The 121,896-nt window shown below is 39.5% G+C and overlaps 1 protein-coding gene across 4 annotated transcripts; it reads right to left on the bottom strand.

Moving 5' to 3' along the window:
* Positions 1-708: 708 nt before the first annotated feature.
* On the bottom strand, positions 709-52,193 carry ZNF438 (zinc finger protein 438). Of its 4 annotated transcripts, none has more exons than XM_031052557.2 (7): positions 52,155-52,193; positions 49,934-50,016; positions 49,413-49,466; positions 47,300-47,447; positions 19,907-19,963; positions 3,737-5,600; positions 709-2,093 (listed from the first exon to the last, which is right to left on the bottom strand). In XM_031052557.2, exons 5-7 carry the CDS (start codon positions 19,932-19,934, stop codon positions 1,481-1,483), a joined length of 2,505 nt encoding a protein of 834 aa, XP_030908417.2. In that variant the 5' UTR covers positions 19,935-19,963; positions 47,300-47,447; positions 49,413-49,466; positions 49,934-50,016; positions 52,155-52,193; the 3' UTR covers positions 709-1,480. The 4 variants fall into 4 exon arrangements, with proteins under 4 accessions (XP_030908417.2, XP_030908416.2, XP_030908418.2 ...); XM_031052556.2 differs by lacking the exon at positions 52,155-52,193 and adding an exon at positions 51,630-52,124; XM_031052558.2 differs by lacking the exon at positions 52,155-52,193 and adding an exon at positions 51,783-52,124.
* Between the last annotated feature and the right edge of the window lie 69,703 nt (positions 52,194-121,896).

Raw genomic sequence — 121,896 nt, 5'->3', positions numbered from 1 at the left:
CACTATGGGCTGCTACAGCTTTGCATCCTGGTAAGGTAACTGCTACTGGCTCCTCATACTGGAAGGTTAAGGTCCTAGACCCCTGGTGCGTGCACTTGGCTGAGGAGCCACTGGCGTGAGGCAGGCTGGAAGGGCTTGGCTCTCACTTGTCAGTACGGACAGGTGAGGGTTGAACCGGCAGGTGACAAGGTGCATGGGAAGCTGCAGATCCAACATTGCATGCGGGCAGAACAGCTCATGGGTAGCTTGAGATTGCTCGGGTGATGTCAGTCCTGGTCAGACACTCCCTGACTGCCTAAGCACACTTTTTTTCCAACCAGATTTGCATATCCCACTTGCCCTTGGTCATCGTGCTTGTAATAAGCGTGGTTAAAGCCCTTCCCAAATCTTCGCTCACAAAGCCAAGCCATCATCAAGCTGCTGCATGCAGTTCCTCTAGTTGCAAATCTGGCAACACAAGTGAAAACCAACTCATTACCTGTACTATAGATTCAGAAGTGAAAGAACAATTTCCCTTTAAAGCTCAGACTGGGTCAACTGCACAGGTACAAAACCTATATACCAAGAGTGCTAAGGCAAAGTACTAACAGTGTTGGCAACAGTAGAGCTGCTGTCACAGAAGGTATAAGGAATATGCTGAAAGCTCACTGTGAAACATGCAGTCTATTGCAGAATGTGAAACTTCCCAGGAGTAACCAATTCAGCTGATTATTTTTAAAACAAACTTTTATTTTTTTTCATAAAGCAGTCAAGCTTTGAGGGTTTCCTCTTCAGAGGTGGCAACTAACTTATCTTCAACCCAAACAGCTACAGGCAAAGAAATACATGTAGATTTTTCACTTTAAAGTGAAATCCAAGAGATCTTTGCTATTACCAGGACAGAATACAACACCTAAAAGACCTGTCAATAACAAATCTGAAAGCAATGAACGCGGATGACGATAATAAAATCAAAAAACATGAATAGAAACTTTTAAATTATAGATTATAAAGCTCTTGAATGCTGGCTGCATGTAGGCACATTCAAATGATCCAGAGAACTGCATGGAAATATTCACATATATAAAATCTGGAAGCACAGAAACTGCACTTCCAATCTGATTTGTCATTTCATTCAAGACTGAGATTACTTTATATAGAATTATTTATTTCTGTGTGTACAGTATAATTTAACTGGAAAATATTTTTCCTTGGTGTTAACCATTAGTACTGAGTATGTGCTGCTGCTAAGTTCCTTAACCATGAATTTTAAGTACAGTGCTTCATAAAAGGCTTGCAGGTACTCATCGGGAATGATCCTGGATAAATACATTTTTGATTTAACAAAATAAAGATTAGTGTAACTTAAAAAATCCCAACAAACCCACTAAACAAACCTCTGAATTGATACATCTCTTGAATTAGTTTAGCAACACAACAAGAAACAGTCAACAGTTCGGTAAGGCAGTTGATGTTTTTCATAGCATTGTAGAATTGAGCTTCAGTATCCGCCACTGTTAGAAAGTTCAATAATTCCTTGTTTTGATAACAAACTAAAAATTGCCCATAAAGTGGAAGGGTCTTCACAGTTATGATGACTCTGCCAATGATTACAAAGATCCTCTTTTCTTCCAAATAACTGTTTGCATAAAATGCAGTTATAGCTCACTTTAGAGCAAATTTCTGTTCTTCTACTAGGTGTACCAAACCCTGTATTTTGCATCTCTTTGGCTGCTTCACCACTTCCTGACTGAGTCAGTTCACTTTTAGATGATACATCAACATTATTTTGATGGTGCAAGTAGATCTGTCTTTTCAGTTTTGGAAAAGTATAAACATCCTCCTCATGGGCACTGCATTTTGCTAAATGTCTTCTCTCATTGTGCTGTTTCCAGAAGTGGGTTGCATGCTTAATCAGTTCCCCCTTCACTCCTCTACTTCCTTGCAAACCCCCTTCCTTTACTCTTCCCTGGATCTCTTGTCCATGAGAGCACAATAAGTGAAACTTCATTTCACCAAAAGACTGCGCAATAAACTGGCATCGACCACATCTGACCTGTAATTTCACTTCTCCTGGATTATGGAATAGGTCCTCAAAATTGCATTTATTTCCCCTGTTAAAAAAAAGGAAATATGAACTATTTCAGTATTAGCTATGCACAGAACAGGGATGGCAATTTCTTTGTAAGTTCCAAGAAGAGATGACATTCATGAAACATTCATTTAATTAAAAACAGGCACTGTGCTATAGCATTTAAATTATTTTGAGAAGAAAAAAAGGAGAAATAATATAATAATAAGGGTGATTAGGAAAACACTGAAACCAAATGTTATTCAACACTGCTGAGTTTAAGAATTACCTCAAAAATTAGCCTTGGTATAAATAATCTTTTAACAACACCAGGTTTTTAATAAAAGGTTAAAAACACTGTTTAAAGTTCCTGATTTAGTGAGGTCAATGCAAATACTTCTAATTCTGAGCTAGAAAAATGAAAATGAGTGTTACCTGTAGCATACTGCTAAGAGATCTAATGTGTTTACACTGAGTGATCTAAGGCCAGCTTAAGGCAAAACCAAATGCTCCACCTTCTACTCCAAGATGGAAATAATGAAACTTCAAAGCTGCTTTATTTTTTTTCTTCCTAGAAGTCTGTGATACTTTAGTTTAAAAAGCCAGTTTTTAAAACTGTAAATACCTAACTTACAACTGGACAGCCCCTCTCACTGATTTAGGACAACTATGCAGTACGGAGGAAGCAGATACACACAGAGCTAGTAAATCCCTGGTTTAAGCTAAGCTAATCAAATAAGATCTCCAATGAAACCAACTCACAATGTCTATGAAAAGGACCACATTATACTGTGTGTTTCTACATATTAGAGAGATTATCCAACAAGATAAGTAAACTGAACAATTCATTGTACAACAGCTAGTAAGGCTGTAACAAAAGCACTGCTATTTTGTACGTTCAATAAATGAAAAATTTCTAACTGATGCCCCAGAAAGTGGAGCTATGCTAAGCAGAATGTCTAAAACTGAACTGTAGTGTCATGGTGAGGTAGCAGGTTGAAGCCCTGAGCTTAGTAAGGCATACCTCCATGAAAGTAAATGCACGGTGGAACAAACAAAGAAGCCAACATTTATACTGTGTGAAGAAATTTCACCTCAAAATGATAAGGCAGAGATAAATGTTCTATCCATCTTAATATGGTAAATGTTAACTTTTCTACTTGGCTAAGTGATTGATAAAGCAGCAGTAATAAACACACAGGACAGATTAGTTCACAGCATTCCAGAGAAGGAAATGGGATAATGTATTTAATATGATAAACAAACTACAAGATAATACTGAAATATTAATTGCTTTTCACTTGTTGCACTTGATTCTCTCATCTTCTGGGGAAAACCCCAAAACTGGTAAGACACAGAAGAGAGCATAGATAAATAGAAAAAGCATTAGCTGTGAGAAATCAACTGATCAAAATAGCTCAACTGGCAGTTTATTGCATAGTACTAGAATATATGCAAAATGACTTTGGTTATTCAAGAGTCAGTAATACTTTCTACTCAATAAATCAGCTAAATATACCAGATGGTCTAATGGATTGAATAGAATCTGTAACACAATATTTAAACCTTTAGCAATCTCACTGATGGAGGAAAAAAGCAACAGTTTTCATAACAGTGATATTTATGAATTTTGACTGCAACTTGAAATCCTGTTTTCATTAGCATTTAATTAGTGAAAACACTCACCTCTCTGTTGCTTCTTCTGCGTCTTTTATATTTGTATCCCTTTTCTTCAAAGCATCTTGCAGCTGTTGCTCGCTAGTAGAGGGCTCTGTGCTGATAACAACCCTGTGGACTTCTCTGAGGTGTCCAAAATACACTTTTGCGTGGCCAAAAACTTTAGCACAGAATTCACAGCACACAAGCTTTTGGGGTTTGCCTTCATTGTGATGAAGTTTCATATGCGTGCTCAGGCTTCCAGAATGAATATACGCTTTGCGGCAAATTCGACAGCTGTAGGGCCGTTTGTTTGTGTGGGTGTTCATATGGTCCTGAAGATGGTGTTTAAACTGGAAGATGTGGTTACAAACATGACATTTATGCAACTGCTTAGGTACGTCTGAACATGCATTTCTACTTAAATCACTTGATTTCGCGGATGTAGCATCACTAGGTTTGTAACTTACATGTTTTTTGGGAAGTGCTCTATTTAAAAAAGTAGCTTGGTCTATGCGGTCAGGAGATGGTGTCTCTACTGTTGCTGCAGAAGTCAGAGGTGCAAAAGTCTGCACAACTAACACTGGTTTTGGTCTAATACTACGGTATTTCTTCACTGCCTCTGCTTTTTTGCCATCGGGTGGCTGAAGATCAACTTTCACCCTCTCTCTTCCTTCTTTAAACTTATTAATGATGCATTTCCTTCGCTTGGTCTGAAAAGCCAACAAATCATCTGGGGCTCTTCTTTTCCTGCCTCTTCTTTTAGAGGCTGCACTGTTCTTTTTTTTAAGACTGTCAACATCCACTTTATTGGATGGAGAGAAGGTATTTTCTCGAATGGTTTGTTTGGGGACTTGTGTAAATGACACAGCTAACTGCTTATCAGGTGCTTTAGTAGGAGCACAAAAGGTTTTTGCCGAAGCTGGTGTCTTTTCACATTCAGATCTTGGTGAAGGACCAGATGCATCTGTAACATTAGTATTCTCCTTAGATTTACAGAACACTGAATTTTTTACCCTTGAGTAAGGCAAAATAGGAAGTTTTCCTTTTGGTGCTGATGGAGTCATCTGTATTGTACTGCTAAAAAATGCTGGTGACAGGACAGCAACAGAATTTGCAGAATTTGTGGGTTTTTCCTTTAGTTTCTCAGATGTTATGAATGACTCTCTTCTGGTTGCAGATGCTGTCTTCACAGAGCGTAGACTTGTTTTCTTGGGATTGATTGTACTTGCCAGCTTGGATAAAGAGTCTTTAACTACAGATGGTCCAGAAACATTACTATTAGCAGTTTCAGGTTTGTTCTCTAAAAGAGATCCAGATTCCACACAATTGCTTTTATTCACGAATGTGGCAACGGTAATTTCAGCTGAGTCATGGTCTGTTAGCACTGCTTGCTCAGTTGAATCTGAACTAGAACGAGTTTCAGGACAGTCTTCACTTAAAGTAGTCATGAGGGAAGCCTGTGATGAGATCGATGCTTTGGTAGGAACCTTGTCATGTGCACCCAAACCAGAGACCTGTGCCATTCTTTTGTCACTCAGCATTTTATTTCTTACAGATTGGTACCTAGGGATAGGCAGCTTTAGGTTTTTAGAAGGGCCCACATTTGACTGCTGGACTTGCTGTGTTAGGCCAGGGGCAACATATGGCAAGGCTAACAGGGAGAAAGTTCCCTCATGACCAGCCACCTGCATAAGAGCATAGTTTTGAGTGGGTACCACCAGTGATTTAGAACCTGCAACTGAAATTGGTGTTTTTTGATCAGACGAAGACGACTGAAGACAAGAAACCACCGAAGATGTTAAAATTTTTGGTACCATTTTTGGAGCTATGGTCCTAAACTGATTTGTCTTCTGAAAACTTCGTATTATATCTGAAGAGGATTTGTGTTTATCTGTAATAACAACATAAGAAAGATGTAATATAATACAGCATTTCATTTTTTAAAAAGTACAGTATCAAAAATTAAACTACTTACAAAAGATACTATTCTACACAAATTTATTAAAAATAATTAGTTATTTAAATGACCACTAAATTAATTTTAGGATTACAAATGTTTCATGGACAAAACAAGAATATTCCCTGAAGCAATGTGCTTGAATACAGATACGCAAAAAAAAAACGCTCTTAATCTCATCTTAAATGAATGTTTCATTCTAGTTTAGAAACTACATGGCATTTCAGAACAAATACACTTATAAGCCTCTTCTGCCCTGGAAAAGCTGACTAGCATGTTGGCAATATTCAGCTGGAAGGACAGGACTGAAATCCTATGATGCAGAACTTTTCTGAACACCTGTTCTGATTGTATCTCTCAACCAAAGTCATGCTATCTTTTAGAGTTTCTGTAGCATTTAGAATTTGTGGATTCTATCAGCTACAGACCAAAGCTTACCTGATAGAAGTCTTTAAAAAAATTACTGATATAAAACTTACAAATAATGTAATGAGAGAAGATGCACCACTGTTAAATACTCAATCACACACGTTGCCTATGTGCCTTTAATACACAGCAGAACTACTGTAGTATGTTATTCAAATATTTTCTTGAAAGATACAATTTATCAAGGTTTTATCACAGTTCCTTCTTGTTTCTGCTTGTATTGGTTAATGTTGCAAACATTTTTAGTAAAGAAGAATGTGTGAATAATTAAATAGAACAAATATAAGGAAAAAGGTAAAACGTGGAAGATATAATCTGCACTGAGCAGCAGAGATGTATGCTGACCTTTTCAGACATTCCCTACAATAGGATTTGATGTATAGTTCATTGTACCACTACCATTTCATGTAATAGCCCCATTCAACTACTGGTGCTTCCAGTACTTAAAAAATGGGATAGGTTTCCTGTGGCTAGGAAAAAAAAAAAAAAAATTCCCAGCAATCTCAAACACTGAAAATTCAACTACAAAGATCCTAAGCAGGAAGGCAATTTGGGAAGGCAACAGTGTAAGAAAGATTCATCTAGAGAGAGGAATCACATTTGAATAGAACATGTAATAGTAAATGCTGGGACCTTCAAATACTGCAGTAAGGTAATACCATAGGGATTTTTCCATTCCTTACCACTTTAAAGCCTGGTATTACAAATGCCATAGAGGTAACTGTGAATTATTGCCAATACTGGAAACTCCAGTAAGTTTATCTTAATCCTGGATGTTCTTCTTATACGTAACACACTTTGCAAAGAACACTGTAAGTTACAGAGCCATCAAATTTCATGACCACAACTTCTGGACTGAAATATGCATATACTCATGGTATGCACATGTACAGTAAATCCACTGCCTTCGGGACATGCCAGTTTCACTGAGCAATCACATAAATTGTTCAGTTCATACATAGTCAGTCTGATGCTTCTCAAAACCCCTTTGACGTACACAAGGTTATAGAGTAATAACTATGTAGGGAATAAACCTTTGATCCATTTACTGCTATCTGTAGCATCAAACATGAAATCTATTATGCACCTTCTTGATCCTCCAATTAAGTGAAACTACTGGGCACAACCACAACTTTCTTTCTGCTCAATGTCTGTAGAGATGTCCAGAATTTCTAGATACTCTGTGTGAACTGGGCTACTAGATAGGGAAATTTTGTGTAGACTGGACAACTATATATGGAAATCCTGCACAAACAGAGAGATCCCTGGGGTAAGTCCAGACTTACAGAGTTTGTGCAACCTGGAAAAAGCAGAAACATCCTAAGTTTAAAGTTCTGTTTCCCTACAGTCCTTTTTATTCTCCAAAAGCAAAAAGCATGTACTATTTCTCACTCAAGAACTTAATTTTTGACAATCTACAGCCACCAAATACATAGAAACCTTTATGTTTTCAACTACATAAATTGCTAGTAATACTCAGATTATTTTTTTGTTTCCTGCCGGATATCCTCTTGCTGCTGCTTTCAATTTGCATAAACTTTTTAGGAAAACCAGCACTCAGCAGGCTGCTACCTGTGCTACTTTACACTTCAAGTTACAAGGCACCTGCTCTCTACTAATGGCAACAAATTATTTGAGTACAGGAAAAGACAGAAGTTTTGCTCCAGACACACTACCCTTACAAAAATGTAGAAATGGCAGCTAAAGCACCACAAAAGAAAGGTTAATTTGAGGGTAGAAGGCAGTATTAGTAGAAATTACACTTGACACTACCTTTAAAAGTAAGCATATGCTTCTCAAATATGCTGACTTGCCTATTGCAAAATTAGGCAATAAAATCACTTTTCTTTAAAGAAAGAATCTCCACATATTTTCTCAGCATTCCACAAGAAAGTACCCTTCTAGAAGCCAAGACCTTCATAAATATCAACCACAAAATGCTCTTTGAAACAAGGTCCATTTAGACCAATATTCTTCTTATGCAGTTAACACAATACTAAGCATTGATAGAATTGCTTGAGAGGGATTTTTACACAAACGCTCTTATTCTAGCAAGCGTAATTTTATCATAAATACATCTTCCAGGCAAGCTATGTTTGGAATCAGCCTTCAGTGCAGCTTTTTTTTTTTTCTTGCCCCACCCCAACTTTATATTAGAATCTAGCACAGAAATATTCATTGCAGTGCCTCTGGTAAGCAACAGATACTCAACTCTATTTCCCTCTCATCCAACACAGCTGCTGTAGTTAAGCAGCTTAGCCAGTGTCTAAATATAGAGACAGGCTAGATGCAGACTAGCTGTCTGATGAGCCTCCACACTCAGTGAAAAATTTGCTTATGGACTGGGAAAGCTAACTGGAACAACTGGTGGAAGATTATTTAGCATCTTGCATGAAGAAAAAGTAGTCAGTCAATTCACAGACTGGAGGTCCTGCTGACCCTACCCAGAACGTGCAAGTATCATCAGTGACCTAGACTATTTTTTCCATTTATACTTGGCAAAAACCTCCAACAATTTCCTTTCCACAGAGAGACCGTTCCAGTAATTTCTGTTCACCACCCTGGCACTGAATGACTTGACATTGAATGGCTTTCTGGCTACAATAAGGCCACTTGGAAACTTAACAGCACCTTTAGGGACATTCCACTTCTATTCCACACTTTCTGCCAAACTATTTCTGTCTCTGATTCAAAGGACTCACTTTGACTTGTCAATTGTGACCTGAGGAAAAGCCTTCAATGCTTTTGGAATGAAGTCCTCCATCTAAGAAAGGGAATTTCCAGTTAAGGTTGGCTCTGCAATGGCATTTTTGAGGATGGTCCTTGGTTTTAGACAACATTCCTTTTACACATCAGTCTACAGGTTCTTCACTGGAAGGCAAAAATTTTTACACTTCCTTTAAAATTTTTATTAAGAATAATCAGATTAACAAAACCTTAGATTTAATATCTAAATGACGTGAAGCCCATTTTTAACTTTCATGTTCTAAGTCTTTCAAATAGGCATAGAATTGGGGCAACAGGTAGACACTTTAAAATAATTAAGCACAATGTTAAACTAAATGCAACTCAATTCATATACTTTAAAAGTCTCTGTTAAAAGATTAAGGGTTACCATGCTAGCACCTGCAATATCAAACCACTGAGAAACTTGCAGGATGTCATAAGCTTTCATCTCACCCCTTCTAGATAACCTTAAAATTATATAGGACTAGATAGTGATACACAAATTAAAAAAAAAAAACACCAAAAACCAAAATTAAAAAAAACCCAGCAAACAATGATGCATCAAAGTCTTTGATATAGTCATGCTGGGAAGAGTCCTCTGGAGGAAAGAAAGTCTTCCACAGGGCTCCTCTTTACTCATGGTTCCCCCTCCTTCCTAAGTTATTCATGTCTGGTCTACTCCAATCTGTCCTGCCTTCTCTTTGTACCTCCTTCAGTTTGTTCTCTATGTAAAGCACGTAACATTGCTGAACTTGAACACTGTAGAAAACCTGAGAAGAAATTTAATTTTCCCCATTAATCTGGTTTATTTTGAACATTAAAATAAACCACTAATATACCAGAAACTACTGTGTAATAATGTTAATTTTTTTAATAATCCCTTTAGGACCATTTCACTTGCATAAATAGGTATTTAACTTGTTATGACTGGAGAAGTGACAGAAAATAACACAAACACAAAAAAAAGGATTATCTTGTTTGGAAGGGAAATGCAGAACACATATGAAAAAGAATAATGAAACATTTTATTAAATGCGTGTTTGTTGTCTTTTGCTGAATTTGAAAGGAAGAATATCTATTCTATGGGAAAGAAGAAAATGCACAACTTTCTACCAGATTTTTTTCTATCAATGATAGTTAATTATTCGTTTTGCCAAATCTCCATACACACTAAATACCTGTGGATACTGTCTTTCCAGCACAAGTTTCTTGTTTTTGCTGATCCAGCATACTTTGTTGGACACAATGTTTCACTGCAGGATTAGCATGCAAAAAAACACCACCTGCAAAAGTGCTTCAGTCAGTTATAAATAGATCCCAGGACAAAAAAACCCCAAACCACCCTCAAACTCAAGGAAAACCAGAAAAAGACAGTATAAAATGACAATATAAAACATTAACTTCCAGTTAATACATTAAGAAAGCCACTGCGACTTGCTTTTTGCCATTTTTCTTGCCTCAAAAAATGTTTTAAAATCTAACCTATTACATGCCAAATGCAAGGTGATAGCTTAAGAATTGAGTAAAGCTGGTTAATGTGGTGAACAGATGGGGTGCTTTAGCTTCAGTGTCACGGAAGACAGTCAACAGAACAAAAAAGAGCTCAGAAAAATGAAGATTCAGTAGCTTTAGTAAGGTTTTTAACCAGGGGGGCTAAATTATATACTGCTTTTACTTCCTGTAATTCCATGTAAAACACTAAAACTGCAGATATTCTTGAAAACAGAGTATCTTCCTTCTCTATTCAAAACTGGGATTGCCACATACCTATGCAAAGTACGGTTGCTAGTAAAGCTTACAAATCAGGAGTGCCAAATTCTGTATGTTACAACAATTTGGGTGGAATGTCCTGGTCTGGCTGTTTGCCCCAGATAATCTTCTAAAATCAATTTCAACAGAAAATGTCAGCCATACCCAGGTATGTCCGAAAAAAAAGAAAAAGAAAAAACAAGAAAAGAAAATAAAAGAATCCAGTACGTGTGCCATAGACAAAGACCTTGATATTTAACACAGCAATGTCTCTTTCGTCTGTGAAAAGCTGCCCAAATTTGGCAAAGTTGTAAGCCATTGGCATGTGTTCAATAGATACTTTAAGCAGCTAATTCTTCCAATGCTTGTGTTCTATTGAATGTGCTCCTGCTTCAGGCTGGGCTGGATTTTTCCGAAAACTACAGCTTTAGGTCCAAACATCCACGTTGGAACGAGGAAATGGCCTCTCCTCTCTTAACTGCTAGGCTGACAGCATGGAAGAGGATATTAGGATTTACACAGGGCAAACAGGAAAAGGACAAGAAAACCAGAAATGAGACTTGGAAAGAGTTTAGGCCACAGAGTCAGGGTGGGACAGGAGAATGAAACACAGACTTAAGATGGGTAACAAACATTACTATTAAATGTAAAAGAAGAAGCATTTAAACCACATGCATAATATTGTGTCTTGCATTTCTTACTTTTTAGTACTTTTTTTTTTTAAGAATAATATAAGTATGTTTACATGAGTCCTTCTGTGCAATTTAAAATTGATTTGAAAAATCACAGAATCATAGAATAGTTAGGGTTGCAAAAAGGACCTTAAGATCATCTAGTTCCTACCCCCCTGCCATGGGCAGAGACACCTCACACTAAACCATGCCAACCAAGGCTCTGTCCAACCTGGCCTTGAACACCATCAGGGATGGAGCATTCACAACCTCCCTGGGCAACCCATTCCAGTACCTCACCACCCTTATAGTAAAGAACTTTCTCCTTATATTCAATCTAAACTTCCTCTCTTTAAGTTTCAACCCGTTACCCCTTGTCCTGTCACTACAGTCCCTAATGAACAGTCCCTCCCCAGCATCCCTATAGGCCCCCTTCAGATACTGGAAGGCTGCTATGAGGTCTCCACACAGCCTTCTCTTCTCCAGGCTGAACAGCCCCAACTTTCTCAGCCTGTCTTCATACGGGAGGTGCTCCAGTTCCCTGATCATCCTCGTGGCCCTCCTCTGGACTTGTTCCAACAGTACCATGTCCTTTTTATGTTGAGGACACCAGAACTGCACACAGTACTCCAGCTGAGGTCTCACGAGAGCAGAGGGGCAGGATCACCTCCTTCGACCTGCTGGTCATGTTCCTTTTGATGCAGCCCAGGATACGGTTGGCTTTCTGGGCTGCAAGCGCACACTGCCGGCTCATGTTCAGTTTCTTGTCGACCAACACCACCAAGTCCTTCTTATATTGCAACAAACAATGTACGTACTCTAATGCAAGATCGGAAAATCATACTGCATCATTCACACAAACACAGCGTACAAATACACTTTGAAAACATGTTCTGGCATACCACAGGAGGACAAAATTAAAATAGTTTATTAAAATTGTAAAGGGGAATATTAGACTCTCCAAAGCTACATATAATTAATTCTGATTTGAGCATCAATGTGATTTGCTAGTTGTGCAATAAGCATTTTATCATTTAGAAGTCTTCTTTGATTTGAAGTCCATGCAAGTTTATTTTATGAGATTAAGATTATAGTGCATTTCAAGAAATTCTGTGAGCAGTGGGAGACTTCCTGAATTCCTTGAATATTCTCCAAAAGACTTTTCTTAGCAGAAGAAAGCATTAAAACAGCAAAGTTATACAATTAAAATGATGGGGGGTTATATTAACTGGACTCTATTAAAGCAGATGTTCAAATTTCTAGCAACATTTTTCAGTGTGGGAATAAGTTCAACTATTTTTGGCATAAACAGTTATTTTGGAGATATAACTCATACAGTAATCCAAGATCATGGGCACACAGTTCATATTTAGGGAAGTTCTTCAGTTTCCGGTCTAATTCAGTCTTTTTTTCTCCCCTGAAACATTTTTATTGCACTATGAACCATATACTGACATATGCCAAAGTTTATAGAGATCTACTTTGCAGAAAATTAGTATCTAACATAACTTATATTTTAAAAATATGTATATAAAAAAGAACAATCTCTATTGTTAAGTAATTCCACTTTCTCAATTCCAGAATTGCTTTCCTCTGTTGTTTGAGAGTATACATACGAGCTGCTTCATTATCATGCTGCCATCGATCTGGACTTCTGTAAGGCCTTTGACATTGTCTCACACAACATCCTTCTCTCTAAACTGGATACAGATTTGATAGATGGGCTGTTCAGTGGATAAGGAATTGACTGACTTATTGCATACAGAGAGTAGTGGTAAACAGCTTAATATCCACACAGAAGACAGTGACAAGTACTGTCCCTCAGGGGTCCATACTGGTACCACTACTCTTTAGTATCTTCATCAATGACGCAGACAGTGGGACTGAGTGCACCCTTAGCTAATTTGCAGATGACACCAAGCTGAGTGGCGCAGTAGACAGACTTGAGGGACAGGATGCCATCCAGAGGGACCTGAACAAGCTTAAGAATTGGGCCTGTATGAACCTCAACAAGGCCAAGTGCAAGGTCCTACACGCAGCTGGGGCAGCCCTTGATATCAAACAGGCTAGTGTGAAGAAGGGATTGAGAGCAGCCCTGCAGAGAAGGACTTGGAGGTACTGCTGGATGAAAACCTCAACATGAGCCAACAATGTGCACCCAACAGTCCAGAAAGCCAACTGTATTCTGGACTACATCAAAAGAAGGGAGGGAGGTGGTTCTACTGGTCAAGGAAGGAGATTCTGCCCCTCTACTCTGCTCGGCTGAGACCTCATCTGGAGCACTGCACGCAGCTCTGGAGTCCTCAGTGCAACAAAGACATGGACCTGTTGAAATGAGTCCAGATGAGGGCCACAAAAATAATCAGAGGGCTGGAGCACCTCTTCTGTGAAGGCAAGCTGAGGGAGTTGGGCTTGTTCAGCCTGCAGAGAAGGCTCCAGAGAGACCTTAATATTTTCAATACTTAAGGGCCTTTCAATACTTTAAGGAGGTCTATAAGAAAAATATGGGCAGACTTTTTAGCAAGGCCTGTAGCAATAGGTCAAGGCATAATGGTTTTAAACTAAAATGAGGGTAGATTTGGACTAGATTTAAGGAAGAATCTCTATAGAGGAATAAAGTCTTGGAAGTCTTTACTAAAATTCAGCACATATATCTATATGACAGGTAAGAAGAACATATATATGGAAGAGATTTTTAAACACTCTTCTGCAATGAATTTAAAATCTATTTATTAGCAGATCCACCTGTTCTCTTAACACCTCTCATGCAGTGTTCCGAACTTTAAAAGCTTCCCATTTTTTGAAGGCACAGCCTTTCAAGTTTTGAGCTACTAATTTATATTAAGGGTAACATAATAAATTTAAAGCAGATCAAAATATTTTCACATCAAGAAATGAAAACTGACATAAAGAGAATGACACATAAAGCATCTGTAATTTTTAATAACTTTTCTCACCTTTACAGTTGAAGAAATCACACAGAGATTTATGGCAAGAAGAGAATTTAGGAATAAGGTTTATGCAGCTAAATCTTTGGGCTCAAGGTGGTGCTTGGCCTCTGCAACCACACGAATCACTACTGAAGATGAAAACACTGGTTCTGTGTAAGCATGGAACTTCTGTCTCAGAGAGACTGTTAGATACATCATCAAGGCCTGTGCTTCAGCTTCTATATGTCTCTACTAGTTTCAGCCACCAACCAAACCAATCAAATTTCACGTGGGCATTATCTAGAAACGCTGCTGCTACAACAGGACTCAATTGAGTAGAATGAAAATTATTTTGGTATCACTACAAATCCAGTGGTTTATCTTTGTTGGTTTTGCCTAGTCATTCTGTTCCATAGAGAGTACCACCCCTGGAGATTTGTGAAGTGAGGCTTCAGTACCACAGCCACTTAGTGGAACAACTTGTTTAGAATATAGCTGATGGGAGGTGATGGAAGCACTGGTCATAAACTCATAATTCATAAACCTTCAGTGGCGTTACAGATACAAATTAGGCACTTTGGAAGGTGGGGATAAACAAAAGATCCAAAGAAAAGGTTGCAATCAGAATTTTAAAAATTATTTTCTGGGAGAACTGCCAGTTGAAATTTCTTCTAGTAAGCTTCAACTAAGATATGGACCTAAACAGTAATTCATTCACCGAAAAGTCAGTATCAGTGTAAAGTCCTTTTTAAAAGGTCCATCAAGATCAAGTCAACAAAATCATGATATGCCCAACATATGGGGTAATTAATACACTTTATTTCTCCTTTAGTGCAGGAAACAATAATTATCAAGTCTGTTACAAAAGCGAAGGCAGAATTCCTCAGAAACTATGCAGCACAAAAAGGTCAAGCAGAAACATTTTATGAAAAAATAATGACATATTTTCTGACTAGACTCTTGCTCCCCCTTCTTCAAGCTGAGAATAGAATCTATCTTCATCTTACTCAGAGTTTAACCCTTCTTCCTTCCCTCTATGGGACAGCAAACATTCACATCTGATTGCAGTAAGGGAATTATGCCTCTTACAAAATTTATTTTTTCAAATACTGAATGTGCAAACAGAGCACAACAGAACATCAAACTTGTTATTCCTTTAGTAAAGTATCACATTTTGTGAAAATCAAAGCACTTCCTTAGAAAAGAGCCTGTATGCAAGAGAAAACAGTTAATTCACCCCTTTGGCTCAACAGAGCAAATATATTTCACTTAAGGCATTAAAAGCATCTGTATGGTAACTTTTGTGGTACAAACCTCAGAGAGTGCTCCCTCATTAAAGATGAAGAGAGGATCACAAGATTGTCAGTCTTGGCCTGGCCTGTTCTGAATCTTCCAGCATGAACTACACACAGGGTTTATCATTCCCCAAAAAAAGGGCCAGAACACAGAACAGATTGTTAACTTGGATGATAGTTGGAAAGTAATTTCCAGAGGATTTTGTAAATAGCTCATTTTCTTTAAAAATGACCTAAGTGATCTAACTTTTGAATAGGGAAACTCTATCCAGGCACTTTATTTGCTCTAGGTGTCCCCCCTTTTCGTTCTTCATGACCCTAATTTCTTCAGAAGAAGACTTTACAGTTCTGGATCATATGCCAAACATTACCACCTGTAATCAATTCCACTATGGAGTAAAACAAAAATAAAGATTAGACAATCCCCTCAGTACTTCAACTAGATATGTATATTTTTTCTAAGACAGACACAGCTCTGTATAGCATAGGAAAAGTAAAACATATCCAGAAAGGCTACGGTCTTCACTAGGAAGACATCAGTTTTCAGAACATACAAAACTATTACCTGCTGCTGAACCTGAATACAGCTAGATCTTTCTGGCAGCAGGATGTAGCAGAAAACAATTTAAATTACAGTATCTGAACGTTTTTTTCCCTCTATGCATAATTACAATTATTTGCAATGCTTATTGGCATTGCTAAGCACACCCGTACTAGCCACTGTCTTATTTAAAGGCAACACCAATTCTCAAAAGAAGGTACTGGATGTGCTGTAAAAGAATTGTTTGAATACATCACTGCTAAGTGATAATGTATCAGTAAATACTTGTAAAGGGTGCCAGCATGCGAGGGAATGCAGTCAACAGGAATGTAGGCCAAAGATGACATCCTTAACTTGTCATGTGCTGAACTATCAGTACATTTCTAATTAAACTCACGTGTATCTGGCTGTGCGGGCAGACAAAGGAGCCCCTTAGCGCAGAGTCCAGTAGGGGGAGTCGGGCGGCCGTCACCGTTGCCTCTGGCCACCACCGCAGCCAGGCAAGCCTTGCTGGGGCCGGGAAGTCTGCACAGGGCACTTTCTCTTCCTTCATTTAAGTGCAAGCTCAGTTTAGATCTGCCACCCACGTCAATTACCCTACAGTAGTTTTCAAACAACAGAAAAGCTAAACTACTTGTCTAATAATTTTGGAATGCTAAATACAGCTTCTATCGAAAAATCCTCAAAGTCATGAAATCTTCCACAGCACCACACACAGCATTCGGAGTTCTGCTATTATTCCAAAATATTCCAATTTTGCCAACTTTTCAGTCAATTCAATGTTTTGTCTGAACTTGAGAACATCTTGAAGCAAAGCAGTTGAGCCTTACTGTTAAAAGTAATCACTTTCATTAAACTAGTTAGCATCTTCTGTAACTGCAGTACAATTTTTGTGCAAGAGTTAAAAATAAAAAAAAAAAAAAACTTCACAGATTTTGTGTTAATCTATCTAATGTCAAAAACCCCACATCCATGTTACTAAAAACATCAGTATTTACAACAGATGTTCTTCTTTTGGTAGACATCTGAAAACGAAGCTCTGTTACCAACATATTTTCCTATCCCAAGCAGTACCCTGGAATCTTTGTCAAACTTTCTCACTTTCATCATTGCTCAGCCCATCACACAAACCATCTGCATAAATAAAGATGTAAGCATCTGCTGTATGGCAAATGGTCTCAAGGGCAGATGTTTTTAAACTTGCATTCATGTCACTGGCTTGGATACATTATTTGAACAGATGTACACAATCTGAAAGTGTCGTGTCCCACAGTGAAATGTCTCCAACTGCTTTCTATCAAAGTACATAAATGCTATTTGCACCTGCATTTATGTTAATGATATAAAGGCAGCAGGGGTTCCAGCAAAGTGAGAGCTGATTCTAAGAAACACATTTACACGGCTAATGAAGTTTGAGATCTCCCAGCATCAAATGACCCTACTAACATGGATACAAAATGTACTAAACTATACAATGACTTTTTAAAAACTACATGATTTTGTAAAAAAATTAAAATAAACACACTCAAGGAGCAAAATCATTATTTCAGCCTGTGATCTACATTTCCAACATATATTTTAAAGACAAAAAGGTATTAAATAAATTCCTGGGTAAACCAGGACAGACTTGTATTTTGCATAATAACTGTATACGATACACAAACCTTTCATGTTAGAGTGACTTAACAAAAACGTTTTATAAACCTGACAATGCCAAAAGTGTTTCAGTTCTCTAAGGCGTGCTGATATTTTATGTTATCATGGAGCACTGTAAAAACACCCATGCACTTGCTCAATAACAAATATTAACATGAATGTGAATAACAGGATATAATGCTTCAATGATAACTTCATAATTCCTAAGAAAAAGTTAAAACCTTGGAAGTTAAATATTTATCATTATTCAGAAAAGTACATCTGTTTGAACATGGAGTTACATTGTTCAATTGCTTGTTGTGTAAATGATAATCAGCTTTCTTATAAAATATTTTAAATTGAGAAAAATACAGATGCCCTGAAGCAGTACACATCATATTACAGAACTCCTGCTATTACATGACAAACGGTAGAAATGATGTTTATGCCGTCACTCAAAGAACCTGCACTAACCTTAATCTCCATACTTAACTGAAAAATAATAAGCATTTTTGAAGTATAGAAAGACAGGCAAAAATGGTATACTGAATGTAACTGATGGATAGGGTCTGCTTCCAATACCATTTATTTTCAAACCTTTTATTTGTAAGAAATGTACCAATGTTATAGTTGTACATAAATCTTTATAAATTCCTAACAGCCTCAACATTTTTGAAGTGCCATAACACATTTACATAAGAGAAGTGATGCTTGATATAAGGATAAATGAGTGATAGTAAAAGAATACAAAACCAAATATACTGAGACTAGTATGACTGAGACTAGACCATGACTTCACACTGATACAGCTCCTGGCCAGGATCTGGTTATGATTTCTAACATGAACCCTCATTTTCAAAGCTTACAACATGGCTTTATAATTCACTCTGGTGCAAGTTGGTAACAGGAGACTGATGGGAATGGATTTTTGTTTAGGAAAAAAAAAAAAAAAGGAAAAAAAAATCTCAAAAGTGAATGATTAATCAGTTTCAAGTTTGGAAACAGCTTCACGGTCTATATTCTCCTCTTGTTATTCAGAACTGCTTCATCATAAAGATAACTCATTCCACTCAACTATAACAGTGGTCAAATTCCTGTTATTTAAAGGAATAATTAAATTAAGGCTTTTAAGCATTCAAATTAAGTATTTCACTCTTATGTATACAGATGAAGAACACACTGCATGGTAGATAGCTTTACACAACAGTAAGTACTGTCTCTCGTGAAAGAATAGTCCCATTAGATGCAGAACTCGTCAACTAAGATCAATTTGCGTGACATCCTTCTGGAATAGCTTCCTCAGAATTATTACAGTATCATAAAAACACTCAGTCTTCACAAAACAGGTAAAGTATAAACTTAATGACAGTAAAAGCTCAAGGCTTCAAGTTAAGTAATATATAGTACTTTTCTTAATTAACATAAGTACTAACAATGGAAATTTAACTGACAACCTGCAATGGTTCTGAAAGGTCCATTAGTGCTTATGTCATATCTATCAAACATTCACTCACATTTAAGAGGTATCATTTAAAATGACATTCAAGTTCAAAATCATACTTAAACATTAGCATTGTGACACAGATATAAAGAGAAAGGAAATTAAAGTTACAACTACACATTTAGAGGCTTGGGAATACACAGCTGAAGCACAGATATCCTTATTAATAACAGAGGGGAAAAACCAAGATACCAACACTACTGAAAAAATAAATTACCAAAAGATGATGTTTGAAGAAACAAAACTTAGAAGAAATACAGTTAAGCACAAATAATGTTAGTAAGGGTAGGAATGATGGAGAAATGGCACTTAAAAATCTAAAAATCTAAGTTTATATTTAGAAAATATTTTCTTGTTTGTGCTAGTCCTGTAGCACAACTTGCAAAAAGATATGACCTCAAATTACATGGGGGTCAAATATGACAACAACTTTCAAATGTATGAGGATGAAAAAAACTGCAGTAAACCCTGAACACTTAATTCTACTGAATCAAGCAAGAAGTAGATGAATATATTTCAAGCTTCAACTACGGATGGTAAGAGTAATTAGCAATGTCCTACAGAAGAAAACAATTTTAGCTATTGTAATAATTTAAAGTGATAAATTCTGCAGTATAATGGCTTTTCTAAAAACACATATTAGGGTAGAATAGCAGACACAAGTTATACAGTGACTTATTAATGATGATGACATTTCTTCCACGCTTTGAATCACAAGCATCCAAATTCTCAAAGAAAAAAAAATATAGAAAGTATATACTATACCTGCAGAAAAAGTTAAAGGATTCTGCATTATGCCCTTTAAAAGTTACAACAAGGTTCCTGGAAAGAAGAAATACAGATACTTAGAAGCTGATAATTTTTCAGAAACAAACAAAAAGAATAGGAAAATGGCAATAATTTTCAAAAACTATTACAGAAAGGATCCCAGTATGCCCATACCTCATGCAAAAACACCACCAGAATTTTAAACCAAATGTTTCTCTGGATCACACATACCCTTACATGCATTCTCTGTATTTCAACAGTGGGTACAACTAACTCAGGCTTCTTATAATTGAAAACCCCTTTTAAAGAAAGAAAAGGGGGCACATTGTGAATTCCAGTGTGACAATGCATTCTGAAGGATCACAGCCAATGTAGGCTTAAACAATCATTTTTCTTCAAACATCTGACTGCATGGATCCCATATAACTGACTGACAAGCAGAATCTTCCATGGATGCTACAATTAAGATACTAGCTTGCATTTGTGAAGGAAACATTACACTGCCACCTGTCCTAAATTTAACCACAAAATTTGATACATGTTTGACATAAAATAACATTACATCAAGTAACCACCCAATAACTTAAGAGCTGGCTATTTCTTCCCAGTATGCTCAGTGTTGCACAAGCTTCCATCAAGTGTCATTCAAAAGTCAAGTAAAAAAAAAAAACGAGTATTACAAAAGACAGTATAATATTGTGTCATTAGCCGCTTAGAGATTTTCTTTATCATTAAATGGTTTAGCTTTTGGAATGGCTGCAGAATACTCTGGTTCATCACAAAAGTCAGACAGGGTATAAAACTCTCGCCCTTGTGATGCAGCTGGGGGCTTGGGGAAGGTAACCAGCAAGTATATTGACCAACAAAGATTGAACTTTAACTGCTGCAGGGTTTACTTGGATCTAGGCTTTCATACCAGTGCACATCTATAACATTTCCCATGAGCAGAGGAGCTGTGTGGATGCAGAGTTGCTTACCTTCCTGGCTAATTTAACAGCAAGTAGAATCTTACATAAAGAACATTCCAGACATGCACTCAAGAGCTCCCTTCTGAGCACATGAAGTACCAACAAATTGGTTTTGGATATATACAAAAATAGTTAGGACAAATTCTGATCACAAAAGTAAGTCTTGAATATGTTTCTTTATTGTCATGCAATTGATTTTCAAAAAGCAGTGGTGGGGTTCCAGGAAGGAGATGGTTCTGTAGGCAGCAGTAAAGTATAAAAGAGGCAAACCCCATACCATTTCCATGAAGTTCAATACCAAAGCATAAAGGAAAATTAACTGTGTCTGCTGTGAGGAGAACTCACACACAGCAAACAGGTGAGGCTCTTTGGTACACGTATCTCTTGTGCTGAGCCGTATGTAGTAAGAAGCTCTTGCACCTAAACCATCACCTCCTGGTAGAGGTTTGCCAATGCATTAACAGCAGATCCAAGGCTGTCTCAAAGAGCCTCTGTCCTTGGTACTTAAGCAGTCAACATCTCATCTGTCAGACCCAGTACACAAACATATGCCAGCTCATCTAGGGGTAGTTTTACATGGTGGTAATGTACAACTACCTCCTAAACTGCAAGAATGAGCAGACTACACTGATGTAGTTTAGACTGTACTATTAGCTGCCTATACCTGCTCTCAGTGGATTTTTTTTTTTCCTTTGACTATAAATCTGGCTTGGCATGACTACTTCCCATAAAAACCATGACATTAAAAAAAGAGCCAAATTAAAATTCTTCCATAAAATTAATTAAAATTATTAAACAAATTTTGTACCTGTTTAAAACTCTTATGTATAGAATAAATTTTAGATTGGACACCATTAATAATTCAGGATGTCCCTTTTTTTATTGAATATGGAAGAGGCAAACATTCTTACAGTCTTTCTTCATTATATTTGAGTACAGTACTGGTTCTTTCCAAATACAGAAGATATGTGTCATCATTATCAATTTTTCTCTGGGAGCCTATCCCAATGATGAAATTTTCAAAATTCTGCATAATCTGTCAATCTGTTTTCCTCAGTTTGTAACTCTATCACAGGACAAAAAATAAAATCATTCAAGTTGCAGTACTTCAGAACTCAAAATAGTTCTCTCTCAATCTGCTGCTGACTGCTCAGAAATGAAATCTATTAGAAAAATTTCAAGAGAAGCGGAGTTAGAATTAAAAAGTAAAAATTATCTTAATGCCACAAAATAAAGTCTGTCATGCCTATACTACTCCTTATGTTACTGCAGAATGAAAAGATAAATGAATTTTCAACCAGAAGAAGGAAAAATATCAATAAATGGGAAAAAAGCCCACATTGTAAATTGGTCTTTAACAATCAAAGGAAGCAGAGCATATACATGTAATAATTTAAAAGCAATTTTCACAGAAAGATACCCACAGGTCTTTTACACGAAATTGGTGTCCTGAGAGATAGACTGAGTATCAGGTGAACTCAATTAACCTAATTTGATGCTTATGGATACCAAGACATTTATTTTAGACGTTACACAAAATCCTTTAGGATACTACACAGAAAACGATAAATAGGCTATAAAGGTTATGACATTAATTTTACTGTCATTCTCATGCTTTAAGCAGACATCAAAACTAAAAATCTCATCCTCTGGGAAGAAAGAACTATCTGAAAGTAATTACAGTACTTATTATCATAACAGTATTAAACTAAACCACTATGACCCTAACTGAATTTATTTTTGGTACCTTTTGTTAAAAGAACAAAGCTTCTCAATGACGACTACACCTTCTAATGCAGTGAACATTAGTTCTGGTACTGGAAGAAAGCATTAAATCAAATCTTGTAATTTCATATTAAGCTTAATTATGAATTTTAATTTAAAACTAGGCATGTAAAGAAGCGTTAGTCAAATATTATTACATAATTTAATTTCAGAAGGAAAATGTTCATATTAGAGAAAAATTAAATACTTAGTACTGTTTATAAAAGACGTTCTAACAGAGGCCCACAAAATGTCCATTTATATTTCAAAAGCAATTTTATTCACTTCCTTTTTCACACCTGTTCTTTCACATACTGTGCCATCTTGTAAGTGACAGTGCCACGCAAACATTATTTCCCAAAAATTTAGAAACTTCTCAATGGAAATCAAGTTCCCCAGAAAGCATGAATGAACCATTATCAGCATAACTTCCAGGAAAGATAGCAAAATCTGTTGGTATTTAAAGGCTGAGTTAGATTTGAAATGAAAGATTAAAACATTGGAGCTACACAAATATCCTGAGAGAAGTAAAACTGACAGACATAAAGACTGAGTAACATAGCACACAAAAGCATTTGCTAAAGCAAGTACATTTGCCAAAAGCCTGCAGTGCTTGGCTACTTTATAAAATCAAGCACAAGGCATTAAGGCAATTTCTCTAAAAAATAAAGAACTCTCCAAAACCCCCAACCCCAATCACCAAGCAACAGCTGATACGCATTTCTGAAAACCTGCAAAACTATTCTGCATATCCCTATCCAAATCTTCAGTCACAGATATCTGATTTATTCTCATACAAAGTTTTCTATTTTAAATCATATTTTAACACTAGGACTTCATCCTATATCAGTAGATCCTTACAGATGTATATCAGAAGAGAGATGCATGTAGCCACAAACAAAAGCTTTCTCACAAGAGAAATTACATACTGCTTCTGTTTCCATACTTAGGTAATTAATCAGGGAGAAATGTGTGTCAGTGGCAGAATTCTTTTGGCTGTGCCCACTAGGTGACTTTAACAGACAGCCAAAAAGAAACAGAAGCCCCACTGCAACTGCTCCCTTTTCCCAGTACAAACCTAGCAGAACCTAAAACCCAGGCTATTTTTAAATTTTTGGTCATCCTATGAGATGGACTAGTCTGAGTGCATTTCCTGAACTCAAGGCCTTACACTGCACTGAATGCCACAGTGGTAATCCTGGACAAAAATTCTTCCCTTCATACTTTGTTAGGTGAAGATAGAATGGTTGGCTGGCATGCCTACACCATGCCCATCTGTCAGAGTGGAACTGTGCCTACATGACATGTTCTATGCTGCTTTCAGCAACACGTTGCTGATAATAACAGCTTATGTATGAAACAACACAGGGTAACTTCAACGTTTGGCTAAAAATAAAAAGCAAATGAAAAGTATTTATTTTTCTTGAGGAGATAAATCCTTTTAAATAAACTTCGGAGGTTCTTCAATTGTCTGAATAAATACAATGTATACACTGCAAGAAATGAAGATGTTCCACACATTTTTTACTATTGCCGACAACCAAGCATACAGCCTCAGTAATTCTTATTTTAGAACTATAACTATCTCCAAGACAGCAAATTGAAGGACCTGCAAAAGAATTTATAAAAGCTAAGTCTCTCAAAAGGACACCTGGCAGAAGAGAAAACTAAAGAAAAAGCAACACTGATTCTTGATTTCACGAAATCTATGTGTAGTAAATAAATTGTAGTTGAACAGATTTTACAACTGCAAATAACTCCAACTATTTTCCATTTGAGAAAAGAACTCCATTCTGAAAAACTGAAAAAGAAGAGCAAGTAGCAGCACAGTTGCTGTTACGACTAATATTAGGCAATTCACAGAATGCCAAAAAATAACTTTTTTTTTCAACTTTCCAATTTAAAATGATAGATTGTCATTTTATGTTTTCCTTAGTAAACACCTTTGTAGTAGTACTGCTTTGAATGCTGTGGAACTCATAAAGGACTCCAGTTCACATCTGTATACACATATTTGCTATTGTTCTGTATTAAAATGTCAAAGCTTCTGACTTTAATACACAGTCTTGAATCTTACTGTTGTGAAAGTAACAGTGAAATGATGAATGAATACAGATCACTACTTTTTGTTCTTCATTCTCGGGGCCAATGGAAAAAACAGTTCTGGAAAATGCAAACTACTAATTTTATTTTTGTAAGCTATTACATGAAATCTCTGCTGTCAATAGTTCTTCTATCTTAAATTCAAATTAATTAATTTAAAAAACCTCAATCAGACCAACCAAAACAAAACAAAAAACAAACCAAGGCACAGAAACATCTAGTATGCTTATTTGGCAATGGCTAGTCTAGAATTTACTTTAAAATTCAAACTTCACAACTCCTTCTACTCCTGTTCTTCACTCCCTGCCATGTTATCCTAGTCGTAAACTAAACATTAATTTATTGCTTGTGTACAAGCTGCTAAGAAGTTTTGCCAGGATTCTCAACAATGCAGTTTCATAAAACAGAATATCTACATATCTTACAATTCTGCCAGCAATATGCAATGTCATTCACAGTAGAACTGCAGTACACCATTATGGCTTTCAATTTGCAATACCTGATTAAACTGTGAGACTTTCTGACTTTGATGTTGCTCATAATTAGTGACTGTTTCAGTCTAATAAAGACAGAATACATAATTTATCCTTCACTATGTATCTGCTGCAGTACATTAGCTTTCTTCTCAGATAAACAGTATCACAAATACTAATCAGCAATTTCATTGCACTTACAATCAAACTTCATAGCATTAGACAAACATCTGCAATTGTGTACATGGCTACTCACATCATCATTCAGGTTGGCAGGGACTGCTCTAGGACATCCCATCCAACTTCCCTACCTAAAGCAGGGTCAACACTGGGCTTAGGGCTTTGCTCAGATGGATCTGGAAAACCTCCAACTTCAGAAATCAAATTTTATTTACCACTTGACAACAACAGATATTCTGAAAAATCACAATAACATTGGGTCAATGCACAGAGGACAGATTGTTCCAGCAACTCCTATTGCAATGCTTTTGCCACACTTCAGAATTAGCTAAAAATGTACTCAAAAAACCCTTCACATATTTCATGCTACACTGAAGGATTAGAGAACAGAGAGCAAAGATATTTTATAACAAATTTCCATATACACTTTTTATTTACTTGCTCTTACACTACAGATAAACATGTTATTTCAAATAGTACAATAAATTAACATACAGCACAGGTACCAACCAAAATAATTAAAGATGACTAAAGGAAAGACCAAAAAAAAACCATTATTTGGACATTACTTGCTTCTTCCATTTCCCTCAACTTTTACATTTGATGAATAAGTTATTGCTGATAGTCTAATGATGATTTCCCACTCAAAATGTAGTTTTAAGATTCTGTCAATTATCAGTTTAGGCTACAGAAATAATCAGTCAGGACTGCAATGCTGAAAGGAGAGCAAGTGTTCTGTTTTCTTAATTTGGTAGTCCTAACATATTTTAGAGATATTTGATACCTTAGAACTTACACATGGTCAAAACATATTTGAATGTCTCAGGTAACAGAGACCTAAAAATTCCATTAATAATTTAAGGATTAATAGTAATGCATGATACATTCACCTGCACAATCTGACTGACTTAAGTCTGAAACGTGGCACTAAAGCCTTCACAATGTCATAGCTAGTCCTTAAATTACTGCTGAACAAGAAACAATCAATCCCTAAACACTTATTCTGACTATTTTAGGTTATTTGCACACTAACCTGAATCCCTCAGATAAAACTTACTATGGCATTCAGGAAGGATTTTGTACAGGGTTTTTGTTATTTTAATAAAGTTCAGGCGTGTTGTTACTGTTCTACTTAGCAGAAAGACAACCAACAGCTGACAAAAAGCAAAAAAACACTCCAAACATTTGCACAGTGAATTGTCTTTGGAATTCTGACTCAAATAATGGAATTTCTTTTGATTTTATAGCAGCAAACTTGGGCATAGTACTAAATTTTGCCATTTTACTAAATAAATTAAGTAAGCATCACAGTTTCTGTAAGAATTTTCATTATGGAGTTTCTTAAAAAGTCAACCAGAGAGCTTTCAGTCAGAAAGCTACATTCTGACATTTATAATGTCTGTGCAGCAATATCTTCTTTCAGTGCAAAAAAACATACTGCATTTTAAAAAGTAACTTCAATTGTATTATTTGTAGACTGAAGTAAAACAAGTATTCGAGAACTGAAAATAAATAAGTAAAGGAACTTACTATTACATGGCATAGAGGACAAAGTGAAAAGGCTAACCTATGACTGTGACTGATCCAGCAGTAAATGAGCTAGGCCAACATGGTATGTATTTTCCAAGATGTTAAAATTAAAATCACATGTCAACTGCTGACTTTTAAGTGAAAGTCCCCAAAAAAGGACTCACTTGTAACACACACGTTTCTGAAAAGTTAAAGCAACAAAGAAGAGAAAAAGGGTATTAGGGCCAAAAAAAGAAAATAATGCACAATGCCTAAAACCAATCAATGCATACTAGATTTTAAGGCATAATTTTCTCAGTGAAAAAAGCTCTTAGTACAAATTACACAGTGAAATATCTAGTTTGTTATGCTGAAGGAAAAGGCCTATTTTCTTCAGCTGAATTAAAAAATAACCTGTAAATTCTACAGAAGAAGAATTATTCACTTGAGAATGTGTAACTGTTGTGAGGCACAGCTGGTGCTTGCAGATTGCCCTGTACTGAAAAATACACCAGGCAAATAGTCAGCTGTATAAAGAACTGTTCAACTCTTCTGGTGCTACACTGATTCTCCCCTCAAACTTTGCCTCTATCATCGCTAGCCTACACTATGTTTCAGGGGTAAGCACCTTTTTTTCCAAAAGCTGCATGCCCAGTACACTTTAAGATCACACAGACTTTTAAAACCAGAGACATAAACATAGTAGTTGGATTTTCTTAATCATGGTGAGCATTATAAACATTGCCCAACTATGAATTAAATCCTGTGTTTCCCAAACACGATCTTACTCACCAGAAAGGAATATGTTCTTAACAGGACACACTAAAAAACCCTGTAAAAATCTAATGAATGGCATAAGCAAGTTAAATCCTATATGGTTTCCACTTTTACTGCTTCTAACCATGTAATATACTGTTCTACATTGGAAGAATCATCAAATTAGTTTACAAATCAGATCATAATCTCACTGAAACACCCTCATAAAACCCAGGAGTTCTGAGTTTAGTGCAAAAATGAAAAGGTCACATTTTATGTAAGTTCTGTCATAGTAAGTACCTTAAGCATTAAAGAATGCGTACATTTTACACTTGTAGATTAGAAGAATTCCCAACACACAACTAATGAAGTCAAAATTATCTTGCAAAATTAAGGGCACTTCAACTTCCACAGCCAAAGAAACAGACACAGCTGTAGAACCCTTGTTAACACTGCACCAAGAGAAGCAATTGGCCAGCTGTGTGCTGAGGAGCATCCTCCCTTCCTGCTGCTGCTACTGTGCCCAAACTTTCATACAGACCCCAGCAGAGAAATTCAACTGTTTGCCTGCATTCTTTGCTCAGTCATACTACTCCCATTTTCTGGGAAAGGACTGTCACCACTTCAATAGACCTTCCTACATGGAATATCCCAGTTCCCTGGTTGGGAGATCCCGGTAGTCTGACCTAACTGACAAAGCAACTGCTGGGCCAAAGTGATTGATATATTGCTTATTTTAAGAACAGCCAGAATACAAAAGCGTATATTCTCTAGCCAATGTCATATAAACATATTTCTTAATACCAACTGTAAAAGTTAGATAGACAAATATATTCCATAAGCTTACCTAGATTTGGTGACACTGCTTGACTGATTAGCATCCAGAAGCAACATAAAATAGTGGCTGTTCAAACTGGCACATCATTCACCAAGGAGTATGCAGAACATTTGCAAGACAAAAGTGTATATCCATATACTATGATTTACTTAAATTATACATTTTTACAGGATTTTTTACTATTTATCAGCACAATGTTACTGATAAATATACCTTCTTATTACAAAAACCTTCACACAGAAGAACAGAGAAAAAATAATAAAGTCTAACCTGTCCTAGCTCACTGCCTTCACTCACTTGTGTTGTTTTCATTGTGCAAATAGTCCTTGCCAATGTAACTTTCATTTTTGTATCCACCACTCTGTTTGTTGTTTGAAAAATGTTAAAGGTGCAGAGCTTCAAAGACTATCAGCCATACTTAATGAAGTGTCCTCAAAACATGTTCATGGAGAAAAAATGTGAAATAAACATGTCAAAATTATTCCTGGCCACTGTCCAGCAACCAGCTGTGGTGTGCAGACTATGCTAACCCTGGGAACATTCTTCTTTCTCTACGGGCCTCCAGCTTTGCCTTCTGTTCCTAAGGATATTTGTATTCCTAATTCATTCAGTTAAATCTCAAACTAAGCAAGACCAAACTAAATTAGTACTTCAAGAGAAAAACAATTAAGCATGACCAAGCTTTTAACCCAACTAGGGTTTTGTGGTTTGACACAGAGTACCTTTTCATTTATTTCCCATAAAAACCATGCTGTGGGACACCTGTGCTGTCAAGTCTTCAGATTCTGACACTGAAGTTTTGCTCACTTAGGGTAATTAAATATCCAAACACCTATTTTTTTTTTTAATAGAGGCACTAATTCCTACATTATGGCAAAATTCAAACTTTGGTCGTCATAATCTCAGTCCACAGCAAGGTTATTGAGCATAGCCTCCCTGAAGCTATTTTCAGCCATGTTAGGGACGAGGAGACTGGGAACAGCCAGCACATATTTATCAAGGGTAAATCATACCTAACTAAACTAGCTACATTCTGTGATGAGATGGCTAGTGCTGTGCATAAAATGAGGGCAGTGGGTGCTGTTTATTTTGACTTTATGAAGGTCTCTCACATGGTCTCCTATAGTACCCCTGCAAGCAAATTGGCAAGATATGTATTGGATGAGAAGGTGCATAGAAAACCGGCTGGACCATCAGGATAAAGGGTGGTGGTGATCAGTGGTATAAAGCTCAGCCGGCGATCACTTATACCAGAGGTATGCTTCTGGGTTCAATCCCGAGGCCAACATGGTTTAATATCTTTATTAATGACCTGGATAATACAATAAAGTGCACTGCTAGCATGTGTGCAGTTGATATGAAACTGGGACCTGGAGGACAGGGCCTCTCATCAAAAGGACCTAGAGAGGCTGGAGGAATGATTTACCAGGAATCTGTGAAACTCAGTAAGGGTGAAGGGAAGTGCAAGTACCTTCCCATGGAGTAACCCCATGCAGTAGTACGAGGTTGTGCCTGACTTGTCCAGTTAGATCAACTTGAATTATGTAATTCCTCTTAAAAATTTTCACTGACGGCATACTACTATGCCATTTCCAGGTGCTCATATACTTTCTAAATTTGAGCACATTAGTTTCCCCTTCCCTCCAGTCTTCCAGAATTTCTCTACTGTTCCATGATTTATTAAGACTCAAAATTAATACTTCACATAGCTTCTAAGCTTTTCTTTTAGTATCTGTTGGTGTCAGTGCAGCAGATTTTAAAACATTTAACATTAATAGTTGCTGGTACAGTGATAATATGTTCTTTCCATCACCAATGATGGAGGAGGTGAGATGTAAAAACATAATCCAGCCTCTTTCTGAATACAGAACATAATATTTGTTGAATATTTATGCCTTTTTCTGCACAGTAGAAATTTACCATCCTTGCCCATTATAGGGCTTCTGTTACTAAGCTTTTATACCCTTCAAAAACCTCTATATTTAAAGAACTCTATTGTGCTCTACTGCCCACAAGTTTTTATTAATATCTTTACCTCCTTAACTAACTGTCTTGAAGCTATGTAGTGCTTGTCATCATCAGCTCCCCATTCTTTAAACTGTATTGCTAACTTCACTCCCTTTCTTACCTTGTTTTAACCAAATAAATTGTGTTTCCTAAGAGAATTGCTCTGGTGTATCTAAATGAGCAATTGTAAAATTAATCAGATTCTTATACCCAAGTATTCATTGTTTGTAAAGTTTGTTTCTCTTTTAAAAAGTGAAGTAGGAGATACGTGCACGCAGAGCCTGTTCTTGGTTCTGAACATGTAAAGTTAGGTCACAGTTTGTAACACATCTGCACTATTTATTCTACACGCATGAGAAAGAAAACCTGCACAGAATCAACTAGAATAATATGGCTTTTATTTGTTAGAAACATGATGTATATTTATGTATGAACAGGTACTCAAGAAGCTTCAGAAACTGATCAGTGGCCACCTGATCTATCAGCACAAACTCGCTGTACATGCAACAATCTGAATTGTCCTAATTTTGCTTTATTCAGTACAGAACAAGTTTTAAGGAACTACTCATGTTTCTAGCATATGAATTACATTTATAAAAAACCTCCAATATATTTTGCCAGTTAAAACACTGGCACAGTACCACTTTACTTGTCTTCTGAATTGTGAGAACTGTTAACGTAGGCAACAATATGTTTAATATACAAGACCACAGAATAATCTGTATGGTTTTGTTGTGACATTTTAGTTTTCACAGAGGTTCTCCAGTAGACACTCATAAAAATGTTTTAACATACAAGTTATTTCGGTCCAGTATCACTTTCATTACAAAGCTGTGATTTGGTCTGGGCTTTTTTTAATTAGTAATTTTGCTTTATACCTAAAAACTAGCATTAAATAGCAGAAATCTACAATCTTCCAAAGAACATGATATCCCAGAAGATTTAGGTAAGAGTTTTAATACAAAAAGCACATTAGTGAATGCATTTCTGTACAAATAAAAATCAATGCTTCCCTTGCATTAAAGCAGAAAACCCTGGTTATTATCTCTATTACATTAATTGTCTCTCTGTAAAGCCCATTTGCCTTCAACCAATAATGAAATAACTTAAGATTAGCTTAAAAATTTTATTTTTTACATGTGCGCTGGATACATAACAACAACCTGCATCTTCTGCATCAAACATTCATTCCTCCAGCCCAACTTATTTTAGAGTACAGAAGGGGAGAGAAAAAATAATGGTGAAAACTGCTGAAGACATTTCCCACTTTTCTTCCACAGGTATTTCTGATCTGTGTGAATTCACTTACTGCATGCAGGCCTCATGATCCATAGCATGTAAATGTCACTGATCATGCTGCAAGTTTGAACTGAATTAATCTTAAAAAAAACCAACCCATGCAATGGCAGTGACAAAGAGTTCCACTTAAACCCACAGTCCTTTGATTAATCTAATAAAATAGGTGTTTCCATTGCTGACAGTTACCTTTGAAGATACATAGGTAACTAATTTTTTCAATATTTCAGGTTACATACAAAAACAATCTGTAAGTATTTGCAAAACTGTCCTCTGCAATAGCTGTAACACCTACTTTATTTAAAGATGATGAAAATCCACAGATTGGAAAACAAATGAATTTTATACAGATGGAAGAAAAAGCTTTAAGATTCTGAAATGCATAGTTTTGGATAGGATTTTTAAAAGAAGCCTCCAATATATATACATTTAGCAGATCAAATAGAAAGCATAAAACTACTTTAGGCATCAGACCAGATGGCAATAATAGGACTTTTTCTACACAGGATAAACATATTTATATTTAAAAAAATGTCTTGTATTCCTGTTTCCTAACCTCTTGCAAACTGTAAAGTATCTTTTAAAGTTCTCTATATTCATGACTGTCCATCTAAAACCATACAATTAAAAAGCCTTAAAAATATAGACAGAGCTTAAAAAAAAATATCACATGGGGTGGGAGTGGGGGTGGTGGTGTGTGGGGTACTTCACCTCAAATGTTAAAAATGTCATGATGCTTCATCTTCTCTTAGCACACTAAAAAAAAGGCCACATGTCTTTTATTACACTTCACAGAATCACAGAATCCCGAGGGTTGGAAGGGACCTCAAAAGGTCATCTAGTCCAACCGCCCTGCAAGAGCAGGGTAACTTAGAGTACATCACACAGGAACTTGTCCAGGCGGGCCTTGAATGTCTCCAACGTAGGAGACTCCACAACCCCCCTGGGCAACCTGTTCCAGTGCTCTGTCACTCTCACAGTAAAGAAGTTCTTCCTGATGTTAACGTGGAACCTCCTATGCTCCAGTTTACACCCATTGCCCCTTGTCCTGTCACTGGATATCACTGAAAGAAGCCTAGCTCCATCATCCTGACACCCACCCTTTACATATTTGTAAACACTGATGAGGTCACCCCTCAGTCTCCTCCAAGCTACAGAGAACCTGCTCCCTCAGCCTCTCCTCATAAGGGAGGTGTTCCACTCCCTTCATCATCTTTGTGGCTCTCTGCTGGACTCTTTCAAGCAATTCCCTGTCCTTCTTGAATTGAGGGGCCCAGAACTGGATGCAATATTCCAGATGCGGCCTCACCAAGGCAGAGTAGAGGGGGAGGGGAACCTCTCTTGCCCTACTAACCACACCCTTTCTAATGCACCCTAGGATGCCATTTGCCTTCTTGGCCACAAGGGCACATTGCTGGCTCATGGTCATCCTCCTATCCACCAGGACCCCCAGTTGTCTTTCCCCTTCACTCCTTTCCAGCAGGTCAACCCCCAACCTGTACTGGTACATGGGGTTGTTCTTCCCCAGATGCAAGACTCTACACTTGCCCTTGTTGAATTTCACCAAGTTTCTCCCTGCCCAACTCTCCAGCCTGTCCAGGTCTCGCTGAATGGCAACACAGCCTTCTGGTGTGTCAGCCACTCCTCCCAGTTTAGTGTCATCAGTGAACTTGCTGAGGGTACACTCGGTTCCCTCATTCAGGTCGTTGATGAAAATATTAAACAGCACTGGTCCCAGCACCGACCCCTGAGGGACTCCACTAGTCACAGACCTCCAGCTAGATTCTGCGCCATTGACCACAACTCTCTGCCTTCTTCCTTTCAACCAGTTCTTGATCCACCTCACTACCTGATCGTCAAGCCCACACTTTCTTAGCTTATCTATGAGGATGCTGTGGGAGACAGTATCAAATGCCTTACTGAAATCAAGAAAAACCACATCTACCGCTCTACCATCATCCCTCCACCTAGTCACTCCCTCATAGAAGGCTATAAGGTTGGTCAAACATGACTACCCCTTCATAAAACCATGTTGGCTGTTCTTAATAACACCCTCATCCTTAATATGCCTTCATCCACTTTTCTTTGCCTGCTAAACAGTAGTCTCTAAATGTGGTAAACCAGGCAGCAAAACTTCACATTAGCAAAGCCTATCAGGTATCTTTTTTTCCTTTATTTATCTATGGGGCACAGAAGACATTTAAACTAATCAGTAAGGGTAAGCTGTTTCCATCACTGAACTTGAATGCTTATTGTAAATGGTCAGAAATAAGAGACACCTGGGATCCTGCTTGTTATATTACTGCAAACATCAACAACTTGCAGAGAGAAAGGGTGTTTACAGAGGTTTTCTCCCTTCAAAAATCATTTTATTTAGTACATATCCAGTGAATGCTTATAAGCTGGATGCATGCTTTGTGAATTTAGAAAAGTGATACTTTCAAAAATATATGAATCAAACAGAAACAAAAATTGGAACTGTTAAATATTAGATGTAAGTGGGAAAATCATCACTCCAGTACCCCAAACTTTCTGTTTCCCATTACAGAACAAAATAATGCCACCTGAAATTCAGTAACAAATGTGTTCACACGCCATGGTTTCAATCATCTCAGATAAACAACAAATTGTTTTTTTCTCAATGGTATGATGCAGAAGCCAAGAGTTTCTGTAGATCACCAGGTCCAAGACAACAGTCCACCAACTAACTTATTATAAAGGTAGAGATTCTTATCTAAGCTGAAATCACTATCTTTAGGGCCAAGTTTTTAATGTGCAGTTGCTTCTGTCAGCTGAGTATTATCTAATTTTAAGCTACAGAAATCATGTCCATTTCATTTTTTAAAGTAAAGATGGCAGTTTTACCCAGGATACCCGCTTTTTCTCCTTAAAAGCAGTGCTCAAACCAAGCAATTCCGAGTGGGTAGTGTAACAGAAGAGAGATTTTCGTCTCAAGTAGCAACTATGCAGTCTGACAAACTGCTCTATTCCTCTTTTCTTCCTCATATACCTTTTTGACAATCTAAGAAAACTTTACTTTAATATTTCGAGAATATTTTCAAGCTTTTATGCCAAACATTTTCATTTTCAGACAACAGCAGGAGAGTATTTCATTCCACTAACATTTGGGTTGTAAAAACCTTATTTCCCACCAAGAACAGGAAACTGTAGTTGCATTGCCTAATTTTCCAGCATTTGGTTCTACTGTATGCTGCAAGCATTTTATAAGGCTTAAAAGTTTTCAGAGGTAAAATATGGTGATGATTTAACATAATCTTCAAAAGTGACAGGGGAAGCTAAAGAAAGAACTGGTCAGGAATGTGAAAGTCAATGGCAGCCTTAGCTGTAGATGGTGAATCTTAAAATCCTGAGACAAACAATCAAGACTAGTATCAAAATTGCAGTCCTGGACTTAAGGAAACATTTGTTTCCTTAAAAGCCTTGCCTGGAACATAAGAGAGCCCTGGAAAACTGGTTGATACTCAAGGTCAGCCTCTTCAAAGTACAAGAATCTATTTTGAAGTCCATGTTGTGGGACTCTCATGTTAGCAGCCCGCCAAATCCAGTATCTTTTCTAGAATAAAGATCCTGAAACACAGTTGCACAATTAACATGTGTTGTGAGATTCTCCCATGAATTGATACACAGCATCTTTTGAACCAAGACAAATCTAAGAAAACTCAATCATCAGTTTTTGCACACCAGTGATAAATAACATAATGCTGTCAAAGTGCTAATCAACATGTTAGTAGTACTTAATACTTTCTTATATGCAGTTCAAGCCAATCAATAAAGCCAGGGACATAAAAATTGCCCTTAAAAATCTAGTCAAGAGGTGTTCTAAATCCAGTCAAGAGGTGCTCTGTGATTAAACTTCAGTTTATGAATGCTGAAAGTGAGAAACCACTGCATTTTAAAAAAGTGTCTGTAGTTCTACAAAATGTGCTATTATACCCGATGTGTTAAATTTGTTTACGTTACTTTTTATAGCCAGTTTCAAACTGAGGCACTTAATCTTTCCTTAGATAGTTGAAATGAATTAATTACTATCAAATTCGAGACATATTTATGCATTTTGTCATAACAGTAATTTACATGTCTTCTCAAAGAGAGAACTTGTAGAACTCTGAATATAAAAGCACAGTTGACTACATAGTCTGAAAGCTTAAAAGCTAACCTAATTCAAGTAATTCCTTAATTCTATAGTAGCTTTTTAAAACCAAACAGCTCCTTTCTTTTTACTAAATATATTTAGATTAAAACCAGTTCTCCCTTGCATCAGAGCTACATGCATCACCTTGCTTTCAATACATTACAGACATCTAAATCCAGAAGAGTTTTAAACTAAACCAGTAGAAGATCAACATGTACACAAACACAAGAACAGTACCAGTTTACATCCTGTAATGCCTTCTACACAAAAAACAGGAGGTAATTTGCACAGGACTCTGAAATCACCGTATTTTTCATACAAGAAATATTTTTTCTTGTATGAAAGGTATGAAGGTCATTTTTTCTTGTATGAAGGGTATTTTCCACTGCAAAGGTGAAATTCATAATGGAGAGTCAGTTCAGTTACATTCTAAGCACTTTACAAAGTAAATTCAAAACAGGTGACCTTTAATTACAACATAAAGTGTAATTCCTCACTGTCTTCATCTGAGCAGGAGTAAAATTAAACAGGAAAACAAAAAGGAAAGATGATCTATACATCGAATTAGACAGAAAGCAGGCTTCAATACAGTTGCACTCACTTTCAACTAACTCTTAAATTCATCAGTGTTTTCTTAATATAAAGACAAAAGTAAACTGTTTTGAAAAAAGCTTTACCCAAAGCACTACCCTGCTGCACTTTTTTGCACTGGAAACCTAGAATGTTTGCTATGTGTTTAGCTCATACCCAAGTGAATGTGTTGAGGTCAGCCCTCTTCATACGAAGTTTCCTACAAAATCTCAGGTACCTGGAGATCACATGCAGGCCATGATAAAATGACAAAGGAACGCTAATTGAAAGACATCAGTGGCATCTTCTTCCTTCTGTGCAGTTATACTCACTTGGTGCTTCACATTTTTTTCACAAGACTATTGTATAAATAGCTTATGCAACGGCCAGATTTCTGTGTGTTGAAAAGTACAAGAACCTCTGGGTACAACAACAAAAACAGGCATATCTGACAGCCATGTTCCCAGTTATATGACAGAGTATGCAATTAAGAATTGGGCAGCATACTGACTGCACTCCAATTATAATTAAGCCATCAAATTCAAGAAGACTTCCTGATAAAAATTAAAAAGACATTTTCATTAAAATGTATTTTTCCTATCCTTCACTAGCACAGCAGTACACTAACAATATGCACACCAACTGCTCTAACTTCTATTTATATAGTAAAGCACAGGCATTGATATGCATGAGAATTAAAATAACAATAGAACTCAAACTGCTACAATTTATTACCTACATAACATTTTCTTCCAAGTATAAACACACTTAGCTCAAATACAGCTATGCATTCACAAGACTTCAGTCAGTCGGTCAGTTACTGGGAAGACTTCTGAGCATCTGAGTTGCAAGCACAATACCATAGCTAAACAAAATAGAACTATATTGCAGCCTGAGAATTTCACAAAGCGGCCAATTAAATGCACAATGTAATAAAACTAGGATTAGGAGAAAAAAAACAAACAACTATCTGTAGCAGGACAATAAGCTAATGAGATCACTCCTGAATGAAGTACCGGAAACTGGGCTTCTTAAACCAACCATACACAAAACCTCCAGCTACTCTCTCTTGACATTACATTGTCAGTAACAAAAAAAAAAACAACAAAATCCACTGCTGTCAGTATATCAGCACATTACAACTCCTCACACCCTAAAAAAAATCCTGCCATCACCATCTTGCATCTTTCTTGGCACTGTGAGAAAACAGCATAAAGGTCATGGAAAGCAAATTTCACTCGCATTCTTACAGATGGCTCCTCCAGATTAAAGCTGAAGAGCTGCTGAGCAGTGGCACATAGGACCTTTCAGTGTCTTCACAGAATACAACACTTCAGTTCCCACACCTCTGAAGCCAACATTTTTTAGCAGTATACAGTGCTTTATTTAAAACCAAAATAATACCTTGTGTTTATTGCTTATATACCACAAACTGAAAATCAGAAGACACACAGGAAAACTGAACTATGTGGGAAAGAAAAACTGAGTAATAGCCTCTCCTTTTTTGTAAGAGTCACAGCTACTGCAAAGAATTCAAAAGAAAAAAAAAATCCTAGCGGCTCAACTAAGTAGTTCTACATTCAAGCAAGCTTTAAATGATTTGCCAATTATACAGTCAAAAGTAAGAAGCTACAGTCAAAATCTGTCTTTTTTATATCATAACCTATTTTCCAAATGTATTAAGAAAAAATAATCTTTAATATGCACTAGCAGTCATTCAACCAAGATTCAGCGAATTCTAAGCCCACACACTTGATTTGTCATCTATTTGGCTGCTAAATCTGACTCTGAAAGAGTGATGTGTTACCTTATTATTATTTTTAAAAAGATTTCTCTTGGGATTGTACAGCAAAGGAATGAGTATGCAGCCTATCTTCCACAGGAAGGAGAGATTTTTATCCTCAAAAACAGGAGGCTCGCCCACATGATCACCTGGGACAAACTTGGCCAGTGTAAGCAGGCTAGAAGGTTATAGGAGCCTGGGAATGTTTAACATCAAGAAAGTAATTACAGCCCAGTAAGATCAGAAGGAATTACACAGGAAATGTGAACAGTAACCCTTTCATGCCAAAAAAAATCATGAAAAAGTGTGCTCTCGGCTGCCAAACTATGAGGCTGTGCAAACCACTTGCAAAAAACAGGAATGGAAAAAACACTGTATATTACTAGGCTATAAATTCCCAACGACGTGATAAAGCTATACTTCCAAGAAAAGAACAAAACCTCTGGTCTTTCTTCTTGCCATGTATCTGCAGTATAATTAAAGCCCAGAAGAAACATGAAAACATTTCGAACACTACTTAAGAATGTTCAGTTGTCTCTTCTGACTTTTTTCTTTCAATTTTGTGCTGACCGAAGAGTCTCCTCCCTAGAAGGTGGTCAAACATCTTGTTCTTATTTAGTCATGGGAAATTCTCTTCCAAAATAAATAGTACATTATCTGAGCAAGAATGCTAACTCTCTCAGTTATCTATTCCATAAAAATTCTCTCCCAAATTCTGAAATATACCCCATAGCTCAACAGGATAGGCTTTAGCCACCCTATGTATTTGTTAATGAAACAATTTTTATTCCATAGGGACATGGGGGAATTTGAGTAATCTGACTATAGTTCAATCTAGTTACAAGCCTTCAACTGCCATTTTTTGAAAGTGAACAGTGCTCATACATGCATGCTCTTCACACAGAATCAGGAAACATTTTAATGAAGCAAGAGACTTTTTTTAAGCTCCCTACTAAGGAATATTGCATTCCTTTATATCCACCAACAGATAATGCTGCAAAGTAAGTGTATATAACCCTGATCAGACAAAAGACGAGCAATAAAGCAATCAAACACTAGTGTTTTTATTAATTTGTTGATTAAAACAATGATGAATATAGTCTCATTTTAGGAAACAAAAACAGTAAGCTCCCCTAAAATGAGTATTAGTGTATATCTGATTTACCCCAAAATGAGATACTTTTATTATTAAATAAATCAATAAATTATCTTATTTAAACAACATGCATCTTTCGTTGCTCTTAAAATCACAAACCAGAACAGTGTTACCACACACTGCATTTGCAGAGCACCTCTATACCAGCGTTTCGGCTACTTTTCTTCCAACTTGTCACTCAGTTATTCCCCTCTATTCATGTGTTCTCTTGAATTCTACTTTGTTTTCCTTGCCTTCACAACTAAGGCTGGCCTTTGCCATCACTAACACCACATGCACAAGCCACGTCTGCATGACTGCAGTCTACTCAGCAATCTACCCAATGGAATTACCAAATAAAGTCAAGGGTAAAAAAAAAAAAAGAAAATAAAATACAAAAGAAGCACATGAGAATTTTGGGCATGGGCATGCAAACAAGGCAGTTACAGTGTAGTAAAGATCTACTAATCAAGAATGCCAAAAAGTCATTGCTGACATTATGGCCTGCACAAGTAACTGTAACTCCCATTCTTCAGGAGATAAAACTGAAATATGAAACAATTATACTTTCTACTATTTTACTGAGATGGAGGCTGAAGAGACAAGCAATGTAACCCCATTCTGAAAACAAACTGAATGTTCCATTTTCTCCTGCACTAAACTTAATCCCACTTCTAAGGGTTGGTGATTAGCAAAAACAAACTGAACTAACTCTCCTAACCAACACACGTTCTTCTGAGATTAAAGTCACTTCTAAATTTGTCTGTCTCCACAGCAGATTAAATATTCAACAGTATGATATCCATAAAAGATGATGGCCAAAAACTGCAATATATGATGAGACACTAAATTTTCCATGGCTATAAACTTGACACAAATCTATCCACAGCAAACAACAACATTTGTTGATCAGTCAGAAAAATATCTCCATACTGTTGCAAGATACCTGTACATGTAAAGGAAAATGCCTTCCAGTAATACTGCTATTTCTTTTTTAGTGACCTGTGATGGTTCAAATATTCATAAAGCCAAAGCCTTTCTTTCAGCAAGGTGAACTGATGGATCTGAAGTCTGTTAGAAGCCATGGGCCAGCTACAAGGACTCTTACCATGCAAATGAATTGATAACAACAGCACTGCAAAGTGTTTCCTGTACCTCTGAAATGTAAGCAGCATGTCAGAACGTAAGCATGCCTTTCAAACAAATCAACATTTTCTACTTAACCACATATGCTCTTTACAAAATCTCTTTAGAATTAATATCTGAAAACCAGTAATGTAGCAGTACTAGTAATGGTTTTTAATGGACAGGTTACCAGCACTCATCTTATTTCTAGAAAAAAAATGCAATTAACTTTAGAAACCTTAAAATAAAGAATTTCACAGTCTGGGCATGGGAACCCCCCTTAAAAAGGGGAAAAAAATTAATTCCAAAGGTACCAGTTTAGAAATTATTAAGCTTATAAAAACAATTATTTGTCATATAATTAGATTTCCACAGAAATTTATAACTTCCTCTGTTGGGAGTATCTATAGTTAGTCAATTCAACACGTGTTAACATTCCCACCCAGTCTCTTCCTAACTGCAAGTATACATGCTAAATATTTTCTCTTTCCCAATATAAAGCAGCTTTCTAAATATAACTGCCAAAGACAGAATTATCAGTTAACTACACCATTCACATATGTGTATTTGAGAGAGAGGCTGCTAAAGAAAATCTGAAACTCTTCTTCGTAAGTATCCTTCAAGAAAGCATGCATGGTTATTTTGTGCTAACCAGTACTAAAGCAAATTTTGATGTTTATGTATTAACTTTCAATTATTTAAACATTTTTGAAAGTCTTTCAAGTATTTCGTGTACAAAATGTTAAAAAGTGACAATTCAAGTAAACCGTTTTCATTAACTGAACAACACACTCTTTAAAATACAATTCCACTTAGATAAATAAAGGCTTATACTGGCCAAAATTATTGTTTCTCCCAACACCAAAATCTCCTAGGGTTAAATAAGACTTGAGATACTTAAGCCGGTCCTAGTTCTCTGAGGGACAGGCCAGTTGCAATAGTATATAGGTATAGTCCACTGTCCAAATGACAATTCTTTTTTCATTTTTTTGTTTTCAAGGGGGCAGATGCTTTGCAAATTATTAGACATCACCATAAAGACATCACTGTATTTTCACATTTTTGCATTTTTGATATTCCAACTAAGTCTCATTACTCCACAACTTCTTTAATCAACTTCTTATAATTAGTGAATCTTTTGCTTTTTTTTCCAAAATGAACATCTTCTTGAAAAAGGAGAAAACATACACAAAACGAACCAATTCTATAGTTAGGAGTTTCCATCATCCTAGGTAGCAGCATTCTTAGTCTCTTGCTTCCCAAAAGTTGAGCAACTAAATCTTCTAAAGATACCTGCATTTCTACAAATGCAGTCTGGTTTTAAAATAAAAAACTCAACTTTAATCTTGAAAATGAAAATAAGTCTTCAGCCTCAAAATTAAAAAAAAACCCAAACAACAACAAACCACTGCCCAGTGAATATCAAGAAGAAATTAAGTATAGGGCAGATATAAATGATGCTAATCAAATGCATGAAACTGTTAGTTTCAGCATCTCACCTTAAGCAGAAGAACATGCCTTAAACCAGTCAGAAATGCAAAATCCTGCACTGGACTGGATTTACTCACAGTCTGAATAACCCTCACAGCAGCTGTTGATCAAACCTGGCTTCCTTTACATTTAGGAAATCAAAAAGGCTTCACTCAATCCTCTTGGAGCAGCTCTAACCACAATTATTTCCAGGCTTGTCACTTTCAAGCTGCTGAAATTAGCTACCAAACCAAGAAACTCAACATGCGACAGCTAACAGACAAGTTGGTTTGCCCTGTTTTCTTTCAGCAGCGCATTTACATTTTTCACCAGCAAAACATATGGGAAGATTTGTTCTCAAATCTAAACAGCATACTACAATCATGATTCTGTAAGCCCTGAGGGGAACAGAGCATGTACATCATGTATCTCACACGTATGATGTTTTTGACGACGCACCCCACTATTATTAATTGCTTTTTTAAAAGAAGTCAGACAACCTCATTAAATTCCAACTAAATACACAATAAGACACATTCCTTCTGTTTCAAAGCCCATCTCTCCAGAAAATTATAAGAGCTATGACAACCACCACTAGAATAGGACGACTTAAAGCAAGAGGCAGCACAGTTTTCTAAACCACTAATACAAGATTAAGGAGCATCATCTCAAGAAAAAGCAGAAGATTTATTACTATCCTCCCCTCTAGATGATTTATTGTATAAGTAACACTTTTTCACTGCAGGAAAAAAAAATCCTCAGGCTCCACAAAGTCTTAAGTACATCATTAAATATATAAGACAACAGAGAATTGGCAAAACTTTCAAATACAGCAACCTGCAATCAAAACTACTGCAAATCACATCTCATTTACTTTTTTATAATCTATACACTACACTGTGGCAGTATATGTTCTTGAAGTGCAGGTAGATGATGAGTGGAAATATAGATTTGAGAAAGATAAACAAGTAATCATTCTACTAACAAATTACACAAGGTGTTTTCAGGAATGGCCTTCTAATCAAGGCAAAGATAAAATACTCCCAGCCTTAAAAAAATAAAAATAAAAAAAAGCAGCCACTAACTTTTGAACATTCTACTCATTACAAATTGAAAAGAAATAAACCAAAACATCAAGCTTCTCCAGGATCCCACATACATCTGGCACCCACCTGCTTATGCAAAGACTGGCAATGTAGTGGTGCCTTTTAAATGCGTATTTTCCAAATAGTGAGAATCCCTCAACAGTGAAGCTTACTTTTCTGATGTTCCAACCCTAAATAATGTCTACAAGTTGACCATTATTTTAGGCTTATCATCCCTGACCTCTCAGTTGTTGAAGTTTTTCTGTCTTGATAGGGGAATTCATTTTTAAATTTCATACAGAGAAAATGTTTTGGTATAAATCATGGCTATTCTAAGCCAGGAAAATATCCTGTAGGTCACTAAGCTACCATCCTTCAGGCAAGTTCTCCATATTTAAGGTATCAATTATAATTTCACAGGCATATTTGATTTTATAAATAAACTCTGTTACCATAATTTGAGCTGTGGGAAAGAACGCGTGCATCAGTGCACCAACCCTTGCAGCACAGCAAGTTTTTAATTGAATGTCAACTCTAAATTTTATAATATGGATTCTAGCAGTGAAAAAATAGGAGGAAGATTTCCCCTTCACCCCTCAAATTCTCACAAGCCTTCTGAATTTTTTTATTCCTGTCACGGCACCTCCCCAACATATGCTCTTCGCTGCTCTAGAGCCAAACACAACAAATCTAAGTCAATCTGTTGCTAAACACACCAAAAGTGAAAACTGCAGCCTCCATTAAATAGAGTGAAAAGGACATTTCAGTGGGAATGAGCAAAAGCTGATTCTGTAGTCTTTTTCTGCTGAACACTGCTTTTGATGCTTTTATCACAGAGTTCAGTATTTGAGTTTGATAGAGACTGAAAGCAAACACAGTTTCTAAGACTTGAACCATGCCAAGAGAGAAGACTGGCAGAGAGACAAGCATGCTTATTTAATTAAGATACCCCCACTGATATTTTTTATGAATTTTTACATACTTTCTGGAACTTGGCTGGATGACACAGAAGGCCAGCATTAGCTCATCTCACCTTCCCTAAATATTTGATTGCTCTAGGTACAGAATAAACTTATGTACCGATTTGGATAAAATTACTGCAGGAATACTTACTTAATGCATAAGCTGAGGCAAGAGAAAAATCAAAGCTGAACAAAACAGTGCCCCACTAGTAGCGAGTCACAGAACCTGTCCTATATAATTTAAAACAACTACCCTACATGATTTCTCTCCAAGTTGATGAGAACCCCAATGTTACTTCCCAAAACTTCTTCCTCGATGTCCCTACTTACAAGAAAAACAATGTAAAACAGTGAATGATACCAACAGAATTAGACCTCGTACCTAGTGGGTATTTCACCTAGATATAACCTAACACAGGGAGAGAGAGAAAAAAAAAAGTGAGATTCTATAACCCTTTCTCCTGTAAACAAACTATGGGCAAACTTAATTCCTTTACTCCCACCATCAATATATAGTTTTTTAGACGAGCTTTATTACAAATCATAAAGGAAAACAATAATCTTATATAGGACAAAAAGCTGAGTGATTATATTCTTTCAGGAGTCTGTGTATAAATACACACCTGAGTCTGTGTAAATATTCTTGCACTCTAAATTCTCCAATCTCTATTAGAATTTCACTAAATTAAAATCACCCCTAGACTGCAGAGCTCACTGACTTACCAATTTGCAAAAAAAATATATCCTTTCTCAAGTTTTCTCAGTTTGCCAGCCTAATTTCACAGACCGTCCCTTCCTCTTACAGCGTGAACCAGCAGAAATGCTCTTGAATTACTTTTCTCAAACCACTCATCATTCTGTGTACCTGTGTTATACTTCATCATATTCATTGCTTTTCAAAGGCTAAACAGTCTAACTTCTTTTTTTTTTTTTCCAACTTATACAAGCAAATTCTGATCCCCGTAGACCTCTCTTTTAGCCTTTTCTCTGAATCTCCTCTCCTCTACACCCTCCTTTTTAGGGGAGGCATCCAGCACCACATACACTCTGATGGCATGCTGTATGACAGTAAGATACTGATTTTTACCATTGCATTTTATTCCCTGTGCTATTCTCTATCACACTTCATTTACTCTTACTGTAAATACAAACACATATATCAGAAGTTAACAGAGCTCTCAGAAACAATTCTTAATACCCAGCCTTGTACTCAGTACTTGACACTATAAACATGTGAAGGCTTCTCATTTTGAGCCAGGTGGTCTTTGGTTTTTTGTCCTTCAGTGTAATTTCTTCCTCATATCTCACTCATTACAGTCTACAAATCTTTGTCATATGCCCATCAGAGTATTTTCCCAGAGAGAAAATCACTGGTTTCCAAGAGAACATAAACACAGACTAAGCAAAGGTAATTGCCCTAAATGGCAGGTATGTGGACTTTGCACTTTTAGGCCTTCAGTGAGGCATAAAGTATGCTTTGGTGCAAGAACACGTCTGTAATGTAATACAGCAAACCTGCCCTTTGAAAAATTAGGGCTTAAATAGAAAACATAACACATGAGAAGAAGACAAGAACATTGTACATCCACCTACCCTACCAGAACTATGAAAAACATGCAATATCCCTGAATTAACTTATTAAAATATCCTAAAATATGACATATATTACATTAACCCTTAGAGGGTACATACCCACCCAAAACTACACAAGAGTTCCCAAGGAAAAGGTGAAATTAAAAATCTGAAATCACACCTGCCTATTGTTACTCTTCTGTGGAAGCTAAAAAACCCAAGAGAATCAAAAGTCTAAGGTTTGGGCTTTTTTTTTTCAATCATGAACAGTATTGTAAAGTTTAACACTGCCATTTAGGGAAAAAACATAATAGAGTGATTGACCCAACTCTCTGTTCTTAAACACTCTGATAAAAGAACAAACTATTTGTGAAAATAACAAAAACCAGCTGAAGGCATTTGGGTGGTCTCAGTTTCAGTCCTGTAATACACAACAGTCCCTTCTTTTTAAATCCAACACCAATCTGCTTTTCTTCTTCAGTAAAGCCTCCAAACATGTTGATAACAAAAGTTGTAAAACCCACTGAACATTCATATTATTATTCTAGGACATTTTACTAGTATTCTGATAACTTCAAAGCATTTGTTTCATCATACACAAAGTACGCTCTCATATACAACAGAACTATGCAGGTTTTTAGAGGCTGATCCTTTTTGATTCTCTAACAGTATTTTGAGGGTTTGCATACTTTTAACTTTAGGATGGTGCATATAATTAGCAGTGAATCATGTTGGATATTTAAACTTTATGCCTTGCTTCGTAAAAACATGGATCTACCTTATTTCTTTACCACCCTGTCTATTCTGAGCCAAGCAAGACCAAGAACTGCCAGAATCTCGTATCTTGGTGTATGTAGCACTACTTGATTGAAACATCAGCCAGATATAAATCTGAGATCCCAGATTTATAGAGACTCACAGAAAACTGTCAGACTATAACTTCACTCTGGGAGGCTAACCAGCCAACAACCCAACCAAAATTAAACTTTGTATCATTACTATTTAAAATCATTGGCACACAGAAGACTGAAGTATATTCAAAATTACATGTCAGTAACTAGAACATCCTTATTTTCTATGTTTCATCCAAAAGAACCACAAACATATATATAAGAAAAGTGAAGTGGTAAAGAAGTATGGGTACAACAGAAATTACAGTGGTCTAAACTGTAATTTGTCATCATGCATCATTTTCAGAACACTGTCCCTAGTGAAAAGTTCTTGGAAGAGTCCCTTGCAATTGTCCCTTACAACAGATGAATAATGCACAAAAAAGTAAGACAAACCACCTTTAGGGGGTTGTTTGCTTTGATTTTTGCTTTTTGGGTCAGGTAAAGCCATTAAATTCTTCCTACAGTTAGTTCAACCTTCAGTTACTGATAACATGGGGTAGATTGAGTATGGAAACTTTGCTCTGACTCACCTGTCAGCCAAACATAAGCAAACAGCAAAAAGCCTCCACAAAACTATAACCCAGAAGGCACCTAATATCCCAAACCACTTTCAATGATAGGTCCTAGTAAGCCTGGCAGGAGTAGTTTCTTTCCCCACTACTCCTATACCTATCAAATAAATTTTCTGTGCTGCCTTTCCACCTCTTTTGCACTTGGATCTTCTAGCAAACTGTAAGAATACTCCTACCTTCCTGCTTCTTCAGTGACTTGCTGTGATGGAGATATTTCAGCAGGGCTGGGATAAATCCAGCTTCAAAGCTCATCTCAGCACATGACCTCTTCTTGGCATTAACCATGATACTTTCTCTAAATCAGCAATCCCGGCCTTAGACTTTCTGGGGGGAAAAAAATAGCCAAAGAAGAACAATAAGGGGCTAAGCCACAGAATTAAATGACTGGATGCATACACAGAAATTATTATCATATAGCAGCCTCTAAAAGTCCCACTTTAATAAATATATAAATACATAAATATGTTAATTACTCAATACTGCATAATTTTACTCTTTATATGATCCCATGAAAAAAGTCCTCAGCATGCTGCAAAACCAAAAATGGCTTTTTCTTTTTTCTAAAAACAGCTTAACCACAAATGAATTAACCACAATGCACTACAACTCTGAAAGATGCATCAAGCTACCTATTATATTCTTTCTTTTCCATTTAACCAATAGTTGAAAGTATACTGACAGCTCAATACTGAGCCTGTTTGGTATCAGGACACCAGCTAGCAGGCTAGCTTCAGGCAAAGCTTTCAGTACTGTATACCCTTCAAAAAGATACAAAAAAGAGTCAATGATAACAAGAACAGTTCACAGCTTAGGTGAGGACTAAAGTGGTAAGATGGTAAAAGACTGAAGTGACAAACCAAAGATAGATTTTCCCTAATTTATGCAGTTTGGCATCCTTGTTTCATACACAAAAAAAGTACAGTTCCACTACAGTTAGGTTCATGGTGTTTTGATTACATTTTTGATATTAACTAGGAAGAATTATCAGATTAAGATGTATTACTCCACAACTGTGATAACATTTCCTACAACATTTACTTATGCTATAAATACCCATTAAATCAGTCCTTTAAATAAATAATGTTCAAATACTACTTAAACTAGGTTTAATCAGCTTATTAAGGACAAACCAGTACCTGTAAATATAGTACTGTAAGTTAAACACACTTAAGTACCAAATATGACATGAAGAACAGCACGGCTTCTAGCCAGCTGTTCTGTGTGTTTTCATGAAAGGTGATAAGACCAGTAGTAATAGAGAGCCAATACAATACAAAGAAGAAAGCATTCTCCAAATGCCATTTTAAGCTGAGGGTAAGAACTTTTTTGTTACACCAGCAAGAGAAAACATGGAATAAAGAAATTTATCACAATGTTTTGTTTTCAAAATTAAAAAAAAAATCATTCAACATCTGCATACTATTTTTAATCATTACATTGTGAAGTAGTTTGCATTTCATTCAACTTTGGTAAGAATGTGCAAATACACTTCATGAGGAAGTGTCCAATTACTATTCAAGCACTGCTGCTTTCTTATCTGCCAATGTCAGTCTTGTAAAAATGCATCTTTAAAAATGCATTTTTAAAATTTTGTTTAAAAAGATCTTTTTATGTAAGAACATGTTATGGATCTCTGTAAGTGAATTACAATGATAATATGAAGCAATAAGTCTAAGCAAATAAGGCCAAAATCTTGACTGCAAATGAGGATGAGCATAAAACATCTTTTACTGCTGCTGAACACTAATATCTTTTATTGAAATTCTGAAAATACTGTTTCATTATTTCAACATTCCACTGGAATACATCCCCACTGGAATACACCCTGTATGACTGTCCAGAATTTACAACAAACAAAACAATAATCAGCAATTCAAACATAAACACAAAAACTCTCTATATAAGGGAAGCACCCAGATGGCAACTGAATCTTTTCTTTAGGTGACTACCTTTAACCAGAACACTGAAAAGAGGTTCTGAAACACTGTAGTAATTTCTCAGTCCAGTTTTACAAAAACAACAGCATACAAACCTTAGGGAAAGAACACATGGAAACATTTCCATTAAAGGATACAAAGTTAAAGCATATCAGATACCTAGGGCTGTCTGCATCTACTCATGTAACCTGTACTAAACATGTAGCAGCTTATCACAATTGAAAGCAAGTAAGCTACCTTTATCTACCACTGGAAAAACCCCAGCTTACCATATGTAATTTCTTTGTGTTCAGACAAAGAATCAAAAATTAAAACATTCTCTGAAGATATAAACCATATTCTTTCAACATACCTTATGCATCCTGCCGCTGCTATGGCAAAGAAAGTATTGCATCCATTTTAATTCCTATTAAAAGGAAAACAAAAAAAAAAGCTGCAGTATCTCAGGAAACGTATTTAGCAAAAGACTAAAATTCATATTAAACAAAAAGCACAGGCATACATTTTAGAAAATGGCAAATAAAAAAAGAATTCTACTAAAACATGTTTACCCTCAATACAATGACGTTTCCTCTGAGGCTCACCATACATTAACAGCACTTGAGATTACAAATTGCAATAATATTTGAATAAATATTGCTAAAATAAATGATAAAGTTCACACATTCCTGATTTTACCACATACTTTTAAAACTCTAAGTTTCTATTATTGCAACTGCAGTAATATTTTCAGCCAGTTCCAAATAAATTTTGTCCTTTCATCATTTGACCGAACAACACCTACCTCATTAGGTACAAATAAATACATAAAACCATCACCAGTTTCATATAGACATTTAAAACATTAAACCACCTCCACAAATCAAGTATTACCTCTGCACATAAAAATCCCTGAAACACCAAAATTGCTGAAGTGTTGAAGAACACTGCTTTCGTCTCATGCAGCACCACTGAACCTGCACATCAAGAACATGACATTCACTACATATATCTGAAGTTTCATGTGAGAAAGTCAGAAATACCTCACCATATGGTGTCACTGCCATTGCTAGTTCTGATATTCTTCCAAATGAGAAGTTCAGGATACACAGAAAACTAGTATTTTCTTCGTTAATTATTTGAAAAACATTTTAACTAAAAAGTTCAGTTACCCCACAATCTATTACTTTAACAGCCTGCCCCAAAGTTAAAAATACTTGAACCATACCATAGTACTAGTTTTCTTCTGATCCTCCAGTTATCATTACCCAAGCATATTTTTTAAACAATAATAACATCATATCAGACTGTCACAAAAAAAAGTATTTTAAACATACTCAAGTTTTTGACAAACTTTAAGTTTGAAAAAAATCCAATTCTAGCTACTGAAGCAGAAAAAAATATGCATAAAAATAACTTAAAAATTAACTTAAACTAGTACTAAAAATAACTACAATCTTTGTAGTTAGTTACAAATGTTAGACAAAAAAAAAGGCAGCTCAATATTTGTGTTGTCAAATGACCCTGTGAAAAAACAAAATAAAATAAAATAAAAAAACTGCACAGAGAAACTACTGTGACCCAAGGGAGCTGTGTATTTACCTTATCCTATCCTCCTCTTTTTATTATGGAATAATAATATGAAAACCACTTTTCAGTGACATATTACTGGTTCAAATAAATCTGTACAAGCAAACTCAAGACTGTAATTTCTAAACTACATGGCATTTGAGGGATAGACTGTTGACTGAGACTTCAACACACGTTAAAAAGCTTCAATGAAATATCCTTAACCTGGAGAAAAAGAAATGAACTGAGCACAAGACAGTATGAAGTGAAATGCAAGACTGACAATAAAAGATAAAATGTATCACACCCATTTTAGTTCAGGCATAGACCTAGGTAAGGCTCTTATTAAAGCACGACTTTTGGACAAAATAAACAAGCCAACTGCTCATATTGTTTCAAATCCACCATACTGCAGGCATTACCACAGTCATTCCAAAACTCATCAGGCTGCTTTAAAACACTTCCTTTCTTATTTTGCCAATGCCAGTCACATCAGATCACTGAGAACTTGAGATATGTTCTTAATTTCATTATTATCAATATAAAAAGTTCTAATTCACAGGCCAGCAGGTCTCAGCACCAGTTATGCACAATCACTATTCCTATGGCTCCATCTCTGCAGACATAGAACAAATGAAAACCCTCTGGCTCTCAGGTTCCTTCCAAAACCTAAGGAGCCTTAGGAGTGCACATCGTATTTGTACTTTTACGAAAGCAGCAGTGAGGTTTCAGGCCTGATAGACAAGAGCTCCGTGCACAGCTCTGACTCATGCTGGCAGGGGTTTTTTTACACAGGCCACATACTTCCACATTTCGGCATCACAAAACAGGAGGGCATCTGCTGCATCCCTGATACACACATTTCATGGCCACGTGTACTATAAGAAGTGTAAAAGAAGTAATTTTAGGGACTTGTAAAAACCAGTAATCAACAGCCTTTCTGTAGATCTTTATTGTCACATCACATTTGACAGATGCAGCCACACTCTCTCACTTCTGTGTTGGCAGAAGCAAGCACCACCTGAACAGGAGGAGCGCCGGATGTCTGCATTAGCACCGTAACCTACAGCGTCGGCAGCCACCTCCACCGAGCGCTGCGGCCGCCCGGCAGGCCGCGCACCGCCGCTCTCGGACTCCGGCTGTGGCGATCGGGATGAGCGGGCCCCGCACGCACCTCGTCCCGCACCGTTGCAGGGGACTACCCACGCTCCACAGGCCGGGGACGCGACTGACCTGCGGGCTCGGACCCGCTTATCCCGTGACCGGGCGAGTCTACGGCCTCGGAGCCTCAGCTGCGCCAGGCCTCGGAGGGGACCCCCTCGGGCTCGCCGGGGGCCAGGCCGAGGGAGGCGCCCACCTCCGCACAACGCTCTGGCCGATGGCCGCTGCCCCACCACCGCCTCCTACGCCAGCGGGGCGGCCTTTCAGGCCCCGCGCCGCCGCCCGAGGGGAGGAGAGGAGCAGAGCGGGTGCAACCGCGCCCCGCGCCACTACCTTCACCCACCCCGGGCCGCGGCCCCCACCGCCGCGGGGGAAGGGAACTTACGAACGCGCCCTTCTGCGTGCCTGCGTCACGCCTCCAAACGTCACGGCGACGACGCGGTGTGGCGTCACACCCCAGGGGAAGGCCGTGTGCGCTGGGCAGCCTGAACCCCTCCCGGCCGGGGCGCAGGCGCAGTGTCGCCGCTGGGTGTTGGCGGGAAGGCAGCGTCCGGTGCTGAAGTGGTTGCCCTTATGGCTACGTCCGGGCCTCAGCTCCTGCTGTCCCTGGGACACAGGACAGGGTTACATGGCTGACTCTCTGGGCACCGCTGTGCTGGGAGTGAGGCCTTCCCTTCCCAACTAGCCGTCAGCTCCCAGTCGGCCCCAGAAGAGACTGTCACCATGCTGCGGGTTAGGGGCAGTGCAACTGGGGATTGCAGGCAGGCAGGTAGGTTAGAAAAAGGAGTCTCTGGAAAATACAGGAGTTCTGGGGCATGGGTATGATTGACCTGCAAGCACTGGGCCAGAGGTGAGCACAGCTGTCTGAACGTGAGATGACAGTGTGCCCAGGTGTGTGTCTCTGTCTCCTTTCCCAAGTTGCAAGTGACAGGACAAGAGGAAATGGCTTCAAATTGCATGTGGGAGGCTTAAGCTGGATATTGGGAACAATTTCTTTCTCAAAAGTGCTGTCAAGTACTGGAACCAGCTTCCCAGGGAAGTGATGGAGTCACTATCCCTGGAGGCATTTAAAAGATGTGTTGACATGCTCAGGGACATGGTTTAGTGGACTTGGCAGTGCTAGGTTGGGTGGACTCAGTATTAAGGATCTTTTCCAACCTCAGTGATTCTATGAAAGAGGAAAGATTAAAGTGTGATAGAAATGGGATAATACACTGGGATAATACAGGGTTTAAGGGAGGACTGAAGGGGGAAACAAGGTAGGCAGAAGGGAGTTGAGAAGGTGCAGAAGAATGAAAGCAAGTGTAAAATACATGACTAAAAAGGGAAACATAACATTCAGAAAATAAATCAAAAAAGCAACCTTCTGTTTTTCTTCTAACCATCTGAGAAGAAATTTTCTTGTGGAGAAGGAAATTACTTCGCCTGCATGACTTCAAGGATTATTGGGCATTGGGGTTGCCTCCTTTTTCAGTGTCATCCTGTGATGCAGGGCTATCTCCATCTTCAAAACCTTCTCTTGTGTGTGCTCAGCCAGGACACTCATCTCCTGTAAGCCTGCACTTCGCACAGCTGTTGTGTTGTGCTGTAGCCTTTTGCTGGATAAAGGGGACATCAGGGACTCCCCAGCCACTGCTGGAACAAAGAATCTGTGAGGGAGCATTGACACAGTGCCTGGAAAGCGGGAGCAAGGGAAAGGGGGAAAATAGGGTTAAGGCTAAACATTTAATTCTGATGCTTTTTGCTATTGTGCTTACATTCATGATCCTGCAGTGCTATAACATCCGCAGGCACCAAAAATGGAAAAAGGGTCAGTGTTGGAGAATATGCAAGGTATATGTAATTCCTTCCAAATATCCACATTTCTCTATACGTACCTTATGCTGAAATTTGAACTGTGGAAGCTTACACAGTATGCTGACAATTAGAAATATATTTAAAATATATGTGCCATTTTCTGTTTCTGCAGCTCCCTGCAGTTACAGCTAAAGAAGCAGGTATTCTGAGTCTTTGGCCCTGAAAAATTTTCCAGCGTGGGCAAACAATAAAAAGAAATGAAAAGGCTTTTTTTAAACTGATTTCATTAAAATCTGACTTACATTAATTAAAATTAGTTATTTTGAACATAAACACAATTTGATGATTTCAGAAGTTTCATCTTGGCAAATGAAATGTGTGGTGATAAAGTAGGCAGACTGGCTCAGAGCCATTTCAGAACCAAGGTACATTTATGATATGATATGATACTCTTCTTCAGTCGTGGGTTCCGGTTGGAGGTTCTCTATCTGAAACAACTGTTCCTGTGCTTTAGCAAATTTAATTTAAAAGTAATTTACAGTTTCAACAGGAATTGTTTAAAATAAATATACTTATTCTTCACCTTTCTGTGCTTACTAAAGCTGAAGTGTTCTGTGGTTCGGAACGTATAAAATACAACGAATTTGAAGATGAACCCTCCAAATGGTCTTAAATAATTATAATTCCCTTTTGAAGTCGTACAAGTCTTGACTTTTGCTTAAGCAAAACTATTCCTATATTCAGTAGGTGTACTGCCTTTCTGAGCCACAAATGAGGCATAATTACCATACAATGGTTCTTGATGTATTACATGCCACTTTAAGAGACACAAAATATTCATTCTGATGTGCAAATGTGTTTGTGCCTTTACCAGCTATTAGTTTTCATTTAAAAATACAATAAAATACTACACTGAATTTATCTGTTGCTTGTGTAAAAGAGATCTGATGACTGTTTTCCATATTCACAGAAAAGATCAGTTGTTTCTAGTAGAGAGTATATAAATTTTCCTCAAACATCACTTCATGATAAACTGTAACAGCTTTGTAGCAGAGTTAATGTAAGGCTGGGATATCAAGTTTTAAAACAATACTGAGAAAAGTAATGCATTGTGACTTGCTGAAGATAGTATTTTGTGTGGAGTATTGCCTCAGCATCCTAAGTTATGATATTCTGAAAAACTTCTTTTTGAATTTGTACAGAGAAGTGTACCAGCAATCTCAATTCTATCTATGGGCTCTTACAAATGAATTATTCTTAAAAGCAATGTAATAGAATGTGTTTAGAATAAGAATTGAAAGTAAACAGAGCTTAGTAACCAATGAACAATACATAAAAAAAAGTTATGATATCTGATGAAGATACTCCTTTCTCTTTTTACATCCCACAGCAGAAAAAGATACTGTTTTAGAGATTGCATTGGTAATAATTTAGACTAAATATTATGTGGAGAACATTGTTTCTCCATCATCTGTAAAAGAGTGGTAGTGGATTGTAACATAGATTATACTGAAGAGTATACTTACACAATTAAGAATTTTATTATGTGCAGTATTAGTGTGCACTACTTATAATTAGTATGAATAGTTTAGGATAATTGGCTAAGAAAATTTCATAAGATTAAAGGCCACATTAATTTTTTCATATTTAGCAATTTAGCACATTTTCAGAATTAAAGCAATAAAGGTGTTTGCACAGTAATGCTTCTGCCGTGCACAAATGGAAATGCCAATATGTTGTAGTAAAGGGGTGAAGCACAAGCTTCTGTAGTGCTTTGAACTGAGGTCTTTATGGGGCAGCTTGAACAGACAACTGTAAAACTTCCCTCCCTTCCATTATCTATAAAGTTTTAGAACATTTAGGAATTTTGCATCAGTTTTAGAGAAAATCCACCCACATGCAGTAAGATGTTACTGCATAGAACTAATCTGGTTTAGATTAGGTAGAAAACGGTTCAGGTAGTTCAGTTTGGAGTACTACAGCAGCCTTTGAGAATACTGTGGTTTTTAGAAGATGATTAATGTGTTTAAATTCACTCTACTAGAGACACAGAGAGTTTCAGGAACCTGGACAACACCAAACACAAGCTTTGAAAAACCTCTAAATACCAGACTTCTGCTTCCTAGAGATTAGGCTTCTAGCTGGATATTTGTACCTGTTAAATATATAAGATGGTTAGGCTTTCATGTCTGCTCTTCAGTTCCCCTAGCTTTGTAACAGCAGTGATAATTCTGACTTAAATATTGTGAAAATACATTAATAAATATGAGTAAAACTCTTTGAAGTTGAAAAATATTATTAGCTTTAATACGTCCCTTTTTGTCATCGTTAGCCTGTCAAACCATTAAATGCTGAAACACTGCTTTTGGGAAAAAAAGAAAAAGGAGAAATGCCAATTAAGATAATAAAGAAGCCAAGATCTAGATAACTAAGCAGAACAAGCAAGTAAAATAAATATGGGAAAAAATTCAAGAATTGGAGCAGATCTAAAAAGATACAGCTCAAAAAAATGGGAAGAAAATCTGAAACAAATGCTGCCAGCAATTAGAAGGGCAGTTAATATGTTACTAAGAAACATTTTTGCATATAATTCAGAGTGAATGAGTGTTAAGAAAATGTGGTAGAGTAGGCTGGGCAGCAGTTTGTCTCCTGAAGTCTCAAATGGATAAATGCTGCCCTGTAAGTTCTTGTTTCTTCTTCTCTGACTGTGAGAGGAGCCTATGGCAACTACCTCAAACAGATGAATCCCAGCTCTTCAGAGTTCAGGTCCTTCCAGTGTCACAGGATGGCTGAATGGAACTTTTCAAACTACACAAAAAGATTGAGACTTCTGAGACTGAGGCAGAGGTCCGTAAGTGAAGTAGGTGGTAGACTTCAGTCTATTGAGGTGGGGGAAGATAGACTTGCAGGAGTAGGTAGACGGAGGAGGGATCAGATTTGGGGAAAACAAACAGAATAGTCTTGTACACAAGCAGACATCCCATTCCATATCCTGGAATGGATACAAGATGCTAAATTTTCTCATTTCTCCTTACAGTAATGTATATTTGCAGATTAAATGTCAAATTTGCACAGAACGTAAGAGTCCATCACTGCTGGTGGTCAACCCAGTAGCCAAAACAACAAAGGTCTGTATGGTGGGTCACCTACCCAGCCATAAAGAGGAAGTAAATATACAGCAATTACTTACTTAGTGAGCTTTTTGTTCTGTCAAAAATTACAAAGAAAGAGCTGGACACACATAACTAGGAATTGTATCATCATGCAGAAGTGCATGAAAGCTAAAATAATACTGACTGGCATTTCCTAACTTCACCAGATGTGATTTCTCAACCTCCTGATATTCTTTCAACATAGCTTTTGTTTTGTGACATATGTGAAGCTAGAATTTATATCTATTATTATTGCTTCACAGAAGAGAGTAGAAACCTATTTAAGTGTTTATTATCTTTCTTTTGAGGTGACACTTTCAAAAGCTTCTAAGAAATCACAAAGTAAGAAAAATGTTGTAGCTGATTTTGTACCAGCTTGGGATGACTGATTTTTCAAAGACAGCAATAGATTTCAGCAACATGAAAGGCTTGACTGGTGATGCCAAATTAAAAAATACTTTAAAAACCCACCCAAAACAACACAAGCTATTTGTTCTAAAGTTTTCATTTTATACCAAATAAGTTGATCTCCGTCCTTAAGGGTAATAAAATACTGCGACAAGGCAAGAACACATAGTTCTTGTCTCTTCTTTTGTTTTTCTTCATGGGAAGCCAAGGAAACTGAGGAAACTTGCAGTCTTCCAAGCAGGAAGAAGCAAACTCTCTTCTTTCAGGATCATGAAGTAATTCTTGCTACTGCTGTGGACTGTGAAGCCTCTACAAAGAACTATAGTAATGGGAAGGAAAAAAAAAAGAAGCAGAACTTTTGGAAATTGAAATTTAAGATGCATGCATACATAAATAAAAAAGTTTTTTAAATGGGAGGGTAAAAAAAGTAATGATACTTAAAAGGATGGGGAAAAGAAGCTTTCACAAACAGAATAAAGAGGGGTAAGGGAAACTGAAAATAAGCACAACATTAAATGGGGTGGACAGAATGAATGATGCAGAAGTAGTGAAGAGACTGTTTTGCATTCATTTGGAAAGAAATTTCCATAAAGGCTGGACAACTTAGAAGTAACAAAAATTTCGTAAAAATAGACATTCCTAAAAAGCAGTTAAGGAAACATTTGAAAAATGTGCAGAGCTGTAAGTCTGTCAGCCAGCCCAGGTGCTACACATCCTAGGGAATAAAAGGTATTTGCTACAAAACTTCCTATAGCTCTGTCAATGAAGCCTGAAAAGAAGGAAGAATACTAGAAAACTGAAAAGATTCAAATATGGCCTCTTTCTCCAAAGAAAGCATAGAATGCCCTTTGTCACTGCAATCCAGGAGATAATACTTTAACCCTACATATCTTATTCTAGAAATGCTGTATAAAATAAAGGATGCTGACCTTCAGAGTGAAGGATTAGATTATTTTTGCTTCGAATTTTGAGTTAGTCCGTGAAGCTGTTATGCTGACGATGAAAATTACAGCTCACAGACCTTTCAAGACAGTGACTGGAGCAGGAGCCCTGCACAGGTACCTCTCCTTTTAGCACCTAATTGTCTGGGGCAAGTGTACACTACTAGCTTCCTCAATGGTTTATTACACATTCTTATAAAATTATTTTTTGTATCTGCTTTTGCAATATGTCTATGCTGTAATAGAAGGAAATGCCTCTCTATGTTTCAGTTTCATAATGCAGAGCACTTCCTTGTTGGGTCTTCACCTATTCAGAAGACTGTCCTAGGATATAATTTACAGAGGACACACTGGGAGTACAGAGGTGGCACACATGCAGTACTGTCTAGCAGAGCAGCAGAGCTGCATACTTGAGAAGGAGAGGATTGCCTTTGAATCACAAGATAGGCCAGTGGTATTAATGAAAATTGCAATTTCCTGTGTTACTTCTGAACGTGGTTTACATCATCCTATAGGTCTCTGCAAAATGTATGGGAATGGGATGTGTGAGAGACTGAATGGTGAAGAATTTGCTTGATTTTAACCTCAAGAAATTTAAGATAGTTTTTAATACCTCATAAAGCACTTCTTAGTATTTCCTTTCTTTAATTTTAAAGAAATAATTTGAATACTTCATCTGTATGATATCCAGTGAGCAAGAAAACATATTCATAGAATCATAGAATAGTTAGCCAGTTAGGCACTGAGGCAAGGAAGCCTGAATGTTATTGCAAGGTTTCTCAGAGGACCCCAGCCAATCTGTTCTGCCCAGACTGGTAAATAGATGGAGCCTCCTCTTAGAGGCAAACCAGATAGGAAAAAGATCCCGTTATGGAAAAGCTGAGTGTCACCAAGCTATTGGCAGTCTTCTCTGGAAAGTTAGGGATTTGTTGTTTTGGGTTCAGGGTTTTTTGGTTGGTTTTTTTTTCCCTTGTCTGCTCTATATAATGTATATTTAAAGTTGTTTTTGTTGTTGTTTTATTTTACCATTACTGGCAATCCGTAATTTCTAGATCCCTTGTCTTCAGTGTACTTCACTACACAAGAGAGTTATAAATACATCTAAATTTATTTGGTTGGCTTCTGTGTTTATACAGTTCCCACTGCAGTGAGGTCACTGAACTAGAGAACTGACTCTCCAACTGGTTCTCAAACCCCTGTAGCATCACACTGTCATTCTTGGCACATGAAGCGTGACCTCTTGTCCCACAGTGGCCAGGCATATTACCAAGAGCTTTTATCATAGTCACTTACTCCATGTTTAATTAGTAACATTTTTTTTCACAGCAGTGTACCTACATGGCAGTTTTATTTTTTGTTTCCATTAATAACTCTATGGCCTACAGATAGAAGTAAGAAATCAAAGCTCGTCATAAATCAGAGTGGTTTGAGTTGGAAAGGGCCTTAAGATCATCTACTTCCAACCCCCTTACCATGGGCAGGGATACCTCATACTAGACCATGTTGCCCAAGGCTATGTTTAATCTGGCCTTGAACCCCACCAGGGGTGGAGCATTCACAAGTTCCTTGGGTAACCCATTCCAGTGCCTCAACACTCTCACAGAAAAGATATTCTAAATGCTCATGTTTCTAGAAAAAGGGTATAAACCCCTGAAAATTATATTCAGATTTTATGTACTTCTGTTCCCCCGCTGAATTAAAAAATCATGAGAACCAGCTTTGGTCACTATAAAGTATGAAGTATCATGTGCTGAAACCTCATCATATCGACACATCACTGGCTAAATTTAGAGTAGACTTCTGGATACAATCAAGTGACCCATGGCCTTGGCAAAGATCTAACTTAAAGTCCCATGGGGAAATAATTTCTAGCTCTTAATTTAAGACAAGGCCAAACAAATTGAGCCCTGCAAGTCCTAAAGTTAAAACACAGAAATCCCATTTTGATTTGAATAGTCAGCTTTCTGTTGCTAGCAGGTATGTGTGTAAGAGTTAGCTAGGTACAGATCTCCTACTTTTTGCCCCTAATGTGGAAAAATCAATCACCCTTTTAAACAGCAGACTTCAGATAAAGCATGCAGTGCCTCCATGGTTGTCAAAAGGCTCTCTTTTTCCAAGACTTTGATAAGAAGAGGAAGTTGAACAGAATTTTAACCTCTTTTGTGTGTACTTTTGAAGTGACTGAGGACCTTATTTCATTTGCATCAAGGCTTTGGCATTAAGCTTAAAGAACCTTAAATGGGCATAAGCGGCAATTAGGACCTGGTACCCTGGCTCTGCTAGCTTAAGGTATGTAACAACCCTGAATCTTTAATGTCTATAGATGCAGCTCCAGGGGACAACCTCTGATGTCCAGAGATTCAGCTCTAGGGAATAGTGACAGCCAGGCAACAGCCCAGAAATATGTTTAAATGAAGTCTGCCCTCTGAAACCCCAAAAAAATCAGTATGTTTAAAAGCATTCAAAATTTATTATCATTCTTTATACTTGCGCTTTTCAGGATTCATAGCATTACATATAGATGAAACCAACTATTGTAGGTTTTAATCAATGGTTAAGAGCTTAATAATTTTCATAGTTCATTATCTGAGTGTTTTACATAGTTGACACATTTATAGTTATTTTATTTTTCATATGTATTGTTTGTACATAGGTATATTAAAAAGGTATTAGTGAGGAAAGTCCACCAGGAAAAAGCTAGAGCTGTATTTTAAAAGAGCAAATCCAGTTTATATGTTTTACTTATTAATACAGTGAGTGCCTAATTTTAGAAGGTGTGCATGTGAAAATAATGTAATGCTTGTATTGTACATTGTGGTCGTAACCTGGTTTTAGCTTTAAAACCATAAACAGTATGTTCTTAAAAGGATAGCGTAAAGTAAGAGGAGAAGTTGTTTCAATAGTCGTAAAACTCCTTAATCTTGTTTTCCTACACATTTGTCTACCTCTGTGCCATTCAGGACCATCCCGATGCTCCCATTTTTGCAAGGGGCACCAATACTACTGCTGGCATGCTCTGAGTTTGCTGGCTCATCAGCCAGTCACTGTCACCTAAGACATGTCACAACTTCTGTCTTGTAATACCCCACAATGGCCCTATTTCAGCTCACTCTTCTCCCCTACCTGCTTATTGCTGCAAAAACAGTAAGAACATAATTTTCTTTGATATTCTATCTCTTTCAGTTGTTATCACCAGGGCACTGACAGGCAGAAAAAAAAAACCAGATGAAAAGCACTGTTGCAAATATCTCATTTCCTTAGGCAGCCAGGTTAAGAAAAGAACCTTATAAAACCTGTGGCAGAGCCCAGCTCTTGGCCATGACCAGTCTAGCAGTGAGAGGAAGGAAAAGACCAGTAATATTGAGCTGTGATTCTTCAGTGCAAATCCTGTGCCAAGACATCTGTGTCCTGAATAGGAAGAAATGGAACCATTTTGGTAATTATTTCTCCTGAGTTAAGGGCAAAATATGTCACAAGAAGGATGCAGGATATCCTAGGGAATTCCTACCAATTATAGTACACATAGTAATGAGAACACAAATGAAGGGAGATCTAATAGACTCACTGAATTACTTAGCAGATGTAAGAGAGAAGAAAGGAGGTGCCTTATCTGAGGAACTTCATGATATCTCTGGTAAAGCAGACAGCAAAGGAGTAAGACAGATCCTGGTCATTAAGCAGTAGATGCACTCAAGGTGCAAGGAGGATCCATTCAGGTTGAAAACTCCTGGGACTGTTTCCATGCTGAGGGCTTGCTGAGGTCTCCCACAGCTGCTTCCCCCATCAACCAGGTTCCAGAGCAACACAGCCTGTCAGGGAAAAAGTGAGGAGGCTGCTTTTCTTTGGCACAAGCAATATAGCTAGAATTTTCCAGCTTGTGGAGTGAAGCTAAAGAAAAGTGTTAGCCTAATAACGAAAAGTATGCTATATATAATAGATATATATGTACAATATATTATTATAATTGATGCTAATAATAATACCATATTAATACACACAGTATAGGTTAAAAAAAAAAAGAAACCAACAAGTAAGGCAGCCCCAGGGCCAGAAATTATGGAAAGTGGAAGAGTACTCCAAAGAAATGCTGAAATGTGCTTTTCTTGTAATACTCTTCCCTATGTATCTGTTAGGAGAGAGAACACTGGAATAAATGAAACTTTGGTCAGAAAAGCATTTTTTAATCCATTCGTTCATACTTAAGTTACTGAGATTTAAAATTGAACATTCATACAGTAGACAAAGGAATCATAGAATCATAGAATAGTTAGACCTCAAGATCATCTAGTTCCAACCCCCCTGCTGTGGGCAGGGACATCTCACACTAAATCATGCCATCCAAGGCTTCATCCAACCTGGCCTTGAACACCAGCAGGGATGGATGGAGCATTCACAGCCTCCCTGGGCAACCTATTCCAGTGCCTCAGCACCCTAACAGTAAAGAATTTCTTCCTTATATCCAATCTGAACTTCTCCTGCGTAAGTTTCAACCCATTACCCCTTGTCCTGTCACTACAGTCCCTAATGAACAGTCTATTCCCAGCATCCCTATAGCCCCCCTTCAGGCACTGGAAGGCTGCTATGAGGTCTCCATGCAGCCTTCTCTTCTCCAGGCTGAACAGCCCCAACTTTCTCAGCCTGTCTTCATATGGGAGGTGCTCCAGTCCCCTGATCATCCTCGTGGCCCTCCTCTGGACTTGTTCTAACAGTTCCATGTTCTTTTGATGTTGAGGACACCAGAACTGCACACAATACTCCAAGTGAGGTCTCACGAGAGCAGAGTAGAGGGGCAGGATCACCTCCTTTGACCTGCTGGTCATGCTCCTTTTGATGCAGCCCAGGATACAGTTGGCTTTCTGGGATGCGAGCGCACACTGAAGCCAGCTCATGTTCAGTTTCTCATCGAGGCTGCTCTGAATCTCTTCTCTGCCCAACCTGTGGCTGTGCCTGGGATTGCTCTGACCCAGGTGTAGGACCTTGCACTTGTCATGGTTAAACTTCATCAGGTTGGCATCAGCCCACCTCACAAGTGTGTCAAGGTCCCTCTGAATAGCATTCCTTCCCTCCAGCATATCAACAGAACCACACAGCTTGGTGTCATCGGCAAACTTGCTGAGGGCACACTCAATCCCACTGTCCATGTCACCAACAAAGATGTTGAACAAGACTGGTCCCAACACTGATCCCTGAGGGACACCACTCATTACTGGTCTTCAGCTGGACATTGACCACAACTCTTTGCGTGCGGCCATCCAGCCAGTTCTTTATCCACCGAGTGGTCCACCTATCAAATTGATGTCTCTCCAATTTAGAGACAAGGATGTTGTGTGGGACAGTGTCTAACGCTTTGCACAAGTTCAGGTAGATGATGTCAGCTACTCTCCCCCTGTCCATCCGTTCCGTAGCCCCATCATAGAAGGCCACCAAATTGGTCAGGCAGGATTTCCCCTTGGTGAAGCCATGCTGGCTGTCACCAAGCACAGTTCTCTTTGTTAACAATAACATTTACCCTGCTGTTTATTTCCTTTGAAAAAGCAATAGCTATCTTTTAATTCATGAGCATGCATATTACATAGTTTAAGTTACATGAAACTAGGAGTCAGAGCATCATATCTAGAGATGAAATGTAATGGGTATAAGTTACACTTCTGAAAGACAGGCAGAGTGTGAAGATATCAATTTGATTTACACCTGGAAGGAAAAAGTAGAAAATACAAGTTTTTCTATCTCCATGTTTTTCCCAAATGTGATCAAAAAAGCTTATGAAAAGCATCACTAGTTAATTTATACTAACACACAGTACAAGATTTTCAAGCCTTTAAGACATAACTGTAATCCTAAATAGAGAAAATGTGTGAATCTGGGAAGAAAAAAGAAGTTTTTGACGTATATGAATGTCTGTTTAATATTTTTATGAATTGTATGCTTTATACTTGATAGCACAGTCAGAATTATGTTGAAAAAAGCCCACACTACAAACAGAAGGTAAAAGCTGAAATTTAGTAACTGTTACTAATGATTCTAGATCTGATACTTTCATGCATAGCATACTAAGCCAAATGAAGATGCGTAACAAAAAATGTCACTGAATTGAGAATGTTAGTTTTTCAGGAGATGTTGTTGAGTTGGTAGTTGTCTTTTCTTACATATTTAGCTAGGAACACATACCAAAAACATGTTCTATGACGTGTATAAATAATTACATCTTTCCCTCAGAGATAATGTGTATCTGAATTTGCATTATAAAATTCAATATGCCAGAATATACACAATTAAAAACAACACAAACAAACAGAATATAGAAGGGTTGTTTTGATTGTTAACATAAAATCTTTTCTCTCTACAGAAGAGAGAAAGAAACAATGTTTTTGTAGGGCTACTCTAAATTGGAAAAAGCTGAGGAATAAAGTGTACAAAATTATAAGTCTTTTTAACTAAACAATAGATGCAAAATGTGCAAAGAGTGGGTATACCATGTGGGACGTCTGTGGGAATTTCCTGGGTATGTCTACTTGGATTTGTTCCACTGGATTAGTTTATTCATTCATTGAAAATGCAATCGTTAAAATAAAACACTTTAAACAGAAGTACACCCATACCACCTTTTTTTTTGCAGTCAAGGTGCTTTTCTTGTTAATCAGATAGTCTCTATAGCTCTACACCTGTATGAATAAATCTTTCAGTATTCCATGAAGCTATTTTAAAGTGATTTTTCTAATGGTGAGTGCTAAGATGCCTACCAGAAACTACAGGAATTTGGAGATCAGACTTCAAACTAACAGCTTCTATTATTCTTCTGATCTAATGATTTTGCCAGTGCCACTTTTGACCTCCTGACAGGCCAGTGTAGGGGATGCTGCTGAGTGCTATGAGCATGTCTATCAGAGTCTACATGCCTTGGCAGGCATGCAGGCAGAAGGATTTGGCAGTGTAATTTCGTAGGGCTTCTGAGGACATGGGAATATGTTTAATGGAGAAGGAGCAGGAAGGTGAAGACTGAAGAGCTATTTTTCTGGCCTCACTGCACATGGTACGAGACAGGCCCGAGGACTCGGCCAGCTAGCAGGGCTACTGGGATAGGTGCTGAAGCAAAATTCAAATGACTGGACCTCCTTGCTGATTGTCAGGAAGGCAAAGGACACTTCCTAGAAATTTGTTTCCTAGAATTCAGCTAAGAGTTGCAGCACCAGAGCAGCTGCAGAAGAAATAGATTGTTCTTGCTCTTTGGGAAGCTGTCTACCCCACTTATTGCCTGCTAGTAGTTAATCAGGTTGGGGCTGGCAGATCAGCTTCTGGGCTTGTTGCCATGAAAGATTGAGATGTTTCTCTGAGCAGATCTGCTCTACCAGGTGTATACACAGGAGGAGCTGGCATCTCTTCAGAAAGCAGAGGGGAGGTATTTCTGTTCACTGATTTTTGGGAGCACCTTTTCTGCTTTATTTGCTCTGACAGTGCCTTCTAGATTTCATGTTCAGTGACTCCTAGGTGGAATTAAATGTACCACTTCTGAAGGACAGGACCTAGCCCAGGACCTCTGCAGCAGTCCACGCACATGCATGGTAGGGCATTAATGATTACTGCCTGGCACCTGTGGCTAAATTTGCCTCTGACAGCAGTAGAAGTTAAAAAAACAGGAGTTCCCATCTAGCTGGCATGGATTCCACCTACAAACGTTAAAATGCTGCCAACTATTTCAAGAGCTAAAAAGGAGTAGAAAACGTGTTTGGTGATATTCTAGGTGAGCGAGGTAACATGAGAAAAGGCAGAAAAGTCTTTGATGATGCTTTTGGAGAAGTGTAAGGATGGCAAATAACTGCACAGGCTGGCAGAGGCAGTGGCAACAAAAGCTTCCCTCTAGTAGCCCAGACAGTTCAGAGAACTTCACTATAATCTGCCTTTCTTTCCACATCTATTCTTGTTTCTACATCTTTACTCAGCTATAAATGAAAACCTTTAGTTTCACTTCTTCCTCTTAAATGAATGAAAAAGTCTTCAGACTAATCCTCATCCGAATCCCACATATATAAAACAAGATGAAGTTTGTTAACTTTAATGGCATCCATTGGGATGTACTTTACTGAAATTCATCAACAATTAGATCACCTGACTTAAATCAAGTGTACAAATAACAAAGATATTTTCAGTGCTTTCTCTGTAAGGTGATTTTGTTTGGCTGCCCTTGGAGTCAGTCTTTGCCCTGAGTTCAAAAAGACCTGATTTTCACCCAGAGGTGTTCCATCAGCATAAATCTGGTTTAAGTGATACCACAGTAAGTTCTACCAGCTTCTAGTGAACCATGCAAGCATCTCTTGAATTGCAGGTTTGAGGTTACCCCCTGTCTAGTACACTGGTAAGGTTGAAAGGGAACACATTTCACCAATGATGGGAAAACGAGGAAAAATATTTGCAGTTCAAAAAGAACAAAATGGAAAAGCATTGCTTAGAAAAAACTCCACACACATCCTTGCATAAATATCCTTTGTCTGTGAGTCAGGGCTAACTTGTACTGTAGTCTTTGATGTGGGATTTCATTTTCCTACCACTGCAGGCACAGATCTGTTCAGAGCAATAACTGTACTGTTTACTGCACACCACAGCCGTTTTTAGAAAGAATTTCCACAAAATGTAATTTTAGAACTTTCATGAGTCCCACAAACGTCTAAATCCTCCTTATGAAATAGTGCATATTTCTATTAGAAAATAAGCTATATTTAATTTTTCTCAATAGCAATATCAAGTTATTACATAATTCTTTACTTCAGTGTATGACAATGCTCCATTCTTTTCCTGTATGATAGGAGCAAAACTTTATTTTGATTCTGCATTGCCTTGTCTTTATGTATTACACTTACCATGCAAAATAGATACAAGCTACTATCAGGTATTTGAACAGCTTTCTATGCGAGTTTGCAACTCGTTTGCCCACACAGCTGCATACAAAGCAATGTGTGGGCAAATCAGGGCCCCGCACTCAACCAAAGACATAACTGGACTATGGGTCATACCCCTATCTAAGTCAACATCATTCTGTTCTTAATAGAGCCAGTTTTCTGCAGGTAAGGATATGGCCATAGGGGTCTTCATACCGGCAAAGCTGAGAAACTGCGGATGGAAATTCGAATGGGAAGAAGAGCTTAATGTCCAACTTTTCATTTGATTATACTGAAAATTAATTGTCTCCATTAAATGTGAATCTGAAAGGCATAGGAAGACAGCTGATGTAAAATAATAATTGTGTGCCCTTCTCTTCCTACTCACAAGCATCCTTTTGTCCTGAATCCTGAGCTGGAAAGCTGTCTTTCCATAGAAAGCTTTGCATAAGATATGCTTACCAAGTATTGTAGCAAGTCTTAGTCTTTGCACATGAACAAAATATACTTGTCTTAGTCTTTTTTTTTTCTTTTAGTCATAAAGAAAGAAAGAAATTGTGCATTTAGACACACTATATCCGTTTTGACCTTCATCTAACTAGAATCCTGCTTATTCAATAACCTCATACATGTGCATTCAGCTTCTAAATGGCTAAATTTATACCAATGCCATACTGAGCAGCACTACATTACTCAGATGAATAGCTATGTCAGTTTACAGCAGTTGAAAGGACAGCCTTTAAGGTCAAACATTTTCAGATTCTGCTTGTCTGGGATGCCCAAAACTACAGTTTTTCTAATGTGTTTTTCATGTTGAAGTGTGGACAGGCCACTGAGTGTAAAAAAGTCCCATAAGTTTGTTTTTCAGCATTGTTGTATCCCAATTAGTAATAAAAAACAGAGGACTGGAACTAAGTCAGAGACCCCTGCCTCTAGCTAACTCAAGCTGTAGCATAAATAGGCCTTGCAAAGGATAGAAGGTATTTCAGCATGCTGTCTTCTTTCATCTCATTTTGTGCAGCTGACCTCACAATTTTTTTTTCTTTTTGAGATAAATACAAGCAAATAGATGTGCATAATATCCACAATGTTATTTTATATAACTCAAGATTTACCTGCTATTTATATACTAAAGAGAAGTATGGGAGAATTTTTTAGCAGAAAATTTAAGATGACAACTGAAAAGCCACTTCTAGGAGAACTACATATTTTTGAAGATGTAAAAGCACAGGAGGACCAGAGCTCTAAGCAATGTGTGTCATTTTCTCCCAGACCCCTTTCTTATTGTACTCCCTCCTCTGCCTATATTGAGGTTACTGCACTATAAAAAAAAAAGTGCTCCAGGGTAGACCTGAGAGCCACAGTTTCTACCAACCTCCTCCTTCCTTATTCTCAGTAGCAGAAGCTACTTCAAGGTTACTTTGCAATCAAGAAAAGAAGTTTGTACAATGCCCCAACTCTGCAGCTTTCAACTGTTCTTCATTTTTCCAGATTAGTGCCTTAATTAAGTCCAAATGTTTTTCATTTTCTCCCTTCTGGTCCCTACTCTGAAACTTGATGCTGGCCATGGACACTGTCCTCTTGTGACCTTTTCTCTTCCTGTTCCTGCTGCTGACTGGCTCTTAAATTGCGAGCAATTGTAAAAGGGTGACGGTCACACACTTTCTCAGTTTCCCCACACCTGGGGGGCTGTTTGCTGTGTTACTGAGGTCAGAACCAGTCAGGAATTTACTTTGCTTTTGCCCTCTCTTTATGAGGCAGAAGTGAGACAGAAGGGAACAGATTTTTAGCTGGTGAATAAAGCAGTTCATACCATCCACCTGAATCACTCTCAGTATAAACTCTTAACACAGTGCAGCAGTAATTTATCACATCACATAGAAGGTATAAACCAGGTTTCTTAAGACCAGACTTAGATTTCAAGGCAATTATATTTAGGGAGCTATCTCGCAGGTTGGTCCTGCAATTTCACACAAATTATTTTAGCAGATCACATGGGGGCCTATGAGGGCAGGAGAAGAGCTCAAAACGTTCAATACAGAGGAAGGATTTCAGTAAAAGAGAACAGCAGAAATTTTAACTGACTCATTTCAAGGTTTTCTTGTAATGATGAAGCACAAATTTTGCCAATACAGTGAGTTAATGGGCTGAAGAGAACAGAGAAAAAATAAATTGGCTAAAACTCTGGCCCATTTAGGAGAGAATAACTGAAGGAAATAAAAAAGGGCTTGGTGCTTTCCTTATGGTGTGAGTAGCCCCAGTTACTGGAATCACACTGATGTAAAATTGGTTTATGTAGCAGAAAAATCAAATCATATGTCAATTGGAATTGCATGACTGATGGTAAACATAAAAATTAAGCATGAAAACCATGGTCAGTGGAGAAACTGTTGCAGTGTGAGAAAGGTGGCAGTAGTATCTTGAAGAACATTTGCATGACTTTACAAATAAGTTATTTTTTGTATCTGCAGGAAATAAAAGTATATTTTATCTTAATACAGGCAAAGAGCATGTCTTTCCTCTCAAATAAAACTGTAACACTAGCCCTGTTTCTCTGTATGAGGTGTAATAGGATTTGTAGAAATCATGTGGATGTGTCCATAACAATTGCAAGTACAGAAGATGAATGATGTACAGGAAAGGTAATTGTTTATTTTTTCTATGCAGGGTTTGTTCCTTGTTTCCCTCAGGGAGACAGATGTGTAGGCAGTATGTGCTGAGTGAAATGAGTACCCCTTCCTTTTTGACACCTTTAAAATTATTAGAATTAAATCTATGTTTTGCTAAGTGAAATGTTTCAATTTAATCAAACTGTGCTGTCATGACCATACTTGCATTAAGAGTTTAAGAGCCCTGTTTTGCCCTCAGCTAATCCCTCACATATGAGGTTTTCATGGTTAAATTGTCTTCTGTGTAAGTAATCAAGTACATATGAACTCTGCTGCAAGGAAAATGGAGCACAAGTCAAAATCTGTAAGAATGAATTGCTAAGAATAGTGGGGTTAAGGAAAAGAGGAGGAGCTGGCCTCAGTCATCAGGTCCTTCTGCAACTTACTCCTGTGAAAATCCTGAAAATGAACAAAATCTGCTCCAGTACCATGAATTTACATTCAAGCTGTGTGCTCCTGCCACTACTCTTCATTCTTTCAATCATTCTCCTATTTATATTTTGAATGGCAAGCACTGATCATATTAAATTTTTGAATGTCTTTACCATTTATCTCATCTTGAAATACCCTTTTTTGTTTTCAAGTACCTGTTCAGTATCATCAACCTTGAAATGACAGCACAGATAGGCATACGAGCAGTGATCCACTTCATACTTCCTGATTTTATTTACCACAGTAAGAATAGGTTTGGCTATGTAAAAGGAGTTCCATAGTCTTGACTGACACTGAGAATTAGTGTCCCTCAAAAAAAGTCTATGAAGCTGTACTCTATTCAGACAACATAGGGAAAATAATGCTGGTCCATGTAATAAGATGCAAGATTTAAAGGACAGCATCACTGTGCAGGAGTTTCCAAATGGAAGGAAAATGTTCCTATCAGGAATGAAAAGGACAGTAACAAAACTTTGAATTCAGGAGATTTTTTTTTTTGTCAGATCACTGGAAAATGTTGTTATCAAAAAAATGCAAGAAACCTGAAAGCGAGTAGGGCAGTTCCAGATTTAGAGAGCAGAGGTATACTAGCCAAGGCAGGACCAGAAAATTCGCGCATAGCTCCTATTCTCTCTGCCTTTTTCCTGCGTTGTTTAGGCTGTGCAAGTGGGTTTCTCTCAGACTTTCATCCCAGGTCATGTTTCCTGCTGCTAATCATTCATGTTGGTCTCTGTTGGATTGTTTTGAGCTAGTTTCCATGCTTTTTGAAGGGCAGTGGATAAGTCTGGGTATTATGCTTCAGCCTAATGCCCTAGCAGTGCTCATTAGAGCAGGTGAAAACTTTCCTGTGCCTTCTAACTCATACTCCTGTTTACACTGTCCAGTAGTGAGCATCACTGTGCTGAGTCCTGCTCAGCTCATTACCTACTATAACTCCAGACTTCTGTTTGAAGAGCTGACAGGTAGGCAGGTGCTCTCACAACCCGTATTTTTTTTCAGATCATCCTTGCACACAGGTAGCTCTTTAAAATTTTCCCTATTAATTTTCATTCTGCTTTTTGCAGGTAATTTTTCAATAGATTTCTTCAAGATAATTTTGAATTCTAATCCCATTGTGCAGTCCATCTGCAGTCCCTCCAGCTCCATGTCATCTGCAAACTTATTACATATATTGCATTATTCAGGTCCTTGGGAAAGACATCAAGCAGAAAATGATCCAGAACAGATTCCCATGGAAGCCCTGCAGAAATGTACCTCTACTGTAACAAAGAACTGCTGATAGATTATTTTTTTTCTGGATAGTTTTCTAACCAAGGTTTTGTGCCATCCACAGATGGAGTTTATCAAGCAGGTGACCTGAAAGCATCTAACCCTGTCTAAGAATTCCTTAGCCTATTCTCTGTTCTTAAGCCCTGTGATGGTTAGTGTTAATTGTATTAGGTGGTTAGAGCTGATCGTTTAAGTAGAACTGATGCAAAATGATCTATTTCAGCTTTATATCTTTCCTTCACTTTTAAGTAGAAACAATCATGTTCCTTGGATTCACCCTCATTACGGCTGAAGTTGCTGGCCTCACAACTCTAGCTCTTTACATCTAATTTTGGATCAGAAAGGTTGGAATTAGAAAAGACAAAGCATAGATTTTGGTCCTGTATGATGGAGCTACTCTTTTTCAGTGCCTTGAGTCATCTGACTTGGTTTCATTTTTTTATTATATACATATTACATATATAGTTATGAATGACCAAAGCTTAACTGTTTTGGTCTCTTTTTGCACTGTCTATATTGAAAAAAATATATTTGAGGAATTTACAGCTGTCATGAATGTTCACATTCATGTAGCTACCAGCTATCTAGTAGCTTATTGAAGTGTCCACACTTCCAGTACATCACCTTTTTTTGCTCCTCTTTATTTTCTTTCTAAAGATCATACACCTTGTGACTCCAAGATTACTCTTACATGTGATATCTTTCACCTTCACACTCTCACATAATACTTTACTGCTTAGCACCAAATCTGGAAAAGTCGGCTTTCTGACTCTTTCCTCCACTTTTTAAAACAACATTGCCAGTAATTCCTGGAACTTGCTGGACGTCAGCATTCTGTTGCATTCTTTCACCAATGAATACCTGAATTGTTAAAATTTGTCATTAATGTAAAATGCTGTCCTTTGGCTGATTCTGCTTTTTGGAAACAAAAAGCCTCAGGTCTTCCTGGTTTGATATTTTGCAATCCCCACAATGAAAGCCCTCATATTCTTGTTCCCTTTTACCCTCTCAGAGTTTGTAACTTCCTCCATGTTGGGCGTCTCCCAGCACATGTATGAACCCTTGAATGCAAAGCAGTGTATCTCGTTCTGTCTAATCATGTCTGTCCTTCCTGAGCAAGCTGATGCTCTGATTGTTAAAATTCTAGTCACGCCACCACTGAATACAAGTCATGAATGTACCCACGAAAGCAGTAACCATTAATGGGTTAAAAACATCTTAGTGCCATTAAGAAGATGCATCTGTCGGAAAGTCAAAAGACTTAGAAAAATGAAAAAGAATTAGGGGAAGCCTTCTGGGAAAAAAGAAACTCAGAAGCACAGGACAGAGGAGAGAGAGTGCAGCATGACAACAGTTTGCACCACTCACCTTGAGGCAGGAGCTAAAATGGGACTGGATAAGTGCTCTGAGAGATCTGAGAAGCCACGAGTGGCTGTGCTTATTGGACACTGCAGCATTGACTTATATAAAGAAAATAAAAAGAAATAAGCATGTTAAAAAAGAATATTTTCCACTACCTACGAGGAGAAAAATCTTTGGAGACGTGGCTTGTGCCAAGTATTTTCCTATGCTTGATGCATCAGCAGGATTCTGGCAGGTGTCCTTAGGAAAACAGAACACATGTTTGTGCACATTCTGCACCTCCTCTGGGAGCCACTTTCTGCAGACGACAGTTTGGGTTATGTTTGGCACCCACAGTGTTTCACAGAAAAACACAACACAAAAGCAATAGTGGTGGTGGTGAAGGTAATTGAGTAATAGGTGATATTTTCACCTGGGGTTGAGAGTAGAAGAGCATGACCAGAAGTTCTGAGCATCCAGAGCCAGAGCTTCGCCTAAATGCTAACAGTAAATACTGTTTAGCAGAAATTAGCAGAAATAACACATCTGGGAGAAACTTTAGGCAGGATGCAGACAGGGCAATATACACCCATCCCCAGCACAGTTCAGTAGGCATGGGACCCTGATGGCTTATCAGGAGCTGTGGCAGCTCAGAGAGCAGCTGGACGCTAGGCAGCAGCTTTGGTTGGAGCACATTTTTCCTTGGCACGTGCAAAGCAAGAGACCAGCAACTTACATGCAATGGGTATGAATAGAAACAGTGTCACTGCACTCACATAGTGCAGGCTTCAGCCTGAAATCATGGGTGAAAAATAACTCTGTTCTGTAGAAAGCTGAGGTTGTGTTGGCTGACCATAAGCCATTATCTGTAAGAACCTAGTAAACTTCCTCTAAGGATTTGAAACTTATTTTTACAGCTACAGATATCTGATTTAAAATGAAATGCAAAGCTGGGAAAGATAAATAGCTGCAAATACATTTTCTAAACCGCACAAATGCAGAGAGCAAGAATCACAAGTAAATTTCTCCTAGGTTAGTCTGATAAAACAGAACATTGCAGCCCTGGGCAAAATGATTGCCAGAAGCTCAAGTACCTATCAGGCAGAGCACCACTATACTTGTTTTACACTCTTCTCTAAGTAATCACAACTAATGTTGGTGACAAGGCACTTGGCTAGGTAGGACTCTGGTCTGGCAGTTATTTTGTTCCTCTGAACTACTCGTGAGAACAGGGTGTGCAGGAGGTAGTGAAATCCATGAGCAATGGTGTAGCTAGTACAGCGTATTTCCCTGCCCTGCTAACATGGATTTCTCGGTTTGGAAGTGGTTTGTTTAAAGGCACTGAGTAATGATTCCAAACGCACCACAAAAAAAAAAAAAAAGTATTTAAAAGGATACATGAAAGTCAACCAAGGGACTGAAAAATCTAAGAGAAGGGTCGGGGATGTTTTATACTGGCCTTAAATAAACAGTGCCATTGTGGGAAGTTAAATATGGTAGCAGCTGCCAAAAGTACTACACAAGCAAAAGAGCCTATGTTGGTAGCAAAAGAAATATCCCCTCTTTCTCCTCCCCTGGCATGAAGCAGGAATAGGTTTGTTTATGTTGGCTACATAAGCTTAATTGCTCCAAGAGAATTCTTCGCAATTCTTGAAATAGCCTCATTTGAAGATACTAGAATAAAAAAGATTATTTCCTGTAGCAAGTGTGTTTCAGTGCAGCTGAGTTTTCTCTGTCATAAGGCATTACGCTTAAAGCTGACACAGGGGTTTGGATGTGTGACTGACACAGAACTAGGACTGAACCAGTTGTATTTTTCAACAGCATGCTGTATAGGCAGTGACCCCAGGAGGGTGAGAAATTTGAGTCGCAGAACATGGTATAAGCAAAACAAAAAGGTTTACAACCAACCCGAGAATATGAGACCTGTAGAGCATGATTTGTCCCTCAACTGAGTAAACACAGTAGCTGCATTTTACAGCTCTGAATTCAAGAGGTCATTCCTGCCTGAAAATGTACCAGCATGTTTGAAAGTCCACTGAAAACCATTGTAATCTGAATCTTAGCCAGTCCAAAAGGCAGGTCACAGAAGAAAAATACCTTCAAAACACAGAGATCTACAAAGAAAGCCAAAGCTCATGTGTCTAGAGAACCACAAAGGGCAGAAAGGGCACAAAGACCTTGCCTAATGCAGCTGTGTCTGAACAGTGACTGGGAATCTGTTTCTTACATAAGGCATCATTGCACAAACCACAGTTTCTTCTCTCTGGGAACTAACAAAGCAGTTCAGCTAACCTGCATGCAGTGAGTTAGCCATTTTCTGCAAAGAGAACATTACATTTAATCCAGCAGGGAGGTCCCCATTCAGATCTCTTCCAAATCCTGCCTTCAGCTTAATGTTTAATGATTCAAGCTGCCCTCATACCTTTATAAATATAATATGAAAGGACTGGCAAAACAACTGTTTGCATCTAAGATTCATTACCATCAGATAAAACTATGTGGTGAATGAATCATGAAAGAGACTTGATTTCTGAAACTGCTGTGAACGACTGAAGAAATTTGTTATTTTAGTAACATGATAAGCAATATATACATTTAAATTTTATCCCATAAAAGAACATATACTAACATTCAACCAATAAGTCTTTTTGGGTTGGTTCGTTGGGGTTCGCCCCCCCCCCCCCCCAATGATTTTATTCATGTCACACATCAGAAATGTACAATGAGAACATTTAAACTTTTACATTAAGTTACTCAAGAGCTGAGTAGACTGAGTGTATGTGGAGAAAAATGCAAAAGATCCTCTCTTCTCCACTTAGTCATGCTGGTTACGTTTTTCTTTTGTTCTGGCTTGGAAATATGCGGGAAGCAAACAGTGTAGCATAAAGTAAATTTCACTTGCCATGTTTTCAAATGGAGTATGTTGTGAAAATGCCACAGGCTGAGATTTTTATTCATGTAAATACATATTGTTATGTTTCAAGTGTTCTTCGTGCCAGGAGAGTATAAAGAATTGAATTTGACAGTTAATTTCTAATCATCTCCTTTCTCATCCATTGCAGTGCAGTAATAAATCTTACTGCACCTCTCCCTCAGATTCTTTTTAATTCTGGTCACTGTATTTCCATGGCTGTTGTTTTCATATCTCAGCCTCCGTTTCTAGGCTCTAATGTGTGCTTCAGGATCTGTCATCAGAACTCCACTGTCCTGCAAAGTCCACAAGTACCTAACATTCAGAAGTATTACATTAAAGAAGGAAAGAAGGTGTACAATTGGATTTTTCTCAACTTATTTAGTACATATGCTGATGTATATACTTTCAGCACGTCATGTTCTGGCATGATTCACAAGAGAAAATGGCTAGCAACTAATAAAATAAGTTTGGGACACCTTATCTGGAACACCATGTCCAGCAATAGCACCCTGTCCAAAGACAACCTGGGAACAAGGGCAGCAAAGAAGTAGAAAATGGAAAGCCTCCTTTGCATAAGGAGGCCAGAAGAGCTTGACTTATTTAGTGTAGCAAAGCAAAAACTGATACAGAGTGCCATCGCTCTCTATAAATACAAGAGGTTAGACATCAAGGAAAGACAAGGATCTTTTGAAGATCAAGTACGTTGTTGGCACAGGAACAAATGGGCATAAACTGCCCATGAATGCTTTTTAACTGGAAACTGAAAGACGTTATCTAGCCAGTTAAGCAATCAACGCCAGAGAGAGCAGACTTCCAATGCAAGTATGGGGCACAAGAGATGCTGTAAGTTGGTATGTGAACAGTTGATGAAAGGCACTGTGTGATGTGGCCTGGGGCTAGCAGGGCACACAGGGGGTCCCTTCCAGCCCTCTGTTCCTTTGTTTTAATTTTCCTCAAAGGTATTTGGAGATTCTGCATGGTGATGTCTCACAGCTGGTAAAGGATATGGCTCAGAGAAGAAAAAGAAATAAGCAACATGTCTTGGCTGGCCAGATGTATGTTATTACTTTATTCCCAATTCACAGGAAATGAACAATCATTTAGTACTGACAGGTACACACTGGAACTTACTATCTTTCTTTTAAACCTTAAAATAATGTACCACAGAAGTTTAGCATTAACCTTAAAGTAGACTTCACATTTTTGCCAAGGTTACTGTGATATCTTGTGAAACCTTTTGGGGAAAACAGAAGAAGGAGGCAGGAGGCAAAAACTGTATAAATTACTGCCAGCACAGCTGAAATGTTAGCAAGGTTAAAAAAAACATCATCCAAAACTCTTCTGCTTATGGAGATACCTTAGTGAAAGGTCTCATGGGAGCTGCAGAAGGTTAGGTACATCTGACTTTCACTGGGTGTAACCTAAATTACCTTCTTAATAGATAATTAGACTTAACACAGAAGTAATGGTAAAAGCAGCAAGTGTCTCACTGAGTCAAAGACCTACAGCTTGTTATCTCCATGAAATGGAATGGGTTACAGCTATGTAAGGGCAGGTTATTACAGGTCTAAGACAAGGGCAGTAAGTTTTGCATTTGTTTACCAGCATGATTCAGACTGGCTTTTTACATAACTTGTAGTGTTCACCTCTGAAGAAGTGAAGGTTAGGTATGGTATCAACTCAAGAAAAAGACAGGTCAATACTCTCTAATGTTGCTAGAGAGTTCAGCAAGCTTCTCTTTAAAAACAGAGAAGGCTGGTCTCCCAGAAGCAGGCAAGTATCCAGCTCCATCAGCAGCCATTTTGTCTAAAGGAGGAATCTGAATGGCATCTGAAAGCCAGCAGGCTGCTGCTCACAGTGCCCACTTGCATATTTTCTACTGAGCAATTAAATGTCAGAAGTGACATTTTAAAGTCTTGGTTTCCCTACCCAGTCCTTGAACTGGCAAGTCAAGATGGTTTCTAAATAGCAAATAGAGTCATTTAGGTTGAAAAGGTCTTCTGGAGATGATCTTGCCCAACCTACCCTTCAAAGCACAGTTAACTCTTTTCTGAGTGAGTTTTGAGTATCTCTAAGGACAGAGTTATCATAACCTCTCTGGGCAACGTGGCCACTCTTCAATTGTTTTCCCTGTGATTTCTGCTCCCCTATATCCAATTGCAATTTCCCATTCTGATGTCTGATTTACCTCTTCTGTTTCTGCTATGCAGCTTCAGGAAGAGTCAGTCCCATCTTCTCTACCACTCCTTGGGTAATTGAAGATAACAGTAAGATTTTTCCTTATCCTTCTCTTCCCAGGCTCAGCAAAGCCAATTCTTTCAATCTCACGTTATATGCCTTTTGCTTCAGCCCCTTGAGCATCTTGCTGTCCTTCTTCTGGACTCTATACCATTTACCAATGTCTCTCTTGTACCACAGGACCCCAAACCAGACACATTATTTCGTAGAAGGTCTGATGAGTGTCAAGTGGATGAGAATATTCACTTCCTTTGACCTGGCAGCTTTACTCCTCCTAACAGCCCAGCATGGAGATGGACCTTTGTTGCCACAGGGCACACTACTGACACGTTCAACATGTTCACCAGGACTGCTATGTTCTTTCCTTTTAAGCTAGCACCAAGCCAGCACACTTCAGCCTGTTCTGCTGCACGGGTTAATTCAGCCCAGCTATAGGACTTGCATTTCCCTTTGTTCAGCTTGAAGAGTTTCCTCATGGCCCATTTCTCCAGCTTTTCAGGGTCATCCTGAATGGCAGCTCTGCTTTCCATCATATTGACCACTCTCCACAGTTTGATATCATCTACAAATATGCTGAGGGTGCATTACAGATTATTGCCCAAGTAACCTAAAGAAGACATTAAACAGTATCAGCTGCACTGTTAATCCCAGAAAACCACTCAACTGGTTACCAGCTAGACTGTGAACCATTGGCTGCTATCGTTTGAGCTTCATGATTCAACCAGTTTACCACACGTCTTCAAGTCCTGCTGCCCAGTCCATGTCTCCCAGTTTGGTTACAAGGATGCCATGGGAAATAATCTTCAAAGTCTTGATAAAATCAAGGGAAATGGCATGCTTCATACTCTCATCATGTACAGAGCTAGTCATCTCATCACAGAAGGTACCATTTGCCGTTAAACAATGGAATTTCTTTTTCAGTCTGAACTTGTTATTTAAGCTCTAAGATTATGCTACCACCTTTTCCAACACCCTCCCTCAAACACTATCTCACTATATATCACTTCTGGTATATCACTAACATGGTCAGTTTTCATTCTTCAGGCAGGATCAGTTATCGGGACTTTCAGATCTCTTTCATCAAGACTCAGAAGCTGTCCTGACCATCATCCCCATCTTACTTGGCTCAGGTCTGTGCAAACACGCTTAAAAAGAAGGCTAAGCAGAGGCCCCAGCCCTTCCTTTATTAATGCATTTTAGGCTAGCCAGACTTAAAAGATACAGGTAGGAAAGCTAACTTCACTTTTTGCTTTCCATCTCTGTATTTTTCCCTTGTGTGTACTTACATTTCTTTCACTAGAATCTATAAAGTCTATTTTCCTCTTTTTATGTTGTGCTAGGAAGGACATAAATGGAGTAGCACCATTTTTAAGCTTGTGCACATTCTTATTTTCTTCTCAGGATTTTTTAATGGATATTCATGTGGCTTTGACCAAACTGAAGTCTTGAAAGTTACTGTAAGGCTGAACTACCTACAGGTAATTTTTAGTACCCTCAGAGGAATGCAGTTAACTTCAACTCATCTCCAGTCTGAGTTGGTGCTTTTTGAAGTAGGTCTTCATGGGGTGAGCAGGAAGACTATGAGGGTTTTATTATAGTTGGCTTCCTTTACTGCATTAGCGTTTATATTTTCCCAGTAGAAATCCTCAAATTGAAAATATAGAGGTGTCAGCTAGCACCACTTTAGTTAAGGTTGTGTCAACATTTCCTATAAACGTTGTTTTTCTAGGGCTTATAACTAGACCGTAAAAATGTGCTCAGCACAGAAACTTGGCATAGAAGAGTTCAGCCTGTGAGAGATTTTTCACAATTAAAAAATAAGAAGTCCATTCAGCTGTTTTTGAGTAATATCCATGTAATTAGATGGAAATTATTTGATCTAAATATGTATTTTTCTTCAGCATAATTCAAAGCAAACTTTATTTGAAATAATAAATTCATTGAGGGGTTATTCTATTAATGTTGTCTTGTTGTACTTAGTAACTCTGAAAAAGCCAGAATTACTGAGCTATTGCACACTAGGAAATAGTGACTATATCTGAAAATGCTAGTTTGTATAAAGCTCTTTGCTACACATAAGGAAATATTTTTAATAGGTGGGGTTAATAGTGCATAATATGAAGTTTGGCAAATATTTCCTATTATAAAACCACATTTTGAGACTTTGTCAAACTTTAACCATTTGGGCTGATATTTTATATTCCAGGTGTATGCCCAAGGCTGAGCTTTTACAGATTTTTTTTTGTTACAACAGTTTCGCAGATTCTGGGAACAGGAATTGAGAAAACATTTTGTTTTGTTCATATTACAAAAAGATGCTAACAAACTGCTTTTCAGAAAGGTCCTATTTTTCAGGGGTTTGTAGCAGCAGCTCAAAATGCAGGAGTGGAGGCAAATCCTTGACAAAGTTAAGACACAGATAGATGGTGGGACCAGGAATCAGAAACTGATTTTAGGAATGGGAATTCACTGACCAAAGATGGGTTGGAGATGACAGTGGTGGGATCTGGATTGCTAAATTAAGAAGACTTAAGGTGAGAGCTGGGATATGGGACTGTGGTGGGTGTTGTGAGACATCTCTTTCTTGAGAAGTCCTTTGATGTCTCTGACATTTCCCTTATATGACATCACTGTCATGTTCCCCAAGACTTTCCTTTCAGGTAGCAAAGCCTGTCTCCTGCCCTCACTCAGTGGTGAAATAGTGCAGAGAGAGCCATGCTCGTCCATGGTCCTGCGTTTGGCTTGTACCCTACTCATCTAATGGACACTGCTCTACATGCAGCATCCAAGAGCATGGTGGTGAGAGTAGAGATGACCATACCCCAAAGAAGTTGGCTTCACCCCAAACCTGGATGCACCATGTTTAGTATATAGACTTAGCAAGCAAGCTTTCCCTCAGATGGGAGCAGATCCTACTGCCTGAAAGACTTCCATTCTAATTGTTGCAGAGGTCTTTTGAAAGAAGCATACCTAAAGAAGTCTCTCAGCTCTAATCCCAGGTTGAGGATGAGAGCAGTTCAGATCCAGCTAGCATCATTGAGACATAGCTCATATCTCCAGTGGTCAGGCCAGGCCAAAGTTTAAGACATGCATCTGAATTTGGGAGTATGAGTTGTGGACTTTGAGTGTGGAGCAAGCACTGCCTCAGACTATAGCAAGTCCTGAATGGTGACTGATAGAGCCTGTGTTAGTAATTCCAAGAATTCACCGCCTGGATAATTTTCTCTGTTGAGATACCTTAAAGATACCAAAAATCCATTATGGTGTACTGTTAGTGTCACTTTTTTACATACGTCATTGATGTGACTGAACTAAAGATGTTCAGCCACCACTGGGGAAGAGCTGCTTCATATGCTATGAAGAGGAGAGCATGGTCTTCTGAGCAGAAACAGCAGATGACTGCTCACAGGGCAACCTCTGTGAAGTTCAAGGCAATGCTTTATGTAGTCCTAGAATCCTTGTTCCAGATGAAACACCAAAACGTGATATCCTAAAGTCTTTTTTTCTGAGCAAGTAGCAGAACAATAGCAGAATGAAAGATCTAAGAAAACCCCTCTTTGGTGCTGAGGTCTCCAAGCTAGAAAATCTGTGTATCCCAATTAAATACAGCTAGGCTGTTTGAACTTCTGTGTTTTAGTAAGCAAGCAGTATATCACAGCAATACCTGAGGGTGCCGCTTTGATCACAGCCTGTCAGCATTTCCGCTGTGAACTTTGTTTATTAGAGGTTGTCTGTGAAAGATCTCTCTATGCTGAAATTTCCATGCAAAGCCTGTGCCAGTTGCCAGTTCAGAGAATCAAGAGGATAGAAGCTCACATAATAGTGTCACACTCCTATGTGGGATTTCCTTTTTAAATCTGAGGTCTTTTTTCTTTTCTAAAAAACTAGTTTCTATAACATCTCCAAAGTGCATTAATCCTTACTGCATACGGAAGAAGAAAATCAAACATCTGAATTATTAAGAGAAGTGCTTGAATGGCTGAAAAACTTCTCATGAAATTTTCATCCATTCATTTTGTACAGTTTTCAGGACACAAATGAAGCATTCCTCATTCTGTCTTCCTGCTGGACTCCGAGCTGGTTAAACCACATCTAACTGGCATAAAAGACAGGGTGGGGGAGAGAGGCAAAAGGAAGTGTCACATCCTCCGTGAATGCTTAAATACTTCATCCGCCTGCTTTGGAGCAGGGGGCTGAGATCCGGTCCCTCTGTTGCAGACGGGGATCAGTGGGTCTCATTGCCCGGGTCGCTCCCAGGCTCCCCTGCTGAAGCCGTTGTGCTTTGTATGAGCTGATTAAATATTCAGAGGATGGGAGTGAAAAGGGCTCTGCGCTTGGGGTGGGGGTGCTCATCCAGAAGCCAGCTCCTAGTCCCTGTGCCAATGAATATTTAATTGCTTTGTACAAAGTAGCAGAGTCTCAAAAGGAATCCCTGAAATTTGTAGCTTGGCAGCTCGGGTATTTAACTGAGGAGAGTTTTGGGTTGGAGCCCCTTTTCAGCATTATGCAAGGGAAGGGATTTTGAAGTATACCCCTGAGAACTGCTTTGACCACTATGGTCTTCTGGACACAGCATTAGGGTCAGTGCGTGAGAGCTGACTTAGGTACTTAGCTCATTGGAAGGAGTGACGTCCTTCCCACCCCAAATAGCCATACAGCGTGTCTCTGGCAGTGCGGTGCGTGCTTCCCTGCCCTCTGAGCACTGTGATCCCCGCCAGGCAATGTGCAAGGAAAGCAAGGTATCCACATTGCATGGGCTGTGGTGGGGAGCTAAAATTTCCCCCCTGCAATACTCTCCCACTAAGTCCCTCTGTGACTTCGCACTGGGGCTGACATTTAGCAATGTCATTTTTCACCTGCCTGACAAGCATTTAGCAATTTCCTTCGACAGCAGCGAGACTGTGTGCTTGCTGCAGATGAGACCCTGCCTGCTGAGAAGACAGAGTCTGAGTGCATTTTCTCAAACTGTGATGGAAACATAGTGCTAGTCAGCTTGTACTGCTGTATTCTTGGACTGTGCTTGTCCTTAGGAAAAGAAGAGACTTTAAACAGCCCAGCATCTTTCATTGCAACAGTATTCATGTAAAAATGAAGGAGTCCAATTGTTGAGGTTTTGTGATCACAGCAACCTTATCTGTATATTTTATAACTGCATAGGAAAAGACAAGTATGTATTACAGATTGGGTCAATTTTTATCTACACCTGTGTCTATATAACCTAGATACAAGTATACATACAAATAGCATATACATGCAAGCGTAAAACTTTGGTGTTTGCACAGTCTGGAACTGATCATGCCTGGATATTAACAAAGCTGTCCTCCCCAGCTCCCTGCCAAACATTGACATTTCTTATCATATCACATCAGCAATCAAACAACAAGTTCATTATGGATGAAGCCCCAGTCTCAGAGAAATACTTACAGATGTGCTTATCTTTCTATGAGTGAAGTTTCACCCTTACTCAGTAACACGCTTGATTTTGGCACTACCCAGCTGCAGACCCAGGACTCCCACCACTGGATGTGCTGGTCCTTCCTTGAAGCAGCTTGGGCACACCAACATTACTTGCAGGTTACTGTTTTTTTATGGTGAAAGGCAAACTAGTTATCCTGTGTTGGATTTTACACGGAGGTAGATAGAAGCAGCAAGGACTGAATGAAGGGCCCCAAAGGGGCTCCCTCCATCTTGCTGCAGGAGCCCATGCCACCCAGCATGGCCCACAGCACTGACCCTTCAGGCCATGCTCCCTCTATAGCCAGGGCATACATCGAACAGAGCTACAGGAGGGCCCCTGCAGTCCTCAGGGTCTGCACTAGTGTCCCACACCCCTGCTTCAGAACCTGCCCTTGGTGCCTTCCTGCGGGGCTGCTGCTTCCTGCCCAGAAATGCAACACATGGGGAGCACGTCATCTGCTTCCACCCCTCCTCTGCCAGGTCACAATGTCAGTGTGAAAAACCTCTCCAGCTCCGGAGTGAAATTAGACCCACACTCCTGATGAAGGTGACCAGATGTCACCGTTTCACCCGCAGCACCGGTCCTGGGAGAGTCAAATCTTCAGGCCACCGAATCACCAGTGCCCCCTGTGCAGATGGCCAACTTGGAGATCCCGCCCCAGCGCCGTCGCATGGGAGATGCCGATCGGCCAAACCTGCTGCCGTCAGCAAAAGACAAAACCTCTCACAAGCCATGCGGCTGGTGATAAAAGGGAGCGGGTGTGGGAGCAACCCCGCGGAGGCCCCTCAGGAACAATGGCAATTCTTTTGGGAGCTGGCGACGGAAGGCTGGACAAAGGCACATGCTGCCCCCAAACTCCAGCTGCTGCCTCAGCACAAAACAGGGGGGTGCAAATTTGGTTTCTTTCATCCAAATCCTCTTAAGCAGTGCGAATGGGCAGAGCGGGCACACACCCTTGCATGTCACACTCCCTCCCTCTGCCATCAATGCACACAGCCTCGAGGGCCAGGAGACAATTTATTGCAGGCTTATTTGACTTTATGGGAATGAGATGCTTTCCATGGTGGGAACGGAGCAGGGAGACAGGCACCAAAGGGGCATGGACATGAGAAGTTGTGCCTGCCCTGCACTGTTTTGCCTGAAAGAAACTAAACTTTTCATGTTCTGAAAAGCCAGATGAGCAGCACAAGTCATTAGTCACCCAGGTATTTACAGTGTTTTTCCTATTTCCTTTCTCCCATGGCCTCTGTGGTCAGCAGTATAAAATTCCTGGGCACTCCCACCTAAACACAAGTTTCCTGTTTATGCTCTCAGTGGCTTTTATGTTTAGCTGTTAAAACCCGTTGTCTAAAGTACCATAAAACAATATGAACAGAGTCTGCAGGTGAGCAAGGAGGGAAAAAAGGCAAAACCATGACCAGCCTGCTTTCTCCAGTTTGGACAGGGAAGCAGAGCTAGAGAAACAAAGGAACAAAGATTGCTGCAGCCAGCCTGCTGCCCAGTGCTGGACGCGCCAGCGCTGCCGCCTTCTGCCACGGCAAACTTGGCCAAAGAGCTGGGGTGGCTGAGCTCCATCATCTCCAATCAGATGGAAACACCTGATATTAACAATTAAATGTGGCCGTGGATAGTGTAAGCTAATTGAGGTTTGTGGTATTAAATGATGTAGAGTTATGACACTTCTTGTAAGGATTTTCATTACAGTAACTACTCATGCTGCTCCTGTCTGGCCTGTCAGAATTTACACCATGTAAGTTCCTCTTTTAATGTCAGTAACATCTGCTTCATCCTGAAGCATAGGAAAAAAGCTGTCGGTAAGAGCAATGCTGAGATTCTCTGGAGGTTCAGGAAGGGAGAAGCTCCAGATGATCATCAAACTTGCCCCTAGAGCCACTGCAAATTCCTGCATTCGTACCCCTTGGTCAGACTGCACAAATGTTTTCAGGTCATCAAGAACATAGAATTTAAGGCATTTTGTTGTGATCATATGAGGTAAAAATTGCTGAAGACATAAAACTTAGTAGCAGTCACACTACAGATTTAGATAGCTCTTCCCAGAGGCTTCAGCTAACTTCATATCTATATATATATCTACAGTTTATTTGGTATCTATATACCTATATATAACAAGGTGATAGTATACACTGATCAATTCATTTTTATGAACTGTTGGATATACCATTCTCATTGGCTTTTATTGCCATAGAAATAAAAAATGAATAATCATAAAAATACAAAATTAACCTTAACCTACTAGAAAATTCATCAGTAAAACTAACATGATTTTGTGACAAACTTCACAACAATGTGATGTAAGGGCCTTTGTCAATATTATCTTTGGTTGATTTGGTTTAGCCAGACACTTCCAGCTATTTAAACATAGTTTTGAGTGTTTATATCATACATGATGTAGTTTTTAACTACAGACACCCTTGACATTTATTTCAGTCAGTAATTAGTAAAGAATAATTAAGCTTTTACTGCTGTTAACTGCTTTTCATGATCCTTGTATCCTGTAGAGCAAGATTCGGCAACAGCAGTAAAGTTAATGGTTCAGATATTAAAGATTTATTTGCTTACAGTTGATACACCAGTAATATTAGAGGGTTTGTACACAAAGGAAGGACAAACAAACCAACACGTTAAAGAACCTGTGTAGTTGTCTACAGAGATCAGTATGAGTGAAGAATAAATCCACTGTGTTGAAAACCACAACATACACAGAGCAACTATTTTATGTGTATATGTATTATATATAAATACTATATATTACATATATATTAGCATATGTATTTTCAGGCAGAGTAAAAGGGTCCTAAAATGTGCCAAAGGGCTTTACATGCAATATATGTAGCATTTATTAGGCAGCTCTGTACTGATAACTCTTTCATGAATGCTATGTCACTTCACAAACACTTTTTTAAACAGTTGTTGAACATAGATGGTCTTATGCCCAAATATCATTACATTGCCTGTTCATAGTGAAGCACTGGCCACTGTTCCTTTGTTCATGTTGAAAGTTTGATTTTTTATTATTCTAAGCCTAAAATTTAGGCCACTCAACAGCCACCCCATGGAAATTACATGCTACCTAAAGTGTGGCATGGACTGAATATGCATTCATATATGGAGTGCACCAGGTGGGCTCCCAGAGCATATTTTCAAGTGTGTGTTTAATCTGAAAAACATTGGCTTCATCCCTTCCAGATTCATTCCTTAAGTCAAAAGGGAGCACTGGAAGTGTGGACAACTGGGAGGCTGACTTTGGAAATTGGCTTCTAGTTCAATGAATATGCTGATGTAGATGCACCAGTGTTCAAGTTTGGACCTTACTGTCACAGCTCCTTTGGTCCCTCCATGTAAGTGCACAAACTTCACAACAGCATGTTTCCAAACCTCATCTTTTGATAACCTCTTCATAGCCCTGATGAAATGAACTCCTTCCCTGCCTTCCCCACAGCAGTTTATATGCACTCCTCCCATTTCCCAGCCAACATCACTCTCTTTCACTGCTGAGGGAAGAAAAAAGTCTGTCTGAAAGAGCCTCTCTTTGGCCTGGCTGTCTATGGAAAATGAACACAGCCTGCAGACCAACCTGATTTGTAGGTTTGATTAAGCATTTCAATAAGAGAAAGTTTAAAAAAATAGAGATGAGAAATCTTTGAAAAAGTCAACAAAAAGGAAATACTTTAATGTAGTCTTGATTCAGCAAATCAGTTCAGTTTCATGCTCAATATCCATGAGAAGCTGTCAGCACCTGGACTCTGTGTAGGCAGAAGGTAGACAGGGAAATGACTCACTGGTGCAGGAACACAGAGGGGGGAAGCCACTGAGCATCAGCTGTAGGAACCTGTGAAGAGAAAAGAAAATGTCTCAGTTCACAGAAGGTTACAAAGCTTCATGCTTGTTGTAATGCACTGTTCTAAGAGCAGCTAAGAAAGTATGCAGGGGAACAAACAACTTTAAGAAAAGCAATCTGAAACCTGTATTTAATTCTACAAACAATAAAGCTTTTGCCTGTGCCAAGGCAAAAGCAGACCTGGCAGAATGGGATCTTTGCCTTGGTGCTAGTTCCCAAATGAAAGCAATCAGAGTGCATTTTGTTTCCTCTTCAAGTTACAGGGCAGCTGTGTAGCAAGTGAAGACCGTTCTTGTGGCCATCTTCTGCCTGTACCAGTTCTCAGTCTTTTAGGAAGTCTGACCTTCCCTTTCTCGTCTCCCAGAAGTTCTAATGCCAATAAAAACACAAACCAGGCTCAACAAATTTGTTGTTTCTTTGTCAGGTCACTCAACAGCTGTGTTCCTGGAAGCCAGAAAGCTCTCAGTGACCCCGAGGGAGACGGGCTGTCTCCAGGCTAGAAGCACAGAGAGGTGAGTTGGCACAGAGGAAGAAAGACTGCACAGTTTGCTTCTTGGGTACTCTGACAAGTGGCAGCAATGGGGATCCTGTTCCCCATGGTGGGGCTGTTGCCTTTGGTGGCTCTTGCAGAGAGGGCTTGGTTGCCCAAGCTGCTGCTCTGTAGCAGATTTATCTCAGGTGACTTGAGGGTGCCTCAGCAGCATCCTACCTGGGTGCTGGTGTCTCCACTGCAGCCACGCTTCCCACCTCTGCCACCCACATTTCTAGGAACACCTGATGCCAGTCACTGTGATGTGACAGCTGTGTTGCTTCCATGCAGCAGGCAGGGTAGAGGGAGAGCAGCATCTTTTCTCTAGCCCATGTTTCCTGTTGGGCTAGAGGTCACCCCAAACAAGAGGTTTGTGTGGGGAGGCAGGAAGGACATGAAGGGCAATTCTTAAGAAGCAGCCCAGCTAAGCTGCAGATGAGACAAACCCTGGACCCACAGAGGGGAAGCCATTTCCCCCATGCCTGGGCACCTTAATAAAGAGAGCATTCATTTGCTTCCTCCATGTGCTGCATGATAATCCACAGCAACTCAAGAGATTTCCTCTCTCTTCTTTTGCTCACCACAGTTGTTCCTCATAGCACCACAGCTGGAAATCGAACTTTAAAAGAAAAACTTTGTTTTCTGTTCCACTGACATGCAAAACTGGCATACCAACATGGGTCTGGACACAAATCTTCCCTGATCTTCCCTGAGAGATGCTTGGGCTGATGCCATTTTTAACTGTAAAAAGTAAAATGAGTAGATACATGTTCCCTATGTCATATAGTCATATTACTCTTTCCCCTGAATTTCACACATCTCTTATTATTTGCTGTGATTATGGCTCTTATTTTTGCATTTTGACCTTACTGATATCATGGGTGGTCCAGCTCATAAACGAAGCTTAAATTGTTCTATCCCTCAGCTACAGCTGAGTGGATCTTCTGTAATGAGACATGAAGCCAGGTGGATGCAGATATGGATCCCAGGCCAAGTTTGATGTGTGTTTGCAGAGACTCATGAGCCTTTCAGCAGACGTGGACTGATTTCTGCTCCCAGGTGGGAGTCAGACAAAACTCTGGCTTTGCCTGTTTTTCCGAAAAATCCCAAAACAGAGCACAGCTCAGCAGTTTGAGGGAAGTTTGGCTCCATCCTCACGAATTTAATAGGGAACAAATCCATGCAAACCAAAACTGCACAAAATAGCTTCAAGAATCCCTGAAGCTAGCACTGCTGAGATTAATTTACTGTCCCAGCTTACTTCCCTAGTATAAGTACACAGTGATTTCTGCCGGCCAGCTCCCATGAAGTCAATAGGAGTTTTGTAACACGTTCCATTGCTACAGTCACATTTCATTATCCATGGGTGGCTTCTCCATTGGCAGATAAGCTGCACCCCAGGCCTGAGCCAGCGGAGCCAGCTCTGTGCAGCTCAGCCAAACTGCTACTCTTAGCTCAGTTCCAGCCCTGCAGAGTTCTGGGTGACCATGGAGCAGACACAGGAGCTGGCTGCTTTGACCCACTGTGAAGTCAGGAGAAACTTCCAGAGGACTGGGAAGGGGGAAGAGAGGGTGACAGAAAACAGTAACAGGACTGGGAACAAACAGCCTTTGAAAACACATGTTTTTTTAGCTGGAAGAAAAAGATCTCTTAGGTACAAATCCTGGTGCTTATGAGCCCCAAGGCACGTGGGAGGTATTGCAGAGCTGTACCTCCCTGTGGGCACCAGCCAGGCTCATCCTGCCTAGGGAGAATGCTGCCTGCTCTCATGGCAGACATTGTTCTCATAGGCAGACATTGTACCCCTCCTCTACCCATTGCTGGGTGTTGGTGGGGTGCAGTCACAGACTCCACTCGTGCCTGGTTCTTACCTGAAGCTCACCCTTCCAAGCATCATTCAGGTGCTGATACTGCCAGTACAGCTCCCTGTACAGACTCAGCCAACTTCCCTACTTCTACTGGAGCTCACCACCCAGATCTGCTGGCCTGGGATTTTGGCTGTCTTGCACATGAGGCCTAAACTACACAAGTTTGGTAACCTCAGGTCTGAGCTATCACTTGAGGTTCAGGCACTCCCAGAGTAAAAGATTGATCCAAGAGGGACAAGCCTTGATGAAATGAGCAATTTCTACTTAGTCTCTTTCTGGTGAAGACAGGTGGGAGAAAATGAAGTGCAAAAAAAACATCTGCTGCTCAAGTCCATAGTGATGTTAGACAGATCCAATACATACAGTCCTACCTTTATAGCGGGTGCCATGTAACTGTACATATGTACACATATATGCACACAGCCACATGTTGCATGACAAGTTATCTGTGGTATGATGTCTTGGAGTCAAGGAGAGAAGCAACTACATAGATTTTGAGAGAAATTGGGCGAAGAGGTTTTATTGTTAGCTAATCCAAAGGGAAACAAAGTGTTAACAAATACTTGGAGTGTATGCAGTGAAAGTTGGAATGGTAAGAACAGAAAAAAGAGGAACTCAACCTGTCCAAAACCATATAAAATAAGTCCATTTAATTAACAGTCTTTATTTCCAAGCAATGAAACCGGTCTTCATGGAGCCCTATATCTCCAAGCCTCAAGTCCCCTTGTTCTCAGAAGGTTGGTATAACAAGGGGGCTGCCTGTAGCAGCACAGCATGGGCATATCTCTCATGACTGTCACAAGCAGCCTTACCCCAGTCCTTCAACAATAACAGTATAATAGTTTCTTCCCTCTGGACTTTCATATAACACAAGATTTCCCAACGGTGCATAACTGCTCTAAAAGATATCCCCCCTGCCCTGCTAGACAGTCCTCAAATGAGACAAACACACAAAGTTGCCTGGGCCAGGGCACCTTCTCTTGTGATATATTTCACTGAACATACAGAAGCCTTGAATTGTTCCCCACTGAATTCAGGACTGAAATGCCAGGTCTGAACAGAAGACCATTTTAGGGCCTGATCTGGTGCTTCCTGTCTCTCAGTGATGGACAGCTGCTGGCACTGGCTCCTTCTCAAACCCAACCATGTGGTAAAAGAGGGAGTCAGAGCAGAGCTAACCAGACCAGGTTAGATCAAAATGTTAAAGCAAAGTGCCCTTAGCAGTGAACTGCATATAGCTTTGGCTCCTCTATGGTGCCACTGAAAGCAGCTGTCTCCTTCCAGCACTGTGCAGTTTCATACCTTCAGGGCTATCAGTTTAGCACTGTGTGGGGGCCAGAGGAAGGGTTGCGACATGCCCTACAGTCAGGCATTCATTGGCATGAGGGCTTTCTCTGGTCAATGCTCCAGACAAAGTTGCAAGAAACTTCAATAGAAATTCTGAAATTACCCATGAGGAGCACGTTCCTGATCAAAAACACCCAGGAGAAGACAGGAGGCAGCTTAAGGCTCTGTAGCAATTTCACGAGCGGGTCATAGGAGCGTGTTCTGCAAAGTGCTATTGAGCTAATGTTGCTCTTCTGCTCTCTGTGCAGGCATGTGGGAACATCAAATCCTAAGAACAAGGGTGAGGCAAAAAGGTCCCCAAATCACAACAGCAAACATAATCCTAACAAAAGCACTCCAAATTGAATGGTCACACAGCAGAAAGCTGTAAATCTTGAGTAACCTCACATGGCTGAGAGTGCATGACTGATGTCAGATTTTTTGAACAGAAAGACTCAAACTGCCTCAAGCTGAAAACTGCATTAAGGATCAGGGAACAGACAGAATTGCTGTTCTTTCCTCCCAAGCAGTTCTCTCCTTGATATATGGCTCCCAAAGTATCAAGCGTAAGAGGTTGTGTAAGTAACAATCGAATCAAGGTGTGTGGGATGAGAGGAAAAAGATCCTCAGATGCAGATACTGCTGGAGGTTTGGCAGTGCCTCGTATCAAGCACAGTGAAAATTTCATACATCAGCAGTTTGGTCTAAAACCCACTGTTTTGCATGTGGGTTTTACAAACCCAGGCTTGGACAACAGATGTCACAAAACATCCCCAGACAGGTCTAAGACACAATTCACAGGCAGCTCCAGCCTTCCCTAGACATTTTATGGATTTAATCCATAATCCAAGAGTTTGATCTCAGGCATGTAAATGTTTAAACTAAATGCTTGATTTGGACCTGGCTCCCCATCCTGTCTTATTTCTACTTGGGTTTGTTGGGAATACAAACCTTCAGACTGTGGATGTGTCATCTATTTTTTTTCTGCTGACTCTGGCATGTGAACATATCCTGCTTGTGAGGATGACAAGGCTGGCCCCCGCTGTGGCCAGCTGGATGTGTCTCACAAGGGACTACCTCCTGTTGGAGTACATTTTTTTTCTTGAAGAGAAGCCAGGAGACTTCTATAATAAATAGCCAAAAATACTGGAATGCCTGAAATCTCAAAGAAAACAGGTTGTCAGAGCACTGCTTGTTGGGTCTGGCAAGTGGTGACCTGCTGAAATAGCCCTCCCTAATCCTGGAGGACCCAGAACCTTGTGCTGCAGGTTCACAGTAACTATTAGTGATAAATTTGACAAAAACTACAAGCAGTCCTACACAAACTCTATGTGCCCATAGGCAGGAACAACCGTACTGAATAAATACATTAATGTTATTTCTAAATGCAGTGTTATTGCTTTTTCTTACTGAAACCCACTGTTGTACATTCCACACTCAGGTGTTTTAAACCTCTGCCCAGTCTATAGGCCTTGTCTATATATTTCAGGACAAACACAGCCCTGCTCTGAATGAGGTTTTAGGGAGGCAGTAGTGTAGTCATTTTACATAAAGAGGGATAGGCCACTTCAGCCAAGGATGTGGGGAAAAGTGGGAAAATGCTGAAGCTCCAGCACAGTTATCCTCAAAAGACTTGTATTCACAGAGGAACCTGCATGATCATCTCAGGGGGTCCCCATGTGCTGTAACCCTGCTGGCAAGTAGTGCTCCAGACCCCATGGAGGTACATGGGGCAGGAGCATCTACCCGGCTGTGCATTCCTCACCATGTCACAGCTCTGGTTAGGCCTGTCCTATATGAATTTATGGAGTAATGAAGCAGAGAAAGCTGTTCTCTCTTATCCCTGCCTGACTTCCAGAAGTCTGGAAAGGAAGCTAGTGTAGCTACTATAGCATAGATCTACACCACAGCTCTCTGTGCATTAACCTCACTGAGTTGAAAGCGGTATAGCCACCCATCAAATCAACAGAACAGCCAATATTTACACATCTTCTCCTCTTTTAATTTTTTTTGTGCTGGATACAAAATTCATTTGGCCCCTGAGGAAGCCAAACAAAGAAGCCTGGAGAAGAGGCAAATACTTAAGCCCATGTGTACTTCAAACGCACTGTCACTCTGTTGCATGGTGACTACATTACCAGTTAGAGGAGCTCCAGGAAGGTCTGAGAAAGCACAAACAATCCAGATGAAATTTTACTTAGCACATATTTGAATAATTATTTCTACAGAAACATGATTCACTCTTCATTCTTTGTAAATTCCTCCATGATGTACTCCTAGGAGTCCACTATCTGTTCCAAAAGCTGTTGTATCCTCTTTTTAATGAATGTCAGATGCATCCTTTTAATTTGGACCAGCTTATTCAATTTTGGGCTGCTGCAACCCAGCTCTTAGAAATATGCTCTACATTCATTTTGGAAGAAAATGACACTGGGATTAAAAACACAAAAAGGACTGGGCCTGGTGGTCTAGTGCTGTGTTTGGAATAAGTTGCTATTCAACTTCAAAGCAGCTGAACAGAACCCTAAATGTTTTTGTTTGGTGTTACATGAGAAGGTATCTGACAGAGTTGCATATGTTTCAGTGTGTGTCCATACAATGAATTAGTCCCACCGATTTTGCTACATCACACCTCCTCTTTGTCCTCTCGTTTCCTCTCCCTGGAGTGGAGGGGGTCAGTCCTGCAGACTGGGATCCTAGAAGCCCAGACACATCTGAAAACAAACAAGCCTTTCTTATCTGCCTTTTTTTCCTCTGAATTTCCCTTCTGCATTGAAGACCCGCTGTGAATGCAGACATATGTTTTTAAAGAGACACAGTTTTGTCTTGCTGATCGCAATGTAATTAGAATGCTATTTGGCACATACAGGAGCTTCTGTACTAATTTGGCACTATCTCATGCTGCTACTGGCAGCATTGGTTTTGCTCCCCACTGGCAATTCTCCTAGAAGTCTTACAGCTCCTGGAAACATCAGCCATGCCTATTCAGGGAATAAGTCTGGCAGGATGCTGACACCTTGTGCAGTTCATCCAGCAGCAGCATGGCTCTGTGATGTTGGCTCATTATCAGACTCCACCAATGCACCTTCTGGTGGGGTATGGAATTATAGAGACAGGTGCATGGTTTGCATTATGAAAGCCAGCATGACATTTCCTCTTGACTCAGCTTCAGTTACAGGGTTTTATCTGAGTTATGCTTCAAAATGTGGTCCTATGTCAATTCCTCATAGGTTTTTGCTGAAGAACTTAAAGGAGGGAACAAGCATTTTCCCCTTGGTGCCCACTTGCTTTAATAAGAAAGGACACATTCAGCTCCTGAGTTAGTGTTTCAGATTTCAGAAGCCTCAGATATCCTGGCTGATGATCCATGGGGACATGGGTTGCCCTAACATAATACACTGTCTCCAGCATTCTCCTGTCACACCAGTAATGATAAAACATGTACTTCTGGTTCCTATGTGGTAATTCTAGAAGAGCTCATTACCTTTACTAAATAATGTTCTTACTGTGATAACTTGGCCAATGACTGCTTTATTCCCACTATTTGGATATTTTAGCTGTCCTACTAAGTCAAAAATTCCATGCCCTCCAAATGAACACACATTCAAAATATGAAATAAACCAACATGATGAAGCCTTTGAAAGCTCTTCTGCAGGACTGAAATCTCCTTCTTGGGGCTATTGATCTTCATTCTCAGAAATCCTTTGGAATCCAGCCTCCCTTGTTGTTTGCTGGGCTATTTGAGCTTCTTCCAGAGTCTTTTCATTGCCTTCTTCACAGAATTTTAGAACAGGGAGATGCAAAGCTACTTTCTCTTCCCTAATACTTCCTTCTGTTTTCTCAAGTCTCTCCTTGGTGTGAGCAGCTAGTTGTACCTCCTCATGCTCTTGAAACACTCCTTGCAACTCCTGCCAGCTCCAGGTGCTATTCACAGTATTGCTGACAACAACCACTATCATGACCTATCAAAACCAAACTCATGCAGATTTCATTAAGCTGGATTTTATTTTGCTTTTTGCTTTTTTGAAACTTCAGGAGTCAGATCTTCAAGTTTGTTTCTACAGGTATGAAAGCAAACAATCCACTTCCTTCTTTTAATGGAAACTTTGATTTTCAGACAGTATTACTGCCACTAGGAAAGGCCACAACAAACAACACTGGGATGAAGTTCATAATAAATGAAGAGGATCACACAGAGCAGTATACCTCCTAGCTCCCACCAACTTGAACTAAACTTAACCCACTAGGCCAGGCCTGGCCTTTGCTGCCTCCAAGGAAAAACGTTTTTATTCTTAACATCATTTGCAGGCACTGAAACCAGTGCAGCTGCAAACATTGCTTGCTTAAAATCTTTTCTCATCCTGCAGAATCCAGTAAAAATTTTTACCAGTGAATTCTTCAGGTTTTCTCTATCCTACTTACCCATGGTTCTCTTTATCTGCCTTAAACATGTTGCCTTGTAAATGCAACAGTCCCTTTTTCCTTATTTTCTGGGACAGGCAGAGCAAGAGCGTCTGACTGGCAAAGATGTTGATCCTCTGTGCTCATGAAAATGTGGGAGGAATTAGGTCCTTCCTGCAGATTTGACTGCATTCTCCAGAACCTAAGCTTTCATTTAAAAAGCTAATGAAGTGTTTAGCCCTTCTGGTTGCAAAGATAACCATGCTTCAGTTTGCGTTTTGCAGAGGTTATCTAGTGATGTCAAAGCTGGAGAAACTGCAACTAAACCACAGAGTTATGAGCTTCCTCTATTTATCTTACGAAGGAGCTTACTGTAAAATGATGCATCAGGTATATTGGTGTGCCGCAGACCTGGAAAGAGAGGAAAACTTTACCCAAGAGAGGCCATCTGAGAGGCTGATCCAGTCTGGAAGAGGGTTCCCATGTGTTTCCGCCAACTTCTGCCTCCTCTCCACTCCTCATTGCTCACTACCAGTGCTCTACTCCAGCTTCATTCCTCAGCGCTTCCTTGCATGATTCCTTCATGAGTTCTGACTGACACCACTGCACTTTTTCATATGGGTTTATGAACCCAGACCATAAGTATGACCATAAATATGAGAGGCAAGATAGGGCATGATCCTGGTTGGAAAATTACAGAAGGAGAAACTTTGGTGGAAGCAATTGGAAATAACCTGAAAAGGAGCAGCAGGACCAGTGCTAATGAGGAGTCTGAGTGCTCAGATGCTGTTTATGCAAACCCAAATCTTTCCAGGCTCCCAACTCTCAGTGCATTGCCAGAGAGACTGACCAGCTCCGGCTGCAAGTGACCAAATTCATCTTCCTCAGCCTGTCTACTCACTCAGGAAACATTAATTATTCCAATATTCTTTTATCAAGTTCACATTGTACATGCAGCATCTAAAGTAACATGCAATACTGAGGCTGATGAGCCACCCCTCTGTGTGCACGTGTGGCTACACGTGCAGCCACATCTGTGTACTAGGGTAGGTACATTCTTTTTCATTTCTTAATGCATTCCCCCACTTCAGCATCTCAGTCACATTTTTTTTGCTTCTGCTGCTTAGTATCTTCACTGAGCTGTTCACAATAATGCTCAGTTCTTTTCCCCAGAGATTACAGTTAATTCAGAAGCCATCAGTGTGTCAGAGTAGTTTAAATTATTTCTTTCAAATGCATTACCTTTTAGTTCAAGTTCATCTGCCATCATGTTAGGACAGCCACTGGTGGTATTAGAGTTGTCTGGTGTTTCAAACAATCCTTTGCAGCTTTTCCTTTCTGATCAAGCTTTTATCAGCAACGTATTCTGACATTTCATTGTTCACCTAATTCTTCGTGTTATTAGGAAATGCAGTACTTAGCAAATCCACTGAAACTACAATCACAGTCTTAAGACATAGGAAATAATTCTAAAAGTCTCTAACAAAACCCTGCTAGGTACATTCCTCATCTGAAAGTCCATATTTGTCTCCTATCTGTTGTAAACAGATCCTCGCAGGAACTGAAGGAAATCAGCATAGTATAAGTACAACATAGTCACCTGCACATGGATAGATAAAAAATAGTCCTTATAGACATCCTCAGGGCACTTCACTCCTAATATTTTCCAGCCTGAGGCTTCAGACATTTCTTTCACTGCCAGCTTGTCTCTTCAGCACTTGTTAATCCAGGACTTACCTCACTTTCTTGTTACTGGACTTCTTTCATAGTCACATGGGCAGAATCTTATTGAAAGCTTTTCAACTCTAAATAACTTATACCCATCATCTTGCCTTAAGGTACGATTTTTTTAACTCAGAGAGTCCTAGGAGTTTAGGAGAAGCATTATTTACTTCTATGTATGTCACACCAATGGGTCCTTATCAAATTATGAGATTCTTGTGCTTCTAATGATTTTCTCAATTTTCTGCTAACTGAAGTACTTGATTCAAAAGTTATCCTTAGCTCCTGTTTTAAATGTGGGCTCCATATGCCTCAGATTCTGCTTTGCGTGAGGGAAAATCCTCTGAGCCTTTTAATTATGAGCCACCTTTAGATATTGCAGTAACCTCATCAGCTCTTGGAATTGACTGCAGCAGAGAAAGCAGCATGGCTTGAAATGAGAGCTTTCAGCAATTTTTCCTGAAAGATCATTTATGGATAACTATCTCACTACAAATGTCCTCCGCAGTTTTAACAAATCTTGTTACAATAATTCACTGGGTGTTATGCACAAGCTGCTGTGGCACAGTCACTTTTGTGAATGGCTTTATTGAGAATATTATTGTGAACTGAGGAAAACAAAAGCTCTGTGGGAACTTTAAGTGCACCAGCTAGACTACTGTACTTAGCTATGAAGACTATTATTAACCCAGTTACAGAAACAGTTACTTGAATAATGAATGAGTTATTACTGCATGCTGCAGGCTGTGAGATTTACAAAGAAAAGCGGAAAGTGTTCACTCAGAGCAGTGGAGGAAAAAAAGGAAGTCTGGTATTTTCTTTTGGCAAATATTTGATTTGTCTTTTAGGCTAGTTTGGGAAGGTATCGATCAACATCTGAGGATAATGATCTTCTTCCCAAACACTGATGAAAAACCATCTGCAGGAGAAACTGCACTGTTGAGAAGCTGGCATAGAAGCTAGCCCTTAGACACAAACCTCCTAATTTTTAGTCCCCTGTAGAAGTGGACTCTTTTCTGTCTCCCTCACTTCTGTTCCATACAACAAAAAGCAATTTTTTATGAAACCTGCTGGGGTGCCACAGTCAAGCAGTGCCAAGGCAATTGCTGGGAACTCCTGACCCCCACCTGGGCTCCGACTTCTCTAGAACTGCCTAGAAGGGTGTCCAACAGCACCGTAGTGCTCTTGCTGGCTCTGGGCAGAGAAAGGTACAGAGGACCCAGAGCTATCCTGACCCTGAGCCTCAGGTACCTCCTCCAGACACATCCAGTCATTTCTGGCTGCACATTCTTCAGAGTGATCGCCCTGGCCATCCTGTTTCTCTTTCTGGAGCTGCCCAAAGGCTATGTTACTTACTCCTGCTCCATGTGCAGTTTACAATGCAGAACAATGTAGTTTGCAATGTTTCTCACCATGAATAAATAAGCTCTCTCTGGAAGATGATGGACACTGGTGTGTTCTCCCACCAGGAGATGTGTTTTGCACAGAGTAAAAAGTAGTGACCCAGAGGGGAGAAAGCATCCTGTTCTACCATTGCCTGGAAGCAGAGTGGTCACAGGAGAGGGGGAAGACCTGCACCAGCTCAGCTCATGGCCTGATCTATAGGGGGAACATGAAGGAGGACTTCTACCTTATGGTCTGTAATCTTCTCCAGGTGTCCTCTCCTGTGAAACAGTTCTGCTTTGTGCAAAAGTTTTGAATCATCATTGACACAGTGTGAAGATGATTAACTAATCCTCTGGTCACACACCTTCCTGAGGCCTCAGTCCCATTAACCTTTCAACGCAAGAAACTGAGAGTCCGCTTGACTACCTTATGCCCACCTATTTGGGAATTTCTGAGAGGTCTGATCCTTTCAGAAGGAGGAAGGATTTAGAGATGGGTCTCCCATGTCCCAAACAAAGGCAAAGAAGAAGTAGAAGATGAAGGAGGATGAAATGACACTTCCCCTTCTGGCTCATTCTTTCTTTTCTTCTCCCTGTCTTCTTGCTAAAAAAAGGGAAAGAATGAAAATGATATCATCTGAGTGCCTCAATCTGAACTCACAGATAGTTTTAGGGCATTCAAAATCACATTTCCATGCAAAGTTACTCTTCCTACAAAGACTTCATCAGTTTCCCCCTAAATCCAGGTTTGATTTTCTGACAGCCTAGCGATGGGTCCATTGTTAACACTGCTCAGCCTTGGCTTTATTTGGAACAACTTTCCTCCCCTATAGGGCTGTCCATGACTTTTTTGAGATATTTCAAGCTCCTTGCAATCTCATTTGCACCCTGCCTGGCTTTTACTTTTTGCCATCTCTCCAATTGTGTCATTAAGGCACATTTTAATTGTCCCTTTTTCTAGAGCAGTGTTTTGATTTAATCCAACAGTTAACTTTTTTCCAGGTGAAAATGAAGCATTTACTCCCATTTGTTATTTTTGATCAGGCTGATTTCTCGCACACCAGTTTTGCACTGATAAAGCTGTCACCTAGGAATAAACTTTTCTTAACTTTAAAAGTCATTATACTGCAATTTATCCCTTTCCTATCCACATGGTAATAAGCCATCCTGTTCACTTCTCAACAAATTCACTGAATCCCTTGAAGGTTGCCTGTTGCCAGCACATTGAAAAAAAAATCTTTTATCTTCATTTTTTTATGGTTTTTAATTAAGTATAATTTTTAGGGCTACATTTGCTGCAAACACACCCTACAATCATTTGATATTTGCTGTATTTTAAATATGTAACTGTTTATATTTCTTCTTGTGGATACACAAAGAGGGATTTCTATTTTCTAAAGGATACCTGCATGGCTCCAACAACCTGTTCAGTCTTTCTGCTTAGCCATCTGGCAGAGGGAGCTGCAGGAATCCAGCCCTGGACTGTGTGTTTATATTCTGCCAAATACAGTGCCTACTCTTCTCACAGTGGGAATCACCCTGCCATGTCCCAGGGCCAACTTGAGCTTCATATTTATACTCTCAAAGCTCATTCATGTGATGAGACTGAGACAAATATTCACCAAACAGGATGCGCTAGAGAGCAACTCCAGATCAGATGAAATGTGCCATAAAGAGCAGAGGAGCTGCACTGCACATCACAGGGAAAATTTTGATGCTTTGAAGCCTGTGGCTTTAATACACATTTGTATTGACTTTGCTTAACAGGGTCGTTTCCATCCATCTTGACTCATCTTGACACACAGAAGAATTCAGTTTTTACGGTGACACAAAAGTCATTTGAACTAAGACTGGATTAATTTCTGTATTGCAGTCATTCCAAGAAACAGCATAGCTAATATTATGCCTGAGGGTAAAACACATTTGGACTGCTTTCATATTTTAAAGAAAAGTATATTCCACTGAGTACTCACACTAAACAACATTACCTAGAGATATGTTAATAATAGTTTTGCAGCTTACTGGAAGATTAAGGTTTGACAATTCCCACAGAAGCACAGCATTCTATGTAAATTCCTCCTAAACCATGACAACACTACTACAGAGCTGATAATTTATTTATTTTAGAAATGTCAGTAGGGTATGACCACTGAGATGAAACATCTCATTTTCGAGAACATCTTCAGGGGTGATGGCAAATTACAGGCAGTCACAGTGATGCACTTGCCATTAAAGAATACACTGTACGATCAAATATGACAAGTAGAGGACTTGGGTTTTTTTTTACAAACAGAACAATAAATTTGCTTAAAAGGTAGATAAATTGTGATAGAATGTAGTATTCTGTACTATGATGTTCCAGTTCAATGGTTCTGAATAACTAAAGAATTTTATTTGTTTCTTCTATCAGAGAATTTAAACTCTGTCATCTTCACAGCTTTTGGTCTCTGTTAGTTATCAAACTGGGCCTGCTATTGCACTAGACAAAGGAATAATAGCCTAATAAACAGCAAAACAGTTTTATGAAACTGGATTTTTTTTTCACTACTCCCTCCTGGGGAAACTGTTGTGGAATTTCCTGATACTACTTTATATAAGACACTGTTGTGGGTTTATATTTTCTCTTTTATATAAGGTACCTTTCTCATAATTTTATGATTATTTTTTCTTTGAGATTATGTTTTTGTTCATATTAAAAATCTCAGACTTTCCACTGTGTTACAAGAAAGGTTCTGTGATCAAAACATGCCACCGACACACATAAAGTTTCATTTGCTGAAATAAAAACACAGATGCTTTAACAAAAAAATTCCACTTCCCATAAGAGCAGAGAATTATCCTATCAGGAAATATGTCTCCCAAGATCACAGAAGATACGGAAATATTTTAAGGGCTAAGTGTAAGATTTTCCTGGTGAAGATTGGCATGCTGCAGTTTTTATTCCTTTTGGCAATACTGGCTTTTTAAAAAGATGTCTTTTTCCAAAAAATAGATATGAAGAAAGATGTGCTCAGTGCTGCACAGCCCTCAGATGTAGATGCCATCACGTGTTTTAAAGGCTTCAGGATCTGATCCCCCCTTGGGTCAGCATGGTCCCACTGATTTCAGTGCCAGTTCATACCAGTTGGGACTTAAGCTTTCATGACTTTAATGAAGTGTCTGTACTATACAGTTACAGATTAGGTTACAGATCTGGGTAATCTGGGTTACAGATTAGAAGTACTTTTAGCTTTATTGAGTACATGAGTGTATCCAAAGTGCCTGATGTTACAACACAAGTGTGTTGTGTATCCAAAGTGCCTGATATTACAACACAAGTGTGTTGTCTACAAAACAGATGTTTCTCCTATTTGACCACTGTGATGACCACTGACAGAAGGACCACTGCAGTAGTAGTTTTACTTTCTCACAGCTCACTGACCTGAGAGTACCTAAGCCTCCTGCTCGGGACCAGTGTTGTCTGTGTCGCTCCCTGCACATTCACTTTCCCCATGCTCACTCAGGTGTAGCTCTTCTGTGGCTGTGCAAGACCTAGGAACACCAGCTGGGGCTGGACCAGCGCCTACAGCAATCCTGTCTATAGCACCAGGATGACCAGACAGCACATATAATACCTAGTAAAGGTGTGCTTACACTGAGTCACACAACCAGGGATTCTGCAGAAGCCTCTGGGTGCTCAAGTGTACTCCTTCAATGGGAAACTAGTTTTCATTTCTAAGCCTAACAAAGGCAGCACTGAGAGAATTGCAGTTGCTGGCTGCAGAAAGCCTGTGCTCAGTGCAGCAGCAGGTGCCTGCCATAGAATCATAGAATAGTTAGGGTTGGAAAGGACCTCAAGATCATCTAGTTCCAACCCCCCTGCCATGGGCAGGGACACCTCACACTAAACCATATCACCCAAGGTTTCATTCAACCTGGCCTTGAACACTGCCAGGGATGGAGCATTCACAACCTCCCTGGGCAACCCATTCCAGCCCCTCACCACCCTTACAGTAAAGAATTTCTTCCATATATCCAATCTAAACCTCTGCTGTTTAAAAGAAGCATGACCAGCAGGTCAAAGGAGGTGATCCTGCCCCTCTACTCTGCTCTCGTGAGACCTCACTTGGAGTATTGTGTGCAGTTCTGGTGTCCTCAACATAAAAAGGACATGGAACTGTTAGAACAAGTCCAGAGGAGGGCCACGAGGATGATCAGAGGTCTGGAGCACCTCCTGTATGAAGACAAGCTGAGAAAGTTGGGGCTGTTCAGCCTGGAGAAGAGAAGGCTGTGTGGAGACCTCATAGCAGTATCTGAAGGGGGCCTAATAAGGATGCTGGGGAGGGACTCTTCATTAAGGACTTTAGTGTTAGGACAAGGGGTAACGGGTTGAAACTTAAACAGCAGAGGTTCAGATTGAATATAAGGAAGAAATTCTTTACTGTTAGGGTTTTGAGTCAATGAACTAATCACATTCAAAGTCAATGAACTAATCACATTCTTCAACAGCGGCACTACACATTTCCCAACTTACGCAGATTTTCTGGAGTTTGGGGAATTTGTTTTCTTGTTATAAATGGGTCAAAAGACAATGAGAGAGTAAGATAGTCTAATGCCATTCCTTTTCTCTCACCATTTGGAGTCAACCCAGACACCACTGCTTCTGCAACCTGTAGGATGTTAGAAAAGGGAAATCCTCAGAAAGCAAAATCACCACATCTTTATTTCTGTCAATTACAACTCAAAATAAATCCACTGTCTAAATGGTCAGAAGAGTTTTGGATCTCCTGACTCTTCTTCTGTCTTTTTTGAATCTTCTGACTCACAATGACCACAAAATTAAGACAGGGGACTGAAATCAGAACTAAATTTTAAGTACCCTCACCATCTAGGTTAAAGTATGAGAAGTTACATAAGTCATACCATGATAGAACAGAAAGTTCTATCCATTTCACCATCACTTGAAAATATGATAACTGCACAAGCTCCATGCTTTCAGGGTGCACATACTTGGGTAGTTGCCCCTAAAAGTTAGTGACGTCGATTACCATCTAGAGAAACAAGTAACTTTCGACATATGCAGATTACAAAAGGCACGTTATAATTACTAATTGGTTCTCTGAACTTAATGACCACTTATTTAACAGAGAGAGGGGAGAAAAAAATAAAAAAATAAAAAATAAAAAGACCGTTCCTAACCTCTTGTGCCAGTTCATCTCTGGCTTTCTCAAGAGAGCTTTTGACAAGATAACCTTCATTCTCAACTGTTTCTGAAATGGGAGACTCATCCTTTCCATTTCTTAGCATGTCTTGAGACCCAGGCTTTTTTTCCACCTCACAAGTTTCAATATGCAAGTCCTGGAGAAATACTCAAGAATTGTCAAATTTTAAAGCATCAGAATAACAGAATGAAGAGGATACTCCTGCGCAAATTCTGAACAGCCATGGCCTCAGTGTTTAGTTGATAAAGTATTTCAGTCTTAGATCCTAATTAAACATAAATATTTTTAGAATAGTATTTAAAGTAGGATGCAAGTAGTGGCTAGGATAGTGTTGCACAGAGCACAGATGACACACCTGCAACTACCTTGAGCATTCTCCAGGATAAAGGGGAGGACCTTAAAAAGGCTAGGAGGATTGGCCAGGTTAATAAATGGTTAGAACAGTGGTGCCATAGTCAGGGGTTTAGGTATCTAGAACATGGGGCTCTATTTGGGAGGCCAGGTCTACTAGAGGCTGGTGGAGCTGGTCTGACAACAAAGGCGAAGAGCAGTTTTGGTAGGAGGCCAGGCTGGTCAAGAAGGCTTTAAACTAGATATGTTGGGGGAGCGGGGCGTCATTCCATCCCAACACACCCAGTCAGCTGTCAGTACCTATAATAAATGCTTGGAGCAATGTAGAGATATTCCAGCTGCTCCAACCAATGAGTAGGCTAAATCTGGAGTTCGGCTCAGATGCCTCTATACAGACGCCTGTAGCATGGGGAACAAGAGGAATTAGAGATGTGTGCACATCTACAGGGATATGACATAACAGGTATCACCGAAACATGGTGGGATGTCTCCTGGGACTGGAGTGTTGGAATGGAAGGTTACAAACTCTAGAAAAAACAGGCCCAGAAGACAGGGAGGGGGAGTTGCCCTTTCTGTTAGGGATAGACTGGAGAGTATGGAACTCCATCTGGGGACAGGTGATCACATAACAGGGAGTTTGTGCATCAGGGTTAAAGGGAGAACAGCGATGGGAGACATTACTGTGGGGATCTGTTACCGACTGCCTGATCAAGGGGACTCTGCGAAGGAAGCACTCTACAGACAGGAACAGCCTCACGCTCATAGGCCCTTGTCCTCATGGGGGATTTCAACCACTCTGATATCTGTTGGAGCGACATTATGGCCTGGCACAAGCAATCCAGGAGGTTTCTTGATTGTGTGGGAGACAACTTCCTTCTGAAAGTAACAGAGGAGCCGATGAGGAGAGGTGCCCTGCTTGATCTTGTGCTCACAAACAGGGAAGGGCCCGTTGGAAATGTGACTCTCCAGGGCAGCATTGGCTGTAGCGATCATGAGATACTCGAGTTCAAGATCCTCAGGACAGTGAGAAGAGCGTGCAGTAAGCTCACTGCCCTGGACTTCAAGAGAGCAGACTTTGGCCTCTTCAGGAACCTGCTTAGTAAGGTTCCATGGAATATAGCCCTAGAGGGCAAGGGGGCCCAAGACTCTTGGATGATATTCAAGAATCACCTGCTACAAGCTCAGGAGTGTTGCGTCCCAACTAGAAGGAAGTGCAGCAGGAGGGCCAGGAGACCTCCTTGGATGGATAAGGAGCTGCTGAGGAAACTTCAAAGTAAAAAAGAGGCTTATAAAAGGTGGAAGCGAGGCCATCACTGCAGCAGAGCCTGCCTCTTGCCTCATTTGTTTCCCATACACTGCTAGACACCCAGGCAGTCCAAAACCCCAGAATTACAGTCATTCCAGCCCTCAGCTGTGGCATTAATGACTCAACTGCTGGAACAAAAATCCAGGAAAGGATCAGATCCATCACACTGTGGGAATACTTTGTGCTGCTTTAATGGGGGAAACCTTTCTTCAGTTTTCCCAGGACTCCTTTCACTAGGGAAGTTATTTTGTAGTAAAAGCTGCTTCTTTACTGTCTTCACTCCCAGCACCAAAACAGGGATGATAATTAAGGGAGAAAGGTCTTGAGAATGTATTTGTAATCCCAACATCCTGCCCCTGCCACAGCCTTTGGGACATTCAAAGAAGCCGTAACATAGCCCCAGTATTACTTTTACATAAATTAAGAATGTCACCAGTGCTTTATTTTCCCCCTCATCCTGACCTACACTGGATGCACCTTGGCCATTGCTGAGCTTTGGCCTGCAGCCTATGGAGTGCTGGTTTAGTAGGAATTCCTGCTGTTTTCCTGTCAGAAAGTCTGAGATGATCATCTGCAACAATCCTTGCAGATGGTGTAGGTTAAAAGCCTAGTTCGTGACTATTTTGTCTCATGCCTATCCCACAGCTAGATAAACGTTGTGTTCCCTGCCTGGTCTCGTTTCCTGTCATGTCCAAACACAGAGCACCAGTGGCTGAGAAAATGCTCTGCCAGGGCTCCTGCCTTCATTTCAAAGCAAAGCACTGACTGGGATACTGCATGTGCACCCAGGAGTGTGGCAGGATCACAGCGAGGGCTGATTCCTCCAGCAGGCACCTGCAGCAATTGCCTCGCTCTGCAGCTGTCACCCGCAATCCTTCAGCCTGCAGCTTGCAATCCCAACAGAGAAGAGTGGATACTCAGCAGAGCTGATACACATCACTGCCTGCTGCAGCTGCATCCCACCTGCTTCAGCAGTTCTCTGAGCTGTGTGTTAAGGCTGAGTCCTGAACATGCAGGTGAAGGAAATACTTTCAGGACAAGCATGCCAAAAATTGGATCAGAAATTTATGTCCCAAACAGGGTAAAGTGTGAGAAGACAGATTTCCATTCCAGGCTAGACTGGAGGGAGAGCCATAAGAAAGAGAATAAATCTGTGCAAAGATTGGAAAGAGAAATGATATACAAAAAGAGAGGAACAGAGCTAATCTTAGTACTGCCAAAGGAAAATGGAGATTGATCTCACAAAGCTTGAGGCAAAAGAGCAAAAGTTCTTCAGCAGTATAAAATGCAAGGAAAATAGAAGTGAGACACTATGGATACAGACTTTGCCTCAGTTTCCCACAAGAGTGATGAGCTCAATCATGTGAGAAAAAGACGATGGGAACAAGAGCTGGAAATCAAGGTGGAAACAAAACTCAAGGAGTTTAGTGCATTTGGTTCAGAGAAATAGGATGATCTCATCCCTGTGTTCTGAAAAAAACTGGCACAAAAATGGCAAGACCCATGCTTCAGGAGGAAAACAAAGTGCTCAGATCAAGTCTAGACTCATTAGTCTGTCTCAGCAGTATTCAGGGTTTAAAATGTATTCTGAAGAAAATTGTAATTAAAGATATAAATGTAAAGGGAAAATGTGATAAAACACAACAGGAGTGATTTTAAGGTAGCTTCTGCCAGATTGCATTTGATAAAGCATATATTTACCTAATACAGAATATGTTCCAGTTAAACTCTCTGGACTTTAGTATAATATTTTGCTATAGGTCATATGGAAATCCTTTCTTCAAACTGGAAAAGCTGGTGTGAATTGGGAAAGTGAAAGGTAAGAAGCTGGCTTAGAGATAGGAGTGTAAAAGGAAAAGGAGTCAATGAGTAATCCTGCAAGAAGTATGTGGCTTGAAGGAGGTTACTAGGCGAGACTCCAAAGTCTTAATATTTTGATAATGATCTTGTCAAAACCATTAGAACTGTTCTGATAAATTAGCCAGTGACCTAATGTTAAGGAACATCATGAATACAGAGGAAGAGCAGAATACCATACAAAAAGGAAGCAAATGGCCCTCAGGGCTAAAGTAGAGGAAAAGGATGAAATCTTATAATACCAAAAATGAGCTCATGCACTTGGGAACAAAAGGTTGTCATACAGACACAGTTTTAACTTCAAACTAAGGAATTTGCTCAGTCATGCCAGCCTAACACAAGAGTTATCTAATACTTACTGATTGGAGTAGAGTCTCCAAAACACCCTTAAATTACAGAGCATAAAGCAGAGAGACATCAAATATCCATTGTTTTCCCAGCAAAATTCACACTGCATAAGCAAAAGAGAGGTAATATTTAACACTCTGCTCCAGGGGGAACAGATGCCCCAACAGCTGTCCTGACAGCAACACCTTCATAAAAACCTTGTGTGAATCACAGCCTCAAACACAGAACCAGTACAGCCACTGGAGCTCCCTGTTCTGGCAGATATTCTGCTACTCACTATCCAAACAGGACAGGCTGTCGTCACTCATCTGTTGGGTACTCTGCAGTGTGGGGTCATGGGAGACTTGAGGGTGTCCAGACTGCAAGGACTGTTTTACCACAAGTTTCTCGACAGTCATGCTCAGGAACAGGGGGTTTGGAACAGGTTCAGTAACAACAGATGGTCAACATCAAGGGACAGGTTTTGGAGGAGAGCACATCCAAATACTTTGGTAAGAAATAGCAGTAACTATTTTTTCTCCCCCCTAATGCGGACATGGCAACTTTCATATCTTGGCACTGGGTTTTGGGTCAGTTTTCATGGGCCATGGAGGGCATCGGCACAGATGACTTTTTGCTGAGCAGTTTCTCTTGAGGCCCTGCAAAGCCTTGAGGAGAAGCACTAGCCAAAACGCAATGAAAGCAGACTCTTTATGTGTTCCTTTGCAATATTGCTTTGCCACCACAGGGGCAAGCAATTGAATCCAAATTTAAGCATATGTGTTTGCAAAATACCAAATATATTTCCCAGAGCTAGGGGTACTTTGCATAAACTGAATGGAGGCAGTTTGGATTAACTTGGCTATAGAGCCAGCCTAGAAACAGAATTTGAATCTGAACCCAGTAGGCTAGAGGAAAAGGAACCTCTTTTTAGCTTCCTGAATAGATACTGAGTAGTATTCTCAATAATCTTTACAGAGCATCTGTCATGATTAAACCTGATTCTATAAGCAGTGGATAAAGATCTCTGAAGGACTGGAAAGGTAAATATTCTAAATATCAAGTTCTAGCAAGATGTGCAGAGGGCCGGTTCTGTATGTGAATTAACTATTAAGGTATTTGTACCAAGCTGGAAAATAACCTATCCAAAAATCTCTCAGGTCAGAAAAATAAACTTAGTGGCTATGTTTCAGCTTTGAATGAAAAGGCATCATAGCTTTATCCAGTTTCCACATGTTAAGACCTCAAAATTACAGTCAAATATGACTTTGCAGGCATTACTGCTGCAATACTAGAAGTTGTCTATAAAAATACACAGAAAGAATTTGTCTGAAGAACAGGAATTCTGATGACATGGTATCAGCAAGGAGCTTGGTAAAGACCCCAAACACATCTATAATACATGGGCTGAAATCATGGTTTAAATTTATTGTTCAATTACAGCTTCAGGTTCATGGAGTTCACTGCTGCCAAGAAATATATATGACATTAAATTATGGAATATTTTGTTAAATATTTTAATACATTTGAGTACTTATAACATTTTATGTAAGTATATTATTCAGAGAACAGAAAACATTGCTCTTTCCTAATTAAAGGTGTGAGTCAGCAAGGCTAATAAAATGCTTACTCCAGTGTTGAAGGAAACTCTGAAGAGGGAAAGAAATCCTATTAGAAAGTCCCCATTACCCTGGCAATGCCTGCCTGAGTGACATCTTAATGTATTTTTGCTGAGTTAAGCCTTACAAGGCCTATCCTATCATGGCACAAGATTTCAGTTCACCATTAATTTATCTTATTTGTCAAGAGATTAATAGGTGTGTGCAATGTTAGTTAAAATTTCAGAGCATATTGTGAGACTCTGTCAGCTACAGGAAGGCTATTATTACTGGGAGCATAGATGCTGTTTGAAGGATAGAGGGCCACAAAAGTTGTGGTGGGACAGGCCACTTTTTGTGGGAAGGGCCATGCAGACAGTGGGCAGCACCTTCCTGCTACTTTGGCCAATGAACACCATAGCAAAATATATCCAAAGAAGAACCAGGCAAGAGAAGATATCTTAATTTCCAAAGAATATTCTGGCAGGGTTTGAAGTGTTTTACATCATATGTGTAAAAAATTATGATGTAAAAACATTATGATGTAAAAACATCATAATCACACTTGCAAGACACACTTGACCACATAGCTCTGGAGAAGCACGACGAGTACCAGACTTGTAGTTTGATCTTTCACTTATAAGACTGGACCCACACCTGAAGAGCTCATCAACTGGAGGCTTGGCCAACTAATCTAGACAAGGCAGGCATTCTCATGAGTACACTCATGATCTATCATCCCGAGCACTGAGGTCCAGTTTTCTTCTACCTTCTCATTTCTTTGGAAACCCCAGCAGAAAGAGTGCATCCAGCTCTCACCCCCTGATTGGTTTTGAGATTTCAGCAGGCTGTGTAGCTAGACATGAAAGGTAGGAAGTGCTCTTGATCCTGTAATTCAGATGGAGCTCTGTGAAGCAGCAAAGCCAATGCACAGGACTATGAAAAGAGTTTCACGTTTACTTTAGCTCTTTTAATTGCTGGATGAATCATTAAAGTAGTTTGGAAGGGATTTTTGAACATTAGTGATTTGTGAGCATACAACTTTCTTTATTGCTTTAAAGGACCATTAAAGAGGTTCTGATCCAAGCTCTGTTAAATAGGAATCCAGTATTGAAACTGCGATCCCCCCTCAGCTGCAAATTTTAAATAAAATTTCTAAATGGCAACATTACTGTCATTAGTAATGAAGTAGATACAATTATTGCTAAGTGAGCAGTCAATACATATTAATAGTGTCTCATTCAAACATGCAGGAAAATTGCATTAGTTTCAGAATGTACCCTGCTGGGAACAATCTCTTACTGCCACAAGGCCAGATTCCCATGTTGTTCAAACCCATACAGCTAAAGGAATCTTTCTACTAACTTCTGATAGGTTTGAAGGAAAAGCATTTTCAACAACCTTTTCCAAACCAAGTCCCTGATTCCTTGAGATTGAGGGATAAATCCACAGTGAACTGTAATGCTCTGTACCCCACTTCTAGTCCCTGATACTCCCTGTCAACAGGAACAACTGTTAGTTAGTCAACGGGGTACACTTCAAAGCATGAGATGATGGCCAGAACCCTTAAGGCAACGACATCATCCAAAACCAGAACTCTTTCCAGGGAGGTCCTCCCATGAATAAAACACCAGGTAAAAATAGGGTCAATATGGCCACTGATTCCCAAGCACTACCCAGCTGGATGCTGAGCCTCAGGAGAAGACTCCCACCTCTGGGCCATGCCTGGGCAGAGACTAGTGACATGAAGCTCTGAGCCAGCTCTAACTCCTAAGAGCAGTGGCAACTCTGCTATTTTCTATTACCTCTTTCTAGGTAGCTTCCTCAGGAGCCAGGTTTTTCTGAGGACTTAACCTCCTCACACACTGTCTAGCCTGTAAGCAGGCTAGATCTAACTCTTTCTTCTGCATCCTCTTCCTAGTCCCAGTCACCTTATTTTAAAAGATTGACTGAACTGGAGTCACCTGAAGTGGCTTTTTTGGATGGCACTGTGAGGCACCACTGAGCCCCATGGCTTTTTGTATCTACCAGTGTTTCTTCTGCCTTGTAATAATGGAATTCAACTCCTCTACCTACTTTCATGGACTATTTGAACCAGAGCTATGTTCTTTAGTCGGAGCTACAGGCATGTCTTAATTGCAATAAGTGGGTGGCTTGTGTTCAAGGTAATCAGTTTTTGTGGATGTGTATGTATCCCTTCCTTGGGCTTCAGGTAAGGACCTCTTGACCATGAGGGTCACAAACAGAGATGGTGATAGCCTCCACTGTAGCCGTCCCTCTGGAAGATTTTCCAGAGTCCAGCAGTGTTGTTACTGTACAGATCTTAAAACAGCTGTCTGCTGAAGTTTGCTGTATCTTCAAATATTTTATGCAATCCTAATAGAAGCTGTGGCTGAAATTAAAGCTGGTAGAAAAGTCTGGTAGGATTTGTAAAGCACAATTGGCTGAGTCATGAGAGTCACTTGAAGCAAACCTCTCTGAAGTGGGTACAGTCACTGCTGTGGATGAACATATGTTTGTCTGGTCCCTGTAGGAGGGGAGCACATTCCCCACCAACACACAGTCTTGTGGTTCTAAAGAGAGATTTTCTGAACATCCACAGATTGTCCAAATGCTAATCCTGAAATTATTGAAGCAATTCTCTAAAGACTATTATTTTTACAATACACGTTAGAGTGTTATCCTAACCACTGCTTTTCATATATCCACAAAACCTGTAAAAGATTTTCCTATTTAGGGCATGAGGCTGCACCTTGAATTTAGTATGCATTTTTTATTGAAATAATATAAATCAAGATTTAATTTTTTTTACATGGTACATAAAATACGACATTTACAACACCCATGACTTATAAACATAATGTATTTCCACTTTTTTAAGGGGAGTGGTATAGCAGTTTTGGCAGAAGAGAAATACTCCCTGTTCTTTTCCTATGTCTTTCTCATGCACACACATTTACAGTGAATGTCCAGAAAATTACAGCACCATAACTGGGAGTCTAGAAATTGCCCAGAACTATAAAAATTTTGGACTGAAAATAGGACAGAAAAGCTTCTGATTTGCTCAGCAGTGCCCATGAGTGGAAGAAGATGGACATGGAGCTTTCAGTATTATACTAACAGTCTCTTTAGTGAACTCTCACTCACTAATCAAAAATATCTCAGATGACACATACCCCCAGAGCCATTTGGGTTGAGACATAGGTCTCTTCCTCCTAGTACCAGAGCTGGTTTTCTGCACATTGACAGTGTCAGTGCTACCAGCCATCATGTATAACTCCTTCCCTTCTAGACAATTCCATTAATACAATGTCATATTTTCTATGTGAAGATCACTTTTGTCTCACAGTTAAACCCCCCACTGTAAAGTTTTCAGAGGACTGCCAATTCAGGATTTACCTGGAATGTGTGACTGGAGGCAAAAGATCCACGGTAAAGTAAATGCTGTAGACTAAGCAGGCAGATCCAGACATCAAGGTTCTCACTGTAAGCATGACAGCACTGCAGCCTTGATACCACAGCTGCCACCATGTCCCACGTCTTCCCTTTGCACTGTTGTGCTTTCATTACCTCCCTGTTTCCATCTTCAAACATCAACAATGCATGGGCGTGGGGTGGTTTTAAACTGTCCTTCCAACTCCTCCATTTTTCATCAGGAATATCAGCACATTTATCCATAATATATTTTTCTGAAGAATTTCATTTAAGACCAACCTATCTATATGGCAGACATCAGATTTGAGCTTGAGAATGTGTCAGAATAAGGCAGGAAATATCTTGGGATACCTGCACTGTTTTTCCCATATATATGGGAAAGGTGTGGATTCAAGACACTGTGAAGCTGAGATTTGCAAGCAGAATTCTGCAGTTTCCAGAGTTTCAGTTCCACATTCAAAATAATTGCTTCCTTAATCCTGAAGGTTTTTCAGTAGCCTTCCAAATGCTGATGATTATTTGGAAATTGCAGCAGCAGTGGGAATTTTGTATGGGGAAATGTTGTTCAAACAGGTGGATTTACCTACTGCTGAAGAAATACATCTGTTAGTGTGCTTGTTTTCCCATAGAACCCACCAGGAGGATGCTGCTCTACACCCTTATTCTTAAAAAAAATAGTAGTCTGTAAGAGTGAGTGGAGAATGCAGAGTGACCCATAATAATTCATAATTTTCTGGGAATAAACAACCCAAGACTGCATAACCAGAATGAGCAAATACCGTAAACACAGCAGTTTTGCTAGTAGCCACGTGAGGTTAAACACCTTGCTTGAACCTAGTCCAGGCTACCCTGTCATGACTGTGAAAACACCATGGCAAACACAGATGATACTGTGTGAGATACTGAGCTTCACATGCTTTGTTCCTGGAAATGTGTCCAAGACATTCCTGTCCTTTATTGATATTGTCATTATCCCAACATGAAATTGGGGAAGTAACCAATACACTCAATTTCTTAAAAGAAACTATCTGAGTGAGGAGCTTTCATGCTCCCTCTTAACTGAGAGGGTCAAATGCTGCTGCAGATTTTCCTTTGAATTTACCAACTTTTCCCTTTGAGCTTTTTGCAGGTAGAAATGGCTTCTGGGAAAAGCAAGGCACCTAAAAAGACGTAACTGCATTGCTGCAGCAGCTGAAACCTTGGAGCCATCCACAAACACTTTCACAGTCTGAAGGAGTAGCCAGGCAATAGGCATTTTCAAATTGCTTCTATCTACCTTAAATCATCCAGCCTTCAGAACAACCCAGTGTACTCCCAGCCTCCAGGTTTTGGCCTGAAGTGCAGGATTCTTGGGCCTCCTGGAGTAACTCCAAATCCCAATCAAGGTGACGGTGCCAAGGCCTTAAGTGCTGCAGCCCTTCTTCTATCGCTGCATGGAGCCGGGGAAGAAAAGCAATCTGCGTCCTGCCAAGCAGACCACAAACGGCTGGCTGAGCCCATTGTTGGTTTGCTTCCCCGAAAATAGGGGTTTTCTTTTCCTGACCATGTTTTGTATCTGTATGCAGTGCTGATTTGTTACTATCGAATGTGAAGGGAAACCGGAAGGACTCTGAGACTGTGGGGGCCAGAGGCTTGTTGAGGAACTGAAAATCTCATGCTTTCTTTCCCAGCCTCACCAGAGCTGGCAGCTGTAACCTGCAGCAGGTGGATCACTGCCTTCCTGGGAGTGGACTCAACATCTATGTTTAAGACACTCCGAGGATAATGGCTTATTACTGACCCATATGACAGCAGCAGGAAAGGCTTCCTTCAGCTGCACATCCCTCCTGAGTCCTTTCCTCACCGTACTTTGCACCTCTCCTTGCAATAAGTCAATAGCACAGGCTTTGCCTGGCTGGAGGTAGCCAAAGAGGAGAAAAGCATTAGGGGCAGTAAATAAGTGCATATTAGACGTTAACACCATCAGCTGAAAACCTCAGAGGTGGGACATTATCAGTCTTTGAAAGTTATTATGCAGAAGTGAGCTGTTGAGTGCATAAGTATTTTATAGACCTTAAACTACTGAACAGTTATTTGAGCTAGGATTTAATCTCTTTCAGCATGACCTGACAAAATAACAAAAAAAAGCATATCATAGTGAGAAGAGAGACTGCAAACCAGTATGATGAAACCTTGGAGTCTATCCAGAGAGCCCATTCTCCACCCACGCTGGTAGTGGTTGTAATTCACTGACTTTAATGAAGTTACTTTTTATTCACACCCAAAACAGGCATGAAAAGAATAGAGTGTAAAGCTTTTTATTAATCTTGAAAGATCTGCAGCATTTAAACCTGATCACCGGAGATGCTGAGGGCAGCTTCTGCTTAGTAAATATTCTTAATGTCCTTCAACTGCAGAGAATCTCCAAGAGATTTTTCATTTTGTCATAAAACTGAAGGGATAGATTTGATATATGGGGGCCTCAACACAGGCCCTGAAGTTCTTCCCACAAATACATAGGAAAATTCCCAGTATTTTCCTGAAGGAGTGATTTATACTGACTATAATGCTTTCCATCAACATAACAGCTTTATTCACTGTTTAAATTGTAAGAGAAGTTGGGAAATCCCGTGGCGTGGTTTTCCACCTGGTACAACTGAGCTTCTCCTGGCTGCACAGAAAACCCCACATATTTTCTCATCCTCAAACCAAGGATGAACCCACTAAACTGCAAACTGGGCTTTGCAAACCCTTTCCTTTGTAGCTGTTACCCACATAGAATCATGGATTCCCAGCAACTAAAGTGGCTGCCTGTCTCAGGAGCAGCTGATAAAGCACTTCCACCTCCCCTGTTTGGCCCATGGTAGTGGGCTCCTTCTGGAGGGCTTGGTGGTGGTGGGAGCAGGCCCCCAGTGCACTTTGGGTACATGGCAGGTGGAAGTTGGAGCCATCTCAAATGGAAACACAGCATCAACCATGTTCCAGCAAGCAGGCATGGCTTGCCCTGCCTGCAGAGTGTCCCTGGAAAAGTCTATCTTCCCAGGAGGGCAAGAGCCTTGTCAGATGCCTCTCCTATGTCAGGAGCCTCTGATTCTTCTCTGCCTTGACTGAACCCTTTGCATGTTTGCAGCACAGAAGGAATCTGTGGTACAGAAAATGGCCTACCCTTAAGCACAACCTGACAAATATCTTTTCCATCTCCCTCTATTTTCCCCCCAGATCTGAGTGTGTAAGGCAGGAAGGTCTGCTTTTCTGGAAATGCTTTATAATTGACAAGTTCTTGCCCTGTGGTTGAAAGAATAACTCTTGTTAATCTATTAGGAAAAGGTCTCTTGCAGGTCAAAGGGAGGCTGTTTTCTAGCTCCTGTTTTCACTGAGTATTTTCACAGACCTTCCAATGCAATACACTGGAGCAGCTTTTGCATTAAAGGTTAAGAATTGTTTTCTATACAAAAAGTGTCTCTTTCTGTTACTTTTAAGACCTACCAGCCTTGGTCATGCTGAGAAAAGGTGCTTAAGGAGTGCTTGTACCAAGGAGAACTGATTGGAGAAACACTGGGCAGCATTAGACCATGGCTATGTGATAACAGCATGGCTTAGACCCCGTTAAATTTGACTCATGGAATCATAGAATCATAGAACACTTAGGGTTGAAAAGGACCTTAAGATCATCTAGTTCCAAACCCCCTGCCATGGGCAGGGACACCTCACACTAAACCATGCCACCCATCTTTACTTCTTAATCTCACCTGACAAAAAGAAAATTAATTGCTATGATTTACATGCTGCTTTGGCTTGTACCATCTTTCAGTCTCTTGACATGTAAGACATACACATTTAAATCCATTTAAAGTAAAGCAAATGAAGGTGGATTGAAGGAAATACAAAAATGATGCAACTTTCACCGACTTGTACATGAATTTGTCTTACTTGTCTTGGTTCTGGCAGAAGAGGGGAGCCTTAGAGGACACAGCAGGATAAAGGCCCTTTTGCGTCCCTCCCGTCAACATGACATGACACCTTCCTGCCCTCTTTAGCAGACCTAGCCCCATTGCCACTTCTGGATTTCTTTGGTTTTCCAAGGGATGTGGAATAGTTTTTGTATTCACCCTCTCTCTTCTTCATCGTTACTCCTACCCCTATAACAACCACAGAATAACATTTCTTTCATTACCACTAAGGAAAAACTATTAACATTTCATTCACTCATTAGCAATTTTTTTTGGTGCTTGTTTCTCTCCTGTGTATCTGTGAAGTTGGGTAAAGAAAGACTACTTCGTTTTGACTTTCTGCCTACTTAGTACCCCTCTCCTGTTCTTATGCAACAGTACAGTGTATTCTTAAGAAATATTTTCTGCATTGGAGTAACTGTTTCCACAAGCAGCTGGTACAGAGACATTCTGTTAAACTTCATTTTTAAAGTTACCTCTCCACAATGTAAATTCTGACTCTGGAAATTTCCTTGCAATGTTTAATCAGCCCTTGGAAACATGCTCGCAGCAGCTGGTTTTTAGAAGCTGGCACACCAGATCAAGCACTGTGTTAGATAAGGTGTGTCTCTCATATCTCTATTCAGAATAGTCAACATTTAGAGGATGAGTTAGATGTCTTCCAGCTTCAGCAATGCTAACAAGAGTTAACTCAGCCTGTGCCTTCAGCTGTATACGTTCAGACTTTCAGGACTTTATAGAGCTTTAGGGGTTCAATACTGTGCATGCACTAATTGTGAATTTGCCTTGGCCTTATTATGTTGCCTGGGATTTGCCATTTGTCTGATTTTCCTCTCATTCTTTCTTCCTTCACTTTCTTCTTTGTTCATAGACATCTGCTTGCTAATGTCTACATACTTGAGGGAGGCATCATGTTTCCTTTGTGTCCACCTTGCTCATATTCAGGAACAGTTCTCTATGATGCTGAAGTTCTCAAAAGCCTCAATCTGGAGCTGAAAGAAATCATACATTGCTGAAATCTAACTTTTCCTGAGAATTCTGCTAAATTAAGTCTGATGTCAATGATGCTGAAGGAAGATCAGTCTTCACAATAATTCCCTGCCTGCGTACAGCAATGCTGGGAGAGGTGCTGCAGGTCTGCCCCAGGCAGCTGAAGGTACTGGTTGCATCACAGGGTCCTTTTTATTCTAAATTCTCTAAATCACGGATTTTTCATAAGAAAATAATAATAAAATGCAAAAGATACATACTTATGCTTGCACAAGTTAGACAATATTCTTCCTCCTTGTGGTATTCTATACTCTTTCATTGTAAAATAAACTATGTTTATACAGCATAGCTTAAGATTGATTTACTTTTTCTGCAACCTTAAATTCACATAAAAGTGGCCTTCAGTAATATTGACTTCTTACTGTTACCTGTGCTGTCCTGTCAGTACCAGAATGGCTCAGTGTGTCTTTATCAGAATGGGATAACACTTTTGGTTCTAAATACAGCAATATTAATAAAACCCGTTTCACTTCCAGTTGTGCATAGAGCAAAACACATCTCCTAAGAGTCACATAGAGTGGAGATGTCCAGCAGTACAAGGACTCAGGAAGTTTTAAGACTCTCCAGACTCCCAGTTGAGGGTCTCTTTCAAAACAGCTGCATGTAAGTAGACTACAGGTGCCAGCAAATGTTAACTATTGTTTTAGGCTTAAGTTCTGTTAGTCTGGTGAGCTGCAAGGCATCCCGCTGATAACTGCTGTCTTGCTCACGTATGGTCCTGCAGATAACTAACGGCCCCAACCCTTGCATGCACGAAGCAGTAGCAGAGCCCCTCTGTGCTGATCTGTAGAGGAAGATAACAGCAGTGAGTGGTGAGAGCAGACCAGGGGCAACAAGGGATGCCACAGGGATGATAACAGCGGGGGACACAACAGCCAAAAGCCAAAGCCCTTTGGTGCATGGCGGTAGCTGGGAGGAAACCCCCAGTTGCTTTGCATGGTGGGGTGTGATCCCTACAGTCTCCTCCTCAGCCCCAGACACTGACAGGTTATGCCATATGGCACTGGAACAGCTTGGGGTTTGTTAAAAGAGGAAAGCCCTCCTGATCCTTTCAAAGGTCATGAAGCTCACACAGTGCTGTCAGCAGGATTTGATTATTTATAATTGCCGTTTGGCAATTTGGCAAGAAGAATTGGTTTAGACCCCATTAAATGTTTTTAATAACTTACATCTGCTCTTGTGAGATAAAAGATTTAGTCAAAAAAAGTCAAATGGAGACTCAGCCAAAATACATTATAGCTTGGCTGAAATGACCAATGAAGGTATTTGGATTTCACCATACGTGTTCTTAGAAGTTACAGTAATTGATGCAGATAAGGGGGTCGATACAAGGGGAGAGGAGAACAGAGGATGTAAAAAATGAGCAGTGGTGCATGGGTGGACAGTGCAAATGATAAGATCTCCTCTGAGAGTGCAATTAGTGAGAGAAAAACGGATGACCTCAGAATTAAAGCATAAATTGGAGTCCTGACATTTGGGAAATAAAGACTCTCATGAGTATTAGGTGGCAAATATGGAACAGTTTGTCCCATAGCTGAAGAAACAACATAGAAGTCAGATAAGTGGAGTCCTTTGGTCCAAATTTTGTGTACTATACACATACTTAGGGCTCAGTAACTTAGAAAGTACCTGAGAAATCTTCTTCCAGCTTTTCTTTTTTCCTAATGATTCTCCAAAATATAGTCCAGTGTCTTTTTCACTCAGTGCATTGATATCAGGGTGTTGTGCACAGCTTCAGAAACAGAACCAAAAAAAAAAAAAAAAAAAGGAGAATAAATTAGTAATACATACTAATCCTATGAGGTTTAGGAGCTTGGCAAAAATGCTGAAAAATGCTATTGAATATATGCTTTTTGAGACTCCTAGCATGGCCAAAGCAAAAGCAAGGATGTAGCTCATGAAGATGCTTTAAAGAGTTTCATTCTCACTACAGTATGTGCTTCAAATGGTCTATAGTACTCAGTCGTCTACTTTCTGGTTTCCTTCCAGGGCTCTTCATTGCTATCTGCACTTGCTGCAGAAATTGATTACTTGGGTGTACGTGGGAGGCATGGTGTAGCATGGATTTATAATGGAAAAAAAAGAGAACTCCTTGCTGGAGGCACACTGCTAATGCCTCTGAAAGGCTACAGGGCCTGTTGCAGGAGACTTAAATCATTCACTCCTATTTATTTCAGCTCAAAGTTATGCATGCAAAATCACCATAAAAAGGGTGGCTCAATGAAACTTTCTTGCCTTGCACTTGCACTGCCCCACCTAGGTGACCTGCTGTGGTGCAGACACGTGGCACATAACCTTTCCCATACCTGTTCTCTCCCTTCTCCTCTTCTCCCAGGGAAAGAACAATGAGGGGAACCTCACAGCTGCAAACCCAACTGGCTGTAGCCTTCAAGGCATGCAAGCTCCATCAGGGGCCCAGCAGGTTCTAGCTAGAACCATTCTGCTCCTTGGTTGGGACTACCATGCAGGGACATCAACCCTAGTGCCAGGGTCCCTCTGGCAGCCCCCAGCCCAGCCAACCCCCAGGCATCAGCACTGCTGCTGCTTTGGGACATTTAGCTGAACCTTGGGGGTTTGCTGTTCTCACCTTGCACTGCTGCCTAAAACAGTTGTTATGTCTCAGCCCAGATGCTTCATTTCAGATGCAAATGGCTTGATTCCTGTATACATTTGCTTTCTCAGTTTGTCAAGCACTTAAGTGCCTTTCATCTTGAAGTATCCTAAATGATAATACGCACTTACACAGCTCAAGCTCCTCTAATGAATGAGGTTCTCCATAAACACTTGGTAATTAGGCCTCACAACAGCCCAACAGGCTAGAAACAACTCTTGTGCCATGGTGCAGAGGGATGAGCTGAGGCTGTGTGGATTCAAGCAGGGTTCAGGCTACCCACTAGACATGGAATAGCCCAGCAGCCATGAGGTGTGGGAGCTGCACTTGTACTGATGGTGATCCCCCTTTCATCCAGGAGGAAAGAACATAGAAACACAGTCTTTTCCCCAGAAATTACTTTCCACATGAACAAGAAGAGTGAAAACTGAAAGGTTTCTGCTTCCTTAGTGCCTGCCCACTCCCTCTGCCAAAAGTTTGTGGTGGCCCAGCCCTTTGCCCCAGCACTGGTGGTAAGATGGGGACCCTCGCACTGCTGCCAGGTCCTGTGGGCCATCATAGCCTCCTGGGAAATTCATGTCTGTTCCAGCCGGAAAGCAACAACAGACTTCTAGGCAAGCAACTGGCTTCAGACATGCATCCTTGAAGGAAATTAAAAAGGGAAATGTCAATATAGTCAAGTGGGCATTTCCCATAAGAACGCATTCCAGCCAACGGGAAAAAAAAAAAAAACAAAAAAAAAAAACAAAACAAACAAGAAAAGGCACTAAGCAGGCCTGCCCACAGACTTCTCTTGCTCTGGCTCTTTTTCTACCTTTCTCAGCACTGCTGTCATTTGTCACTGGCAGCTCTACTGTGGGAATTTCCTTTCTCTCTGATGTTTTTGTAGCTTTTGCAGCACTGTGACAATCAGGAATTGTATGTATCACAATCGTATCTTTCAGCTAAAGGAAGGGACCTCTTCTGCAAGGTCTTTTGTTGTGCCTTCCACAGTCTCTCTTCCAAAGATATAATGAAAACTACTTGCTGGAGTCAAAGCAATTGGCACAGCTCCGATGCATGCAACTGCTACTTTTTCTCTAGCAGCACCTTACACAACTTTCAAATACTGAGCTACCTTTTGCATGTGATCTTCCTGTCTTCATGCTTATGCTACTTGCTTTTTACTAATCCATAGGATTCAGGTCTCCTGCTGAAATACAAAGACCTGATGGTAATGTTGTTGTCTTCTTTCCCATGGTGGGAAGAAGAAGAAACAAACTTTCCAAGTTCTTCAAACCATGAAGCAACGAACTTTCCTATTTCCCATTTTTCAAAGCCCTGAAGTTATCCATACCGGCAGTATGCAGTAAGCCAGGTGTGTGCTTTGCCCTGCCAATGCAGCAGGAAAACAAAGACACTGACGGGGCACTGCAGAAAACTTGTCCCCATGCTTTTCCCAAATCTGCTGTGCCTTTGCTGGTGCTGCTGAGATGCCTTTTCAGTGGCCTGCACCTGCCCTAAGGGAGTGATCACCCCTTGCCATTTGGGAGCTCTTTGGTGCAGCTTTTAATTGAGTCTGCTCTTCTGTTCACCTATCACTCCCTCCCTTTATCTCCTTCCCTTCCTGATGAGGGTTTTCCAACCCTATCAGTCCTGCTCCCTGCCTATTCAGTTCAGCAAGTCCTGGGCCTGCCTCAGTCCCCATCAGTAAGGACACCAGCCCTGTCCCATTACGCCCAGCACATGCTCACCAGAAAATAGCACTAATGCTTTTCTTTAACGTCCTTTCCCCCCACTCTCCCACCCCCTTCCTCTCTTTTGAGGTGGGATCTGTCTTTCCTTATACTAGATAGTGTGAGTAGAGAGAAACCAGACTCAAGGCAAAATTCCCATTAGC

This window comes from Melopsittacus undulatus, chromosome 1, assembly GCF_012275295.1.
Source record: "Melopsittacus undulatus isolate bMelUnd1 chromosome 1, bMelUnd1.mat.Z, whole genome shotgun sequence".
In the NCBI taxonomy this organism is placed as follows: domain Eukaryota; kingdom Metazoa; phylum Chordata; class Aves; order Psittaciformes; family Psittaculidae; genus Melopsittacus; species Melopsittacus undulatus.
This window is presented reverse-complemented; position numbering and strand designations above follow the sequence as displayed.

Bases quoted from the DNA above. Each gene is read 5' to 3' on its own strand.
- ZNF438 (XM_031052557.2), bottom strand. From the start codon at position 19,934: ATGCAGAATCCTTTAACTTTTTCTGCAG. The intron at 5,601-19,906 runs GTATAGTATATA...TTGTTATTACAG, and splicing joins TCCTTTAACTTTTTCTGCAG to ATAAACACAAATCCTCTTCA. The intron at 2,094-3,736 runs GTGAGTGTTTTC...TTTTTTTAACAG, and splicing joins GCAGAAGAAGCAACAGAGAG to GGGAAATAAATGCAATTTTG.